General features: G+C 40.9%; 1 protein-coding gene and 1 pseudogene across 2 annotated transcripts; one reads left to right on the top strand and one right to left on the bottom strand.

Moving 5' to 3' along the window:
• Positions 1 to 11,359: 11,359 nt before the first annotated feature.
• CDH17 (cadherin 17) lies at positions 11,360 to 91,926 on the top strand. 2 transcript variants are annotated; one of them, XM_045861203.1, is made up of 18 exons: positions 11,360 to 11,467; positions 43,992 to 44,063; positions 51,273 to 51,371; positions 55,250 to 55,384; positions 56,238 to 56,376; positions 58,629 to 58,787; positions 58,893 to 59,092; positions 61,420 to 61,551; positions 61,869 to 62,019; positions 64,382 to 64,597; positions 68,048 to 68,124; positions 70,000 to 70,191; positions 79,102 to 79,346; positions 81,801 to 81,931; positions 84,389 to 84,628; positions 86,666 to 86,782; positions 86,902 to 87,015; positions 91,020 to 91,926. In XM_045861203.1, the coding sequence occupies exons 2-18, from the start codon at positions 44,016 to 44,018 to the stop codon at positions 91,118 to 91,120; spliced, it is 2,496 nt and encodes an 831-aa protein (XP_045717159.1). In that variant the 5' UTR covers positions 11,360 to 11,467; positions 43,992 to 44,015; the 3' UTR covers positions 91,121 to 91,926. The 2 variants fall into 2 exon arrangements, with proteins under 2 accessions (XP_045717159.1, XP_045717158.1); XM_045861202.1 differs by lacking the exon at positions 11,360 to 11,467 and adding an exon at positions 24,077 to 24,210.
• A 32,403-nt stretch (positions 91,927 to 124,329) lies between these two features.
• LOC123833257 lies at positions 124,330 to 125,131 on the bottom strand (annotated as a pseudogene).
• Between the last annotated feature and the right edge of the window lie 6,303 nt (positions 125,132 to 131,434).

The following is a 131,434-nucleotide window of genomic DNA, read 5'->3' as shown; positions in this document are numbered from 1 at the left end:
AAACAATTCATAAGTTTCAAATTGTGCACTCTTCTGCATAGCATGATGAAATCACGTGGCATCCCACTCTATTCTGCCTGGGATGTGAATCATCCCTTTGGCCAGTGTATCCACGCTCTGTAGGGCTCCCTGCATGTTCGTCATGTAGTAGCCCTCTCAGTTATGAGACAGACTGTAGCAGCAGTGTAGTGCTTGTGCTCAGGGGGTCCTTGTTTTACTTAATGATGATCCCGAAGTGTAAAAGCAGTGATGCTGGCAATCTGGATGCGCCAAAGAGAAGCTAAAGGTGCTTCCTTTAAGTGAAAAGGTGAGTACAGTACAATAAGATATTTTGAGAGAGAACATTTACATAACTTTTATTATGGTATATTATCATTGTTCTATTTTATTATTAGTTATAGTTAATCTCCTGATGTGTCTAATTTACAAATCATACTTTATTTTAGGTATGTACGTATAGGAAAAGAACATAGTGTCTGTAGGGCTCAGCACCACCTGCAGTTTCAGGCATCCACTGCAGGTCCTGGAACCCACCCTGTGGCTAAGGGGGAAGACTGCTTATTTGGAAAAGATACAATTTATTGTTGTCTCTAGTATAAACCAATGTATATGATATTATGCAAAACACTATGGGAGAATAAAAAATGACAAATTTCAACAGCCCAAATAAGTCTCATAAGCATTAGGAAATTGTAAAATTAGAATGCAGTCTAGTAGAGTGGTTAAGTCTTTAGACTTGGGAGTCAAATTCTGGTGGAACCACTTTACTAGTTGTGTTGTTTTGTGCAAATTTACTTATTTCCTTATTGAGAAAATAGCAATAATGGTATTATGTATATATCTCATAGTGTCATTTTAAGATCTGAATGAGTCATTATGTTGGGTTGGCCAAAAAGTTCACTTGGTTTTTTCTGTAAGATGGCTCTACTAGTGCTTAGTTGTCTTGAACTTCATTCTAAACAATTTTGTTAGATTGTGTTGTGACAGCTGTCATATCAGCATGCATTTAAAAATTATCAAAATTGGTGAATTTTTCTGTAGCCATTTTAATATTGAAGATGGAAGATATACATGACATTTTTGGCATATTATGCTTTATTATTTCAAGAAAGGTAAAAATGCAACTGAAACACACAAAAAAGATTTGTGCAGTGTATGGAGAAGGTGCTGTGACTGATCAAATGTGTCAAAAGGGGTTTGTGAAGTTTCACGCTAGAGATTTCTCTCTGGACAGTGCTCCATGGTCTGGTAGACCAGTTGACGTTAACAGCGATCAAACTGAGACATTGATTGAGAACAATCGATGTTATACCACGTGGGAGATAGCCGACATACTCAAAATATCCAAATCAATAAAGTTATTGGTGAAAATGAAAAAATGTTTCATTTATTTTATGGTAAAAACTAAATGGATTTTTTGGCCACCCCAATATTTTCTTCCCAGTGCGGGACTATCTTATTAGGAATCCTCTTCTGGTCACTGCCTTATTGCTAGCAGTCTGCTTTTTGAATTAAGACAACCACTTTTCTGGTTTCTGGTCATTTATTTTCGCATTGAACTACCAAGATTACCTCTCGTCAGCAATAATTTACCACTAGCACACAGCTGCCTTGGTTTAGGACTGACCACCTTTGCATTGTTTTTCAGATTAGCCTTGATTTTCAGAGGTTGGGCAAACATGCAGACAGTGGGACACCGTTTGCAGCAAGAGGCACTGTAGAGGGGAAGACAGATGCTCCTGTGTGAAGACAGAAGATGGCCGTGCCAGATCCGGCTTGCCCTGGATGTGCCTCTTGGGTCATACCCTGTGGGCTGGCTTGTGATTTTCATGTCTGCATCTGGCAAGCCTGTGGCTCTGCCAAGCACACAGCCTTTTCATACCACCTGGAGATTAGGCCCTGGACCACAGCAGGACTAAGGTTGTCTGGGGGGCACAGGGAGAAGAAAGAGATAGGCTGCTCTTGCAGCCCAAATACCAACACAAACTTGAAAAGCAAACAGCACAAGTGATTCTATTATAATCCCTGTCTTATGTTTTTCCAATTCAGTGTTTCTTCCCCAGGACACCCAGCCATAAATGAGGGTGGTTCTGAGCAAGAGCCAAAGACATGGTTTCCCAAGGGCAGTGCTTGGTGTGGGTCACCCAGGGTGCTAGAAGGGTCCAGTCACAGATCAAAAAGTAGCCTGGTTGTTGGCTCCTTGCCTCTCAGTGGCTCTTTGGAACAGCTCTGCCATGAGCTACAAGCAACCGTCAGTCACAGTTGGGGGCTGGCAGAGATAAGAGACCAGGTCATCTGCCTGGGCGAGAGCCCTTCCAGGGCCTCAGTAAAAATCCCTGACAAGTGATGATTGTTAAGAGGGTGTGACGGATTGGGAAATATGTCTTGCTACCAAAAGCACCGCTGAATCTCTTTGGAAGAGAAGATATGGTTTGCAGTCAGCAGGCTTGGGTATATATTTGCATGAGTACTCTTCCTCATGACTCCCCTAACTAGAGATTATATCGTGCAACAGCATGTAATACTACACACTTACCATCACAGCTTTCTTCTGGTATAGGCATTTTTCTGATCTTTTCCCCCCTTACCTCCGGGGCAGCATGAGGAGAAATCACAAGTGATATGGACTTTGAGGAGCTGGGATCAAATTTAGATTCTTCTACCTACTAGCTGATGGGTGATGGGGCAAGTCACTTAACTGAAAAGAGTTTCTTCATCTGTGAAATAGGGATATGGCAATGTTTACCTCAGAGGTTTTTAATACGGCATCTTAGATAATAATGCCTGTTTCCTGAATCAATGGATTCTTTTCCTCATTGAAGAAGAAGAAATATGGTCATACCTTGGAATTGATTCAGTGATACTCTCATTAGGCATGTGGCCCCTTTGGGGGGCGTTGCACAATAACCCTCATGTTTGGCATTACCTAGAGGCTTTTCCCCCTCATTTTGTGATGAATATTGCTTCTGTGTGTGTGTGTGTGTGTGTGTGTGTGTGTGTGTCAGAGAGAGAGAGAGATTATGATGGTTAATTTTATCTGTCAACTTGGCTGGGCCATGGAGCCCAGACGTGTGCTCAGACATTGTTCTGGATATCTCTGTAAGGCTGCTTTAGACACACTTAACATTTAAATGTCGTAAAACAGATTGCCCTCCCTAACGTGGGTGGGCCTCATCCAATCACCTGAAGGCCTGCATGGAACAAAAGATCTCCCCTGAGGGAAAATAAATTCTGTCAGCAGATGGCCTTTGGACTTGAACTGCGACATTGTCTCTTCCTGGTTCTTCGGTCTGCTGGCCCGCCCTGCAGATTTTGGACTTGCATAGCTCCATGATTGCATAAGCCAATGCCTTAAAAGACATCTCTTTTCATATAGACACACATTCAATTGGTTCTGCTTCTCTGGGGAACCCCAACTGACCCAGGGATGGAGAGACAATGAGAACATCTGTGTTTTCCACTTCCTTATGTCAGCTGGGAGATTTCACTTGACAACAGTGATCACCCATATGTTCTATTTTAGAAATGGTCTTTTTTCTTGTGCTGGCTTTTCCTTTATTTGCTTACTTAGGATGAATTAAAAGGATAAAACAGGGGATAGCATGGTGATTATTAGATCGCATTATGTTCACGTGAATCTTAAATTAAGACCAGAGGCGCACACCCACCCACAGAGACAAAACAGAAGACAATACAAGCCAGTTTCCACCAATGTGGTTCTATTATAATGACCTACAAGGTAAGGATCCCACTGTTAGGAATTATAATAAGATAATAGTAACAATAGCTGCCACCTAGGAGTTTTAAACAATTATTGGGCATATATAAGGTTTTACCTATATTATTTCCTTTAGGTTTAGGAGGCCTTCCCAATGTATTGGGTAACCACTGCAGGCTCCCAAGCTGAAGTGTTACATTTCTCCCTAGAAATGACCTACTTTGAAAGGGCTGTCTCCAGATCATTTTCAACCACATTCTTTTTGGTTCAGTTTTAAGCTCTTTTTCAAAATCTTCATGTGATGGAATAAATATGTATGTATGGCAGAGGTCATATTTATCAAGATTCAATGGCAGAAAAGCCAGCGTGGTCAGAGAATGTGTTATTCTGGTTAATCAAATATTCTGTTTATATAGATTTCTTATAACCGTATGCAACTGAGCAGTTGCCAGATAAATTTAACTCAATAAGATGTATTTAACACTCTGCCTCTCTGGAATATAATTGCATTTTGATGAGTCATAAGCCTCTTTAGGATATCTCAGTGCCTTCGGGTCATCTTTACAGTCATCAATTCTCATTGGATTGGATCGCTACTTTCTAATCAATAGGATGCTAAATAAATGAGCTTTTATTACGTTACTTGCCACAGGGGAAGAAGGGCTGCATTTGTCTATAAAAATATTCTCAATGTATTTCAAAGTGATGTAGGGCTGATAGCTCTGGGCATGGGGGGTAGGTTGTGGGGGAGGAATTGAGCAATAAAGAAAAAGAACTCATGGACACAAACAACAGTGTGGTGATTGTTGGGGTCAGGGTGCTGGGGGGAGGTGGAAGAGTGTATAATGGGGGCTAAATGGTGATGGGAAAAATACAATAAAAATGAACTAATAAAAAAATAAAAGCGATGTAAAATGATGGGAAAAAAGGATCTTGTAATACACTCCCTCCTTATTCATTACCCACCAGCACCTGCCAGGCTTTCTGAATGCTTTTGCCTGGGATTTGCTGCCACATAACTGACTGAAGCATGAATTGCCTTCTGAACTCACTTGCCTTCTGTAACAAGGTTTTCATCCTTTCCCAGATAATGCTGTCCTCTTTATTTCAAGGGTTAGGATTTTCATCCAGGAAATGCTCTGTGTATGACCCCTGCAATAACCCCAGCTATTAGTGTCCACCAAGTGCTGCCCAGGGGCCCGCCAAGCCCAGACAGTGGAGAAAGGGTTTTGCAGGTGGACTTCCCTAGTTAGAGGGCAAACTAAGTCAGTTACCAGCTATGTGGCCCTGAGAAAATTGCTCGACCTCTCTGAACCTCCTTCTTCTTTTCTGTAAAATCGCAGTGTTAATGCCTCTCTCATGGGGGAAGGGAAGGGTTGTGAAGATTCAGTGAGGTAATTAATATAAAATGCTTACTACATGGTCTGGAATGAGAATTCACAAATGGCAATTAGTATAATTGCTTATACTCCCATCATCAGCCCAGATTTCCCTGGTCATTGGAAATATAGAACCTCAAATCAAGCTGTGAAAGGCCAAAGACATCCCCATAGTACCTACAAGTTCTTGAGGCTTCTGCTCGAGCAGACAATAGGATCCTCTCTGTCCACAGCCCCCCTTTCTTCCAGGTCACGGGCTCTTGTGTCTGCACGTGTGTTTTTGTTTCACTTTGTGTCCATGTGGCCACAGATCCCAGCTCAGGCATTACATTATAGATGCTGGCAAAGAAGAGTTCTTATATTTCACTACTAAAATTTGAGTACCTTGACCTCCAAATTTATCTTCTATTCAGGAGTCTTCATTTAAATTTTCTGAAAGGTCAGATCCAGAAGGTGAAATAAGAGGATTCAGCACATAATGTTCTGGTTGAATAGTCTCTTCTCAGGCAGCTTTCTAAATCAAATATGCTCATCAATGTTCTAAAGAAGTGAATGTGTTGATTGTTTAAACCAGTGATTTTCAACTGATGTACCTCAGCACACTGATGTGCTGTGAGAATTTTTAATACATGCAGTGCCTGACTAGTTAGAGGCACTGACCTCTTTTCCCTGAGACTGTCAAATAAAAAATGACAACAGCCAAAACAACAACAGCCATCTGGTGTGAATGAATCTGAATGACACTTTTTATTTTTTCAGATTGGCAAACAATGAAATACAGTTTTTGGTGTGCTGCAGAATTTTAGTAGTTGGTTTATGTGTGCCACGAGATGAAAAAGAGCGAAAATCACTGGTTTAAACAAAGATTCACCACCCAGCCATCATTGACCCAGATATTCTGCTCAAAAATAGGAGCGGAAAGGTAGGGAAAGCTGAGATGGTGTGTGTGTGTGTGTGACTTGAAATTTCTCATTGTAACATTTGGTAGTAGAAAATTTCAGACACAAATAAAAGTGAAGAGAACCAGGTAATGACCCCCATGTACTCTCACCGAGCTTTGGCCATGAGGTTTGATTGATTCTAGTACATTTTCTTTTAATCAAGAATTCTTTGTAAGTGGTATTGTACAGAATGAATAGCTGGCTATTTGTTGCCATGAACAGCCCATGCCCAACCTCATTTCAGCTGTGCTTCGCTGTGCCATACTCTGCCCCCAGTCCAAATGGATTCTTTGGAAGCAAATCCAAGATAGCAAACCACTTCATTTATGATTATTTCCATTTGTATCTCTAAATGGGAAGTCTTCTTTGAAAACAGAAACCACATAACCATGATCACACCTTAAAAAAAGAAACATTGGAATTTCCCTAATTGTATCATTTTTTCCTTGTTTTTTTTTAAGACTTGGTTTGTTTTAATCAGGTTAAAATAAGTTCTAAACATTCTCTTAAATATCCTTTAATCAATAGGCTTCTTCTGTCTTTTTTTTAATGAACACATGAGAGAGTCTTTTGTGTTGCAGTTTCTCACATTTTTTTTTTTGCAACTCTGAGCCATCATTGTATCTGCATCCTGTTATTCTGACAGTGTTTTCTGTAAAGTAGAGGTTAGACCTACACCCTAGAGTTGGAGGTTTGCTTGATTCAGGCACATTTTTTAAAATCAAGAATCCTTTGTAAGTGGTATTGCACAGAATGAATAGCTGTCTATTTGTTGTAGTTCATCATCTTGGTCTAGATCCATTATTTCCATAGGGATTTCAAAACGATAACATTCTAATTCTATCATTCCTTCATTTATTAGCTGGGAGATTTCTACAGAGAAAGTTTTCCTTAGGAACTATATGGGCTGTGGCTGGTGTAGCTCAGTGGACTGAGTGTGGGCTGCAAACCAAAGGGTTGCTGGTTTGATTCCCAGTCAGAGCACATGCCTGTGTTGTGGGCTAGGTCCCCAGTGGGGGCCATGTGAGAGGCAACCACACATTGATATTTCTCTCTCTTTTTCCCTCCTTTCCCCTCTCTAAAAATAAATAAATAAAATCTTAAAAAAAACCACAAACTATTTGGTTACCCTGAGATAGAGTTTGTATAGCAAGAGCAGGTTAAATCCTTGGTTCTTGCCTTGTCTTGACATGTTTTCAGAATAATGAACCTATCCCCTAGTATCCTCTAAAGGTGATCAATACATTTTTGTTAAGTATAATTATGACCTCATGGATTTTTAAACATATTTGATATGTTTCAATTCACTGCCATCATTATTCTTATTGGTTCTCAAAATTTTCTGTCTCTTGCTAGTGGAGCGTTTTCCTCTGTCTTCTGAAGCCTTTGCTAGAACCCCGGTGGTGTAACTTCCTTGCTGCCTGGTGTGATAAATGTTCTGGGCACATATTATCCATTTCCTGTGCCAGACCTAGTATCAGCAATTTCTCCAACGAAGCTTAGTTCCTTTTGTGAAAAATGACATTTAAAGATCACGAACTGGCTTTAGGGTTGCCTGCTGCTTAAGAATTGGTCATTGTTTCTGGGCTGTTTCAGTGGGCAGACTGATAAACATTTAGGAGAAAATACGTCATGAGTTTCTGCTAATATTTTGATTTTGAACTTAGTATTGCAGGTTTTTAAAATCTAACTTCTTTGATTTTGAATTTGTATATCTCCTTGATCCCAGACAATTACTTCTTGTTTTATTATCTCTTGGTTGTTGAAATATTCTATCATTCTAATCATCAATCTTCTGTTTGCTTCCTTTTTTTTAACAATAGGTAGTGCTACAATAAATAACCTTATATATACACGTTTGGATAATTTTTCCAGAGTATTTATGGTGTATATTCTTAGAAGTCAGATTCCTAAGACAAAGGGTAAACATAATTTTGCTAATATTGCCACATTCCCCTCCATGGGGCTGTATCACTTTTCATTCCCAGTAGCAATGTGCGAGAATAACTGTTTCCTCACAGCCTCTTCAACAGGACGTGTAGTTTGGGTTTTGTTAATCTGGTAGGTAAGAAATAATTTTTAATTTGTATTTTTCTTATTTATAGTGAGATAAAGTATATTTTATTTTCATATGTTTTAGGGCCATTTGCATTTCTTTCCTGTGAACTGTTCATACTTCTTGTCCATTTGTGTCCTTTCAACAATTATTTGCTTTTTTGTTTCTATTTTAAGAAGCTTATATACATTAAATATATCAACCTTGTCTCTGTTACACGTTGCCTTTATTTTTTCTAGTCTTTCGATTGTTTTTACTCTGCCCCCAGTGAAGCTGCCCAGAGAGCTGCTTGTAGACCAGACCACCACACTTCCTCCCTAGGAAGCCAGAGCAGATGCTCTGAGGAAAGGGGGTCGTGTGTGCAGGGGGAACGTGGATGAAACAAGACCGGGTGTCAGCTGATAATTGCAGAAGCTGGGTGATGGTACATGAGGGTCATTACATGATCCTTTCTACTTCTGTTTGTGCTTGAAAAATGTTCTATTAAAAAGTGTTGAAATGAGAACATTCAAGTCTCATACACAGCCTGACGCATTTGGTATCTGACTCTAGATAGTCTTCTGCACCTTCTACATCTATCCTTAATTACCAACAGAAATCTATGGACTGACCACATTAACTTAAACCCCTGCAGAAAAGTCTTGACTGAGTGAGATTTATCAATGATGGATGTGAAAAATGTCCTATAGGGAATGTCCCTGCATCTTCTATAAAATCATTGCAGAGAGACTGTCTCTTACATTGTAAGATCCACCCTCTTAGAATCAGAGGCTGGACCTGATTCAGGTACAATTTTTTTCAACAAAAACCCTGTAGAAGTAGTAGTGCATTCTTTTATCGGGGGGCACATTGTGACCAGTGTCCATTTGTGGTGTGGCATCCATTGATGATTTTTGCCTAGACTCATTTCAGTGAGCGTTTGCAAAATGGTAATATTTGTTTTCTTTTAATTTAATCTTCATTGTATTTTTTCCCACTACCATTTAGTCCCCTTATGTCCCCCTTCCCCCAGCAATCCCCACACTGTTGTCCACATCCATGAATCCTTTTTCCTTTTTGCTTAATCCCTGCACCCCATCACCTCTCCCCAGCTGGTAATATTTGAATTCTATCATTCTCACTTCATTTACTTACTGAAAACTTCTTTCAGAGAAACTTCCTTGTGACCCTAGAACTCCTCCACACAGCACTGCAGACATAATTTAAAATTAGAAAATGCTGAGAGAAGCAACCCCCAGGTGTCTTCCTCAAGCTCAGAAGAGCCCCCTGAGCCCAGGACGCTTCTGAAATGGAGAGCCCTGCATGTGGACAGAGACGTCTGAGTGAATTTATATAACTGTGTCTTGGAGGGCACATAGAAGCACATGAAAAGGAGAGCTGGTTTAACATGGCCTACCTGACCATTAGAGAGTTTGCCCAAAGCAACAATTTTAGTTTTGGCATAAATTCTCCAGAGGTTTTTTAAAAACTGCTGTAAAACAGAGTTGGTTGTATATTATGGCCTCTTTTGGTTGGTGGCAGTAAAGCTACTCAAGGCCAAATGATCAGAGAAAGGGTGTGGCCATGGCGTCCAGGGAAGGAGCTGTGACTAGGACATCCCTACAAACCAGGAGCAGTGTACACAGTGGCTCAGATCTCGAGTCAGCATATCTGAGTTCAAATGCTGGCTCTGTAACTGACCAACTTTGTGACCTTGAGCTAGAGCTTTGACTCCTCTGGGCCTCAGTTCCTCAATTTTAAATGGGAGTTGGAGATTGTCACCTACCTTTCAGACTTGTGCACATTAGAGGTAACATAAGCCAAGTACTTTCCCCAGGGCCTGGCACGAAATACACATTCACTAAATAGAGATCATCAGGGTGACTGTTGAATTATTAGAGAAAATAGTTAGGCAAGGATTGGGGCCCATCCCTGAATCTAGCAGATGAACATTGCAGGTGGCAAAATATCTTCTGGAGCAATTAGATAGGCTACATTTGAAAATTGTGCAAGGTTTCTGCTTGGGAGAGTTGTAGGCTCCACAAAATCTGAAGACATAGCTACAGGGCTACAAAGTCAGGGCAACTATCTAGTCAGCTACCAATAGAAATCATGCTGCCAGAAGTTATTTGGTGAGAAATGATGTGTTCACTATGATGTGTGATGACTTATCTCAAGCTTTCTCACTGATGTTTCCTATATTTTAGCTTTTTAAATAGAAATTTACTCAAGGATTCGAGCTTAAGTTTCTGTGGCTTCCTTTGTATTTGGCTTGGTGTGTAAATGATACCAGGTTTTAATTTTAGTTTTCTAGTAACCTTGTTAATAACATGAGATAGGGTGACCAGCTTCCTTGTTGCATAGGCTTGTGACACAGAAGGCCAATTGCTGTTTGTTTTTGGTCTGAATGTGACCGGGAGACACACGGGGAAGTGCTCTTCGGGCAGGTGGAGTAGAATTGAAAGGCTCTTTAGAAAAAGTAATTAATGGGAAATGTTGTGATCTCCAGTTTCCACCTTCAATTTAGTATCTCAATATCAATTTTTTGACAGAGTTCAGAGCTCCCTAACAAAGATTCCTATCCTATCTGTTTTTCACACCTTGGTTAGGCTATTGCAAATATGAGCACAGAGTAGGGGGTGCAATGCTGAAGGTCTGGTCAAAGATTTCCAAATCTATGTTGGTGAGACATATGGAAGTCAAAGAAAAGCACCGTCCCAATTTTCCAGTCTCCAACGTCTGTGGTTTTGAACACTCTGCCTTAAAGAACAGTAGGTGATTTACTAAGAACAGTAGGTGATTTACTAGGGATCTGAAATGAGGATGGGAGAAGTGACTGGGCTCCCTGGTAAATGTCCCTACATTCCTTTGCTTTGTGACCAAAAGAGAAAAGAACCAAAGAGCTCTGTATTTCAAAGACAGAAGAAAAATTAATGTTCAAGGTTCAAGGTCCCAATAGACCAATGAATGTTAAATCCCAGAGTAAATGTCAACAATTCATCATCGATGTACTGGGAACCACATAATACCCCAGCAATAGATGGAATGTTCCATCATGGGGACGGTACATTTCAGAAAGCCCACCGAGTCAGGGATAATTCAGTTACTGCTGGGGGCAAGGTGCCCTTGGTGTCATTTGCAACACTTTGAATAAGATTGGTCGATAGTGTCAGCTTGTCTGAGTGGAGGTACAGTAAAGCTAACCACTTCCTCATGAGCTCTGAGTTGAACTACAGTACAGCTAACCACTTCCTCGTTAGCTGCTCCAGGCCAGCTGAAGGAGAGTGACTGGATCTTCGTCAGCCAAGTGATACTATTGCTTGATAACGAAGGCGGTCAGAGGAAATCTAAGAGGGTATCAGCTGGAGAGGAGATTTGTCCCTGCGACCAAGTGGTTGGTGTTTTCTATTCATAGAAATGATCCCTGGGCAGGTTTATCAGCTGGGACAGGATTCCCAGTGATGGAACTGCCAGAAAAAGTGGAATGGGAGGGACGGCTGGTGGGAATGTTATTGGGGTGGAAGTACTGATGTTGTGGCTGCCCTGTCTGATCGCTGCTCCTTGTGGGTAAGTAGAGTGGTGCAGGAGACGTGATCGGAATGCTCCTGCTGGAGCTCAGCTGAGGGGGACTGTGAAGTGCTTTGTTTTTTAAAAAGTATTCAGGCCTAGATTCAAACCTTGAAGAATCCATTTTTATCTTCTTTGTTCCTCAATTTCCTTATCTGTAAGATAATACTAATAATACCTACATCACAGAGTTGTTGTGAAGATTAAATGAGTTACTATGGGGAGTGCCTGGCAAAGGGTCGACGTTAACCTGGAGGTTCTCAACCTCAGCTGCTGGCTGCAAGGAGAACTTTAAAAATGTTGTCAGGTTTCACCAAAGACAAATCAAATCATAATCCCTTTGATTCGTGCAACCAGGTTGAGAGCTCTGATGCTACAAATTTATTATCTGTATTCAGAAAACTCTTGCAGGGGATTGAAAAGAGTAGTGGATTTCGGTTAACTTTTAGTCAAGTCCTGTGTTGTTAATTTATTGGTTTTCTTTTATATAGTGGTAATTCAGAGAAGGTAAACCCACCTGTCATGTAAATTCGTTTGCATATAATCCTGGTTCTAGAAATTCTCCTTGTTTAACTCATGCTTAGGGAGCGGAATTGGGAAGATCAGGAAGTAATCCCCTTCCCCTAAACAAAACCCCCCAAAAGAGTCCCTCTGGGATCTGCCTTTCTGAGACAGGGGTCAGTCAAATCAGGTTCAAACCAAGGGCAGGTGGGGTAAATGGGACCCCATTAATTTAACTGAGGTTGCCTTGCTGGGCCTGCTCCAGGCCTTGTTACAGGTTGGCTGGTGGTGTGTGAGCATTCACTGGGAAGCCGGGCCCTCCTTCGCCCTCCTCAGCACCGTGGGCTCCCCTGAGGACAGGTGCAGGCAGTGGAACTGAGTGGGTCACAGGTGTGAAATTTCAGTTTCTATGTTTTCTCATGTAGCCAGGGGGAAATTCAGGCTTAAGATAACAGGGCTTTTCTAGAAATTCTCCTAGATTGTTATTGGCACTAGGCTTAATGTTATCCTGAGTGGAAAGACCTAAGGAAGTACAGTTTGGCCCCCGTCTCTCAGGTTACTAGGCTTCGTCGTGTAGAAAAATAGTCTTCCTTTTGGAGCGGGCAGTGAGGTGAAAGAGTTTGTCTAGTGTTGAACGTCCTGAGCTGAAAGACAGGTGGGGGACTGAAGGGCGCTATGGTCACATTATTCTCTCCTTCCTTCTCTGCTCAGGGCAGAGATAATCTTCATGTACTGAAATGTTCTAATTCACATTGTAAAAAGTAAAACATAAAAGGGAGATCAAATCATAAGTAAAAATGAGCATATTTAAATGAAATCAAATGATCAAAAATCCTGGAAACATCCATGTTAATAGAACAAAAATGATGTGTTCTGAAGTGACTGGATTGAAGTGACTGAAAAAGTTTAGCTTCTGTCTTGTGTGTTCATATCAGGGTGGGATTGGTTGTAGGAAATACATCTTCCTTTTTTGTTGGTAACCGCTTTGTTGAGATGAAATTCACATACCATAACATTTATGCATTTAAAGTAAATTAGTTTTTTAGTACAATCACAGAGCTGTGCAACAATCACTGCAAACAATTTTAGAACATTTTTTTCATCACCCCCAATTAAACCCCATATTCTTCAGCAACCACCCACAAACCACATTCCTGGGCCCCAGGCAGCCATTAATCTACTTCCTATCTCTATGAACTTGCCTATTCTAGATGTTTCATATGAATAGAATCATGTAGTATTTGGTCTTTTCTGTGTGGCTTTTATCTTGCTTCATGTTTTCAGTGTTCATTTGTGTTATAGCACATTCCAGCACTTCATTCCTTTTTATGGCTGACTAGTATTATATTATACGAATATGTCACATTTTATTCATTCATCATTTGTTGAACATTTAGGTTCTTTTCATTTTTGTCTACCACGAATAATGCTGCCATGAACATTCACGTACTAGTTTTTGTGTAGAAATATGTTTTCACGTCTTTTGGGTGTATATTTAGAAGTGAAATTGCTGGGTCAAATAGTAACTATGTTTTAGTTTTTGAGGAAACTTTCAGACTGTTTCCCAAAGTGGCTGAACCACTTTACATTCCCATCAGAAGTGTATAAGGATTCTGATTCCTCTATATCTTTTCCAATACTTGTTATTATCTTTTTTATTATGGCTACCCTAGTGGGTATATCTTAATAGGTGCGAAGTCATACCTTACTATGATTTTGATTTGCATTTTGCTTATGCCTAATGATGTTAAGTATCTTTTTATATGTTTGTTAGTTATTTGCATGCCTTATTTTAAAAATGTCTGTTCAGATCATTTATCCATTTTTCATTGGGATTTGTCTATTTATTATGGAACTGTAGGATTTCTTTATATATTCTAGACACAAGTCTCTGATAGGTGATTTACAATATCTGTGTACTGTCTTTTCGTCTTTTTTATTCGGACAGCACAAAACTCATTTTATTTTATTTTTCAATGATAGTTCATATTTAATATTATTTTACATTAGTTTCAGGTATACAGTACAGTAGTTAGACACTTATATAATTTTTAAAGTGACCCACCCCCTGGTAATTCTAGTACCCATCTTGCACCTATGGCATGCATAGTTAATATAATATTCCCTATGCTGGACTTCTGGCCAAGATGGAGGCATAGGTAGACACACTGTGCCTCCTCACACAACCAAAAGAAGGACAACAACAAATTTAAAAATAAAAAACAACCATAACTGACAGAATATTGAACTGTATGGAAGTCTGACAACCAAGGAGTTAAAGAAGACACATTCATCCAGACCGGTAGGAGGGGTGGAGACATGCAGCTGGGCAGAGAAGATCTGTGGCAAAGCAGTGGCTGGTGGACCCAGTGAGGCTGTGGACTGTGGAGTGGGGTGTGCAAGGTGGCTGGCAGAGCAGGCAGTCCCACATTCGTGTGCAGATGAACTGGGAGAAACAACTGGGAAGCAGAATGGACTGCACAACCCAGGGCCCCAGCACAGGGAAATAAAGCCTCAAAGCACTGAATGAAAACACCGGTGGGGGTTGAGGCAGCAGTGGGAGAAACTCCCAGCCTCACAGGAAAGTTTGTTGGAGAGACCCACAGGGTCCTAGAATGTATAAAAACCCATCCACCTGGGAATCAGCACCAGAAAGGCCCAATTTGCTTGTGAAAAGTGGGGGAAGTGACTGAAAGCTGCAGAGAGCAGAGCAAGCGCCATTGTTCCTTCTCGGACCCCTTCCTCACACACAGCATCACAACCCAGCAACGTGGGTTACCCTGTCCTGGTGAATACCTAAGGCCCCGTCCCTTACTGTGTAACAGGTGCACTGAGAAAAAAAATGCCCCAAATAAAAGAACAGATCAATGCTCCAGAAAAAATACAACTAAGCGGTGAAGAGATAGCCAACTTATCAGATGCACAGTTCAAAATACTGTTAATCAGCATGCTCACAGAACTGGTTGAATTTAGATGAAATTAGATGAAAATTAGATGAAAAAAATGAAGACTACACTAAGTGAAATAAAGGAAAATGTACGGGGAACCAGTGGTGATGGGAAGGAAACAAACTCAAATCAACAATTTGGAGCAGAAGGAAGAAATAAACAACCAACCAGAACAGAATGAAGAAAAGAGAATTCAAAAAAATGAGGAGAGGCTTAGGAACCTGCAGGACATCTTTAAACATTCCAACATCCAAATTATAGGGGTACCAGAAGGAGAAGAGGAAGAACAACAAGTGGAAAACTTATTTGAACAAATAATAAAGGAGGACTTCCCCAATTTGGCAAAGAAAATGGACTTCAAGGAAGTCCAGGAAGCTCAGAAAGTCCCAAAGAAGTTGGACCCAAGAAGGAACACACCAAGGCACATCATAATTACATTAGCCAAGGTAAAAATGAAGGAGAGAATCCTAGAAGCAGCAAGAGAAAAGGAGACAGTTACCTACAAAGGAGTTCCCATCAGACTGTCAGCTGATTTCTCAAAAGAGACCTTACAGGCAAGAAGGATCTGGAGAGAAGTATTCCAAGTCATGAAAGGCAAGGACCTACATTCAAGATGGCTCTATCCAGCAAAGCTTTCATTTAGAATGGAAGGGCAGATAAAGTGCTTCTCAGATAAGGTCAAATTAAAGGGGTTCATCATCATCAAGCCCTTATTATATGAAATGTTAAAGGGACTTACCTAAGAAAAAGAAGATAAAAATATGAACAGTAAAATGACAGCAAACTCACAATCATTAACAACCACACCTAAAACAAAAACAAAAACAAACTAAGCAAACAACTAGAACAGGAACAGAACCACAGAAATGGAGAACACATGGAAGACTAGCAACAGGGGAGTGTGAGGAGGAGAAAGGGGGAAAATATATAGAGAATAAGAAGAGTAATTGATAGGTAGAAAATAGACAGGGGGAGGGTAAGAATAGTATGGGAAATATAGAAGCTAAAGAACTTACAAGTATGACACATGGACATGAACTAAAGGAGGGGAATGTGGGTGGGAGAGGGTGTGCAGGGTGGAGGGGAGTGAAGGGGGAAAATGGGGCAACTGTAATAGCATAATCAATAAAATATATTAAAAAAAAATATTCCCTATGCTACACTTTTCATCCCCATGATCCTTTTAACTACCAGTTAGTACTTCTTAACCCTTTCCTGTTTTTCACCCAGCCCCCCAACTTCCCTCCCATCTGGCAACTATCAGTTTGTTTTCAGTACTGACGATCCTATTTCTGTTTTGTTTGTTTATTTTGTCCTTTATATTCTACATATAAGTGAAATCATATGGTATTTGTCTTTCTCTAACTTATTTCATTTAGCATAATACCCTTATTAGGTTCATCCATGTTGCAAATGATAAGATTTCACTCTTTTAATGGCTAAATCATATTCCATTGGATATAAGTACCACATCTTCTTTATCCACTTGTCTATTGATGATTACTTAGCTTGCTTCCATATCTTGCCTGTTATAAATAACATGTAAGTGCATATATCTTTTTGAATTATGGATTTATGGAATTTTTCAAGTGTATACCCAGAAGTGAAATTTCTGGGTCATAATATAGTTTCATTTTTAATTTTTTGAGAACCTCCATACTGTTTACTGGCTGCACCAATTTGTAATTCCACCAATAATGTATGAGAGTTCCTTATTCTCCACATCCTCACCAACACTTGTTGTTTGTTGATTTATTGATGATAGCCATTCTAACAGGTGTGAGGTGATGTCTCAGTGTGGTTTTAATTTGCATTTCCCTGATAATTAGCAATGTTGAGCATTTTTTTCATATGTCTTTCAGCCATCTGTATGTCATCTTTGAAGAAGTGTCTATTCAGGTTCTCTGCACATTTTTAAATTGGATTGTTTGTGTTTTTTTGTATTGAGTTGTATGAGTTCTTTATAAATTTTGGTTACTAACTCCTTATTGGATGTATCATTGGTGAATATATTCTCCCATTCAGTAGGTTGTCTTTTCATTTTATTGATGGGATCCTTTGTTGTGCAAAAACTTTTTAAGCTGATATAGTCCAATTTGTTTTTTTTTTCTTTTGTTTCCCTTGCCCAAGGAGACATATTGGAAAAAATATTACTAAGGGAAATGTCAGAGAGTTTACTGCCTGTTTTGTTCTAGGAGTTTTATGGTTTTGAGTATTACATTTAAGTCATTAATCCATTTTGAGTTTATTCTCGTATATGGTGAAAAAAGATAGTCTAAGTTTTTTTTTTTTGCATGTATCTGTCCAGTTTTCCCAACATCATTTATTGAATAGACAGTTTTTATCCCATTGTGTATTCTTGCTTCTTTTGTCATATATTAATGGGCCATATCAGCATGGGTTTATTTCTGGGCTCTCTATTCTGTTCCATTGATTTATGTGTCTATTTTTATGACAGTACCATGCTGTTTTGATTACTATAGTGTTGTAGTATAGTTTGACATCAGGTACTGTGATACTTCCAATCTTGTTCTTTTTTTTTAAGATTGCTGTGGCTATTTGGGGTCTTTTGTGGTTCAATATAAATTTTAGGATTTTTTTTTGTTCTAGTTCTGTGGAAAATTTCATTGGCATTTTGATAGATATTTCATTGAATCTATAGGTTGCTTTAGGTAGTATGGACATTTTAGTTATGTTAATTCTTTCTATCTGTTAGCACAGTATATACTTCCACTTATTTGTATCTTCTTCAATTTCTTCAGTGTCTTATAATTTTATGAGTCTTTTACATTCTTGGTTAAATTTATTCCTAGGTTGTTTTTTTTTTTTTTGGATGCCATTGGAAATGGGATTGTTTTCTTAGTTTCTCTTTCTGATAGTTCAGCATTGGTGTATAAAAATGCAACCAATTTCTTAATATTAATTTTGTATCCTGAATTCATTTATTAGTGCTAGCAGATTTTGATGGATTCCTTAGGGTTTTCTCTCTATAGTACCATGTCATCTGAAAGTAATGACCATTTTACTTCTTCCTTTCCAATTTGGATGACATTTATTTCTTTCTCTTGTCTGATTGCTGTGGCTAAGACTTCCAATACTATGTAGAATAAAAGTGGCAAAAGTGGCCAACTTTGTCTTATTTCTGAACTAAAAAAAAATACTGTTAGCTTTTTCCCATTGAATATGTTAGCTGTGTTTGTTGTATATATCCTTTATATTTCTGAGGTTTGTTTTCTCTATTCCCACTTTGCTGAGAGTTTTTATCATAAATAGATGCTGGATTTTGTGAAATTTTTTCCCCTGCACCTGTTGATATGATTTCTTTTCTTTATTTTGCTTATAAGGTGTATCACATTAATTGATTTGTAAATATTGTAACAAACTTGTATTCCAGGAATAAATGCTACTTGATCATGGTGTATGATCTTTTTAATGTATTGCACAAAAGTTCTTCATTTTGGTGAAGTCCAATTTGTTTTTTGTCTATTGCTATTTGTCATTTTGAGGTTATAGCTAAGCAACCATTGCCAAGTCCACCATCATGTAGTTTTACTCCTCTTTTCTGAGAGTTTTATAGTTTTAGCTCTCATATTGAGATCTTTGATCCATCTTGAATTAACTTTTATGAGTGCTATGCAATAAGGAGTCTAATTTCATTCTTTTGCACATGAATAGCCAGTTGTTTCATCACTATTTTTTTTTAAGAACTATATTTTTTGGTCAGGAAACACTTCTTAATGACAACATTTTCAAGCCAATCCCAATGTTTTGGTGTCTAGTGACAGACTTGAAAGCAGAAGGGAAATTGATGTTTTTTGAGCTCCTAATGTCTAAGTCTCAGATGTCCTAGGCAAGGAGCGGGAATCCCAGCATAAACATTGCTAGTCTTCTATTTGTACCCATGATAGGAATTACTACTCAATCACAGCACACTCTCTGGCTAAGGCTTGATGACTGCCAGGGCTTACATGGAGTAGTGGTGTCCCAGGATGACCCATTTGGGAGGAATTAAGACATTAAGGTTAATTCTGGATGTGTTAATTTTGTTGTGCAAGTGGGACATGTAGATAGACCTATGGCAATAGGTGGTTGGATATAATAGACTTGACCCCAAACTGAGGGAGAGATCTGGACTGGAGAGAGAAACTTGAGACTTTGGCCTGTAGATTGGAGCAGATCCAGCCTTCCTAGAGGAGATGACAAGGCATCTGATGAGCCCACACATATGACTAGGAGGGGACTGGCAGGGACATAAAAGTAAAACCATGAGAGGTTATTGGAAAGGAAATCAAGGGTAAAGGGAGATCCAGGGAGAGCTACTGATAGTGTCAAAGGTCAAGAGAGGTCTGGTAAAGTGTAGACTGGAGAATGTCTCTGATTATCGTGAGCAGGTTGTTGCTCACCCTGGCGGGTGCAACTTTAGTGGGATAGTGGAGGTGGAAGCTGATGATGATGCAACGGTCTGAGCAGGAAACTGAATATGAGCAAAGACTCACGTTGATGAAATCTGTTAAAAGGGATAGGGCTAGGTCTCAGAAAAACCAACAAGATTATTGTAATTTCTTGAAATTTAAGGGAAATCTGAGGTCAAATAAAAACTTCAGCAGGCTGTGATAAAGTGTGTGAGGGAAATCAGCCTGTGTGTGCCTGCCATTTCCAGTGCGCATCCAAACACAGTGAGCGTGTGCAACAAACACCACACCCGCTGCACCGTGGTCTGAGACATTCCCGCAGAGCCGAGCCCCCAGTGTTGGGGCAAAATTAAACTCAAGTACAGGCCCTTCTAAAGAATATTTATTGGTAGATAAAGCACAGAACCCCTAAGTTAGTGTTTCTTACAGAAGGGTCCATGTGATTATCTGGTTCAGGAACCCAAATTGCTTTAAAAATGTTGATTCCTGGGATGCATCCCAGACCTACTGAACCAGGATCTCATAGTGTAAGGCCCAGGTTTCATAAACTCTCCAGGTTTAGAAAGCTCTGGAAGTCATTTGTGTAATATATGGCTGATGATGTGGATATATACTAACCATTACATTCATAGGATTCTCTGGCAATTTCATTACATGAATAACTAGAGCCAGATTAAGGATCTTGCCTACTGGGCAGGTACTTGGAGCAACCATCTGTAAATAGAGTTAAAATATTCCTGAAATAACTAAGTGTAAACTGGATCCACTTTTGTTTAAATAGATGGTAGAGGGAGAACACCTTTATTAAGCTCTAAATATCTTTTTTGAATATTTTTAGGTGGCTGTCAGCTAAGATTTTGCAACAGCATTTTGTATGGTTCTAGCGATTTATTTTGTTTCCTAAGTCTTAAATCATTTAACAATCCTTTAAAGAATCCTGGTTTGGAAAGTTACACCCAACTCCCCCAAAATAACAGCAACATGAAAACACAAATCTCACACAAAACCAGAGACAAGTATAAGAGCTACATAAAAGTAGGAGGTGTTTTGCTTAAATTTATCAGAAAATGGACAGTATTCTAGACACTGAAATTGTCCAGAATATTACGGAAAATTCTGCTTCAGCCTAAAATGTTCACTAACACAAAATTAGTTTCACCACATTCCACTAAATAAATATGAAACAAAAGATGTAAAATATTGGTTTGAGGAGGTGCAAGATCATTCACCTGTTTGGGTTCCTATCAGCTTTTGTTGAGCCTGAATGTAATTCTGACTATTTGGAATTAATGAATCAAATACCTGTAACTGAAAATAATTCAGTTCTAAAAAGTATTTACTGAGTGCCAATAGAAGACATAGTTTCTGCCAGTATTAACTTAACACGATCAAGACAGATATTAAATGTTATTAAAAATATTACACACTTCTGTTAGGTGAAGTTTGAGTGTTGATAGACTCATGATAAATGTTCTAAAATACATGATATGTAGCACACAAATATGCAAATACATAGAAATGAAAACTTTAGCATTTGTGGATTCTATTAGCTTAGAGTTTTAAAGAATAAAAATATGAGAAATTTAACATACTTTGAATTTTAAGAATAATTCCACGTTTCCATAAAGCTTTTTTTTTTTCCTGGAAGACTATCCAAACTTTATTTTTCGCTAACTAACATTGCCCATAAATTAAACATTACTTAAAGATTTTTCTGGGGCTAATGTTGGAAGAATGGTTAAAACATTACTTAGACAAAAGTGCTAAAATGTCTTTAACACCATGAAGCTGTCAGAAATATTTGCCCAAATTCTTTCAATTGTTCACTTGATTCCATGATATAAATTTTTCTCTCTTTTGCTCGGATAAAAGGAACCAGTAATTTTTATCAATTAAATTTTCTTATTATTCCTATTATTACTGTGTCGGTATTAAACTATAGAACTACCATTAAAATGGATTCTTCAAATGCAGTGCATGCTCTTAATCTTTGGATTTAATCTGGAAGAATATATAAATGATGAAACACAGCTCTCAGAAGCTTGCTAACTCGTTATCCTGGAGAGCACAGGAAAAGCCTTTATTATTTAAAGATATGATCATATGTCAATTTCTTTGATAATTGGCTTTGGCCTTTTTAGAGTTAATCAATCTGATTCTGTAACTTGAAAGTTCATTTTAGGAACTTGGCCATCTCCCATCTGGAATGGGCTCACTCAGAGGGATTTCTTCCTGTGGATTTTTTATTACTTACATGGAGCTGGAAGGGAAATAATCGGGCAGATTCTATAGCTGTGATTGGTAAATGGGGCTTTCAATCAGACAGACCAAGGGTCGAGTCCTGATTCTGTAATCACAGGCTGTATGACTCAGGCAGAACAAGGCATACATCTTTGTGCCTCTGTTTTCTTTCTGTAATATGGACTCTACTTCATGAACATGTTGTAAAGGTTAAATGAAAAAACATATTTTTAAACCAGTTTTCCAATATGCCATAAACATAGTTGTACAATATTGCTGAAAAACAATGCCTAAAAGTGATACATATATACACTTAAAAACTTTATTGATTTAAAAGCACTTTTAACATACACATTAAAAAGTTTCCAAACAAGAAGAAAACTCATTTTAGAGCAGGGGTGTCAAACTCATTTTCACTGGGGGTCACATCAGCCTCACAGTTGCCTTCCAAGGGCCGAATGTAATTTTAGACTGTACAAATGTAACTACTCCTTAACTGTTAAGCAAGAGCGTGGCAATGCTGCCGGTTAGAAACAAGGTGCCAGGCTGGATTAAACAAGGCGGAGGGCTGGATTCTGCCCGCGGGCCTTGTGTTTGCCACCTGTGTTTTAGAGCAATGCTGTGAGATGCTTGTCAATGATTCCAGAATGTGAAACACATAGGTGGAAGCTATTTGATTTTATAGAACAAGATCATTTTATTCAGCAAATGGGAAGGCAGAGATGTTAAGAATTTGAGAACTGCTTAGCCTTGCTGACTTCATTTCCCTAAACATAGTTATGTTGGCAGTAAGACACAGGAATAAAGATCCTTCCTGGATCTGCTGGTCCACCAAGTATGTTAACCGCTGGCATGTGATAAATGGTTTCACTCTCAGGATCCCCAAGAGAAATGAGGCTCAGAGCAATCACGAAGTCTTCTCAGGGGCCTGGGAAGGAGGAAGGCTGTCTAGACAGGGGGCTGTGCTCTTGTGCTTTCATTCTGCTTGATGCATACCTGTAGACAAATGGAAAACATACAACAGCTGAGGAGAAACCCAGAAATAAATATCAGAAGGTCAACAGAAACACTGATAAAGAGTGATGCATTTGATACAAAAATAACATTGATTCTCATCTTCAGTGTGGATTCCCAAAGTGATTGAGGGGTGCAAATCAGAAACCAGTCTAAAAGAGGCCTTGACTTAAGAAATCTGGAGCTATTGGCTTTTATTGCTTAATTGGAAATCTCATTTTGAGTGGGGAAAAAATAACTTGCTTTTAGGTACATTCATTCTTAGAATTATGAGAAGGCTGTTAGTACACACAGAGCCAGGGAAACGTCCTGAGACTGAAAGTCTGTCCCTGTGAGCAGAAGCCTGGGAAAGAGTGAAGAAAGAGGCTGTCCAGTCTGGTAATTCATAGAGTTTATAAAGGGAAACTTACATAGGGCATGTCTTGGGTGGTTGCAAGATGGAATGGATCCCTGCACAGCTTGGCAGGTGCCAAAGACTTATGTGATGTAAAGTAGGGGATGGTCCTGGGTGCTAGTACACCAATGTTACCGGGATTGGGAAATCACTTTACATGATTGACCAGGTCAGACAACAACCTGTGCTGCAAACCAGCACATAGCAGGAGGCAAGAGATGAGAGCTGATTTGTGTTCGAATGAGCATCAGTTGTCATCAGAAGGTCTCTAATGGGTGGGGGTGGGGGGTGGTTTGCTGAGAGCAACTTCTGTTCTGACCTGAGCCTGGCTTGCAGAACAGACTGTGGTCATGTCATGGACCAGTTTCTCCTCCAGAAAGGACTTGGTTTGAGTCTTAGGTAAAGGCTACTCTGACTGCTTCTTGGCGACTTATAAGGGAACCCTAGGATCTCAGCAGCAGCTGCAGAGTGTGTCTTTGGTGGTGCCTTCTGAGTCATTTCCTATGTCTCCTGTGGCTGATTATCAGTGAAGTGTGTCATTGCTCAGACACAGCATCCTGTGCTCTGTATTTGAAAGAGAATCTACTCAAATATTAGTCAATTGAGTTTTCTGTGCCAACACCACTAAGTGCTGGGGTGGTGCTGCAGAATACGGATGAAACTCTCTCTGAGATCATGGAACTCATACTCCAAAGACAGTTGAATAAACAAAGTTTTTACACTTTAACTTCTCCTTGTCTTCTAATTTTCTTATCTGCACTAAAAAAATCAGAAACCTGTTTTGAGATGTATTAGTTGTGTATTAACTTCTTTTGGTACAAATCCATTTCTTTCCTGGAGTGAATGTAATAATACCTTTTATGACATCTGATGGTTCCTGAAAATCAATAAAACCAGTCAATGATTAATGTTTGACTGAAGGTGAAGGGAGAGGCTTCTGGAGCAGAGCAGTGCAGACAGAGTGCCCTCCGGGGAGATACTCAAGTCCCAGCAAGAGTCTCAACAGCTGAATGGAAGAAAATAATTTTTAACAAACAGTTTGTTATTTACATACAGAAAGGTAAGCGTTGACATGTCTTTATGATGTTGCTAACATATTTCTTTAAGAATGAAAAAAAATAGATTGTGGAAGGGGGTACTTAAGAAGTCTCTGGACAGCCCTGTCTGATATGGCTCAGATGGCTGGAGTGTTGTCCCGTATACCAAAAGTTTGCAAGTTTAATCCCTGGTAAAGGCACGGACCTAGGTTGTGAGTTCTGCCTTCATCTGGGCAGGTATGGAAGACAACCGATGTTTTCCTTTCACATCGATGTTTCTTTCTTTCACTCTCTTCCTTCCTTTCTCTCTAGAATCAATAAATACATCCTTGGTTGAGGATTGAAAATAATCTCTGGACAAATTTCTTTCTTGAGGGGTGCTATGTAGTATTACTGGGAAGGGAATTTTATTCTTGGTGTTATAAGTTTTGCTTGTGGAGCATAATTTATTTATATATATATTTAAATATATTTTTAACTATTGTTCAAATACAGTTGTCTCCATTTCTCGCCCCCACTCTCCTCTCCCCACCACCGACCTTCTTTTCATTCATCTATCTGTCATAAATTCATTTGATGAAGTAGCTTCGGTTGTATCAAACTTGATAGTGGAATTAAGGAAAGGTTGAGCTTTTGGATGTTTAGATGAGTATTACTCCCATACTTTGTAATTAAAATATGAAAATATCTAGCCTTAAGATGTTCTGGCTCTTGTATCCTACAAACCGGGGATGGAATCTCATTCTGACAGTGCCTTCTTCAGGTGTGGTCTTCAAAAACTGAGCATTCTAAGTCTTCCTCAGAGAATGAGACTCAATTTAGAATTCTTATGACTATCTGGGGTACAGTGGGGGAGGAGAAATGCATGAGAGAAAAGAAGCCTTTCTTAAAACTAGTAGAATGAGAATTTAAAAACAGAGAGAGAAGTCTGCTGTCACAGGGAAAGCAAGAATTGATGTGTGTATATGTCAGCTTATGGTACTTCTTTCAGCCCCGCAGGTGGATGTACTGTCTGCTAATGAGTGATTGTTTTGAGATTTCAAGTCACATACAGCATATCGGTGCCTTCAAAAGTCCAATCCCTACGCTGTTTCAGTTTTTTCTTTATTACAATGGGTTGACTTTCTAGGGACAAATGCCCTCTGTGTTGGGGGATACGAAGTGAGAGATTGGAAGGACAATGCATTCTCTGATATCTGCTTGTCTTTACTTTTCTTCAAAAACTTGGATGCAAGTGAGGAATAGTTTGAAAGAAGAAAGTACATGTTTAAATGACAAGGAAAATGGATGAATCCAGCTCCCATCAGGAAACAAAATGAGTCTTTTACTGAGCAAGGATTTATTGTGGTTTACAAGTTATAGTTTATGAGTTGTCAGGGTTGGGCAGAGGGTAAGGTCAGTTTTATCATTTGCCAGCCAGCAGACACTGAGCAGATTGCTAGAACTCTCTGAACCTTAATTTTCTCATCTATAAAATGGAGATACTTGCCAAACCACGTAGTTGTGAGAGTAAATTAGATAAGCATGTAAAGAACTCAGTGTTGTTAGCTCTTCTTTCCATGAGAAAGTTCAAGTAGGTGACTCAGTCAAAGTGAGAAGTTGCTATTTTATTCTCTAGGGAGAAAAACCCTATAGTGCTGCAATAATTATATCTTTCATTGTGCAAGACAGCAACTAATTCTATGCTAAGGAAGTGGGGTCCAACAATATATGAGAATGATAAAACAATTTGGATTTACTTTTTTATGAAGCATTTAAAAGCCCCTCTGGCATTTTACATTAAGTCTTTTGGTGAGGTGGGATGTGGCATCCTTTGAATCGTGCTGAGATGACCCCTGGGAAAAGTCATTATTGTTCAAGGTAAAGGTTACATTTCCAGTACCTCCTCCTTTCTTTTTCTTTTTTTCCAAAGGGCAAAATATATTCTGGCAGCAACTCAACTTCCTGTTCCACTGTCAGAGAAATTCCCGGGGAAAGGGTGTGCCCAGACTTTTGTCTAGTGCTGAGAGGTGACTCTGAGAAGGAAGGCTGAGCAAAGGCCCACAAATAAGTGCTGTTGTGGGTGGTAGTCTACATGGGTACAAACATATGGATTTATTCATTGGCATAAAATTTCATTTGTTCAGAAATCCCTGGTGTCAAATTTAGAGTGGGATTAGTTGTTCGGTAGCCTGTTCATTGAACAAACAAAGAAAGAGGTATTGAAGTTTGTTAGGGGACTACCTACCTCTGTTAGTTGTGAGAACAAACAGGAATGTTTACTTAGATGCAAGAAATATTAATAAAAGAAGTTAATCACTCAGTGGTTAAGGTATTAATTACACTAAAGTTGATTTTTCACTTAAGCATATGTACCAGACCAAGTTATATTTAATTATTATGTCTATGGCACAGAGAAAGCTTAATTTCTCTTAAAATATTCTGTAAAACTGACAGTGAATTCTCTTCCTCATGATATTCTGAGTCAATAATTTCTTTCTGTATTTTAATTATTTTAAAATATTAGGACCTGTACTTATTGATTAGAAAATGATGCGGACTGCAGCCTGTGGGGTCCATGTGTTGTGGATGAGACAAACAAATTCACACAGACTGCAGAAATCCTGTAGAGAAAAAGGGATGGCACGGCTTCTCTCTCTGAGAGAGAGCGCCTCGACCCTTTCCTGGACAAGCTTTTATTGCTTTCCTGTAGCATTACATCAAAGAAGGTTCTCATTCATTATACTTAGGTTTACTTCAAGTAATTACTTCTTACAGCTAACTAGGAAAAAATGTTGCAAATGCAAGGGAATGATAAAAGGGATTGATCTGGTTACATTCCATCCTTGGGACGGCTTAGCGCAGACTTCAGGGGGTTGCTTCATAGATATACATTTAACATCTGCAGTTTCAACCCAGGGTGAGGGAGTTTTAGCAAAAGTGAGCCTTAAAGCAGCCTAAGTACAATACCAGCCTGGTTCCCAATGGGAAAGCCGATCTGCACGCCTGGGTCCTGTGTGCCACCTCGCACCCGATCGGTTTTCTGATTCAGTGCTGGGCTACATTCGCCATTGCCATGATGATCGGTTCCCTATAAGAAAACAAAGAGAAATCAAAATGATAGATTCTCTGTGCTTCCTGAACTTGCATGTCTATTTCCTTCACCCAATCAGGGAAGTTTTCTTTCATTATTTTTTCAAATAGATTTCCAATTTCTTGCACTTTCTCTTCTCCTTCTGGCACCCCTATATTGGAATGCTTGAGGTTATCCCTGAGGCTTCTTACAATATCCTCTTTTTTTTTCTTCTTGTTGTTCTGATTGGTTGTGTTTTGCTTCCTTATGTTCCAAATCATTAATTTGATTCTCATCTTCATTCATTCTACTGTTGTTTTCCTGTGAATTGTTCTTTATTTTACTTAGTGTATCCTTTGTTTCTGACTGGATCTTTTTTATGCTGTTGAGGTCCTCACTTGGACATTCTTATAACCAGTGTTTCGAATTCTGCATCTGATAGATCATTTATCTCCATTTTATTTAATTCTTTTTCTGGAGTTTTGATCTGTTCTTTCATTTGGACCATGTTTCTTTGGCTCCTCACTTTGGCAGCCTCTATATATTTGTTTTAAGGTAGAACTGCTATCACTCCCTGTCTTGGTAGCATGGTCTAATGTAGTAGGTGCCCTGTAGGGTCCAGTGGCACAGCCTTTCTATCACCCAAGCTGGGTACATGAGATGTGCCTTTTGTGTGGGCTGAGTATACCCTCTTCTTGTAGTTGAGACTTGATTGCTGTTGGCAGGTCAATGGGAGGGATTTACCCAGACCAGTCAGCTGCAAGGATGGACTGTGACCACTGAACACCAACCTTCACCATCCGTGGAGGATTAGCTATGCAGGGGAAGGGTGATGGTGCTTTGATATGGCCTGTAGTTGTCCACTGCATGTGCAGGCTCTGGGGTTTCCTGGGTGATACAGGCCAAGATCAATCCCCACCTGTGTTCTGCGCAGGGCCACTCTGCCTGAGCTATAAAGCTATCTGAGATGGCTGCTAGTTGTGCTGGGCTTAGAGATTCTCAGGCAAAGCCAAGCTGTGAATCTAGGCTGGCTGCTGCTAGTGCTGAGCCTGGGGCCATTTAGCAAGAGGTACTGGGCCTGGGAGCTCACTGAGGCTGGTTGTTGCTTATTTTCAAGGATTTAGGAAGTTGTGAAGCATGAGCCAAGACCAGCCATTCATATGGAAAAGTCACTGTTGACAGCTTGGGTGTGCCCATAAGTTGGGTGGAATGAACTCAGGAGATCTCCAGGGTAGGGCAACAGTGTTAGCCACATTGATGGAGTCTCAGATATGGCACCTATCTTTCACTTCTGTGGCTCTTTGGAGGGAGGGGTCAGAAAAGGGGCAATAGCCTCTGTCCACCTTTCTGTCTGGGAGAAAGCTGTCCCCCAGCTTTCACCTTGATGAGAGCTGGGGGACACTTCACTTCCTCCCTGTATGCCACTGGTGCCCTTCAAGCTGCTACTTCAGTGCTGGAGCTCAGAGGGAGTGAGTCTGAGTACATCCATGTGTGGTTCTTTAAGAGAAACTGCTTGGGGTTCCAGCAGTTTCTTCTACCAACTCAATCCTTGCTGGTTTTGCAGCCAGAAGTTATGGGGACTTATCTTCCTGGCACTGGAAACTTGGACTGGAGGGCCTGGTATTGGACTGGGACTCCTTGCTCCTGAGATATCCCTTCCAAATTTTTATTCACCACATGTGGATGTAGGATCAGCCTGTTTCACATCTCCACCTGTCCTACCAGTCTGGCTGAATGTCTTCCTTCCTTCCTTCCTTCCTTCCTTCCTTCCTTCCTTCCTTCCTTCCTTCCTTCCTTCCTTCCTTCCTTCCTTCCTTCCTCCCTCCCTCCCTCCCTCCCTTCCTTCCTTCCTTCCTTTTTCATTTATTTATTTTTAGAGAGAGGGGAAGGGAGGGAGAAAGAGAGGGAGAGAAACGTCAATGTGTGGTTGCCTTTTGCATGCCCCCCACTGGGGACCTGGCTGGCAACCCTGGCATGTGCCCTGACTGGGAATTGGACCAGTGACCCTTACATTTCCAGGCAAGCACTCAATCCACTGAGCCACACCAGCCAGGGCTGGATGTGGCTTCTTTAATTCCATAGTTGTTAGACTTCCCTTCAACTCAATTTCTGATAGTTCTGAGTGATGGTTGTTCTGTAGTTTAGTTGTAATTTTGATGTGGTTGTGCATGGAGGTGAGCTTTGTATACCTATGAGGCCATCTTGACCAGAAGTCTCCTGTTTATTTATTTTAATTAAGTTTATTGAGTGACATTGGTTTATAGGGTTATACATGTTTCAGGTGTATATCCATAACACATCATCTATATATTGCTTTGTGTGCCCACCACCCAAAGTCAAATCATCTTCCATCAACATTTGTTTTGTTGGCCCACTTCACCCTTTACTAGTTCTCCACTCCCTTCCCTCTGGTAACCTCCATGCTGTTGTCTGTGTCTGTGAGTTTCAGTTTTATATCCTAAATATGAGTGAAATCATATGGTTCTAGCTTTTACCGACTGACTGATTTTGCTTAGCATGAGATTCTCAAGATCCATCCACATTGTCACAAATGGCAGTATTTCATCTTTTCTTATGGCTGAGTAGTATTCCATTGTATATATGTAGCACGCTTTTTCTTTATATTTTAGTGTCTAAACTCAATGGGATGGGATCTAATTTGGACTTACCTCATACTGAATTTCTGAAGCCAAAATATGTGACTTTATTATCTTGACAAAATGTTCATCTGTACACTTTATAATACATGAAGACACCTTGTCTAATACATGAAGAAATACTTTGTCAATAATAATTAAGCCACCTTTTATGAGAAACAGCAATTCCTACCCTCCTCTTTAGTCCAGGGAAGCACTTGTGATGTTTTGATAGACAGAAAAGAAAGTCCTTTGCCAGCCTCCCTTCTAGGGTTTCTGAGGTATAAGCCTGCACACTATAGGGAATTCAATGCTGACATCCTTACTGCCAGCCTGCTTAGGCTGTTAGGAAAGCACCAGGACAGAATAGCTATCTGTTGTACGTATGTGGGTGTGCTCCTTCCCTTTGACCTTGTCAGGATGGCCCTTCCATTCAGGGCTTGGGTATCCTGCGTGAGTTTGAGGAGAGGGCCTCTCTTTTCCTTATCCCTGTGGAGGAGTACTGGGTGGAACAAAACTAGCCAGGAATAAATACTCCTTAGAACTCATTATTCTTTTATGTGATAATAATAATTATGTCAGTGATTTTTATTTATTTATTTTTTAATCCTCACCCAAGGGTATGATTATTGATTTGAAAGAGAGAAAGGGAGAGGAGGGATAGATAGATAGATAGATAGATAGATAGATAGATAGACAGATAGAGAGGTTGAGAGACATTGATGTAAGAGAGAAAAATCAATTAGTTGCCTCCCATAGGTGCCCCACCTGGGGATCAGAACCATAACCTAGGTATGTGCCTGACTGGAGTTCGAACCTGTAACCTTTTGGTGTATAGGACGATGCTCTAACCAACTGAGTCACCTGACTGGGGCTAGTGATTTGTATTTAAATTGATCATATAAATTTAAAACATTTTAAGTCCTGTAGGGGAGCCATCTATATCCTCCCATGAGCCCATTTACCTAACCATGAATCTATTGATAAAATTATTTCATCAAGTAATCACCCCCACTTTTACATATTTGTAAATCCAGATTTTCATATACTGGAAAATTGGCATATCTATATTGTAAAGTTTAGTGAGAGAGAAAAATGCCCACATTTATGTGTGTGTGTGCACATGCAGGGTGGGGGAGTATCTACCCCTCCTCTTCTTCGTTCCTTCCTCCCTCCTACTCAGCCTAAAGTGCAAGGCAGCAGCCCTGATCTTATGCCTGCCTGTTTCTAGCTTATTAATGGACACTTTAATTTGGTCCCTAATTTGTTAAGAGTGTCAATTGGTCTGATCCTTTTTGATTTTTCTAAACCTTCAATGATATCACTGGTGTCAGAGATTTGTGAGTGAGATCAAAAGAAGCATGGTGGTCCTTACATTACTTGATGAGCAGTGGTATGAGTGAGCTTTTAATCTGACCTTTATTCATATCTAGTCTTGCTTTATAATTTATGCTGCTCTTCGCAATATACAATGCAAAGGTGAAATGTACAATGGCACACAGGATATTTGGTGGTGTTTGGTCCTGGTGGTGTGATGAATTCTAGTCACATCCTTTCCTGCCCTCATCAGCCATGGTATTTGAAAACAAATGGTAGAGGACTACCATTGGGCAGTCCTCTCCTTCTTCACCTTGTGTGTTCTTTGGAAATGCATGGTTCAACTTTAGGATGATATGAATTAATTTAATTCCAAGCCCTTAATGGATTTTTTTAAGCAAAAAAGATGAGAGATAACGGACTCTATTTAAAGTTTGCCTATAACTTAGCTTTTTGTAAGTGGGGAAGAAAAAAACGATGTTTGTGCCTTGAGTTACTTGTAAGTTTCGAGACCCGGGAAAGAGGCATTACCTGCCCTTTCTCAGACAAATGGGGAAATGGCAGGACTGTCTAAAAATGCCTCTTGGGAGCGCTGGAGCCCAGCAGAAGGATCAATCAACCTTCGAGTGGACCCCCTGGGATGCTGCATGTAGAACAGCTGAATAAAGGCCCATTGAGACTACCTCTATCCCGGAATGGCAGCTCCTTTCTCAGTGAAAACTAGAGTTTCTTGATGTGTTAGTTTCCTAGGGCTACTGTAACAAAATACCATGGATGAAGTGGCTTAAACAACAGAAATTTATTGTCTCACCGATCTGGGGGCTGGAAGTCAGAACTCAAGGTGTGACATCGTCTTCACTCTATGCCTGTTTGTGTATCCAAATTTTCCTTTCTTATGAGGACAGTAGTCATATTGGATTAGGGCCCACCCATATGACCTAATTTTAACTTCATCACCTCTGCAAAGACCCTACCTCCAAATACGATCATATTCTGAGGTACTTGGGAGTTAGAAGTTCAACATACAAGTTTTTTTCAGGGGTGAGGAGAAGGGACACTATTCAACCCAAACACTTGGCTTGATTTTTTAAAAAATGGGAGACTGCTGAGGTGAAGGTCAGAAGGGAAGTGAGGAGAGATGGTACAACACAGAAATACATGTTCTAAAGGAACTAAACCTCCCGGGTGCTATACCTCTGAGCGGGGAGAGTCACATTCACATCTGCATAGGAAGAGCAGCCATTGAATGAAACACGATAAGTTTTTTGAATTTTTGGAATGATATATAACAAATGAAGTCATACCAGATGGTAACATAAGGATGTTTGTGCCTTCAGAAGGAGAATAATGTATAAATAAAAGCATAGGTGTGGAGTTAGTCAGGCAAGGTGATCTTGGGCAAGTATAAATTCTTTTGACCTTCACCTTTTGATTTGCCAAGTTTAAGAGGTAAATTTAATAGTGCTTGCTTCATAGTGTTCTTATGAGAAATCAATGAGATAATTCATATGGAAGTCTCAGGTATGTGGCAAATTACCTTCAGTAAAAGTTGGCTGCCTTTGTGTTGTTATCCTGCCTGAACACAGAGTTAGGTAGGATATGGAGGATTCTCAGTGTTTTGTGGGCTGTGGTGCGTTAAGCAAAAGCATCAGCCTTAAGCAGCAAGACCAACAGCCTTGATCCCATGTTTGTTAGTGGTCCCTGGTTAAAATAAGTGGTGGTGGCTCTTCAAAACTCCTTTTTGTCTTTCTTTTTTTTTCAAAACTGTTGACCTGTGTTGTAAGGCTGTGTTTGGCCTCTCAGATAGTTGCCATAGAAACTGTCTGAATTTAGTCTTTCAGTCTGAGGGAAACCCTGACAAATAGTAAAAACTCCAAGCAAGTGATTGGATCAACTATTTCAGATAGTGGAGATAAAATGTCCCTGAATTATCTTAAAAGCTCCTCCAGTCCTTTTCCAACTAGTGTTCTTGAGGAAATCTATCAAGTATGTATGATGTGGTGTGTGTGTGTCCAGTATCCTTATGACCCAGGATGTGAAACTGATTAGTGGAATTATGTCTGTGCAAGAGGAAATATAGGCAAGACCTGTTTGAGAGGCCAAATTCCTCTTCTGGCATAATCCTAGCATTAATGTAGTTAGCAATGGGGGTGTTGCTGTGAAGGTTGTGTTTGAGTATTCTCATTATTGGGGTCTTGGAAGGCTGGGGATTAAACAAGGAGATGCCTGTAGACAATGTTTAAGGCTGTGACTAAGCAAACTTGGGTGGCAGAATGAATTTTATTTGACAAACATTGTTAGAAATAGTAATTCACTGAATCCCATAACACTCAAAGGTAGATACTATTACTATTATTTTTAATCCTTCCCTGAGAATATGCTCATCGATTTTAAGGGGAGGGGAAGGGAGGGAGAGAGAGAGGGAGAGAAACATTGATGTGTGAGAGGGACATTGATCGGTTGCTTCTTATACATGCCTGGACCAGGGACCCAAACTGCAACCCAGGCATGTGCCCTGAGTGGGATTGAACTCACGATGCTTGGGTTTATGGGACAACACTCCAACTAACTGAACCACACCGATCAGGGCTAGATACTGTTATTGTCCCTGCTTTACAGATGAATGGACATGAGTCCGTGGAAGAGCCAGGATCCCAACCAGCCAGTCTAAAGCCAGGGGTTTGCGTCCCTAACAACCACATCATTGTTCAGGACATTTGTCTGCAAATGAGTCGTCGCACCCTAGGCACCAGGGTGGAGAGGAATGACTTCTCATTTTCAATGGAAAGCCTTCTGTGTGGGATAAGATAATGTAAATGACAAAGGATATGGACATTGCTACTGTTACTTCATAGATTCCATCAAAACACCCCAACCAGTGGCCTGTCTAAATATCTGACTAAAATAAGAAATTTATTTTATTTTTATTTGCTTTTCTATTGTTCAGTTTATATGTCTTTTGAAGATTAAAAGTGCTAAAAAGAAAATCAGTTCAAGGAGAAGTGATATATGTTAACCAGTTCTTAACCTATTTACCAAGAAGATATTTGTTAGTGTATTTAAAAATAAAACAGCTCCTTTGTCAACAATTGACCATTCATTTCTTTGCACCAAAACAAGACTTTAAATCTCAAATTAGTTTTCTTCAACACTTTATGTTTATTCCAAAATCTATTCTCATATAAGCTGGACAAATGAATAGGGTATCAACACTAGGCAATCACAAATGTTTTAGAATTTAACAAACATCTGGTGAGGGCTTAAAATATGCATACTGTGCATACTTAAAAATATGCATACTTAAAAATAAGGCATACTGTGAAGAGCTGTAAGAGGTTAAGAAATAACAATTTTAAAAATCAAGCCTTGGCCTTGAAGGATTTTATTTTCCAGTAGAGACACTAACACAGACATATGGACAAACAATGAAAAATAAGATGCCAGGCAGGAGGGACTTTGAGAAGAAGATACTTCTGGCTGGATATCAGGGATTAGTTTGAGAAGGAAGATTTCAGCCCCAGCTCTATGGAGGCAGATACTGTCCTTATTTTGCGAGTTCTTAGCACAAGATCTGGAATATTATAGAAGCTTTTTATAACAATTCAGTGCTTCCAAAATAAATGAATACTTTGGACCTAGATGCTGAGATATGAGAAGCAGAAGTAGAGGTGAAGACAGATACTCTCAACCCAACTCCATGAAGCAGATATCAATTGTGCACTGACTCTAGGCGGGGCCTTGTGCCAGGCGGGGAGAACAGCATGGAGGCAGGGAAGCTCAGGGTGCAAAGTCCACCTGGGTATATGGCCTCTTGGGCGTGGGAAGGGAGTTGGAGATAAGCCTGGAAGAATCAATTGGGGCCAGCATTGGAAAAATCTTATACTGAGGAGTTTGAAGAGAAAGATCTCCAAGTGTGTTGTTTTTGACTATATTTTTACTTTCTTAAGCAAATATTGGTGGTTGCTGATCATGTTCTTTTGCTAATATAAAAAAATAGACTTAAGAAGAGCAGCTTATTCTGTCACTTATGTTTTCGATTGCAATACGCTAGAACCAGGGACTGTTATCTGTTCCTGTGTTTTTAAACCACATAAGCAGTCTGAAGCAGTAGAAATGTGTCTCTTTTGTGTTTAACATAACAAGCCAATTCTACAATGATGTTTGGACACATCAACCAAATTAATTCTGAGGCAAAAGCTAATTTTTAAACATTCAAGGGATTTGTCCAGAAGGGTTTTAGTCTAGGCTCTTCCTTAAAATAACTGTAGAATCATGGGCAAACTGCTTAATTTATATAGCATGCATAAACAATAGGTACATTGTGTATATCTCTGCCTCTCTATGCCTACATACACTTCTCTGCAGCTATCACACTACATGGGCGTGGGTAGCAGAGGGAATCAAAAGAGCTTTGAACTTTGGAATTGGACGGATCTGATTGGAGGCATGCAGTGTGGCTTCCTAGCTATGTGTCATTACGTGAATTGCTTAACTTGGAAACTCAACTTCCTCATATGTAAAATAAGAATAACAATTCCTAACTCACGTTGCCTGTGAGAAACTCATGAGAGCATGCATTTATTATTGAGTAATTGCTGTGTATCTTCCATGGGAGGAAACTCAGGCACAGAGATATTAAGTAGTACACCCATGGCCACACAGCTGATAAAGGGCAGAACTCTCTGAGTCCGAGTCCACTTTCTGCACCACTGTTACTACGTTTGTAAAGGACCTTCCATAAACCTACCACACAGGCGGTGCTCAGTAAATGGTCATTTCTCTCTCTAACTCCCAGAGCATTTGGGAGTCAAAAAGGGATAGTACTCTTATTTTTTAAAAGTTTGAATATAAGCTATCCAAATGTGAGGCATTTACAAATTTCAGGGCCTAATTTTTTAGAATGGTTAGAATTTTAGTAACCATTTTTCTATGCTGAGTATATTAGTGATATGTTCAATGTAGAAAAAGTTAAAAAAAAATAAAGACAAGATAAAGTGAGCCAAGATCATCCAAAATCCCCAAAGATAATAAAGTGATTAAAATATTAGTAAAATGTTTTTTAAAAAATTGAGATAAATTGGTATGAAACATTATATTAGTTTCAGGAATACAATGTAATAATTCTATATTTTATACATTACATAGTGATCACCACAGTGAGTCTAGTTAGCATCTGTCACCGTACAATTATACTCCTTCACTCATTTTGCCTATTTCCACACCCGCTTCCCATCCCAAAACCACCAGTCTGGTCTCTGTATCTGTAAGTTCTGTTTGATTTTATTTTATTTTGTTTGCTTCTTTTGTTATTAGTTTCCACATATAAGTGAAATCATATAGTATTTGTCTTTCTCTGACTTATTTTACTTTTCATAATACCCTCAAAATACATTCATATTTTCACAAATGGCAAAATTTCTTTTTTATGGCTGAGTAGTATTCCATTCTCTGTGTATATGTGTGTATCTGTGTGTGTTACAGTTTTTCTATCTAATAGTCCACCAATGCACACTTTGATTGTATCCATATCTTGGCTATTTTGAACAATGCTTCAGTAAACATAGGCATGTATATATGTTTTCAAATTAGTTTTTAAAAAATAAATACCCAGAAGTGGAAAAACTGGATAATGTGGTGGTTTTATCTTTATTTTTTGAGGAACATCCGTGCTGTTTTCCATAGTGGCTGCACCAGTTTACATTCCCACCAACATTATTTGTGTTCCCTTTCTCCACATCCTCAACAACACTTGTTATTTTGACTTGTTTTTTGACAATAGCCAAGCTAGCAGGTGTTGAGTGACTATCTCATTGTGGTTTTGATTTCTATTTTTTTTCTGACAGTTAATGGTGTTGAATATCTTTTCATGTGTCTGTTGCCATCTGTATGTCTTCTTTCAAAAAATGTTTCTTCAGGTCCTCTGTCTATTTTTAATTTGATTGTTTGGGGTATTTTTTCTTTTGTTTCTTCCTTTTTTTTCTTTGCTATTGAGTTCTTTGATATTTTGAATATTAACCCATTATCAGACATAAGATTGCAAATATTTTTCCCACTCTGTAAGTTTCCTTTTCATTTTGATGAAGCAGAAGGTAAGTTGATCTAGTCCCCCTAGTTTATTTTTGCTTTTGTTGCCCTTGCTTTAAGAGTCAGATCCATATGTTCAATACCAACATTGATGTCAAGGAGCTTACTGTCTATGTTTTCTTCTAGTTTTATCATTTCAGGTCTTACATTCAAGCCTTTAATCCATTTTAAGTTAATTTTTGTGCTTGGTGCCAGATAACAGTGTAGTTTCATTCTTTTGCAAAGTTTTCCCAACAGCATTTACTGAAGAAACTGTCCCTTGTCCTTTGTATATTCTTGGCTCCATTGTCATAAATTAATTGACCATATATTTGTAAGTTTACTTCTGGACTCTCTATTCTGTTCTGTTCATCTACGTGTCTGTATTCATGTCAATGCCATATTTTTTTTTATTACTATGCTTTGTAGTATAATTTGAAGTCTGGGAATGTGATACTGCCAACTACATTCTCCTTTCTCAAGAACGCTTTGGCTAGTCAGGGTCTTTTGTAGTTCCATATAAATTTTAGAATTATTTGTTCTGGTTCTGTGAATAATGCCATTGGAATTTTAATAGGGATTGCTTCAAATTTTTAGATTGCTTTGGGTAGCATGGAAGCTTAACAATTTTAATTCTTTCTGGCAAGGACTACAGAATATCTTTCTATTTATTTGTCTTCTTCAGCTTCTTTTATCAATGTTTTATACTTTTCAGTGTACGGGTCTTTCACAACCTTGGTTAAATTTATTTATAGGTATTTTTTGATGCAATTATAAAGGGGATTGCTTTTTAAATTTATTTTTGATTGTTATTAGTGTGTAGAAACAGAACAGATTTCTGTATATCAATTTTGTATCCTGCAAATTTACTGAATTTATTTGTTAGTTCTAACAGGTTTGTGGGGGGATTTTTTTGGTGGAGTCAAGGATTTCCTATACATAGTATCTTGTCATCTGCCAATGGTGATGGTTTTACTCCTTCCTTTCCATTAAGATGCCTTTTATTTTTTCTTCTTGCCTAATTTCTGTGGCTAGGACTTCCAATACTCTGTTGAATCAAAGTGGTTAGAATGTACAACCTTGTCTTGTTCCTGACCCTAGAGGAAAAGATTTAAGCTTTTCACCATTGAGTATGATGTTAGCTATGGGTTTGTCACATATGGCCTTTATTATATTGAGGCGTGTTCCCTTTATAACAACATTGTTGAGACTTTTATTATGAATGGATATTGAATTTTGTCAAATGCTTTTTCTGCATCTATTGAGAAAATCATAATTTTTATCTTTCCTTTCATTAATGTGGTATGTCATGTTGAGTGATTTGAAAATGTTGAACCATTCTTGAATCCCTGAAATATAATCCTACTCAGGCATGGTGTATAGTTCTTTTAATATATTGCTGAATTTGGTTTGCTAATATTTTGTTGAAGATTTTTGCATCTATGTTCATTTTTTGTGATGTCTTTGCCTGGATTTTGTATCAGAGTATTGCTGACCTTATATGATGATTTGTAAGCATTGCTTCCTCTTCAATTTTTTGGAAAAGTTTGGAAAGGATAAGTATTAAATTTTCTGTGAATATTTGGTAGAATTCACCAGCAAAGACTTCTGGTCCTGGACTTTTGTATGTTGAGAGGCTTTTGATTACTGATTCAGCATCCATATTAGTAATTGGTCTACTGAGATTTTCTACTTCTTCTTGATTCAGTCTTGGAAAATGACATATTTCCTGGAATTTTCCATTTTTTTTCAGTTGTTCAAAGTATTGGCATATAATAATTCATATTTTCTCTTATGAGCCTTACAGGCCAGTGTCCTCAACAAAAAACTCTTTCATTTCTGATTTTATTTATATATTGAGCCTTCTTTCTTGTTTTCTTGGTGAGTGTAGCTCAAAGTTTTGTCAATTTCATTTATCTTTTTGAAGAATGAGCTTGTAGTTGCATTGATCTTTTCTATTGTTCTTAGTTTCTATTTTACTTTTTCTCTGATCTTTCCTTCCTTCTACCAACCTTGAGCTTCATTGGTTCTTCTTTGTCTAATTGATTTAGGTGTAAAGTCCTATCATTTATTTGAGATTTTTTCTTGTTTCTTGAGTTATCACTATACACTTCCCTTTTTAGAACTGCTTTTGCTGCATCCCATTAATTTTTGAATGTTGTATTTCTGTTTTCATTTTTTTCAAGGTATATTTTGATTTCTCCTTTGATTTATTTAATGACCCTTTGGTTGTTTAGTATCATGTTGTTTAACCTCCACACATTTGTGATTTTTTCAGTTTTCTTCCTGTAATTTCTAGTTTTATATCATTGTGGTCAGAAAAGCTGCTTGATATTATTTTAATCTTCTTAAATTTATTGAAACTTGTTCTGTGGCCTAATGTGTGATTTATTTTGGAGACTGTTCCATAAGCAGTTCAGGAGAGTGTGTATTCTGCTGCTTTTATTTTTTATTTATTTTTATTTTTTATTTATTTATTTTTTTTGAAAGATACTTTTTTTAAGATTTTATTTATTTATTTTTAGAGAGGGAAGGGAGGGAGATAGAGAGAGAGAGAGACAGAAACATCAATGTGCGGTTGCTGGGGTTTATGGCCTGCAACCCAGGCATGTACCGTGGCTGGGAATCGAACCTGGGACACTTTGGTTCCCAGCCCGCGCTCAATCCACTGAGCTACGCCAGCCAGGGCTTCTGCTGCTTTTAAATGGGACATTTTGTATATTTCTATTAAGTTCATATGGTTTAATGTGTCATTTTAGGTTACTGTTTCCTTGATTTTCAGTCTGAATGATTTCTCCATTGATGTCAGTCTCTTACTATTGCACTGATGTCAGCTTCTCCCTTCAAGTCTGTTAATATTTGCTTTACATATTAAGGTACTTTTATGTTGGGTACATAAACATTTACAAATGTTATATCCTCGTTGAATTGACTCATCATTATGTAATGTCCTTCTTTGTATTTTATTGTAGTCTTTGTTTTAGAGTCTATTTTTTTTCTGAGGTAACTATAGCTACCCCAGCTTTCTTTCATTACCATTTGTGTGGAATATCTTTTTCCATCCCTTCACTTACAGTCTATGTGTGTCCTTAGGTCTGAAATGAGTCTCTTATAGGCAGCATATGGATGAGTCTTGTTGTTTTTATGCATTTATCCGCACTATATCTTTTGATTGCAGAGTTTAGTTCACTTATATTTATTTATTGACAGTTATGTGCTATTGCCATTTTGTTTTTCTGGCTTTTTTTTTGTAGCTCCCTTTTTCTTCTCTTGCTTTCCTCCTGTGGTCTGATGAATTTCTGTAGTGCTATGTTAATATTTATCTTTTGTTATCTTTTGTATATCTACTTAGGTTTTTTTTTTTTTGTGGTTACCATGAGGTTCACATATAGTTGTATATATAACGGTCTATTTTAAGTTGATAGCAACTTAGGTTTGAATGCGTTTTTAAAACTCTACATTTATCAGCCCCCCATGTTTTGTTTTTAATATCATGTTGCACATAATTTATTTTGTAACTATTTATTGTAGTTACAGTCAATTTTATACTTTTGTCTTTAACTTTCATACTAACTTTATAGATGGTTAATCTACTACCTGTAATGTATATTTACTTTTACTTATTAGATTTTAACTTTCATATGTATTTACTTGATGTGCCTTTTATTTTTTGTTTAAAGAAGTCCCTTTAACATTTCTTGTAAGGCTAGTTTAGAGGTAGTGAACTCCTTTAGCTTTTACTTGTTCGGGAAACTTGATCCTTCCATATGAGTAATAACCTTGCCAGGTAGAATGTTCTGGTTTGGAAGCTTTTTCCTTTAAGCACTTTGAATATGTCATGCCACTCTCTTCTGACCTACAAAACTTCTGCTAAGAAATCAGCTCACATTCCTATGGAGGTTTCCTTGCTCATAATAACTTGTTTTCTCTTGCTGATTTTAAGATTCTCTATCTTTAACTTTCAACATTTTAACTATAGTGTGTTTTGGTGTGGGTCTTTGGGTTCATCTTTGAACCTCTCAGTGCTTTCTGGACCTGGGTATCTGTTTTTTTCTCCCAAGTTAGGGAAGTTTTCTGCATTATTTATTCAGTTTTTTTCTGCCCCTTGCTCTCTCTCTTCTCCTTCTGGTATCCCTATAATGTTATTCCACTAGATATTGTCCCATAGGTCCCTTATGCCATCTCCATTTAAATTTTTTTTTTCTTCTCAGTTAGAGTGAGTTTTACTACTTTGTCTTCCACATTGTTGATCTGTTCTTCTACTTCATCCAGTATGCCACTGAACTTTTCTAATATATTGTTCAGTTCAGTTATTCTATTCCTCAGCTCTGTGACTTTTGTTTTGTACTTTCTTATATTACTATCTCTTTGCTGAAATTCTCATCCATTCTTTTCTTGAGTTCAGTGAGCATCTTTATGACCATTACTTTGAACTCCAATAGGTAAATACTGATATGTATTTCATTAAGGTTTTTGTCTTATTCTTTCATTTGAAACATGCTCTCTGAAACATGCTCTCCTAACTCCACCTGCCTCTCTTGTTTGTTTCTATGTACCAGGAGGAAGAGCTTTCTCTCCCAGTCTTGAAAGAGTAGCCCTGTGTAGGAGAGGAAAGTTATTGTTTAACCTTACTCATTCTCTTAGTTGTCTCTCCAACCTGTGTGATCGTGTAAGAAGCCTGAGTTAATTTTAATGGGCCGCAGCTTTTGAGGATGTGCCAAGACCTAGGAGTGTTCCAGAGGGAGAGATCTCAGTCAGTATTTAGTTTCGGGCTGAGTGGAAGCTACCCTGGAGGCAACAGCTTTTAAGGCATTCAGCAAATTTACACAACACTGTGGGATCACAGTTTTGAACCCTGCTGGCTTCCAGACCAGGTGATCTAGAGGTTTCCCCTTGGTGATTGCTATAAAAATTGGGACTCCTGACAAATCCCTTTCTGGGAGGTACCGGTGAGCTATAGAGAAGTAAGGGAGAGAACAAAGATGATGTCCTCCAGCCTACGCACCCTGAGAGCACTTCCATGACCTCTACATGTGTGGTGTACTTGAAGCCTACCCCTTGGGCTGAAGCTCCAGGACAAGTAAATAGGTCTTTTTTTTTTCCCCCCACAGGAATACAGAGAATGTGTTTCAGTCTGCTGTTTTGGGGGCTTGAGGGTGGTAACCTGCCAATAACTGTTTTCCTAATCGTTTCAGACACATGGGGCTCAGAAACACAATCCTGTCTGGTCACCAGGGCCAGGCACTCACGAGGCATCCCCTGTGTGGATTGCATGTACCTGCTAGCCTTGGCAGGGCCACGGGAATGATTGATGGGGCCATGGGTGTGACACAAGGTCAGGGTGTGTCCCTGGTGCTAACAGGTTAGAGGGAAAATGTAAAACTTGTGCTCACCAGTGCCAGTGGTAGCAAGGTAGAGAGAGGATGCAAAAGTGATCCTCACCAGCACCCCTGTTCCTAGAGAGGGTTCCAACAGGTTCCTGCCTCTCTGGTAAATGCTTTAATATTAGTAAATTAATTCCTTCACATATGGTCTAGGTGCTTTTTAACTGACTGTTTTTGCACTAGGTCCCTGGGTGAGTGAGTCTGCTTCAAACCCTTTAAAAGTGAAATCTCCATAACCTCCAGCCCTGTGATTCTCCTGGACATAAGCCCCAATGGTTTTCAAAGCCACATGGTTTTGGGGCTGTGTCTCTAGTACAAGTCTGAAGGGTTAGGACGCCTCATGTGGGGAAAAAGCCCCTCACTTCTTGGGGAGGAACTGTGTATTTATGTCATCTCTCTTGTTCATGGGTTGCCATGCCAGGAATGGGGTTTTGGTAAGACCACCTCTCTCCTATCATCCCGATGTGGTCCTTCTATCCTTTGTTGTGTGGGAGCTTTTCAGCTAGTCTGCAGGTTCTTCCCAGAGGGAATCTATTCACATGTAGCTGCAGAATTTTGTTCATGGGAAGAGGTAAGTTCAGGATCTTCTTCCTGTGCTGCCATCTTGAACTGCCTTTGAATTTATTTTTATTTTTATGTTTTAGTACAGTGTGAGAGGCCACAACACTGCTTTACAGGCCATGTGGAAAATTGTTCTCAGGTCTTCAAATTTGTTAGTCACCACAAGTTTCAGGGTGAAAAGGATAATTTCTGTGAAATGTGAAGATATGGGAGCAAAGGAAAAATAATACTGAACAGGAGAGAATACAGGCTGAATTTTGGATTCTTATTGAGTTGGTTTTGGAGTAATAAGAAGTACATGTTTTCCTTAAGTATATTGTGTAGTTAACAACAATGTTTAGAAGACGAAAGGGGTCTTTAAATGAAGAGTTGTGAACATTTTGGGGCTCCTTCTGCCTGAGGAATATCATATACTTTTAGCTTTGAATCAGAACCATTGACATTTTAGTATCTAGTTATACTGCCATTTGCAGAAACATGGCTTTCCCAACCATATGATGAGTGAAAATTAAATGATTGCTTATCATTTAAGACCCTTAAATGAACATTATAAGAAAGTGGAGTGGTTAAAGAAATGGAAGAAGCATGAGCTTGATCGGGGATGTTGACTTGTGCATCACTCTGAATGAAGTGTTGTGATGCTTCTGGAAGACTGGGTTATTCATTATAAAGGCAGGACTGTTAGGGATCCCATCCTACAGCTGGGTATCATCCAACGATCTTTTCTGGTTGGAAAGACATGATTTTAACAGACTGGTAACTGATCACTTTTATCTCTGGTTTATTCACAGAAGACTGAATAAAAGAAGACCGTGATGGCACCAGCCCATCTGTGCAGTTTGTGTCTCCTCGCACTGTATTTGGTAAGAGAAGAGGTTGTTTTTATTTATAGGAATATTTTCTGCCATCCTGCTACTGCATACCGAGAGATCAATGGTTATCACTTTTTTGAAAAGTCTATCAACATTAAATCATATACAAAGGACACATAGTTTGACCCAATGTGATGTTTTTGATGAAATTACTACAAGTCATGTGCCTGTACTTTCTCCTCAGCTCTTAAAAGCCAATAGCACTTGGTCAAAGTTTAAAACAAATTTCTCTACTCAGGTTTAGACCTCTGCATATAGCTCAGGGAATCTGAAAATAAAGACATACCAATACATGTATTAGTCTAAGTCCTTTAATTGTGACTTGTTTTTTACTATGGCCATGAAAAATTACCACTGAAACACACACACAAAAGCATTTTTTCTATGTTCAACCTTGCTCTGCTGTGTGTGTGTATATATATATTTATATGTATATACATATATATTTATATTTATTTATTTTAGATTTTTCTAGTTAAATTTGTCTTTAGCCATTTGTTGAACTAACCCTAATGACTGACAAGCTTCTAGAAGTTGGAGCTGGATTAACCCTGGAGAAATATAACCTTTGACCTTGGGTAGATAATGAGGTGCCATCCTGATTTTACTGGTGAGATGCAAGCATGTCATATACTTGCCAATTTGTTGTATTATGGAGCAAGATTATGGTGAAGGCTTTGCTTTCTCTTTAGAAAAACACTGCCAGATGCCCATACCTCAAATCATGTATGCTTTTCTTCTGTGACACACACACACACAAACATGTCAAATTTCAAGTTCTAGAGAGCTTCCTAGAGCCCACATGGTTCAAAACTTTTACAGAGTGGAATAGAACTAAACTTGTGAAACTATCAGAGCCATCCTTCCAGGGTTGGAGGTGGAGGAGTGGATAACCTGCTGTTCAAACTTTATGAGCAATCTGCATCCTCAAAGACCAGGGGCTCAGTGCTTGTTTCTAGGACTGCCCAAAGTCTGGGTCAAACATCCCCACTTGACTTCCGTCTTCTTCCTACTCTCTTAAATGTCCTTTGCTCTATCTAGTATCATAGGGTTGTGGTGAAGTCATATCTAGGTTTAAACTTGGCACTGTAACTTGCAAGTGATAGGAACTTGGGTGAGTTACTTAAGTATTGAACCTTAGTTTTTTGCCCTGTGAAATGAGTCTGATAAGAGTACTTGACTCATAGAATGTTGTGGCAATTCAATGAGATAATGCATTTTTAAAGTCCTCATATTAGTGACTTGTACAGTCTAAGTATTTAATAAATATTAGCTATTATCATTATTATAGTGTTTTACAAGTATATTTTATTGATTATTCTATTATAGTTGTCCCAATTTTCCCCCTTTGCCTCCCTCTGTCCAGTACCCCGCTTCCCTCCAGCAATCCCCCCCTTAGATCATGCCCATGGGTCATGCATATAAGTTCTTTGGCTTCTCCATTTCCCACACTATTATTAATATCACCCTGTCTATTTTGTAGCTACCAATTATGCTTCTTAATCCCTGTACCTTTTCCTCCATTCACCCCCTTCCCCCTGCCCAATGATAACCCTCCAAATGATCTCCATTTCTGTGATTCTGCTCCTGTTCTGGTTGTTTGCCTGGATTGTTTATATTTGTTTGTTTGTTTTGTTTTTTAGATTCAGTTGTTGATAGTTGTGAGTTTGCTGTCATTTTATTGTTCATAGTTTTGATCTTCTTCTTAAATTAAGTCCCTTTAACATTTCATATAATAAGGTCTTGGTGATGATGAACTCTTTTAGCTTTACCTGGTCTGGGAAGCACTTTATCTGCCCTCCAATTCTAAATAATAGCTTTCCTAGATAGAGCAATCTTGGTTGTATATCCTTGCTTTTCATCACTCTGAATACTTTTTGCCAGTTCTTTCTTGCCTGCAAAGTTTCTTTTGAGAAATCTGCTGATAGTTGTATGGGAACTCCTTCGTAGGTAACTCTCTGATTTTAAGATTCTCTTTATCTTTAAACTTTGGCATTTTAATTATGATGTGTCTTGGTGTGGTCCCCTTTGGGTTCAGCTTGTTTGGGAGTCTCTGCTTCCTGGACTTGTATATCTATTTCCTTCACAAAATTAGTGAAGTTTTCTTTCATTATTTTTTTGAAATAAGTTTTCCATTTTTTGCTCTTCCCCTTCTCCTTCTGGCATCCCTACAATTAAGATGTTGACACATTTGGAGATATGCTAGAGTCTTCTTATACTCTCCTTGGTTTTTCAAATTCTTGTTTCTTCATTCTGTTCTGGTTGTTTGTTTATTTCTTCCTTGTATTCCAAATTGTAGATATGAACCCTGGCTTCCTTCCCTTCACTGTTGGTTCCCTGTAGGTTTTTCTTTATTTCATTTAGTGTAGCATTTCTGGCATTTCTTTCTTTATGCTTTTGCCATACACAGTGAGTTCTCCGAGCATCTTTATCACCAGTGGTTTGAACTCTGCCTCTGATAGGTTGGCTATTTCCATTTCACTTAGTTATTTTTCTGGGGTTTTGTTCTGTTCTTTCATTTGTGCCATATTTCCTTGTTTCCTGAATTTGGCAGCCTCCTTGTGTTTGTTTCTGTGTACTAGGTAGAGTTGCTTTGATTCCCTGCCTTAGTGCATCTCTGAAGTTGTATGGGGTAGAGCCTTAGATGTTCACTAGGGCAGCCCTCTTACTACTGTATGTGGGGAAGGGGTCAGAGAGGGGACAATGCTGCTGCCTGACTGCTAGAGGCATGCTTGGCACTCATCCTGTTTCCAGTCACTTCACCCCCTTCCCCTATGTGACTGGCATCCCTCTTACTGCTGTCCCTATGGTGGTACCCAGAATAAGTAGGTTTGCATATGTTCTAAGACCTTGTGGACCCTTTAAGTGGACTCTCTTGAGAGACCCACAGTTTCTTCCACTGCTCCAACCCTCACTGGTTTTTACAGCCAGAAATTATGAGGTTTTATTTTCCTAGCACTTGAGCCCTGGGCCGTGCAATCTGGCCTGGGGCTGGGATTGCTTGCTCCCAAGGCATCCCTCCCATTTTTTATCTACCACACATGAATGTGAGACCAGCCATCCTGCTGGCCATTGCCACCGCTGCCTTGCCACCACTGCCACACTGCGTCCTCTCTGGTCCACTCCCCATTTCTGCACCTCCTACGCCCTGGTTGAATATTCCTTCTTTAAATCCTTGGTTGTCAGACTTCCACATAGTTCAATTTTCTGGCAGTTCTGGGTGGTTTTTTGTTTTAGGTTAGTTGTGATCTTTCTCATGGTTGTGCAAGGAGGTGGAGCATGTCTATGCCTCCATCTTGACCTGAAGTCCTATAGCATTTTAAATATTCAGTGTCTACAATCATATGGCCCCTGACCTCCATGAGGAAGTAACTGTGTTTTAGTCATCTTTGTAGCCTCAGCACATAGCACAGTGCCAGGAATAAGGTAACTTAAATATATAATTATGGTCTTATATTAGAAAATGACAATGAAATCTAAGAGAGATGATTCTATCACAATAATTTGCTTTTAGTGGGCTCATCCCCTTTTTATATAAGAAGGGGATATATATTTTCCTTCCTGGATAAAAGTTGAAAGTAAGCTTTTCTTCTATCTACTCTCAGTCCAGTAGGATTTCTGCCTACAGTAAGAAATACTGCCTAAATACTGATGACAGCAAGGGCGTTGCCCAGGAGACAGCTACAAGCACAGCTGTCTGTGGTTGAAGAAGAAATTGCTACCTGTGTGGTGGGCTTTTAGGGGCATTGAAATCCCAGCCTCCACTCACCTTTACTCCTAGAACCTTTCCTATGAGGAATGGAAGTTTAGTTGAAGCTTCTTGCCTTTAGCATGAGGCTTTCTTCAGTGGAGATAGTAATTTAAAATGGTTCCGAAGCACATATTCTATACTTCAAAGGGCTCTCTTGTTATTTTCTGAAAGCTGGTTTTTCATAAGGAGGTTAGAAATACATCACAAATATATTGCAAAGGCACTTGCAATAAGAGAGAACAAGTAAGTAAGTCAGGGTTTGGGAAGGGCACTGCATAGGAAGGGCGGCAGGGAAATCAGGGAGAAGCCACTTATTTTAGAGTTTTGCCTGGGACTATGCTTCTTCCAGAGGAATAATAATTTGGCATTAATACTACAGAATCAATGCAGAGAACTCTTGCTGAAAAGTGTGATGAGGGTGACTACCAGGAAGGCAGATGTCCTTTGATGGCCTGGAAGGCAGTGTAGCTACATTGTTCAGAGATGGGGCTTGGTGGTCCAACAGGGCTGGCTCTGTCCCACTGTAGCTATATCAGTGTCCCTGCTGTGGGACTTCTCTGGAGATAATTTCCTGATACTGTTGAGGACTAGAAGAAATGATGTGTGTGGGGAGTCTGGTCCCATAGCTGCCACACAGAAATACTCAAAAATGTCAGTTTCATTCTCGTCCTTTTGTTTCACCTTTTTGTATAAGATAGTGGATGCTATTCTCTCCAAGTCCTTTGGTCCTTTCACATATTTCCACCACACTGTTCTTCTCAGTTCTGGCCTGATGACTCATGACATGTACAGGGATTTTGAAATCTTTATAGCCCAAATAGCTATGTTAATGGGCAGGAAGAAGGATTGGTTGCCCTGCTATAAGAACCCTACTTTGAACCTTGCACTGAGATGTATCCTCCTTTACTGATAGGTGAGCCAGCTTATCCACATAGAAAAAATGCAGGTTGGTTTGTGAGGTTTGTCTGACTAATGCAGTTTTCCTCTAGATACTGTCACGGGTGTGATCAGCTAAAAAGCTGACCACTTGCTGATGTGACTGGAAAGTTGATGGAGGCAGTTTTCTGTTAAGCAGAAGCCCCACAGAAATCACTGCCTTGGTCTTGGAGCAACAATGGTAGCATCTGGCTACTTGAACCCAGTTTCTGTGCTCCACCTTCCAGAGGAGCTATTGGAGCTAAAGAAAATGTAGGAAAGGAGTGGAAAATGAGGAAGAGAGACCCCCGAGGATGATACACTTAAAAAGGAAGAGATGAGCTAGAAGTCTATACAGTTATTGTGTTGGTACAGAATACTTTTATCTATAAATAACAGGGAGTTTGGCTTTAGAAATCTTCAGTAAATGGGGGTTTATTTTCCTCAGATAACAAGAAACCTCAAGTGGCAATCAAGGGCAGGTATAGAACTTCTGTGATATTATTAGATACTGGGGCTTCTTTATCTCTGTTCCACCATTCTCTGAGCTGGTTCATCCCCTCATGCTTTCATGATGGCTATCACAGCTGCAGACATAGGTGGTCGGTCCACTGTCTGAGCAACAACAAGGAGGTGTATAGGGCAATGCCAGCTATGTCTATTCTTTTTCTCATTGGGAAAAAAGTATCCTGACCAGAATTCTCCCAGCAGACTTTCCCTTTTGTTTCTTGAATCAGAAATAGTTCACTTGACCACTTTCCTAGCTGCAAGGAAGTCTGGAAAAGAGAACACTCGACTTCCTAAGGGAGAGAGATTGATGATGTCTGGAGACAGCTAATCCAAGAGTCTGCTACAATGCTGAAGGAGAGGACTCCAAATTTCAAATCCCTCTGCATTCTTCTATGTTATTTTTCCTTTACCAGACAAGCAGTATCAACTTAAGATTCAACGAACCAAGAAATTTTGTGTAAGATCATTTTCCCCATCACTCTATTGCTAATTTTGGGGGGCTTATTCCCAGAATTTCCATGGCAAGAATATACTTGCTTTCCCAAAAGACTGGAAGACAAATTCTCTCCCATTTTCACCCACTTCTTTCATTTTTTGGTTTTACATGTCTAGCTTAAACACCATTGACTTGCCACATGCTTCTGATCCTAACCTATTCCACCCCTGGTTTCCAGCACAAGTAGGTCTGAAGAACCACTTAGGAAGGAGGGGAAACCAGCATCAGGTATGGAGGCTAAATCCCTCCTCCCAGAGGATGCCCCTCCTTGGGTGGGTTTTGGGCTGGCGGACACTTCCTGCATGCCACCCGCTCCATTCTGCCTTGTGTTTCCTTTCAAAGATGCAGTCATCCCAGGAACAAAGGGATGGCAGGGGCAAGTGCTGAATGCTCCCCATTCTCCCTGGTTGGAAATGGTGAGAGTCATAGTCTTCCACATACTGTGGATGCAGCTGGCTTCCTGCCAGGCTGTCTCTGCTGCTTTTGCTCCCTGTGGTGTATAGTGGGCTTGTAGTGGCTGAGAAGGCCAGTTTAAGTCACAGTTTAATTCTGCTTCCTGCCACTACCTGGGAAATGACTTAACCTCTCTGGGTCTGAGTCTCATCACCTATAAAATGGAGCTAACAATAACAATTTACCTCCCCATGGTTGTTGTCAGGATTAACTGTGTTTAGGACAGAGCTCAACACATACTAACTTGCCTACTGTTCCAGCTACCACTTACTGCTCTCCCAGCCTGGATTTGTGCATCTGCTTGGAGATGCTTGTCTTTCAAGTTCAGAGTCTTTGGATTTTAGAACTGTTGTAGGGCTTGAAGTAAACATTTGTGCTTTTATTGTTTTCTAAATGAGTATAGATTGCGAATCAAATGTTAAAACAGTAAGCTTTTCTCAAAGTTACAGTTCAAATTCACATCAAATTTGACTAAAATTTACTGTGTTACTATGTGCCAAATAAGCATTGAACTAAACACATCTGTGTATTCTTATGTTTCCCTGACAAATTCTGTTGTACCTGGGGAGACTGTGAACTCTAGAGTGTTGTGAATCTTCCATGAATTCCCTTATGAATGAATAGAAGGAAATGGAGATGTTTTAAGAAGTTGGTATAAAAACCTCTAGAATTTAAAAGGCAGAGTGGCACTGTGGGAAGATCATGAACCTTTGTTTAGTTAGATCCATGTATAGCTGCTGTGTCAACCATTTACACATTTTACTTTGAGCAAGTAGCTTAACCTCTCTGACCCTCACATGTAACATGGAGTTAATATTCTCCCTATAGGGCCACTGCTTGAATGGTGTGGTTCAATGAGAAAAGGAATGGAAGGCTCATTGCAAGCCATTTTGACATAGTAAAGCCTCAACAAATATTAGACCTCTTTCTGCCTGTTTTAACTAGATTTTGCATTGGTTTCTTCCAGGTTAAAGTTTTATGTTTCATTTATCAGTCCTGGAAGCCATAATAAAATTATCAAGTGCTACATTCATAATAGATGGTGATGTTAATTTTCTTTTTCTTTTTTTAACAGACAACTGGATATGGCCAAGAGTGGAGGTTTAGTGGACCCCTGAAACCCATGACATTTTCTATTTTCGAAGGCCAAGAACCCAGTCAAATCATATTCCAGGTAATGACTACTTTTGATCACTGTCATCTTGATTTCTCATGCTCTCTTAGTAGACTTTTACTCTTATCACTCTGCAGCAGGAAGTAAAATAGAGGCCTGACAGACCTCATTATCAAGAATGATCTCAGAAACTAAGTTAATCAGAGAGATGGGTAGCCTCAGTATTGTAAAGTGTTGTACCTGACATCCTCATTTGGATTTCCTCAACTCTGTCTGGGGCGAGTTCTCCCATCCTGGGAGAAGGGATCTTGGTGCCTGGAGGCTCTGCCTCCCCTTCAAGGATGGGAAGAGAACCAGTTTTGTGAGTGGGATGGCCATCTATCAGGCTTAATGGTCATGGCTGATAGTTTCGTGTGTGCGCGCACAAGTGCACATGGGCGTGTTGGGGTGGAGGAGCAGGAGATGAAGGGGATTTCCTTCCTTGGATCACAAAATCTTTGTGCTAGAAAAGACCTCAGAGACTTTTGATACCAAATGGTTGTTTTACATATAGGGAAACTGAGGCTTACATAAGTTTGGCAGAGCTGAGACTAGAAAACAGTTAACATCTAGTCAAGCATATATACTCTCTCTGTCTTTGTACTGTGGAGATAATGCAGCAAACCCTGCTTTGGTAAGATGTTCCTTTGAACTCTTTATTCCAGTGTTGGGGAAGAGTTGTAGTTTCCCTTCATTCAGCATCACTTGAAATATTGGGTTGGCCAAAAAGTCTGTTAGTTTTTTTCTGTGAACTAAAAGATGCATTTTTTTTCTGTTTTTGTCAATAACTTTATTGATTTGAATATTTGGAGTATGTGAGCTATTTCCCACTATTGGCTTCTAATGGGTAGAGGCCAGGGGTGCTGCTAAACATCTTCCAATGCAAAAACAGCTCCATAGTGAAGAATTATTTGGCTGAAATGTCAGTAGTACCAAGACACTTCATACACCACTTTTGACACAATCAGTCACAGCACCTTCTCCATATATTGCATAAATCTTTTTTTTGCATTTCAGTTGCATTTTTACTTTTCTTGAAATAATAAAACATAATATACTAAAAACATTGCATTTTCTTCCATCTTCAGTATTAGAATGGCTGCATAAAAATTTACCAATTTTGAATATTTTTTAAAGATTTTTAAAAATTTATTTTTAGAGAGAGGGGAGGGGGAGGAGAGAGAGGGAGAGAAACATCAATGTGTGGTTGCCTCTCACACACCCCCTACTGGGGACCTGGCTCGCAACCCAGGCATTTGTCCTGACTAGGAAATCAAACCAGTGACCCTTTGGTTCACAGGCCCACACTCAATCCACTGAGCTACACCAGCCAGGGCCCAATTTTGAACTTTTTAAAATGCATGCTGATATGACAGCTGTCACAATACAACCTAACAAAATTGTTTTGAATGAAGTTAAAGACAACTAACCACTACTAGAGCCATTGTACAGAAAAAAAACATAATAGACTTTTTGGTAACCCCAATATTTTTGCCTGGAGTTAGGGTGGCACAAAGCGAGCTCAGTGCTCTATGAGGCTGATCCTTAGGTTATTAACATATCCTCCAAAAAAAAAAAAAAGAATCAAGTAGCTACAAACTTTTTTCACTAAAGCTTTTCAACTAGCCCCAGCTTAGTACTCTCAGGGGCTTCCAGATCACAAGACACTATGATACAAATCTGAGATAGGTCATTTTTTTCTTTTCTCTTTGTATTGAGATATAGCTCACATACCATAAAATCCATCCTTTTCAAATGTACTACTCAAGGAGAAAGAGAGGGAGAAAAACATGACTGTGTGGTTGCCTCTTGTGCACCCCCTACTGGGGACCTGGACTACAACCCAGGCATGTATCCTGACTGAGAATAGAACTGACAACCCTTTGGTTCAGAGACCTGTTCTCAATCCACTGAGCTACACCAGCCAGGGCCGAACTCAATCATTTCTATGAGCATCATGATTTCCAGTGTTTTGAACTCTGCATCTGATAGGTTATTTATCTCTTCATCATTTAGTTCTTTTCCTGGGGTTTTGATCTATTCTTTCATTTGGGCCACATTTCTCAGTCTCACAAGTGTTATGTTGTAAGGGGCAGAGACTTAGGTATTCACCAGGGTGGGGCAACCCTCTTCACTGTGTTGTGGTATTGTCTGTTGGGGATGGTTCAAAGAGGGGAAAATGGCACTTGCTTGGTTCTCACTCCACTTTCCGTCACTTCTCCTGCTTCCCACAAGTGGATTTCGCCCTTTCAGGTGCTTATTCACAGGTGGGTGGGTGTGTACATTTTAGGACACTGTGGGCCTCTCTATGGTCTCTCCTGTGAGACTGGGAGTTTCTCCCATCACCATACCTCCCACAGATTTTTCCAGCCAGAGGTTTTGCATCATTAGTTCCTTGTGCTGAAACCCTGTGTTTTGCAGTCTGCCTTGCTCCCCAGTTGTTCCTCCTGGCTTATCCACACATGAATGTGAGGCTGCCTGGTTACTTCTATCCCCCTGGCTCAGAGCATGGCCACAGCTATTTAACATAGCTATGCAACCAGTTAAAGGTTATAGATATGTTAAATGACCATGCTAGAGGTTAACTGCAAAGCTGTTGCTATATAAAACAGCTTTCAATGGCCCTGCTCCATTTGTCCCTTCCCCCACCCACACCTGTGGGAGGATGGGTGGGGGGAGGACATCTTAATATTTCCTGGACACCCTGAGTTCTGGGCCCCATTCCAAATCCCTATTTGGGGCCCCTCTCTTGGCTGCATTCTGTAACACTACAACTGTGTGGTTTACTGTTTAAAAATATTTCATTAGTATAATGTGTTTAGCTGTTTTTACTATCAAGGGCTACAAACACTTTATTTTATGCCTCAAGTTATTTCCGAAAGGATTGTGCTAATTTACATTTCCATCAATAATATATGTTTCTTTACATCTTTTATAACATCCTGAAACATAGGCTATTATTGATTTTTAACTTTGTTAATAAAATATATGAAATATACTAACAATTATTATTGAGGTTGAACAACTTTTATACCTGCATTATTTTCTGGAAACGTTCTATTCTTGTGGTCTTCAAAGTGCTATAGCTTTTTGATAATATTGTGATGACTATATATGATGCCAGGTAGGTACTGGAAATATTAGGGGGAACACTTTGTAAAGTATATGGTTGTCTAACCACTAGGCTGTACACCTGAAACCAGTACAAGATAATATTGAAAGTAATTGGACAATAAAAATTTAAAAAGCTCTAAAATTTAAAACAGTACTATAGCTTTATCTATAGTTGCTCTTTTCTTCACTTCTGAAAAGTAATTAAGAGATTGTCATATAGAATCTTGTGAAGTTACAATCACTTTTAAATTGTTTCCCTTAATATTAAAATATATCTTAATCATTGTCACAATGTTTAGAAGTAATAAATGACATCTTTTTTAAAATTTTATTTTAATCATTGTTCAAGTACAGTTTTCTCCCTTTTACTGCCATTCCAGCCCACCCACCCAACCCTCCTCACTTCCCTCCCATTACCACCCTCCCCCCAAAATGACATCTTTTTTAATCATAGCCGTAAAGCTAACCTTTAAATATTTCTTAGAAGTTAGTAATGTTATAGCTTTCAGATATTCCCAGAAAAATCTCATCTAGCTCCAGTTACAATTTAAACCATTAACTTTTGTCAATATATTAAAGTATGTCATACATTGTTTCTTGAAGAAAAAGTATTTTGAATGTTAGTTAATGTTCAAACAAACTTTTAAAATGTGTCACTTTAAAAGCTCATAACTTCTTAATTAGTGATTGTACAAATGAAAATGTTCCCTGAAATTGGTGACTTTCTACAGATTGTACAACATTGTTTTTTCTTATAACCTCGTCTAACTTTTGCTTTTCCCCAGTTTAAGGCCCAACCTCCTGCTGTAACTTTCAAACTAACTGGGGAGACAGATGGAATATTTCAGATAGAACCAGATGGACTTCTGTATCACACCAGAGCTCTGGACAGGGAAACAAGGGCTTTTCACAAGCTTGAGGTGAGTTAAGACCAGAGAAAGTCACCTACCAACCTTTCTGATAATCCTTTGTCCTGGAAGTATCACTGGCACCTTCACCCCATGCACAGAAGCCTGTTAGGTCCCTCTGAACATTAAAGGCATGCTTTGCAAACCTAATTTGTCCATTTTTTTTATCAAGTACACAGGGGTATGGCAAAGGTCTTCTTTTCCTTAGGCTTTTTGATCACAGCAACCCAAATTACATTGTCAAGGCCCTCAAACAGCATTACTTATTCAAGTATGGCACGCTCAGGCACCTGGATCAAAACCAAGCCAATACTTCTCTACTATCTGCCTGTGTCTGTTGTGTGGGCTCTGGGTCCACACAGAAGGCAGCGGCAGTGCTAGGATAGAGATTCTTTGGTCCTTGCAAGAAGCAGAAATAACCAATAGTCAGTTTTCATGTTTTTTATTTGAATATGCAGGCATGATGGACAGCTAATTGTGGGGAAAAAAGAGCAAGCCAAAAGCTTTCTGTCTGGTAACTTCTGTTGAATCTGCAGGTCAGCCATTAAAATGCTTCTGTAAGAGGACATGGAACTTTTATAGCCTCAGGTTCAAAGTGTTCTTATTTCACTGACTCTAGCTATTTAGAAAAGAATCATGTCCAGTGTCCGTCATACCTCACCACTGGAAAAATAGTCATGATAATTCAGGTTTAATGAAGAGGGCCCCTATTTTAGCAGCTCCCAATTTGGGTTTTTATGGGTATGTTTCTCCCCTACACTTACCAGGTAGTGGTTCTTTGAACTCTGATTTCCCTCAGTGACTTTTGTTGTGTGATATGGAGTCCAAATTCACCAAGGTAGTTTCCTTTCCCTTTCTGCATTAGGTCTCAGCCCTGGATGCTAAAGGAGCGACAGTGGAAGGCCCAGTTCCCATCACAATAGAAGTGAAGGATATCAACGACAATCAACCCACGTTTCTCGAGTCAAAATATGAAGGCTCAGTAAGACAGAATTCTCGCCCAGGTAACAGGCAGCAGCCTGGAAGCATTTATGGAAAGACAGAAGGGTATGAGGCAGAAGGGGCAGATTTGTGTGGCTAATAGCTGCAGCTATCATTCATTAAGCACCCTAACTTATTTAAATTTTGCAAAGTAAATACTTTGGGAGTTGTATTATCCCTATTGCTCTAGAGCATGGCTTCTTAACCTTGGCTTCATTGAGATGTTGAGCTTGATAATCTTTTATTTATTTATTTATTCATTTATTCATTTATTTGTTTATTTATTGGTCAGGTGCTGTTATATGCATTGTAGGATGTTTAGCAGCATCCCTGACATCTACTCACCAGATGCCAGTAGCAACACCTACTCCTAAGTTGCAACAACAAAGATGTCTTCAGACATTGCCAAATGTTCCTAGGGCAGGGTAGGGGAAGATCACCCCTGGTTGAGAACCACTGTTCTAGGGTGAGCTTTAGAATGCTTTAGAGCTCTATACATTTTTAAATACTCTGGAAAGGTGAGCTCACTTTCCCACATCCTCCCAGGAATCTCACATTCACATGGTCACTATTGGCTCCTATTTCTTTTTCTTCTCTTATTTCCAGTCCTAGCTATGAGTTATCCATTTGCTATGTTCCTACCCTTTACTTCCACAAAAGCCTCTCACAAAAGCATAGGTGTATGCCACAGGCTTTGCTAAAGATTTGAGCAGTTGAAGAGGCATTACATTATAACAGTGCACAACATAAACATGAATATTAGACTTAAGACTCTTGCCCATTTCCATCAACTCACTGTCAGTTTCCCTTTACTACTGAATCTTAACTCTCAATCTTTAATGCCTGCTTCCAATAACTCAGGAAAAGTATTCCTTTCACTTCATTATGTAGAGCAATTTCATTGTTGCTGTCCCTGAAATTTCATACCAAAGACTCTCTAACAAGCTCTGCTAACCAAGAATCTTCCATGTCTTCCCCTTTCTCTATTCATCAGTGGAGTCTTCTAGAGTAGTTCTCAAACTCTTTTATCTCAGAGCTCTTGTCTTTCCCTAACAAATAAAATAGAGACAGACTCATAGATAGAGAGCAGGTTGACAGCTATGGGTGGAGGTAGGTGTTAGGAGGTGGAGGGATTGAGCAAAAAGGAAAAAGGACTCACAGACATGGACAGTGGTGTGGTAATTGTGGGGTGGGGAGGGAGGTATAAGGGGGATAAATGTAATGGGGGAAAAAACACAATAAAAATTAAGTAAAAAATAAAATACAGCCAGGGGCTAAATTAAAAAAAATTATTAAGGACTCCGAAGAACTTGTGGATATATCCAGTGGTGTTATGTGGGTTACATCCAGAGGGATGCTGATAAATGTATAACAGCCATCTCTCTGGGGGGAAAAGCCCTGCTTGTAGCACTTACTAATTTCTGTGGTAAAAATATTCCTACCATGGCCTATTTCAAGTCACCAATGGTGTTAATAATTGGCTTACCAAACTTCTGGAAATTCAACAATTGGCTCTCACAAATTGGCTCCAGTACAGCATTGGTTATATCTACCAATACTTATCATATTAGAAAATAAAGCTGAGAGACTTCAGATATTTATTAATTTAGAATAATCAACATTTTAATAAAATCTATATTTTTAAGGACAAAAAGAACCATTAAGAATGATGGCAGTGTTTGAATCTTTGCAAATCTCTTTACGGTCTGAATTAACTGAAAACCATTGGATTCTCATGTCTGTTTCTGCACTCGTGCTGCCCTATGCTGTTTTGGCTGAAGCATATGAAGAAACTCTTGCTGCACACAGATATGTAGTTGGAAAAGGGAGGAATATTGTTATTGCATTTTCAGATAACTATGGCTGTTCTTTGGTACTATACCTAAACTACAGCAAGTGGTAGTTTCTTAAAGGCTGGTTACGATATGGAATCTGGAGCCACATCAATGCCCCCCCGCCACCCCATCTTTTTTGGTACTCTTTCACACTGAAATCCATTGAACTAATGCTTTGAGTGGATTTTTTTTTAACATGTGTGTGAGTTTAGACTCAATTGACCCTAAAAACAGTCTCAGAGATCCCTAGAAGTCCCTGGTCCATACTTTGAGAAACCCCATCCTAGGGGAAGGAAGCAGAATAAAGATTTATTTCCCCATCGATATGAATTGTGGCATCTTCCCCATTCTGCCTCTGTCTCTTAGAAGGCCAAAGTGGCTATAGTTGGTTTGGATTTCAATTAATATCTTTTTTTTTCTGGGTATGTTTTGTTAAATAGGAAAGCCTTTTATGTATGTCAATGCTACAGACCTGGATGATCCAGCCACTCCTAACGGTCAACTTACTTATCAGATTGTCATGCAGCTTCCCAAGGTCAACGAGGTCATGTACTTTCAGATAAACAACAAAACAGGGGCAATATCACTTACCCGTGAAGGTAAGTCAGGCGATGCCCTCATAGGACTGATTGAGTAAAAAAAGGGACCTAGATCTGTGTCAGTTTCAGAGATGTTTCCTTTTCCATTCTTTCTACTTTCCATAGGATCTAAGGAATTGGATCCCATTAAGAATCCTTCATATAATCTGGTGGTCTCAGTGAAGGACATGGGAGACCAGGCTGGAAATTCCTTCAGTGACAGTGTACCTGTGGTTATTACAGTGAAGGAGAATATTTGGAAAGCACCAGAACCTGTCCAGATTGTAGAAAACTCGACGGATCCTCACCCCATCAAAATCACTCAGGTAGTGCCTAAGGAATGCCTAGAGCCCACTAGATAAATGGCCTCACTTTGTAGGAGCTCACCCTCATGGTCTTCACAGATATATTTATTGTATACATTTTTACACAGCATAATTATAAAGCAAACTAAATCGACAAAGTCTCTGGCTCCAAGTCTCTGGAGTTTATCATCATGGGTAAGCTCTGAGCTTCACCAAATTGTGTGTGTGTGTGTGTGTGTGTGTGTGTGTGTGTGTGTGTGTTTAAAAAAGAGAACTTTGTCCGTGATTCAAGATTCCCTAGATACAATTGATGTTTGCTGTTCCCTGTCAGTAGTATGGAATATGGCTGCACTAGAGTGGGTTGCATATGGTGCACACATCATGTACATGTATTCTTATTCTGATGGGAAGAATCCCTTTCCAGAAGACTCATATAGTCATAGTCTGAGGGACATAGATAGAACTGGCCAAGAGTAAGAGTTGAGTAGATAACCTTTACCTTTGTAGACCACCCTCCCCCAACTCCATCTCCTCTGTGTGCCTCTGCTCTCCATTCACAAGCTCTGCCTTGCCACCTCTGAGGCTGGTGCTCTCACCTCCTCCCTTAGCTCTTTAAATACACTCTGAGCCCCACCCAGATCTGATCTTTTCTGGAAGATCAGAAGGTTCCTTGATGTGAAAGCTGTGGGCTAGTGAGAGAGCACTGGATTTGGAAGCAGATGACCAAAACCATGTCCTTGCTCCATAACTTTAATGATTGATCATAGAATAAGTCATTTAACTATTCTGTACCCCAACCTCTCAACAGTAAAATGGAGATTATAACACCTCTAAGGACTGTTGTGGAGATTAACTAAGAGGTCGTGTCTATGAAAGTGGATAACAGGTATTAATGTTATGAGTAAGTCCCAGTCTGTGGTTCCTCTAGCATTGTTTGTAAATAACACCATTAGTATTAAGGGACCTGGAATGGTCTACCCCACATCTATTGTATAACCTAAAAGAATTTTTATCTTTTGAATGTTGAATTAATGAACTTCACCATTGGGGAAAAAAAAGAATAAAAGCAACAGTTATTCTGCTTTGCCAGCTGAGAAGCTGTGTCAGGACTTACCACCATGACAAGTGCAGATTCAGAGCCTTTACTACAGTCTTCCTGTTTGTTATTTAGGTCATCCCCGGAAGGACTTGTAAATGCTAAAAAGAAAGAATATGCTTGCTTGCTCTCGGGCCTGTCAAAGAAAAGAAATTCTGGGGTGCCACCTCCAATACCCAGGCCTGGGGAAAATGGTTTGGGTGTCTGGAAACGCAGGAAGAAGAGTGGGGGAGGACGGCTCAGGAGAGAACTCAGACTGAGTTTTTAGGGCAGAGGGTGCACTCACTTAGACCCAGGAACATGGTTTTTGGCTTGGATAGAGAGTGGTGCTTAAATAACTGGTATGAGACAATGATGCTCCCTTGATACCCTTCCCAGGCTGGTCTTAGAGGAGAGTTTACTGTGGCAATTTCAAACACTGTAGGACCTTACGCGATTCAGGCAAATCACTTAAACTTTCTGTGCCCTGGTTTCCTCATTTGTAGAATGGGGATAATGATAGTATCTACATCCTAGGGCTTTTGAGCATTTAATGAGATAATAGATACAAGTGTTTAGAATTGGGTGTGGCATGCAGTAAACCCTCAACAAGTGTTATTATTAGAATATTAGAGATACCAAACTCTGTAGAAAGTAGAGTGGACTTAGTATTGATTTTATTTATTTTGCCACGTTGTTTACAGAACAACACAAGGAGTTGGCAATTATTCTTAATCCCTGAAGTCTTTAAGACTAAATATTTAGGGAAGGAATGTGCTTTATTTATATATCATTTATCTTACTGAAATACTAGCATGGAGAAGAGTTTAAAGTGTCTTCTTTGCTCTTATCTTCATTGGTGAGTTTTTGAAGCTCATCATATATCTTGGCTTAGTCCTCAGACAATGGCAGCTACAAAGTAGATTTTGTTTCTTAGATTGATATTTTACGGACATGAAGCTTCCACAGTCAGACTTCCAAAATAGTGACCACGCAAATTCTTAAGCAGGTTCACACACACAAAAAAATTGCTTTAGAGAAGAAAAATATCTCATACATGCTTTTTTGGGAGCAACATAACTTAGTAAAATAGGAAAAAGGCTTATTTTTGGTTAAAAGTGAAAAAAAATGTAATTCAGTAGTTGTAAGAAACCACAGACATATAAACAAAGTCGTCAGAAGCTTCAGACTGAGAACCAGAAAACTGTTTATTCCCTCTCCAGTTCTCTGGGTGCAGATGTCTCTCTCCTCATGACTCACGTTGGCCCTGCAGGTGCGGTGGAATGAGCCAGGTGCACAGTACTCCTTAGTTGAAAAGGAGAAGCTGCCAAGATTCCCATTTTCAATTGACCAGGAAGGAGATATTTATGTGACTCAGCCCTTGGACAGAGAAGAAAAGGATGCAGTGAGTAAAACTGGGGGGAGTTTCACAGGTGACAAGACCAAGTCCTGTGCTCACGACCTGGAGAGCTGAGAGCAGGAAAGATTTTACTTAAAAACAGTAACAAAAATTCCTAAACTGGGTTCTGACCCCAGTATGCTACTGCTCTCAAAGATATGATAATATCCCCACAAATCTGACCCATTTTATTTTTTTCTTATTTCCCAGTTCTAAGTAAGTTGAAAGTAAGGGGGTACACAAAAAAATTAAAACAATAATTTTCTCTGCCTTTTTTAAGGCAACGATGGAGCCGTGTCTTAACTTTGATCTTCCTGTTGTAGTATGTTTTCTATGCAGTTGCAAAGGATGAGTTTGGAAAACCACTTGCAATGCCACTGGAAATTTTTGTGAAAGTTAAAGACATTAATGATAATCCACCTACGTGTCCACCCACAGCGACTGTATTTGAGGTCCAGGAGAATGAAAGAATAGGTAAGACAGAGCTATTTGAAGCTGTGTAACCATCTTTCTTATAACTCTGTAATCCGTTTCTCCTCTCTGGCTTGTAAAAAATGGAGTAAATCTGATCAGGGATCAGTCGTCCATGTCTAGCATAGTGTAGAGGTTGAGCGCACCTTGAGAGTTGCACAGGTACAGTATTCTGGCTCAGTTACTACCTGGGTAGTGTCCTTAAATTGCAGCTTATATGACCGCCATCGCCACTACCACCACTCTCCCTGCCCCTGCTTGTTCCTGGCCTTTGTCACTTGGAGACATGGCACTCCGTTCACTTCTGACTTATCCACAAAATCTATACTCACACTGAGTGGTGACTTCTACTGGAGTTTCCCTGGTCACTTATGTCAACAGCCTCATAGTTCCTCTGACAGGAAGGAGGTACTATGCAGTGAGAGAAGCACAGTGCCCTCTGTGTTATGCTTACTCATTTTGGCAAAAAGTCCAAAGCAGGGCAGCTCCAACACCGAAGGGTCACAGAATTTAGTGAGATATTCTTTCATTCCAGCACACACATACTGACAAAGCAGATGTCTGTTGCAAAAGTGACTCGGTTGTGATCGAGTCAGAAATAGCAGCTGCTACTGTATCAAATACATATTTCCTCTGCTCTGTGGCTCATGGTGCCCCCTTCCTAGGCCCATCAACCACGTCAACATGGGCCCAGGTTCATTATAGATGGCCACAGGAAGTTCCCTCCCCCCACAATGAAAATCCTTCAAGTTTCCATGTAAGTCAGTAGATGCCAATTGATATAGGAGAGGGGGTAAAGCCTAGCTCCATGAATGGGATATATTCAAGTTTGAGTCCCATGGTGGGATTGTGGCTGCATGTAGAGAAGCCCACAGTTCCCATTTCACAAAGCAAGATGATCCAGAACCTACCAGACCTCACGTAGAGCTGGGTGAGGTACTGAGTCATAGCCTCCAACTTTGGAAACTCCCTGGGCTGAAACACCTGCAAGAATAAATACGGAGGGCCATAAACGGCAGCAAGGCAGAGAGGATGCGTGCCTGCCCTTTGCCCCGTGTTATCTCTGGGGTGGAGTCAGTCTCTGCAATTGTTCTGTAAAGTTGCTGAGAAGTGACCCATAATGGGCCTTTCTTTAGTTACACCATTTGCCGTGTACAGTAGCATCCAATGATGGTTGTAACAAAGAAAGTACCACAAAGTCAGTAGCTTAAAACAACAGGAATTTGTTCCCTCATAGTTCTGGAGGCCAAAGTCTGAAATCAGAGTGCCCGCTAGGGGAGCATTCTTCCGGGCCTCTTCTGGCTTCCGGTGGCTCTTGCCATTCCTGAGCTGCTTGTGGCAGCATAACTCTAGTCTCTGTCCCCTTCACAAGGCCACCTCCTCCGTGTGTGTACATCTTTGTGTCTTTTTATAAACACACTAATCAGTAGATTTAAGACCCACTCTAAGTCCATGATAATTTTATCTCAAGATCCTTAACTATTTACATCTGCAAAGATCCTATTTCCAAATGTGGTCACATCCGTGTTTTGAGTGAGCTGGAATTTTTGTGGGACACTATTTGTTATGGGCTGAACAGTGACCCCCTCCCCCAGGTTCAAATGGTAAAATCCTAATGCCCAGTAACTCAAAAGCTGACTATCATTTAGAGAGAGGGTCTTTAAAGAAATAAAGTTAAAATGATGTCATTAGTGTGGGTCTTTAATATGAATTAATGTTGGTATTCCTAAGTCTTGGGACATAAGTCCCACAGATTCTGGCTAATATAAGACATCAAAGAAGAGAAAAAATAGAAATATATTTTAGCATTATATATATATGAAATTTAGTATTTTACTGAGCTAGACACTAAGCCTCCCACAGGGCAGGGGCATTGTTTTGTACCTCTTTTACCCTACATATATAAAATAGACATTCCACAGAATACAACACTCTGACTTCATCACTAATGTGGTGTTCTCCCAAGAAGAGAAAATCTGGACACAGACATGTAGAGGAATGGCCCTGTGAAGACACATGGATCTGACAGCTATGTACAAGCCAAGGAGAGGTCTCAGAAGAAACCGACCTTGCTGACACCTTATCTCAGACATCTAGCTTCCAGAAACTGTGAGAAAATAAATTTCTGTTATTAAAGCTGCCCAGTCTGTGGCACTTTGCAATGGCGACCATATCAAGCTAATACACTACTGAACTCACTATACCGTGAGAGGGTTAGAAGAACCAAAATAAATCTAAGAACTTTAGTCAGCTGTTCAAAGTTATTTACAGAGCTTTCTAGGAACCTGCTTATCCAGTGGAACCATTTTTACTTAAATTAAATAGAGCCTGCAATGGGTACATTTCTTTCTTTCCTTCTTCACAGTTAGTGATATTGGGACTCTTATTGCCCATGACATGGATGAACCAAACACTGTCAACAGCGTTTTACAGTACAAGATTGTGGATCAAATCCCTCCGTATCCCAAAGAAGGACTCTTCCTGGTCCAGACATACACGGGGGTGTTCCAGTTGGCCAAGCAGTCCTTGAAGAAGCAAGACTCCCCTCAGTACAACCTGACAGTAGAGGTGTCCGACAATGGTCAGTATCACATTCGCTGTCAAGAGTGAAGATACGTGTTTTCCTTGTAGGTGTGATGTGTGAGGCTGTCCTAATGCCTGGGTATACTGCAGAAGGATGCTTCCTATGTGAACCACACATGCACCACAGAGGCAGCTGGTCCAGAGTGACAGCTCAGGCAGCATTATTGCATTGGTAAAGGGGATTAAAAGTACAAGGCTTTTATTAGGGGAAATGCCTATAAAAAAATGAAGAGAGATACAGAGAAAGCTGGGAGAACCATCAGAGTATAATACAAGCCTGACCCCGAGAGTAGACAGGGAAGGAAGGCTGATGGGAGTCTCACAGACTACTGAACAGTCCAAGAAAAGTTTGACCTGGTCATTGAGGAGTCCAAAATTGGGTGCTGAAGGAGTCCATGATACTCAGGAATGGGCCTACCTTAGCAGGCCTGCCTCCTGCAGTCACTGGCTGGGGGCAGCCGTGGGAAGCAAGGCCTCAGTGCAAATGTGGCAATGGATTTCAGAGTGCAGCAGTGTGGCCATCATCACTGAACGTCCCTTGGAGGGACATTGTTGGAGGTTGGCAGGTTATGTTGTCATGGCCACCATAATCATAAACAAAAAAAAATAATGGCATTTCCCAATTCTTCCTTTTGGACTCAAAGGATTCTGCCATATGGAAGTGGAGGGAAAATGCATCTTTTGGGAAGTTCTGTCTTCTCCTATTAGCACCTAGTTAGCCATTTTACAATATCAGAAGACATTCTTCCCTATTCCTTGTACAATGTCAAAGCCAGGGGTTATTTTTGTTGAGTCACAAGAACCTTTGAGAATCTATGCATTCTCAAAAAAATGCACTCATTCTCAAGCAAAAGTGCACAGACACAAAATATAGACAGATTCAGAGATAGGTTTATTTTAGAGGCATACACACTCCCAGGTTAAGAATCATTCTCTGAGTTAGAATTGAATCTTAGATTAACAAATAGTTCAGTAAGTGTTATGCTAGGAGCGCTGGCAGGCACGGATTATCTAGGTGTGCGAAAGAAATGGCACCATTTCACATTGCACTTCACATTTTTTTTCCTTTATACAGATGTCAAAGTACTGAAGAAAACTGGGGTTTAATAGGCACCCAGTATAGAATGTTTAAAAGTAATTTGGAAAATATTGGGGGGTCTAATATTTGTATAGCTTTGTTAAGAGATACAGCAAAAATGATAACGAATATAATAAATCTGGATAAATTAACAATCTCACACCAAGAGCCACCCATTCTTACAGCAAATAGTTAATGAGCATTTACCTCATTTGAGGCACCTTCAAGGTATTGGATACCTCCATGAATAAATAAATTGCAAGGAACATGTACAAGGTTGTGTGCGAAGGAAATGAGTCACTCAGTGGAGTGGGAGAAAGGATAGGCTTTCTGGAAGAGGTAAAAGAAATCTCATGTACAAATGCAAGGGGATTTGAAGCAATTTAAGGCTGTAAGGGCATAAAGTGGAAATCAGATAACATATTGTCTATGTACATGAATACATCTACAGGAAATTTGGGCCAGATAATAAAATATATTTATACATAAATATATAGTTGTGTGTTGATAGAATTAAACATTCAAGTATACACTACAAAAAATTTGAGAGTAGGCTGTAATAGTTTTACATAAAATCAGGGAGGGCTTGTTACCCTGGAGGCCCCCTGCTGGTCCCAATGTGGTTTGTGCAAAGCAGGCAGCCAGTGCGTGCAGGACCTGGGACTCCCCAATCTTCGGCCATTCTTGTTGTCCACACATATTCTGGGGACTAGCCCCAGCTTTAATCAACATTCATTTATTTATACCTCAATTATAATTAGCTTACATGCCCAGGGCACCGAGCAGGAGCTCTGGAGTAAGACTGCCTGAGTATATTCCTTAAGATCCCAGCAGGAAATTGAGACACCCCCTCAAAAGGAGTAACCACAGGAGTTTAAAGGAGGAATTATTTGTAAGGGTTGTGGGCAACCAACAGGCAGTGTAAAGCACCTTAAGGCGTGAAGGGTTGAGGAAGGGGAGCATTCCCGGAGGAGGCCAGCCCTGTGCCTGTGACTATATACAAGGTTGCTGGTGACAGGGGACCCCACCAGAACTTTCACCCCCCACCCTTCCTCCCACTGCCTGCTAGTGCTCCTGTTGGCAGAACCTGTTTCCCAAAGGACCAGAACACCCACGATGCAGTCCATAAGGTGGGTCTCCCAGACACAGAGCAGGGAGATATCTCCCAGACACAGAGTGGGGGCATGGCTGGGAAGCACATGTAGAGGACAAAGGGAGCGTATGGATTTAAATTCTGGCTCATTAGCTGTGTGATATTGGTCAGGTTACCTAACTACTCTATCCCTTGGCTTCCTCATTTGTGAATTAAATGAGAAGGATAACAGTACCTACATCATGAAGTTAGTATGGAGATAAAGTGAGTAGTGAAGGTAAAGCACTAAAACAGTGCCTGGTGCCTAGGGAGTGCTAATAATTTGCACTATGTCAAGAACCTCAGTTTTTTCGTTATGCAAATTTTATACCTAAACTGACACAAAAACCTTGAGTGACACAATCTAGCTCTCACACATCTGATAAGTGGCAGAGGTAGAATTTAAACAGTGGGATTCCAGAGCCCAGATTCTTAATGTTTATGTGATACAGTGAGTCATGGTTGTCACAGTAGAATGATTGTGATCCCAACAAAGAACCTGTCATATTGTTTCTTATTCTCGGTATTTCCCTGGGCACCGCATTCCCACCCACTCTCCATGCTCATCTTGGACTCAGGCTGAAACTGCTGTGTCTGACGAGGTCTTTGAATTAGCAAACCCATCCTTCAAAGCCAGAGTCATTTCCCCCAGGGTTCCATGAGCCACCTCTGCCCCCCTCTTGCCTCCTCCAGCAAGGGGGGCAGTCAGGCCTTTTGCCTAAGGGGACTGATTGTACCACTTCCTCCCATACTTGGAGGAAAGGGAGCAGGCACCATAACCCTCCCCACCACGGGGAGCAGAGGAGATGTAGGACAGTAAGTGCTGGAATTTTCAGAGAAGGAAAGAGTCGGCTGAGGTGCTCAGGGAAGGCTTTCTGGAAGGGTAGTTTGGCTCTGGGCTTTGAAGGCTGCATAACTTTCACTAGTTAGTGAAAAGAAGCTGCTTCACATAAAATGAACAGTCTTGGTCTGGAACAAACTTGACCCTGGAGGGGGCTGGTGGAGGGAAGTGGAAAGCCCAGCAAAGTTTCCTTTCAGGACTTCCTTCTGCCTCTGCATGGTGACCAGCTTGTGGGCGCAGGTGGGGAGCAGAGTCCTGTTTCCACATGAACTGCATGTCAACAGCAAAACTGTGACCACGGCTGTCACTTCTCTTGCCAATGTTTTCCTCACAGGTTTCTGATTTTAAGGCATGATCTTTCAGTGAAAAATGTTTGTGATATGACTTTGATTTTCAGACTTCAAGACCCTCTGTCATGTGCAAATCAACGTCATCGATATCAATGATGAGATCCCCATCTTTAAAAAATCAGACGTGAGTAGTTGTTGCCTGTTGTCTTTTTCTTTTCTTTGTTCACATTCCTTGATCCCAACTTTTGGAATAAAGACACAGGCAGACAGTAGTTAGGTGAAATGCAAGACTTCACAGGTAGCCTTAGTTAACGCATTGGTGACACACTCAGACACCTTTTTAAGTGAAATTCTTGAGGGAATAACAACATTCACTATTATGGTTTCTGGGAATGTCTGTCTATGAACTTCTGCCAATGGCTCATTTATCCCAAGGGCTGCTTCAAGGCTGCCACCACAATCTCACTGATTTGAAAGGAGTTGAATTGCTACTTGCAGTTTGTCATTATATATTTTGTGCGTAGTAGCACAATAAATGGATTAGAGCTAGGTTTCAAACAAGCTTTTCTAGTAAAAAGTTTAATATTTGCAATATTTGAGTAAGAGAAAAGGAAAAGAAAAAAACCTAATCTCTGGCTCAAGCCAAAGAAATATGTGCTCAAGACATTTGCAAGAATTAGGAACATTGGGTAGAAAAAGCAGGAGACACAGGATCAGTTGAGGACATCAAGGAAACTATTTACTTATTGTCAAAGTGGACTTCAAACTCAGGGGTGGTTTTATCAGTGCTCCCCTTAAAAGGATGTGTCCGTTTATTTATTCTGGAGCAAAGAGAAGCCCATTTGACCAGTTTGTTTGAAGTCAGTTATGAGGCAGCCCAGAGCCCTGTGATGAAGTTCATAAATCAAAATAGGGACGAGGCTGTGACGAAGAAGGGGAATTAGTTTATGATAGGGTTCAGGGCAGCGAGAGGTGAGACTGGACATGACTTGTGTGTGTGTTGAGGCAAAGCAAGCAGGAGATAGAACCATTTGCTCTTCAGCCTCTGTGTTCCCTTCCTTGTGTTGGGAGTTTCCTGTATTACCTGTAGACGGTGGTTTTAAATTGAAGGTGAGAATCCAGCTTTGGGAGTTTCAGAGCTTGGAAATGCAAACTGGGCTCAGGAGAGTGAGTCGGCTGCCTCACTGTTGCGGTCTCCTCCTGGACCCTGGCTGTTTCTGTCTTTAAAATGGTGATGCCCAGAGAGATGATCTGAGGGATTTTCTGTGGAGGTGGGGAGGCAGTCTAAGCCAGTGACTGAGAGCATGGGCCTTGGGGTTAGACAAACATGGGTATGAATCCCAATTCTGTGCGGTCTTGGGTGAGTTTTACCTCTCCATTCCTTTGCTCCTCTGTCAACAGAAGATGATGATATAGCTACTTAGGAGGGCTTGTTGCTTATTTTATTGAGTATTTACTATGTGCCAGGCAACAGGGGCTTCACATGCATTATCTCACAACACTCATAGCAAACATGAAGTAGTTCTATTATTATTATCTCCATCAGACAGAAGATGAAACTGAGACTTAAAGACGTTTGGTAACTTACTTCAAGTCACCCTGCTGATGAGTGGCAAGCATAGGGTTCATACAAAGGCTGTTACACTCCCAAGATCAGGCTCTTAACCACTACTCCTTGGTTGATCATGCACTAATTAAAAGAATGTATGTAAAAGTACCTGTCACCTTGGAATTACTCAATATATGGTGTTGATATTATCACTAATATAGTAATTACAGTTATTAAATATATTGAATGTTGGAGGGAGAATCTGTTTTAGAATCCTACCAGCAGCTCTTTGAGATGTTGTGTTTCTTAGTATAGTGGCTATCAGTTTATGAGTATGACTGATGTCAAAATCAACGGCAACATATTTATCCATAGGAAAAGTGTGCTCTGTGAGTATTGGTGCAAACTATGACTTGGTCCATTCTGAAGCTAAACAAACAAGTTAGCCCATTGGCAATTCTTTGTGACAATGCATGTTCTCACTGTTTCCTTCCCTGGTTTCCTTCTTAGTATGGAAACCTAACTCTTCCTGAAAACACAGCCATTGGGTCCACCATCCTAACCATCCAGGCCACGGATGCTGATGAGCCCTTTACTGGGAGTTCTAAAATCCTGTATCGAATTACACAAGGAGACGATGAGGGGTGCCTGAGGATTGACACAGATCCCCAGACCAACGCTGGATATGTCATAATTAAAAAGGTAAGTGGCCCTTTAATGGAATTTTTGTGGATTTCAATGTCTTTTTCATGGATTTCAAGGATCCATAAGCAGAGGCGATGTATTAGCAGTGACCTCTCTGGCATGGCAATGGACTCCTGGAGTACTCAGTCATTCCTGTCCTCCTGAAAGACAGCAGGCCAGGCATTCTGGGCCTGCCCTTTGCCATATAAAATACATAAAACACAGGATAAATAATTTTTAGTATGTGTATTTATGTCTCATGTAATATTTGGAACATACTTATGTAACCAAATGCAGGTCCAGCCACCTGAAGCTTCAAACGCTAATACATGAGAAGCAGGTGCTGATGTAAAGGAAAGAGGTTTATTCAGATGCCAACCACCTGGAAGATGGGGGCCTCATGTCTCAAAGCCCATCTTCCTGGGAAGATGCAGGACTCTTGTCTCAACACCCTTTCACATCTCAGTGCAGGCAGAGGTTTTATAAAAGGGGAGAGGGAAAGAAGAACAAAGACATCAAGGGGAGGGGCTTGAAAAGTTCTCTTCATGCAGATGAGCACAGTCCATTCCAATAAGGCAGGTGATGGCCCAGTGCGCATCATCCTGGCTTCACATCATCTTGAGTCCACGCTCAAAAATCAGCAAATCTGCCAGAGTAGGTCAGAGCCTGTATCTTTTGAAGTTAGTTCCTAGGATTCTTAGACAAACATGTTGCTTATCTACAAGCCACACATTAGTCAGAGCCACCATTTATGTTAACAGTGTCAAAAGGATGGTGGGTTATAACTCCCCACCGTTACACTTATACTAAAAAATTATTTGTTGTGTATCCAAAATTCAAATTTAACAAGGTGTTCCATATTTTTATTTGCTGAATCTGGGTGGGTGGGTGTGCTGAGGGCATTCCTTCTTCCTTTGCAAATGTAGGGTGTTAGACTGGATGAACCCTATGAGCCATTTAGGCTGTAGACCTTTTATTCTAGAGTGCTAGCCATAGAGTCCTCTTTCAAAATGACTAGAAATTGGTATATATCCTTTCAAGTTTTAAAAGACAAGTTCATCATTTCATCCTTTCTTCTCTGCCCACCCCTTACTTTCATCGTTTATGGGACTGCTAAGCCCACTGGCTCTTACTTTGTCTCTCCTTCTGTAAGGAGTAGGCAAACTGGAGCCCAAGTCTTCCTTGCATACTCCTGCCTTGTACAAGACCTTCCCATTCCTCCCTAACCTACTTCCACCCCACACTGTGCACATCTAAATCTTGACCCTTTTCTCTGTGGCTGCCTCATTTATGCTCTACCCAGGGTGTCCAACCTTTTGGCACCTCTGGGCCCCACTGGAAGAAGAGTTGTCTTGGGCCATGCATTAAATACATTGTGACACGTAATCACAAAAAAGTCTCATGTTTTAAGTAACTTTATGATTTTGTGTCGGGCTGCATTCATTGCCATCCTGGGCTGCATGCGGCTCATGGGCCACAGGTTGGGCACCCCTCTATAGAGCATTAAATGATTTACCAGATGACTCAATAGGAAGTAGCATTCAGTGTCATCCAACATATTTAGAATTAAAAGGGGTCAGAGTTACAGCAAAAAGGACTCTGCAAGCAAAGCTGAATGCTGAAGGTTTGCAGCATAGTGGACTGGAGGATCCAAAAAAAAAAAAAGGCTCTTGAGAAAAGGTTTTGTTTTGTTTTATCCTCACCTGAGGACTTTTTTTTTTTTTTTGCTTTTAGAGAGAGAGGAAGAGAGGGAGGGAGGAAGAGAGAGAGAGACAGAGGCAGAGACAGAGAGAAAGAAACATTGACGTGAGAGAGAAACATACATTGGTTGCCTTCTCATATGCGCCCTGACCAGGGATCAAACCCGTGACCTTCTGATTTGGATGATGACAGTCCAACCAGCTGAGCCAAACTGGCCAGGGTTTGAGAAAAGTTTTGAACCAGAATAAAAGAAAACTGAAGTAAAGACAAAACAGAATAATTTCACAGAAATGAATAGAAGCAATCCACGGGGCTGTGTCAGAACTCTGATCCCATTATTACCTCTGACCACAGGCCTCACTGGGTTTTAGCAGGAGGTTTGTGTGTGGACCAACTCAAACCGTTAGCCTTCTCTGTCAGTCTGGCAGCTGGAAAAGGTGCCATTACAACTTCCCCTTTGATTCTCGCTCTCTACATAGAGGAAAAGAACCAAAGAGGAAAGGATAAAGGAAAGGACATTGTTTAGAGTTTGCAGCAGACGCTCCAGGCAGCATACCCCCCATCCTCCCCCGGACCAGAGCTCTCTAGGGATCTACAAGAAAATGGAGGCCTGGCCAACTCAGCATGAATGATTCCCAATTTTTTCATGGCGGCTTGTTGTGAATCAACTTAACTTGACCGTTTGTGGCTAATGGGCACCTTTAGAGGCATGAGGGTAACTCCAGTGATCTGTGGTAGATGGGAGCTGCAAGTATCCACCTCCACAACCTGGAGGGGGTACGTTACAATAGAGCAAGCCTTGGACCAAAATCTTTGTCACACCCTTATTTTGTTTGTGGTTGTATTCCAAGTGTCTGGCATGTGGTGGAGGGTTAATAAATATTGATAGCTAAATAACGGAACTCTTTCAATTATTACAATTGTTAACAAGCAGTCACAAAAACACAATCATCCAGCTTGTACTTTAGGCTAGTGAAGTCCTGCTCTCTGTCCCTCGGGCACTGTGATAACAGCAAGGTGGGGAAAGGTGATGCAAGACGGGACAGGCCTCCTGGGACTCTGGAGGGTGTGAACTGCTAGACTAGTCAGATGCTTACACTCATGTTCACGTGATGACTGAGAGATATACTCTGTGTACCAAACTGCACGTCTTGAATACCACTAATATCACAAAATCTCTTTAGAAGACCACTTTACTGATTGACACACTCTCTAGTGCGGCTTGAGATAGAGCTAACTCAAGGCCTGTGGTATAGATCTCTGATTAGGGTCTTTCACATGCAAAGCAACAACCACCCCTGAAGTTTGAATTAGGGTACACAAACTGTCCCTAGGATATATGTACTTACTATGACAGGCATACATATTTATATTGTGTGTTTTTTTTGTATTTTAAATAAATTCCCTGTTCATTTAGCTATCAGGAAACTATCATTGAGTCAGAACCAGCATGTTAATCATTTTACATTTTTAAACTACACTTTTTAAAATTGTGTAAAAAATATAATGTGAAATCTACCCGCCTAAATTTTAGCATGTACAGTACAATATTGTTAAGTCTCTGTACCTTGTTATGTACTGGATCTCTAGAACTCTTCTATCTTGCATAAATAAAACTCTGTGCCTCTGAACAAGCACCTCCCCACTTCCCTCTGTCTACAGCTCCTGGCAGCTACCATTCTCCTTTCCTTTCTATACATTTGGCTGTTCCTGGCACCTCATATAAAGGAACCATACAATATTTGTCCTTTTCTGACTGGCTTATTTTGCTTAATATAATGTCTTCAAGATTTTTCCATATATGACAGGATTTTTCTTTTTCTAAGGCTGCATAATTTTCCTTTGTATGTGTATATCACATTTTATTTATCCATTCATCTGTCAGTGAACATTTTGGCTGTTGTGAATAATGCTAATGCTGCAATGAACATGATAGACAGATATTCTATTTTCATATTTTTAGTATGCATATCCAGAAGTGGGATCGCTGGATCACAGAGTAGTTCTAGTTTTAATTCTGGAGGGAATGCTGTTTTCCATAGCTGTTGTAATATTTCACATTCCCACCAACAGTGTACAGGGATTCCAGTTTCTCATATTCTCACCAGCACTTGGGTTTTTTTTCTTTAAAAAAATGTTATAATAGCCATCCTAACAGGTGGTTTTAAGTTACATTCCCATGATGATTAGTGCTGTTGAACATTTTTTAATGAACCTGTTGGGTAGTTGTATGTCTTCTTTGGAAAAATGTCTATTGAAGTCCTTTGTCCATTTTTAAATCAGGTTACTTGTTTTTGCTGTTAAATTGTAGGAGTTTCTTATGGATTTTACATATTAACCCCTTATCAGATATATGGCTTGCAAATATTTTTCCCATTCTGTAGGTTGTCTTTTCACACTGCTGATTCTTTCCTTCATTGTGCTTTTTAGTTTGATATGGTCTCGCTGTTGTGTTTTTTGCTTTTGTTGCCTTTGCTTTCGGTATCATATCCAGAAACTACATGTCTTAATCACAAGCCTTTCAGCAACTGCTCATCTAAATTACAACTGTGCTAATCGGAGGTGAAATTTACTGAAACACCCATACCTCAACTGTAACTCATTTTGCCTTATGAAGCACTTCTGCCTATGCTGCCCTTTACTTTTCATGCTGATTATGAGAGAAGCAGAAATAAATCTCAGGGGCAGAGGAGGTTCAGGCCCACAGCAAGATACAGTCAGGGGCCTCAGTGATGGCACAGCTGAGATCTGGACCCCACACTTCTGGCTTGTCTTAGGAAATGATTTCTGTTGAGGCCGGGTGTTGTCCTTACTTGCTCTGTGACCATGACCACATGACAGAATCTCTCAGGTCTCAGCTTTCTGATCTGTAAAAATGGGTAAAATAGTAACACCTTCTTCATAAGGATGTTGGAGGATTAAATGTGGAAATACATGTGTTGCTCTTAACATAGCACCCAGTAGATAGTAAACTTAAATATTCATCATTATCTTCATTTAATTAATTAGAACTAGGGCAGAAGCCAGGATTCTACTTGTGGAGAGGTGTGCTTTCCCTTCTTGCCAAGGGGACCAAACTTGCCTAATCCAGAAGTCAAATGGTACCTACTGGGGACTGCTGACTCAGCCTCTCCCAGGAAGGGCCTGGAAATCAGCGATTTTAACAAGACTCCTGCAAAAGGGAAGAGAAAACACTTTTGTTTTTCTCCTTTACTCTCACATGACTCCCACACTACACTATACTTCTGACACGCATGGGGTGGGCTTTCCACACATCAAGCAATTCTCTAACACCAGCCTGATGCACTGCGATTCAGCTCAGTTCTGACATTCTCTGTGTGCACGTAGCACAGACCCCAAAGGGTAAGAGCTCAGTTCCATAAGACTGCCCCTACTCTAGAAGCTAATTGCAAATCCCAGGTTGTCATCTTTACTTCTGACTGGCTGGTTATAAATCGGAGGTTCCTATGACTCCCTCCTCAGGTTCCATCATTTGCTAGAACAGCTCATAGAACTCAGAAACACTAACATGAACCAGTTTCTTCTATGTTAAAGGTTATGATAAAGGATACAGGTGAACAGCCAGGTAAAGAGATACAAAGGACAAGGTCTGCAGTGGCCCTGAGAGCAGAAGCTTCTCTCCCTACGGAGTCGGGGTATACTGCTCTCCCAGCACAAGGATGTACCAACCCAGGCTCTCCAAACCCTATGCTTGGGGGATTTTTATGGAGGCTTCATCATGTAGTCAGGATTGATTATTAACTCAGTCTATAGCTTCTCTTCCCTTCCCTGGAGGGGATGGTGGGATGGGGCTAAAAGTTCCAAGCTTCTAATCCTGGCTTGGTGTTTCTGGTGACCAGCCCCATCTAGGAGCCCATCAACAGTTGCCTCATTAGAACAAAAGACATTCCTACTACTCAGGGAATCCCAAGTGATTTAGGACCTCAGTCTCAGGAACTGAGGTCAGAGATCAAATATTAGAACAAAAGATGTTCTTAGTGTTCTTATCACGGAGGAATTGCAAGGGTTTTAGGAGCTTCTGTGCCAGGGACTAGGGGCAGAGACCAATATATGTGTTTTCTATCATTTCACATGCCTCAAGAGATGCTTAGGATTAAACAAGGTTTAGGAATGCTGTCCTACTCAATACTGACTGCCGCCCAAAGCTCTGGCCTGGCGTGTGGGAGACCATGATACTCTGGAGGCCAAGTGAGTGTCAGGAGCAGGAAGACTGTTTCTTTGAGGCTTGCCAGCTCATCAACGGCTCTGCTGGGACTCCCTTTCTTAAAATTTGGGGTTTGTTTTAGCTTTAGGGGTTTTTTTTAATGCAAATTTTGCCAGTTCTCCATTATAAATGGTTGTTTTGAATTCTCAGTACATGGCCTATTTTTTAACCAGCCCAGTGTCATCTGGAAAACTAATGCATACACTTTTTTCTCATCATGATCATTGGTAAAAATGTTAAATATCCCTCGCTGTAACTTCTACCTCTGCCTTCAGGCTGAATCTAAATCACTAGGTTTGACCTTTCAAGCAATTGTGTACAGAAGAGGAACTGTGGCCTGAGCATATTTTTTGAGCTTATTTGATGACTGTGTCTCCCAGACAGGACCTGAGGCCTCCCCAAGAGGCATGATGGGTCTCTCTTGACTTGGCTCTGAAGGCACACCCCTGTGTTATGAAAGACGATACACATGGTTTGACAAGTCTTTTCCTTGATTAACTCTGTTGCTTATCATGAGCTAATTTAGTATCTTTCAGTTCTTGTTTTCTCCCTGGAAGATCTGGCTCAGGGTTTTTTCCTGGTGTGAAAGCTAAGCAGACTGATCAATGGCTGGCTGCTTTTTTTTTATTCCTTCTCCCCTTTAATAAGTGTTTAAGGGGAGCTGACCCCTTTCCTAACTGATCTCCCTGTCTGGGTCTGGGTCACCTCAAAGCCATCTATCATGTGGCTGCCCCCAGAGTTATCTTTCTAAAACACTAATCTGACCTCGTCAGTCTGGTGCTTAACACTTCTCTCTGCTCCTCAAGTATAAAGTCTCAGCTCCCCAGCTTGATGTACGTGGTCTTTTCCACCATCTCTTTCTATCTCAGCCTCACTGTTCTGTTCTGGTAACACAGGCTACTTCTCAGTTGTACACATACTGTCTCATCTCTTTATCTCTCAGCTTTGGGGGCCACAGTGACAGGATGGGAAAGCCACAGGGAAGAGACTTGGGACCTGCTTGGTGGCAAGGAGGAGATGTGCCCCCTCTGCCTGAGCACTCAGGTAACTATGCCACCTGCCTCAGCCTGGGCGTGGCTGGACCAGCGAGGAACAGAGCACTTGGCCTTTGTCCTCATCGTGGGCTTCTGGGGGCTGCTGCCTTTTGGTCCCATCTTCCAGATTTCTCAGTTTGATGCCTCTGCCTTCATCCCTGAGAGGAGAAGTGGGCCTCTGGGAGTGGGGGCTCTAGTTCCCCAACCCCCACCCCTGCCCTGAGGTGAGGAGCCCTATCAGACCATGTGGTTGTAATCAAGAGGTCATTGTGAGGCCATACCCTGCAGACACTGGGCACTTATCTCTGTGAACAAGCTCTCTCTTTTCACATCTCAGCTGGCTTACAACATTATACATGCTCTATATTTATATTCTGTCAATTGCTTCTTAATTTCTATCTCAAATGACTCTGTATCTTTATGTATAATTCTCTTCCATATGAGCAATCTTTCTATTGAACTAAAAATTGGGTTGTGATGTTGTGTGTGTGTGTGTGTGTGTGTGTGCATAGGGGAGAGGGGTCTCTGGGAGGCAGAGATCTCATCTGGACTCTTCCTCTGGAGCCCTCAAGGGCTCAGGAAGGACCAACACCATCTCATCTGTATGTTTCCTGACTAATATGAGTACTGCATGTCAAGGACGAGATGAAAAGTAGTGATGAATATAACACAATTCCTCCCTTCAGAGAGCTTATGGTCAGTAAGAATCTAAAGCAGATCATGAAACAGCTAGAATCCTGAGACAGGTACTGTGAGATAGCAGAGGATGTGGAGCTCGTCCATTTGGGGATGGAGGGTGGGGATCAGGGAAGCTGATCTTAAGAGACAACACTGAGCCAACTTCTGACTCGAGGAGAATTTTTTTCAGATGTTAAGGAAGAGCAGGCTGAGCTAATGCCATCATGTGTTGAACCCTCCATGCGTTTTCCTCTTCACAAATGGGTATTACCACTTCTGTTTAACCAATGCTATAAATAGATACAAACTAAAGTTAAAGGATTGACAGCTCTCCAAGAGGTCCTGTGTGCTCCAGGCATGGAAGAGTGAATAATATAGTGCAGGTTCTATAATCTATAATGTACATTTCGGGTTTTGCTTTGGTTCCTTCATCTTTTTCAGGTCCTGGATACCACTGAGACTGACAAATCTACGTATCCTCTCCCTAGAAAAAAAGTTCACATATGCACATAATATTTAGATTTTGGTTTCTAGGGGTTTTCCTCACAGAATCATGGACTCTGTGCCTTGCAGGAATCCTTAAAAGCCACATAGAGCCAATGCTTAAATGATATTTAAGTCCTTTCCATGCTAGCCTGTCACATGTTATTTAAGCCCATTCTTGAAGAATTTCCAGAGTTGAGAACCTATTGCTTTGGAAGCAACTCTTTTTTTCTTAGGTAGTCCTAACTCTTACATTCTTCCTCATACTAAACCAAAATTGGTTTCTTGGTTTTTCCTTTCCGGTCCTGTCTGGAATGACCTGGAACAAGAGCAGGTCAACTATGTATTCAATCCTCCCTTCTGACCTCTCTCACCCTCCCTGAGTTTAAGGACTTTCATTTTGGGGTTTGGATCCTGAGGTTCCTGGAAAATCATTTTCCATATAATATGGAAACCTCTATCTAAGCATTTCCCACGCTGTCTTCTGGGAATTCCCTTGAGCGAATCAGTAAGTTTCTGCTGAATGAATGAATGAACTGCCCCAGGGTAAAATAAATTTGAGGAGTGCGCATTGATTGACTCTCCTAGGAGAGCCTTAATGCATATCAGCACATTAAAAGTGCTGGTGAATCCTGCAGCACAGACTTTCTGGTAGCTCTGTTGTCATTTGAGCAGTAGGTGTTTGCTGGCACTGACTTGAGACTTGCTTGCTCAGCAAGAGTTTTTACAGGAGAATAGGGCATGGATATTTGAAGGGAGCTAGTCATCTTCAAATTAATTTTCTCTGTTTTTTTTTCCCCTACACAGCCTCTTGATTTTGAAACAACCCCCATTCACAACATTGTGTTCCAAGCGGAGAATCCTGAGCCCCTGGTGCATGGTGTACAGTACAACGCCAGCTCTTTTGCCACATTCACTCTTTTTGTGATCGATGTGAATGAAGCACCTCAATTTTCCCAACACATATTCCAAGCAAAAGTCAGTGAAGATGTGGCTAAAGGCACTCAAGTGGGCAACGTGACTGCCAAGGATCCGGAAGGTCTGGACATAAGGTAGAGAGCAGGGCTGGGCAATCCGATCTGTGCTGTGACCAAGGTCATTGGGAGAGAAGAAGGGCTGGGAGGGGCAGAGGAGCTGGCCTAATTCCAAGGCTCTCTCCTAAAGGAGCAGCCAGTGATCTGAAGCCATATCCAGTACACATGGTGAACTTGGTCTTGGTTCCTGAAGGGTTCAGTTCCCCAGGCGAAGAGGGAGGGAAACACAGTCTCAGGCAAGTGGGAAGCATGTCAGGTTCCATCTGGCCACTCACTGTAGTCCCACTGAGAGCTGGTAAGTTCAGGAGATGGAGGTCTACAGACAGGGCGGCCCAAACCCAGGTCCTGTGTCTGAACCAGTCCCAGAGGCTCGGGTTCAGGGAAGGGTTCCAGCCCAGCCCCTAAAGCAGCCTGGAGGTCTAGAGTGAGAGAATGAAGCAAAAGCCCAACTGGAAAGACTCAGCCACCTGACATGTTTAAAGGAATCTTCTGGGTGTAGAGTGTATAGGTTCCTTAGCTCTCTGGAGAGCACATATGGGGCAATAAGACTCATCCTATAGCATACCCCTGGGGGGCTAGTGCTCAGGCTGAGGGGGTTAAACAAATGTATATATCTTTCCATCTTAGCAATTCTTAATCATATTTTCAGTGTAATAGGATTCACACAGATTTGCCTTAAAAATGTACAGTGATAATTGATTTGCCCAAGAAGTATGTATGTGTGTATATCTACATCTGTGTCTATAACCTCTTTGACCTCTGTAAGGTTGCATAGTTAATGAGCACATAGACAGGACTTGAGCCCAGATCTTTTGCTTCTATTGTATAATAGCCCTACTGTCTAAGATATGGCAAATATCTCAGCATGACATAAACCAATGCATGTGGCTATGATGACAATTCCTTAAGTTTCTTTAAACATTTGTGGGAAGTCTTGCCTCTCAAAGAGCTGCCATTTAGGCACTCGGAATCAATTCTAAGACCTTTTCTGACTGTCAAAAGGTAAAGTTATCCCCTATGGTTTTACTCTTCTAGTTTACTTCTTCTCTCATTTTATGAAGAGGGAAAGGCCAGTGCGAGGCTGTACTGTTTGGTTTAGTAGAGATATACTCCATACATAAGACTCACAAATTCTGATCGGGGGCATGTGTTTATGATTTTACAGCCATGTGTTTATATGCTGCTGCCTCCTTCATGAGGATGCTATAAAAATTACTTGTTTTGCCCTGGCTAGGAAGCTTAGTTAGTTAGAGCATCATCCCAATACTCCAAGGTTGTGGGTTTGATCCCAGGTCAGGCACATACAAGAATCAACCAATGAATGCATAAATAAGTGTAAATGAGTGGAACAACAATCAGTGTTTTTCTTTCTTTCTCTCCTTTCCTCTTTCTCTCTAAAAATCTATTTAAAATTTTTTGTTTAGAAAAACCAGTACTCATGGGCTTGGACAGCAGTGTGGTGATTACCAGGGGGAGGAGTGAAGGGAGGTAGAGGAAGGTAAGGGGGCATTAAATGGTGATGGACAGAGACTTGACTTGGGGTGGTGAGCACACAATACAGTGTACAGATGATGTGCTGCAGAAGTGTGTACTTGAAATCTGTATGATTTTGTTGACCAGTGTCACCCCAATAAATTCAATAAAAAGGAAAAAAAATAAAAATCACTAGTCAAAAACAAATGAATAAAAGTGTGAGTTTATGAGTGGGAAAACAAAGTCACTTAAGAAAATTTCTCAGATAGATCAAGGGAAAGATATGAGCTATTCCTTGGCCTTTCTGCGTGAGCTTGTGCATTCTCTTCTGCTTAAAGCCGCTTCCTTTTTCTTACCTTAGTTAACATCTACTTCTTCAGAAAGACTGCTCTGAGTCTCATGAACTTCTCTGGGATTCCATTGGGCCCCTCTTATTGTCTTTACCACATTTTATTGGAATTATCTATCTCTGGGTCTGTCTCTTCTATGGGCCTAGGAACCCCTTTTTGTAATCTCCTGTCTTGGTCCACCGCCTGGTATTTGCTAAGCACTCAACAGATGTTTATTGAATGAGCATTCAGGCCACCAGCAGCCTCTGAGTATCCACCCGTTCACACAATGCCTCCCCCACTAGGAGTTCAAGTTTTCTTAGAAGGGTAGTTTGCTAATCATTTTTAATAGGTACTTCCAGATTGTTTTCATTGGAATTCTTCGATTGCCAGAAAGGTTAAACATTCCCACCCACCAACAGTTTGTGACTATTCCTTTTCTAATAAAACAAGTACAGCTACCACTTTGTAAAGATGAGCAAATCCTGGTTTTGAAGGTAGATGGTATGCAAATAAAAGCATTAATAATGTTAAATAATGACATTTCAAATATGCCGTGAATATTATGCAAGGGATAGTGTTGACATAATAGCATAGTTATGCATAAACTACCTTCATGTTTTTGCATAAAGTAATGTGGGCTTTCTTCTGCTCTTCCCACCTTATGAAGTTATTCACTGAGAGGTGACAGGAGAGGTTGGCTTAAAATTGATCCGGTCACTGGTGGGATCTTCAGTGCGGCTCCACTGGACAGAGAAGCTGAAAGTCTGTATCGGGTAAAAGTGGTGGCAACTGAAGTAGGTGAGCAAAAAAAAAAAGTAACAAATTACTAGGGGTTACATCAATAGAAATAGGAGGGAGGGAAAGTGGGTGGGGAAATTCACTGGGTTGGATTGTCAGAATATCTTATAGTGGAAGGACAAGAAGGGTACCAAAGCCGAGGGAACTATTTCCTGATTTTGTTCGAGAACTACCTGTGCCCTGAGCACCTTCAGGGTTGTCCTTACAGTCTGGCTAGGGTTTGTGGGTGCTACTCACTCTGGTTTCCTGAAGGGACTACAGCTCTAGGGAGGTCCCCCTGTGCCTGCTGCACTACCTGGCTTCTCCAAAGTGGTTGGGGGTTTCTCCTGGAAGTGGGGTCAAACCACTGCCTGGCTGACCTATACCATTACTTCCTCCTTTAGCCTTAAATTGCAACAGCCCAGGCCTCATCCTTTTGAAACAAAAGGCTTTATGTGATGTTCTCACTTTGATGTACACCAGAATCACCTGAGTAGCTTGCTCAGTACATACTCTGGGAGTTCACTTACTGATTTTGATTCAGCCACTTTGGGTGGCCCGGGGTATCTGTGTTTTGATGGAGTAGGGTGAACTTTGGAGACACTTACTATTTAAATAAGACAAGGATGTTTATTTATTTATTTATTTTTTAGATTTTATTTATTTATTTTTAGAGAGAGAAGGGAGGGAGGAGAGAGAGAGAGAGAGAGAGAGAGAGAGAGAGAGAGAAACATCAATGTGCGGTTGCTGGGGGTTATGGCCTGCAACCCAGGAATGTACCCTGGCTGGGAATCAAACCTGGGACACTTTGGTTCCCAGCCCGCGCTCAATCCACTGAACTACGCCAGCCAGGAAGGATGTTTATTTTTATGTAACCTTTACATCCCATTTAATTCGATTGTGGTGATATATATCACCCACTGGTTCTAAATGTGGAGTTCCAGAGAATTAAAAAAATTAAAATTAAAATAAACTCACAGAAGTCTTATGCTTACCAGTGATAAGAGTGGTAATTAAAATATGGAGTTTCTTTGCATTTAAATGGAATTTTTCAACTTTGAGTTGGAATTCTGTTAATACCAAAAAATGAGAATTGAACAAATTATGACTAAATACATACAGTGTTAGACCAAAACATAAACTCTGAAAATGTGTGGCTCAGGGTTGGTAGCTGGAATGGGGTGCATTTCAGGAGGTAGGAATCATGAAAGTGTTACCCACGTGTGAAAGATGAATGAAAACAAAGGACTGAGGTCAGATGGAACCAACGAGGGTAGAAACGTAGAAGTGTGTGCCGAGTTTTGAAGGGATGTGTGTGACTGGGCCGGCCACTGGCCATGCCAAGGTAGGCCAGTCACTGGGTCTCTCTTGCTTGTTTCTAGTTAGCACGTTCCAGTATCACATTGTACACCTTTAGGTACATTCTGGATTTAACAGCTCCCAGTTAATCAGGAGGAAGCTTCTGGCTGGCCCTTCCTGCTGTGCATCCCACTGCAACACACTGTGGGGGGTCCAACTTCACTTTGCATGCTTCCTAAAGACCTCTCACATTTAACAGATTTATGAATGAAAACCAGGGTTCAAAACCCTGCTCCATTTTGCAGTTGTCCACCCTGAAATGATGCAAATAGGTGAAATGACCTCAAGAGCCCAGTGGCTTTTCCTCCTTTGGTTAAGTGTGGTCAGGGGCATAGAAGACAGTTGAAAAGAAAAGCCAGAACACAGAGTTCGCTGGAACTGAAGCAGGTTGGAGCCAGAAACTGTAGAAACGGTATCTGTGATTGAAGTCAGGGAGAATGCAAGCAGTGTTTTTGCGTTGCACTGACAGCCCCATTTAAACACTCAGTGTAATGACTTACTCCCCATACAACGCTGTGGGGTAGGTACTGTTATTGAGCATATTTTTACGGATGACGAAACCAAGGTACTGAGCAGTTAAGTAGCTTGCTCATGTTCACATAGTTACCAACTATTCAGGCTACTGAGTCCAAATTTTTCACCACTCTTGTGTAGCCCTTCACTATTTTCTAAGAGCACTATGTGTGGGACCCTCACAAAACCACATGTATTACAGCTGAAGACAAGAGGCTTAGAGAACCTAACATGCCTAAGTCAGCATTGAGGAGCAATGGGAGGTATGGGCTCTAATGTCAGACCTTCTGGGGTGGAAGCTTCTCTTGTGTATGACCTTGGGCAAGTCACAGAACTTCTGTAAGCCTCAGTCTTCTCATCTGTAAATGTAAATTAGAGTTGTTTTCAAGTAATGGACCTAAAATATTAGCACATAAACCTTAGGTATTATCATTAAGACTGTTTCACCAGCAAATGAAAACAGGTCTGGTTCTAAAAGTTTGTTACCTTTCTACTGCCTCAATATACCCAACTACTTGAATTGTAATAAAAAAAAGAGAAAATATTCTATCTTACGAAGAGGAAATGAGAGAGCTGACACTCTGTTTCAATCACTCAATCCCTCAGGTGGAGCATCCTTGAGCAGCACGGTGGATTTCCACCTAACGCTGACGGATGTGAACGACAATCCTCCCCGGCTGGCGAAGGATTACACAGGCTTGTCCCTCTGCCATCCCCTCAGACAACCCGGCAGTCTCATCTTTGAGGCTACAGATGATGATCAGCAGTCATTTCGGGGTCCACAGTTTACATTTTCCCTTGGCAGTGAAAGCTTACAAAAAGACTGGGAGGTTTCCAAAATCAATGGTGAGTTGTCCAAAGTACATTGAGTAAAACACTGTTGAATGATGAGATTAGTTTTTATTTGCCTTGATATGCTTGCAGCACTCAGTGCAGAGTTTTTCTCGCGTGCCCCAGGAAGGGACTTCATGCTCTGGGAGCTTGCACAGGCTGCTCTTGTATCCTGTAACACTGCGGACCTCATCACCAGTTCTCTCTCTTTCAGATTCCATACATTTTCAATTATATCAGTCAACTTTGGATCTTAAACTAGTCTGCTGTTCCTGGGATAAAGTCTACTTGGTTGTGAAATACTAGCATTTTTTAATATTGTTGGATTGGATTTGATAAAATTTTAAGAATTTTTACATCTATATTCATGAGGCATATTAGTCTACATTTTTCTCTTTTTTGTAGTGTCTTTGTGTGGTTTTGATGTCAGAGTACTACTAATCTCATAGAATGAGTGAAAATGTGTTCTACCTCTTCAGTTATCTGGAAGAGTTCGTTTTGAATAAAATTGTTTTTTATTTCTTTCTTAAAGTTTGAAGCCATGTGGGCCTGGAGGTTTCTTTGTAGGAAGTTTCATCAACAAATACAACCTCTTAATAGATATAGGGCTATTCAAATTATAGATTTCTTCTTGGTTGAGCTGGTAGTTTATATCTTTTATATAATTTGTCTATTTGATTTGATTTGTCTAATTTATTCACACATGCTATTTATAATATTATTTTATTATTCTCTTAATATCTGCAGACCATGTAGTGATATCACCTCATTTGATGTTAGAAAATAATGTCTCTTCTTTTTTTCTTGATCAGTCTGGTGAGAGATTATTAATTTTATTGATACTCTCAAAAAACCAGTTTTAAATTTCATTGCTTTTATTCTTTATTTTGTTTTATTTTGTATTTCATTGCTCAGATACATATTATTTCCTTTATTTTTCTTATGCTATATTTAATTTGTTCTTGTTCTATTTTCATTTTGGTGGAAGCTGAGGTAATTAATTTGAGAACTTTTTTTCTGTTAACATAGGCATTTGGTGCTATAAATTTATCTTTTATTATCTCTTTGATTGCATTTCACAAAGTTAGATGTATTGTTTTCATTTTCTTTTTTTTTTAATATTTTATTTATTTATTTTTTAGAGAGGGAAGGGAGGGAGATAGAGAGAGAGAGAGAGAGGAACATCAATGTGCGGTTGCTGGGGGTTATGGCCTGCAACCCAGGCATGTACCCTGGCTGGGAATCAAACCTGGGACACTTTGGTTCCCAGCCCGCGCTCAATCCACTGAGCTACGCCAACCAGGGCTTTGTTTTCATTTTCATTCAGTCCAAAATACTTCAGAATTTTTCTTTAGATTTCTTCTGTTACCTATGAGTTATTTAGAAGTATGTTATTTAGTTTTCAAATATCTGTATATTTTTAACTTAATTCCATAGTGACCAGAGAACATTTGACTAGAATACTTTTCAATTTATTGAGACTTTTTTCTTTCAGTACTTTAAAGATATTTCTCCACTGTGTTCTGGATTGTATTTTTTCTTTTTTGTTCCTTTGAGTGTAATGTGTCTTTTTTTTTTTCCTGGATGCTTTTAAGATTTTTCTCTAAATTACTAGCTTTAAGCAATTTGATTATTATATGCTTTGTCATAGTTCTGATTTTCTTTTCCCTGAGATTTGCTGGTCTTGTTTGATTGAAGATTTAGTTTTTATTAAGTTTGGGAAAAAATTAGCAATTATTTCTTCAAGTATTTTTTTCCTAAATCAGTGTTTAATGGCAACTTTATAGAACATCACTACTTGGAATAATGATAGCTGACTGTATTTAGTACTTGTTTCTACAGAGAAATCATGAATTGAGGACTCGAAAAATGCTTTAGCCCTCTTTGACATTTTGGCAGGTAAAGGTGGGTGGTGATACTTCAGATAGTTTAACTCATATCTAACCATTTCCCAGTCACCCTTAGTGTGTGATACAAAGATGAGCTTTATTCCTGCTGATCCAGGGTCTGAAGTTGTGTTCCTTGTTGTTTACTTTATTCCTATTGTGACAGGAACTTATGCCAGACTCTCCACCAAGCACACGAGCTTCGAAGAGAGAGTGTATGACATCCCAATCCGCATCAACGACGGGGGCCGGCCACCCTTGGAAAGGACTGTCTCTTTACCAGGTAGGTATTTTGCTGCAGGCACTTTGGGGTATTATCACGGGTAGTTTGAAAGAATTCTTGTCTTTGATTCTTCAGTTCACTTAAAAATTTAAACTCCCAAATTCCGTTCTGCTTTCCAGTTACTTTCTGCACATGCACGGAAGGAAGTTGTTTCAAGCCCGCAGGTCACCTTCCCGGAATGCCTACTGTGGGCATGGCAGTTGGCATACTCCTGACTACGTTTCTGGTCATTGGTGAGTGGAATAGCTCAGATTCCAGGATTTCTGTCCTGGTCCTCAGACACATTAACTCACCTAAGGGTCTGCCTTAAAGGGCTGCTGTGGTGGCTTCTCCAATGGCAACCTAGACAATAGCCAAGAACATAGATCACCGGTAAACCATATCAAACTTTCCTGGTTGGGAGATACTGTTTTAGTACCACCATCCACCTATCATTGCCTTGTGGGTTACTTTGGGAAATATTATAACATGAGAGGCTTGAAAACATAAATGGTTATATTCTATGCCTAGTCGCTAAGTGTTCATGATACCAGAGAGATGCAGTCGCTGTGCCCCTGCTATGTGCCAGGCACTGTGTTTGGTCTGCAGAGCACAGTGGTGGGCAAGACGTAACAGAACCTAACTCACAGGGCTTATGATGTAGTCTGCCACGTTGGAACAGGGAGCAGTTAGCTTTCTGGGGAAGATGCTGACATACATGAAATGCGGCAGAACTTTCCTTTGTATCTGTCCATGACTGTGGACCATAAATCTTTATTAAACCATAATCATCCCAGTGCATTATAGGCTTTATTTGGCCTTGGCCCCTGGTCCGGCTAAGCTGCACAGTCCCTGCGCTAACTGTCTGCTTTTCTGTGAACATCTCAGTGCATACCATAGTGATTACTATCCTACAATTGTTGTGCTCACCACAAGTTTTATAAATAAATACTTCATCAATTCATGTGTACCTGAGTGTAGGGGTTTATACAGTTTCACATCCTTTCTTTTTTAAAGGAAGGGCTAAGATTATTTCAAGTATTCTTAATCTTTCTCTCATCATCTGATCTTTTCTGCCACAATCCAATCTGTCACACTGGACTCTGATTCACAGCCCTAAAGAGGATCTCATTTCCTTATAGCCTTCCATTCAAACTCTTCATTATTATGACATGGAAGTGTCTTCCTGACATGGCCATTACCCATCTTAACATGTACATGGTGGCCATCATTTCTCCCCAAGGACACCTGGTACACACCTTTCATATTGACTGAACTAGCTTTTTTAGGTCCCACTCAGTTACCTAGATCCCATCTCCCTCTATGCCTTTTCTTATTCCAATTCACCTCCCTTCTTGAAAGGGTTTTTGAGGTTATGCACCAAGCAGCTGTTTACTAATATGACCATTTAATCTCATAATTTTGCTACAAGTTAAGGATTGGGTGAGTTTGGTGACATACAGAGATAGAAGTAATAGAATCTTATTATTTCATGTCCTTTTGTCAAAATAGGGTTGGGATTATTGCAAGATTCTTTTTTTTAAATAACCACAGAATAAAGGTTTATTAAATTATAGTTGTCATACAATATTATGTGAATTTAAGGTGTACAATTTGGTTATTCAATAATTATATACCTCACAAAGTGATCACTGTAATAAGTCTAGTAACCATCTGTCATCGTGCAAAGTTATTATAACACTGGTGACTGTATTCCCTATGCTACACATTACATCCCTGTGACTTATTTATTTTATAACTGGAAAGTTGGACCTCTTATTCTTCTTTACCTTTTTTTGCCCATCTACCCATGCTCCTATCCTCTGGCAACCAACAGTTTGTTCTCTGTGTCTGTGAGTCTGTTTCTGTTTTGTTTGTTTATTTGTTTTGTTGTTAGATTCCACATATAAGTGAAGTCATATAGTATGTGTTTATTGCCATTTTGTTAGTTGTTCTCTAGTTGTATTTGACATTCTTCTCTGTTCCTTTCTTTTTCTCATGCTTCCACCCCTTGTGATGTGATGAGTTTCTTTGGTGTTATTTTTAGATTTCTTTCTCTATTTTTTTGTGAATCTATTATAGGGGTTTGGTTTTTGGTTACCATGAGACTCATATAACAGTCTATGTATGTAACAGTCTATTTTAAGTAGATGATTTCTTAAGTTCAAATGCATTCCAAAAGCATTACATTTCTACCCCCTATTTTATGTTTTTACATTATGTGTCTTTGTGTGTTTGTATGTTTTTATCTCTTAACTAATTATTATTGATATAGATGATTTTACTACTTTTGGTTTTTAACCCTCATATTAGCTTTTAAGTGGTTGATCAACTACTTTTACTACATGTTTGCCTTTGCCAGTGAGATTTTTCCTTTCATATGGCTTCTCATATCTAGTGCTGGCCTTTTCTTTTTCTGCTCAAAGAAGTTTCTTTAATATTTCCTGTAATGCTGGTTTTATGGGAGTTCCCCTGTGTGTAACTTTTTTTTTCTCTTGCTGCTTTAAGATGTTTCTTTTTGTTTCTAACTTCTGAAATTTTAATTATGATGTATCTTAGTGTGGGTTTCTTCAGGTTCATCATGTTTGGGACTCTCTGCGCTTCCTGTACTTGGATATCTGTTTCCATTGCCAGGTTAAGGAAGTTTTCAGCCATTATTTCTATATATAAGTTTTTGTCCTTTCTCTTTTTCCTCTCCTTCTGGGACCTCTATAATACAAGTGTTAATAAACCTGATATTGTCTCAGAGATCTCTTATACTTTCCTGATATTTTTTTATTCTTGTTTCTTTTTGTTGTTTTGATTAGGTGATTTTCACTACTCTGTCTTCCATATCACTTATCTGTTCTTTTGCATCACCTAATCTGCTGTTAATTCCCTCTAGTGTGTTTTTCATTTCAGTTATAGTATTCTTCAGTTCTGATCGGTTCTCTTTTATAGTTTCCATCTTTTTGTTGAAGTTCTCTCTGTGTTCATCCATACTTCTCCTGAGTTGAGTGAGCACCTTTACAATCTTTACTTTGAACTCTGTATCTGAGAGATTGCTTATTTCCATTTCATTGAGTTCTTTTTCTGTTGTTGTTGTTGTTTGGAATATATTCCTCTGTTTCCTTATTTTGCCTAAGTCTCTGTGTTTGTTCTACACATTAGGTAGATCAGCTATGTCTTGCCCTTGTATAGAAGTTGCCCTGTGAGGCCCAGTGGCACAATCCCTCCTGGCACCAAGGCCAGAAACTCCAGGGGCTTCACATGTGGGCTGTGTGCACCCTCTTGCTGTGGTTGTGCCATTACTATGTAGGCATGCCGTTGCTCAGGGCTAGAAGGCTGACCCACAATTGTCCTGAGTATACTGGTATGTTGGAGAGACCCCTGGCTTTGCTAGCTGTGGTGTTCAGCCACAACTGCTGCCATGCACTGGTGTGCTATGGGGCTGTGACACCCAGCCTCTATCCACTTTTTTGGGTGTATTGGTGTAGGGGGACTAGCCCACCAGATTGGAGAGAATCCAGGGCCACCAGAGGTGACCTGCCAGGATCCTTGCTTTAAGTTTCTTAATGGGTCTCTGAGCATCCAGTCTTTTCTGTCACAATCCTCCTATGAACTTACTGCCCAGTTAATTTTTAAAAAAATAACTCCTTTTTCCCTATTGGTCTCTGATTTATAGTACACATTTGGTGCCAAATGCACAGTGTAATTTTGTAGGAGTTCAGAGGTGAGAGAAATCTGAAAGGTTAGGTAGTCTACTCAAACTGGATCTGTGAGGAAGATGCCAAGAAAATGTGGTATTTGATGTGGACACAGTGAAAATAGGCTTAGGTGTGTGAACAGGTCTGAGAACAGCTTTCTGGTTGTTCTGATTAGACTATTTCTTTTATGGAAAGGGACAAAGGTCTGGAATCAATATTTATCGACTATGTGCAAAATTTGGGAATTCTGTCTATAATTCCACACTTAGTTTTCAGGGGAATGCAGGCATTAAGTTCTATTTTCCTTGATAGAGACCAAGAAATAGCCGCAAGCTTAGAAATGATTTGAGACTTGGTGCGTACTTACTAGCAATAAGATAAGTGATAAGCTTACTTATCCAAGAAGGCCAAGGCCTAGAATCCCTTATTCACCAGGACAACGAAACGTTGTTGACCGCAAACAAAAATGAAATTGTATGAGTCATTTTTTCCTACCACGGTACTACTTTCTAAATGAATGTGACAGTACACTTTAAGATTCCATCTCTTTGACCCTGAGTTTTCTGTTTCAGGTATAATTTTAGCAGCTGTGTTTATCCAAATAAAGAAGAATAAAGGCACAGACAATGTTGAAAGTGCTCAGACATCTGAAGCCAAACCTCTGAGAACATGAATTTGAAAAGGAATGTTCGTGTTTATGTACCAAGTGCTATTTCAGTAACACAACCATTTAATCCCATAATTTTGTTTTTCATCCGACATGTGCACCGTAATTTTTTAGAGATATACTTTCTTGCCCTTTCATATTTTATTACTTTTAGTTATTTTATGTGTGATAGACATAGGAGATAGTTTCCATTTTCCCATGATAGTTTTCTCCTCTGCAAAAGCCTTAGCTATTTATGCCAAAACAAAATATATGTCTTTCCCCATTAGGGAAAGATGCGGTGATAAAATAATCTGTGTATTTTTCCTTTGTCAAGGAGATTTATCAGTCACCCATCACAGAACTTCCTGGATTCCATTTATACTTTTTATCCACCTGTGTCTCACTCCTGTCTCCTTTAGTATTTCACAAATTTAAAAATATTTGCTGGAGAAAAGACAAAGTAAAAGTATTATTAAAAATTAAAAGAGGAGCCTTGTCCCTTAGGTTGAACAGAAACTCTTTGGTGTCATTAGCCTTTCTTAGTGCAGTGTGACTTGTGTGGCTCTTCATCTGAGGATTCTCCACTTGGGAACGTCACAAGCCCACCGCAGGCCACAGGGAGCGCTCCACAGAGACCAATCGCTGACGGGGTTTACATAATACCTATTACACTGACATACGTACATGCTGCGCATGTTTTCTTTATGTGTATATTAATGAAGTTTTAGTTATTGTATATTTAATGTGTTGTGGAAAATGAGGAAGTGTGAGAGAAATAGTGACAAAAATCAAGAATAAATGTTGGCTGTGGTTGTTTTTGTTTTCCTGAATCACTTTTGTTCTACTTCCTTGTTCTTCACATTTATTGAGTAGAGGGCTGGATGACAATGGTTACCTATTATTTATCAAAATTATCTTCCATGTAGAACTAGCCCAAGAAGAGGGGGGTCTACAATGAAATAAAAATTCACTGATCACATAACCATGGATTGAAGGGCTTAGAGCATATATACTAGGATTTTTTTTTTAATTTAAATGAGAATTTTTGAGATTTGGAAGCATGTCTAGGCCCAGAGCTGTTGTATGACTCCCAATTTGAGCCTTGAAAGCATTCAACATTACACAACCTTTCAGAATTTTCAAGAAGTTTTTGAGCAGCACTCATATCTGAAAAGTTGCTCTTATAATGATGGCTGAAAGCAGGCCACAGAAGTATATTTGTCATAAATAAAGCTCTTTGTGGGCGTTAATTATATTTTTTAAGTAAAAAAAGTGAAACAAAAGAAAAATACTCAAATTGTTTTTAAGACTTTGGTATTGCTTTCTTTGATCCTATGGTTCAAACACTCTTTTACCTTTATTTTTTTTCCACATGAGGCCATTAGAAGTCTCATAATGGGTAAGATTCTCTCCTGTATCACCACACATGAAAAGACAAAACAAAAGGAAACAAAATCCAAGAGCACCAAAAGAAAACTTCCATCACAAATTATATCCCAACCTAAGGAATAGCCTAACATCCTCAGCAGCTTCTATAGGTATTTTTGCTTGTATGTTATTGACCAAGAGTGGCTGTGACCTGACATTTAGGTCCCTTAAAATTGTATTATTGCTTGCCCTGCTTATTTTCAAGAAGTCATATTATCACTACTTAAAGACCAGGGCAATCTCCAGGCAAGTCTGCTGAGGTGGGCTCCAGAGGTCTCTCCTGCCTCAACTTAATGTTGCCTTCTCTGGACCAACTTGTATCACCTAATAATAGGCTGATCACATAGAACTTTTTCATCTAAAGTCACTGATTAATATTCATACTTCGTGTGCTATTTCTCCCTTGGGTGGTCTGGGCCCTCCCTCTCAACCTTCTTTCCCTCCCATGACCACATCCTACCCATTCTTCAGGTCATAAAGACCAGTTTAAATACTGGTCTCTAAACACTAGTCTTTAAACACTTCTCCAATTTCCTGCAGGAGACCAGCCCGCTGCCTCATCTAAACTTCCACACTGTGGTGAGGAAAATAGTTTGTCAGGCCGGGATTCATTCTCTCTTCTGGTAGGAGCACTTCTATTTGCCACTGGGCGACTTCTCTCTCACCCTCTGACTTGTCTATATAGTACAGGTGGAGCCAACCCGTCTTTTTCTCCAGCCCTCAGCTCTCAAGATGGGAACTTTAACTCAGTGAGACTCACTTCTAGAACTCTAGTTACAACTTTTGGAAAAGAGCTCTCTTTACACTGCATTTGCTAAACTAGTAAGAGGTCAGCTTAGATCAATCTAGTCACCTCAAGAGGTGAGCCTGTCCCAGAATGAGGACCACAAAGAGTCATATACCAGAGGAGAGATTTATAAGATGTGAGTACCTGGATTCAACTGCCAGTCCTTTTCCATCCTGTGAGTCATCGCATTCTTTTTTTTATTTAAAGTTCAATGGATTTCTGCCCCCTGCAACCAAAAGAGTAGATATGTGTACTTGCTTACAGCCCTTCTCACATTCTACAATTAGTGCCCATCTGATCTCCCCAACTGGTCTGGGACTTCTCAGTATCTTCTCAATATTAGTTATGGTTAGAGTTAGAGTTAGGATAAAGGTTGAGTTTATGACAAGGTTTGGGGTTAGAGCTAATTTTGAGAGTAGGCTTTAGATTTGAATTAGGGTAATGTTAGAATTAGTGTTAAGTTTTGAGTTATGTTTAGGCTTAGGGTTTGAATTAGAGTTAGGTCTAGTGTTAGGGTTAGGGTTGAGGTTATGATCAGAGTTACCATTAATGGTAGAATTAGAAGTACCTTTGAGGTTTGGGTTTAAATTAGGGTTACTGTAAGGGATAGGTTAAAGGACAGCATTAGGATTGGTTTTACACTTTGAGTTCAGATTATTTTTAGAGTTAGGGTTGGAGTTAGTTTAAGGTTAGGGTTAGGGTTAGGCTTGGGGACAAAAATGTGTCCTCTCAATGCCACCATGATAACTTTTGGCTAATAATGGCTCCCCCATAATTTTTGGAAGAATGAATAAAAGAAAAAGCTCATTTATTTTTGGCCAATTATGTTGTTGTCATTTAAGTGCCACCCACTTGATGAAATTGGTGCTAACTCATTCTTTATGTTCATCTACAGTACACTCCAATATTTCTCAAACTCTCGTTCTACCGCCTTCCTTTGCCTCCTTTCCCTACATTCAAACCCTGGTGCCTCACGCAAACCTCCTCCCAGCTGTCTGAAGTGGCGCAGGAACCCATGAACAACAAAGCCCCCAGAATTTCTGGATGTCTAAAAAATAGCTGTGAGACTGAGAGGCTGTCAGGGGTGGGCTTGGCAGGAATAGGTGGGAACTCCTTTGAGAAGCCATGTGAAAAGTCTCAGTAAATCAAGAGTGGAGAGCTCAGGGTGTCGGTCCTGGCATGGTGTAGGCAACCCACAGGCCAGAAGCTGAGGCTACCTCTGAGATATCTAATGCAAGGGGGAAACAATTTGTTTCAATGCTATATGCATCATAGAAACTTGTGAAACTTGGAACCTGAAGAGTTACCCCCAAAGATAAAATATCTTACAATTCAACTTGGAAAAATCATTTAAATTATTTTTAAGTGCATAGTTCAGTGGCACTAAGTACATTCACATTGTCATGTAGCCATCACCACCATCCATTTCCAGAACTTTCTCAGCTTCCCAAATGAGACCCTACCCAGTAAACAGTAACTTCCCATTCCCTTCCTCCCCCAGCCCCTGGTAACCATGGTTTTAACTGTCTGTATGAATTCGGCTGTTCTAAACACCTCATGTAAGTGGAATCTTACAATATTTGTCCATCCTATCAGTGTTTTAAAATTGGTTTTAAAATAGTGTCCGAGAGAGAAAAAGAGTAGCCATCCAGCCTGGAAGTCACCCCAAGAGGAGCCTATTTCAAGGCCAATGCTGTCCGCACTCATGTGTGTCACATACACTGTACGCAGTTAAACATACATTTTACACACACGTGAAGACATCTACACGACATGTACACAATGCACGTGTGTTCCTCAAACAACACACACTGGCGCCGCTCCCACATTTCCCCTCAGATGTGGAACGACTGGCTGTCCTTGGCGGATGTGTGTTAGAATCACCTGTGGGGGGGGTGGTGAATAAAAATACTCATTCTCGGGTCCCATCCACAACTGAATTAGTGTCTCTAGGTCAAGTTCCCTAGCTTTAGAATTTTAAGAAACCCCTGCAAGCGATCCTACTGTACAACACAGCTAAGAACTCTTGTTCCGGACAATCCTGCAGAGCCAAGTGAGTACCAGGCTGCAGTGGAATTTGATTCGTTTCAGGATGTGAATCAGTGTGTCCTTCAGAGCAACATCAGCTCCCCAATCCTCCCAACTACCTGAGCATCCTCCCCCCTAACCGGTCCTGCCCAGACCCCTGCCCACACCCCTGTCCAGACACACACATGGACCATGGCCCAGAGCTCAGCAGACGGGCAAGGGCCCACTGTCAGCAGCCACTCTGCCACTCTCACATGTCCTTCAACGAAGCGCAGCCTGGTGGGTCCAGACCCGGTTCACTCTGCCACCACACCAGAACCTGTGGACTCCAACTGTGAAGCTGAGAAGAAAGCAGCTGGTTTCTCCTGCTGGGCAGCAGCCCCTCTTATAAGCCCGAGCTGAGCGATGAGCAGCAATCCTTCCCTTTCCACCACAAATGCGTCTCTCAAAATTACTGTAAAAATACATGCTTGCGTAAGGCACAATTGCTGACTTGTGCTTGTACTTGGAGAGTTGGCTATTTAAAAATATTATTGATAATGTAAAAAACAAAAATATTTTATAATACAATAACTTCACATTTTATTGTATTTTTCTTTTATATACTAGCATGATACACATTCCATGTGACATTTCAAAATGATGTTCTTAGTATGTGCTATATGTTAGTCATTTGTAAGCCCCCTGGGCCCTTAACACATGAAGAGTGGCCTCCCGAGATCGTAGGTAATTCTAAAGGCTAAGGGGCTGCTCTGGAGTCCAGGTCTAGTAATGTCGATGATCAAGCGCCAGACCTACTTGAGGCCTCCCCAAGCCATTTGTCTTAAATTGGTTTCTTTGGACAGAAGCTAAAGCCGGTCCTTTCTTCCTGTGATCCTTGTCCTGGGACAGCCCGCTGGGTGGGCAGTGAGGCAGGCAGGGTAGGCAAAGACGGGGCGGGTTATAGAGACAAGCACTCATGTGACTGAGAGACAGCGTTCTCATTGTTTCCTTTGCAAGAGCTGAGCTGATGTGTAAGTCCCAGACTTGGAAGGCTACATTTGGAAGAAGAAGAGGGTGTACACATGAAAGGTGGAAATAAAAATAGCACTGTTTACCCAGCATTTTTTTTTCATTAACTCTCTCAAATTAAGCACAGGACTGGGAGGAAACAATGTATTTTTGGTAACAGAAGATACAACAGGGCCCCTTTGGCTTCTGACCAAGGAAAGATCCAAAGGCAGAATGTTCTGTGGCTGTGCTCAGGCCCAGCTGAAGTCAGGCCTGGCCTTGGTTGGTAGTGGGCACGAAGAGCCAGGGAAAGCTTCCCCAAAGTGGCCAGGTCCACTGTGGGGCAGGAAGGGAGAGGCCCTGCCTGAGGTTCCCCACTGAGTTTGGCTTTCTGCTGTGGGATCTCAGACAGTCTTCCTGCGGCCTGTTACGGTGGAGGGATTTCCTTGAATTAATGAGTGCAGCCTGGTGCCTGGCTCCCTGGAATTCTGGCACAGTGTGTGGCAAACTGGGCACTGCGGTAAGGCTCCCACCAGGGTGAAATTCTTCCCAGGCTGCCCCACATCCTCTCAGCTCAGCTGCTTCTCCTCTCACAGCTGATGCTCGTCCAGGCAGGGAACCGGGAAGTGTTGTCTGGGTCAATGTGAGCACTGGTGTGTTTTCTAGGGTCTCCCAAGCAGTGGAGGAGAAGACAGAATCAGACAAGGAAGAGATTTATGGGAGGAAAGGCCTGTGAGGGATCCAGGCGAGCCATGGGCCACGATGGAAGTGTGATAGCTGCTAAGCAGAGAAGGAAGGAAGGAGGATGGATATAAGAGTCTCAGGCCATCGTCCAGCTCTGAGAAAGTCTGGACCGGGCAGATGCCAGACCCCAGAGCAAAGATTGTCTGTTGGAGGAGCCCGTGTTGGGCAGGAACCCCCCAGGTGTAGAACCCCAGCTGCACTCGGTCTCTGGCTGGGGCATGACCCAGGAGGAGAGGGGGATCAGCTAGTTCCATTGACAGAGTCTCGGGAAGTCAGATCTGAGCCATGGCTGTAATAGTTTGCTCTTTGATGTCCTTGTCAGATGCTTATCGGGCCCCACCTTGGCCAGATTTTGAGTTGGCCAACTGGAACACAGATAACAGTATCTAATGATTCTACAAGGTTTCCAATGTGGCAGGCAGTCTTCTAAACGCCTTACAATGTATTTTCATTGAATCCTTTCAACAACTGTATGAAGGAGATACAATTATTCATATGCCTATCGCTCAGATCAGAAACTGCCATGGAGAAAGGGTGAGTGTGTGACATTATTAGTAGGATGCACCCTCGGTTTCAGAGATGTTAAAATGTTCTCATGGGTTTCACAGTCATGGAGGGGAGACAGATCCGAACTGTTGTCACACACGCAGCATCACGCATCAATGAGAGGAACATGCGCACTGCTGCCTGAGGGGGTGGTGCCCAGCTGCACCTTGGGGATTCTCCAAATAGAGGAGGGGAGGGTGGAATTGGGACACTCTGAGTATTTCCAGGGCCATGGTTGGTAATGCTAATAGTAATAGACCAATAGATCATCATTTATTAAGTGCTCACCATGCGCCGGGAACTGTGTTATGGTCTTTTCATGCGTCATTCCATTTACTACTCACAGAAACCCTATGAAAAACCATTCTGTTTAGGCCCATTTTATGCGAAAGGAACCTGAAGCTCAGGAGGTGAACTGATTCACCCCATAGTGAATAGCGAGTGGATAGCGAGCCAGGAAAAGAATCTCGGCAGCCTGGCTCCCAACTTCCAGATTTGACCCACACTGCTTGACGACCTGTCAGAAGTTAATTACTTTGATAGCACTGTGTTATATAATTAAAATTTACTAAGGGAGTAGACCTTACACGTCTCTCACACAAAAAAGGTAAATGTGTGAAATGATGGATGTGTTCATTAACTCGATGGGGGAATCCTTTCACAGTGAATATGTGTATCAAATCGTCCCGTTGTACACGTTAAATATTTTGCCATTGTATTTGTCAGTCACAAATAAATAAAGCTGAAAACACCATTCTCCTCCACTGAGCTCTTCATTAACTGGGGAGAGTGTGAATGAGGGCTGGACACTGTCAAACACAGAAATTGAGGGGAGACCTTTGGGACTCTCAACTCTGAACCTGGATGACTCCTGGGTGAGAGGTCCTGGAAGTATCGGTGCAAGACAGGGACTTCTCAGCTGTCTCAACCCTGGTATTTGCTGGAAGTTTGCTCTGAACAAAGGTGTGTGCTGGTCCTCCAGGGGACTACTGGAGGAAGCCCTGGGCTGAGCCCCAGACATTGACTGAATGAAGTATAACATCGGGTCCCTTCGCAGGCCTGCCTGATCGGGGCCCTGTTTTCTCTGACCTCCTCTCCTGCCTCCTCTTCCTTGCTCACCACGCTTCAGCCACTCGGACCATCTGCCACTCCCTTGAGGAGGCTGAACTCCTTCCACTTCTGTTCCTTTACACACACATTTACCTGGTGCATCCTCCTGCCCCAGCCCTTCTGTGTGACTGGCTCTTCCTCTTCCCTCTCAGTGGAAAGGCTGCCTCCTCTGGGATGTTCTGCCTGTTATTTTCCCTCATGGCACCTGTGAATTTCCTTCCTAGCACTTTTCATAGTGCGTAATTACACTCTTTATCAGTTTGCGTCTCTAGAGGCAGAGCCCTTGTTCACTGTTGGGTCCCCGCACTGTGTGTGGTGCCCAGAATGCAGCAGACACTCCGTATTCAAACGGACAAATGGCTTAGCTTAGAATCTAATTATGGAGCCAAGATGTACATCTATGACACCAAAAATAGTTAGCCGCCGAACTACTCAAAGAATGAAGAGACTGATGTGTGTGAAAACTGTCAAGGAGACATAAGGGTTGAACAGGATGGGCAGAATTCAGAGACTTAGGGGTGATCGAGGAGGAAAAGGCAGCTGAGAAATAAAAATCCAGTCAGTGGGAGGACAAAACATAATTTTCTCTTCCTTGCAGGTCTGAAGCACCTTTGTTTTTAGTGTCTGGAATCACCATAACTTTCTTTGCCTCCTGGGCTGGACTTCTGCTTATTGGAACATCGGCGCTGGCCGTAATGACCGGTTGTCCAGCCTTCTCTCCCCAGAGTACTTAGGTGGGCTTCTTTGGGGGACCAAACATAGTCTCACCAGTTATAGTTTCTTTAGTCAGCTGTTCCTGTTTTCCCCCCACACAGAGATATAACAGTGTACAACATTCAATGTACTTACTTTTTTTTTTAAATCCTCACTTGAGGACATTTTTTTCATTGCTTTAGAGAGAGAGGAAGGGAGAGAGAGAAATGCCGGGGTCCAGCTTCGGCGGGGTCTCAGGGTCCCTGAAGGATGCACGGCTAAGGCGAAGCAAATGAAGCGAGACACCCGGTGGGGTGCCAGAGGACAGCCAGGCTTTTTGGGCCCGACTGACTCTCCGAGAAAAATCAATCTTTATTTTTATAGGGGAGGTTATACAACATTCAATGCATAGTGTGATTATTAAAACAGAAATGGTTACCATAGAAATAATTTCTAGAAACACAGAAGGTTTTACAGATCAATCTTGTTAAACAAAGAAATAACCAAAAAGTACAGGAGGTCCCATAGATCAACCATGTTAAACAAAGGTTATTTTGACCAAGAGGGTCATTAGTCAGATAGCCAAAGAAGCTATATGGGCACAAACTTTCAGGTGCCAATTAGTAACTAGGTATCTATTAAGATTCTAGGGATTGGTCTAAATTAAAAGGGTGCAAGGGGTGATTTATAAGTTATATAGAAATTAGCTATTGTCTGTTGAGGTTAGATTTGTCTCGGTTAGGTAACTGGTTTTTTGCCTAGGTTTTTTGATTTATGCATCCTGGGGGGGGCATGTTTTGTGTTTGTTTCCATGTATTGAGATTATTATTTTCAACTAGAACTCCTTGCTTCTTTATACTCCTGTCCAGGGTATGGGAGGGGTAGTGACTCTAATAAATCTTAAGCTTTTAAGTGGTGACTCCCTAAGAAACATTCCTAGCAACAGCTTCCTTCAGCATTCTGGCAGTTGGTCTGCCCAGAGTTTAATTTTGTCCTTAACTTCCCAGGTGGGGGAAGTAGGCAGAATTAGGGTTGTTAGGGGTTTCTATTCTGTGGTCAACAAATCATTTCATACAGAATCAGAGGCATCGTGCAGATTTTTGTTACAATGCACAGGCATCCCAAAATCCCACCACCTATTGCTAGCAGGGACAGACATATAGGAGGAGATAGACAAGAGATCCGGCGACAGTCGCCTCTGCTGTGCAGATGCGTCTCATCCGACCTGACTGTGTCAAGGGTCGGCTGTTGGTTGGCTCCCGACAGAGAAACATCAATTGGTTGCCTCCTATCTGAGCCCAGACTGAGGATTGTACACACCTGGACTGTGGATTAAACCCACAACCCAGTCATGGGCCCTGACCAGGAATCCAACCCATAGTCTTTCAGTTACTGGACAACACTCCAAATGGCTGCGCACGCCACCCAGGGCCCAATTCACTTACTGTTTTATGTACTTGCACAACTTTAGATTTCATGGATTTCCATACCATATACTTTAAAGGTCAAGTCTTGTTACCATTTTATACATGTTCTGCCTGCTCCTGTTCAATAGTCATTTGTTTATTTTACTTGTCTGGAAGGAGGTTTATTATCCTTGTTTCTCTATAGAGTGTCAAGTTTTGTTTTCATTATTTATTCATGTATTTGCTTCCTCCCATTTGACCCCATCAAGCCCGAAGTCTGAGCTTCTTGAGGGCAAGGGGCCAAGTCTCATTATCATTGTAACTCTGCCGCCAAAGAATCTTCAAAAACATAGCTTCTTGGTAAATGTTGAATTAAATTTAAGTGTTCCAAGACCTTCTAGAAGTTCAGTTCTTTGCTCTTTTTAGCACAGCAGGTTGCCTCAATTCAATTGAGCACAACATTATTTTGCCTGTTAACCATATGAACCAAAATCAGCATCCTCCTTGTCAGACTATTAAAGAGCAGATATCCCAATTTAGCCTTAATTGATCTGTGACTTAATTCGGAAAGCGGCTCTTTACCCAAGATTAGACATGATTTAACTAAAAGACCGAAGAGTGAACTAAAAATAACTTTCTGTTGTAATGGAACAACAATTATTTTAAAAATCTAAGCAAAACTCTTTGCCACAAATCTCAACCCTTTAGGAAGCTTCTAGCTATTTCAGAATTTGAAAGGAACATTAATCGCCATCTTTTGGCCAAGGACAACACCATGCAGTGAAGCTAGGGATGAAGTCATCTGGGCCTGTGTTTTCTGGAGTTCTGCCCCGAATCATTTTCTTCCTGACATTATGCCCAGCTCTTTAGTACAGCTGAACATTTGTAATGTGCATAGCCCTTTTATGAAATCATGTTTAGAATATAAAGGAAGCATGGAAAAATCCTGAGAGTGAGGGAAAGGAGAGGACATGAGGAAGAAAGTATCTGTTGAGGGCAAGCAAGCCTTTTCACCCTGATGGTGCACAGTGAAGCCTGCTGGCGAATGAGAGCCTCAGCCACACAGTCACCTTGGTGTTTGACAGGGTATTTGTTCCCCAAGTTAGGACACTCTCAACTTAGCTAAGGATCAGCTTTTCTGGATAAATGCATTAAGCACTTAATCCACAAATTACTAATAATCACATTTTTTATTCCTAATAAGCAAACACAAAGTACTGGTAACAAGCACAGCAGCCTTCATTCACGCAGTTTTCTTTCTGCTCACCTTGCTCAGCAGAATCCTGTCGAGTCTTCAGAAGGAATTTTGGATGTTCCCAGACTCCAGGTTCAAAAACTCTTCCACCAAATGATTAAGTAATTGTTTACATTAATATTTACCCTCATTGGATTGTTCCTGTCTCTGATATTTTACTGCAATCAGAGCCTGATTATAAGATACCTGGAAAACGTTTTAAGGAAATGAAAGGTATGCAAACAGCTTTGTAAGGCCAGATCGTCAGAGCTACAGGGAGACTTGGGAAGAGTCAGCCAGAGGGAGATGAAGAATTTATAAACCATGTTAAGAGTTTTGACACCCTGGAAAAAGCTCTGAAATGTTCCAATCATTAAATTACTCAACTGAAATTACTTGCAGATGTGCAGATTTAGGACAGGCAGTACCATCTTTTTAAACTACATCATATGTTCCAAAAGCAAAATGAAAAACAATAAAGTGAATGGTTAGTTCGTATCCCACCTGCTCTTGCAGGTCACACAGATGTGATCCCAGGAAGGTGGAGTTGAAAGAAATCTCCAGTGTGCCTGCCCTCACAGCCAAGAATGTGAATAAAGCATTGATTCAGAGGAGTTTAATCTTTAAGTGGTTATGACAATTAGAGGGGTTAATACATTTAAAATACTCAAATTATCAAAACTGACTTGGGAATAAATAAGTGATTCGTACGAAGTCAACCTAGTACTGATCCATTGAATGCTATTGGAAATTATTGATTTGGACCAGGTTTTGTCTAAAGATATCAGTGGATCAAAATCAGAAAAGATGTGAGCAGGATTAGACTGTCCAAATAAAGCCAAACAACCTATTGGACAATAAAATATATAATTGCAGTTGATGGCTATATCACCAAACAAATTTCCAAACAGTTTTTTTTATTGACTTGACTAAACAAATTGAGTCAATTGTTTAGGAGTTTCATAAACATATTCTTCAAGATTCAGATGTAAAGTCACTGTGGGTTGGCTTACCCAACATCCATTTCCAATCATCTTTTCTCTTGCTTATTTTCTAAGCCTTCCTTGCAGCTAGATAAGGTTGTCTGTGTGTCACCATTCTGACAAATGTATAAGCAGACATCTTCTAAGGCAGTAGGAGATTGGGGGCACCTTAATGAAAAGACAGCCATCTTGCAAATAAGAAAATTTCAGGGAGAGCAGTTCTAACATCATTGAGCCATTGAATTGATAACAGCAATGATGGTCTCCTTCTGTCTTTCTTGTTGTTATGTGAACACATCCCTAATTATTTACACACTTGAAGTCGAGTTTTTATTTACTTGCCACCAAATATAATCTTAACAGAAGACTAAAACACCTTTATATACCCCCATAACCAAGGAAGCAACTAAGGCAAAAGGGGAGGCATTGATTCAGCTCTTCCCTCGACTGTCTATAAAACTTTAGAACCATTCCCTAGCACCAATGAACCTGTTTGACATTAATAGTTAATAATACTAACAACAACATCTATCTAGTGAAAATAGTACTGAGAGAGAACTAATAAAGTCCAGAATCCCTTTTGGCCGCTGAAAAGAAGACAATATTCCAATACAGGAATTTTTACACATCAGGATGGTTAAACCTAGGCTATGATTCTGCATGTGACATGATAAAACTTTATCAAGCATCAGGTTAGCATGAATATTGTTGAAGAAAAGAAGCCACATATTAACCTGACAAGGGCAGGGGAGGCCTGCATGGTGGCTTTACAAACTCAGAGGCCTAAAGCAACCACACAGGCTGATCTGAAATTAAAACTTTTAAACTAAAAGTTGTCCATTCGGGTAGTCATGTCATAAGGCAGCATTTTTCCCTAACAAAGGTCAGTCTTCACCTTAGCTAAACCTGTCTGTTGTCCTTTTGCATCTAGGATAACATTTTGCAATAACAAAAGCACAGTCATCATCACTCCAGAACAGAGACCACAAATCCCCTCATTGTTATTATTATCATGTTAGTGCTGACTGTTAACTATCCTGTACACACATGCATAAAAGTATGTGTCTATCATTTTACTTTTTATCCAATCCCAGAGATTCCTCCTACCCCCCACCCTCACCCCTACCCTTTGCTTTCTCCTTCCTCCCTAATCTACCATGAATGGATTTCATGTTACCCCTTTAGGCCTTCTCTTTTCATTGTAATGTATAAAACAAGGTGCAAAATTGGCATTTTCCGGAGCATTTCTCAATCTACTGAGATTTTACTCCATGGCAATTGTCAGTTTGGCTCAAATAAACTCACAAAAATTCTCTACAGATTTGAATATTTCTTCCATTGACAATATGAAGAGTCGTGAAATATTTTATAGTCACAAAAACTGAGGAGTGAACTAAGAGGACCAGGGAAAGTAAATTAGACTCATTTAATGTTTCTCCAACCAAAGCCTGTGACAATACTTCACATGAAGGAATTTTTGGCTCTGTGATTCACTTTGCAAATCCCAGGACTGTGTGGAGAGCTCACAGAATTTCACAAGAGAGCTAATTCCCAGCTAAAGCCAGGCAAACCATCCAGGCTCATAAGCAAATGGAGCCAGACACAGTCACGCACCACTTCCAGTTGGAGAGGAAAGGCGATGCGGTTGAAACCTCCATGACTGTGGTGCCTTTCTTTCTTCAAACCTAGAGCTCTGTTAGCTCATTATTTTAACTTGTTTTTTGTTTTGTTTTGGGTTTTCTTGCACAAATGACGGTTCTGACATCACTCAGTTCCACCACTTACCAGCTGACTGTGTTGAGATTGGGAAAATAACTTGCACAAGCTCTCCATACTTCAATTTCCTCATTTATAAAGTAACAATAGTAATAGCCTAATAATAATAATAATAATAATAAACTATTGAGAATTTACTGAATACAAAACACTGTTTTAAGCACATTAAATGTGTTATTCAATCTTCACAACTCTATGACATAGACTTTATTATAATAATGATTGCATTTTAAGATAAAGAAAAAGATGAAATTGAGTAAAGTTTAAGAACCTTTTCTGAGGTTACACAGTTGGTATCAGAGATTACATTGACGGTTACCATCAAGGTTAAATGTGATAATACATGTATGTAAAACCCTGCCTAGCACATAGTAGGTATGTGCCATACTAAATACTACTTGCTATTTCTACTCCACTTTCTGACCATAATGTCACTTTAGGAACAACTGTAGAAATCTATTTGAGATCAGGAGTGGGGAAAGTAGTACAAATACGAGCATTAAATCCTTCTATTGAAAACCAAATTACTGGGATAGCAACTTACAAGAGTAAGACAGTTACAGGTGTTGTCTAGAGGAAGCCATTGAGGAGAGGCAGCCAGCACTAGCCAGGTACAAAGATTGTGTTAATGGGGAACTAATCTCAAGCTCAGGAGAGGAACAAATGCTGAATTCTCACAACAGCAGGTGGAATTACGAGAAAATGTAAAGGGGGAATCCTGCAACAGGAACTTCCCCACTCCTTTTAAAAATAATCTACAGTGGTTTAACACTTCTGTTTTTCCCTTTCATAACTAAAGAGTCATTGGCTATCTTTTTGTCCTGTAGATAACCCCACTCTATTAATATGAACTCTTAGGACATTTTTTACATTCCCTAAGTTATACTTAATGCTAATCCCACTCCTGACTTCATCTTTCGCCAAGATGAATTTTATTCATCTTTACATGTATTGCCTCCAACCATATTTAAAACTTTTCACAGGGTTTCTGTTTCCTCAAATTTGTTACTTGAAATAAAAAAGATTTATTCTTTAACTGAAATCTCATGGAAGCAATTTTTTTTCTTTCCTTTTTGCAACTCTCCAGCACGGCTTTCTGCTCTGATGTTTTTAAGAAGTGGGACCTTTGGGAACTGCCTTGTGGTTTGTGAGGTCCTCAGAGAAATGATTCCTTCCTTTCACAGAGGCTTTCCTCCTCTGACCGACTTAACCCCCTACCCACACCCACGGCTCCATCCTCTCCTTACTTTCCCTGAGTCTGCTCTTCCTCTCTTTTTCCATCATCATCCATCTCTCCCTTTCCTGTATCCCATTTCCCACAACCTCACTGACTTCCTGTCTCTCTTCTTCTTGCTAATACCTTTGGCTGTCTTCCTATATCCTTCCTGCAGTGCTCAATTATTTCCAGCAAGTGGTATCTCTGGTAGTGTCAGCTTTGCCACTGTCTTGGTCCTATTAGCCTCTAAAAATCCCCTATCTTGGCAACCTATGACCTCTGAGTTGTCAAAGTCAATAACCTTTCCCTGGTTTTGTCCTCCTTAATCTCTGGGTAGCATATGGTGCCGCTGACCCACTTCATTCTTCCTGAAATTCTTCTTTTTCTCGTTCCAATTCTTGAAAGAGGGGCTTCCTCTAGGCAGCTGTCTCTGATTTCCCCAAATAAGATATGACTCCCTCTTCCTTTCAATGGCATGTGCCTTTGTCATATCTGTCCTCATAGATTTTAAATTCCTCGATGGCAGTGACATTATTTTTATAACTCTCCCCACACATATACAACCTGGAACTAATATAGTGCTTTTCTCAAAGCAGGTATTAGCAAACACTTTAGTACAGATAGAAACACGGTCTCAAAATGTCAGGATGCAGGCTGAGTGTGGCCAAAAAATGAATTAAATTTGGCCTATTTAGTGATTTAAAAAGATTTGAGTTAAAAACCAGCATTTAAAAAGTGGGATATTTCACATAAAAAATTCAGATATCTTGCTCATTTTCTCTGACAAATCTAATCTAGGTCCCTATTCTTGCATGGCAGCAGCAGAATCAAAACACCCACTGTCCCCTTGAGTAGGACACGTGTCCTCGTTTTCCACTTCACTCACTGACATTTCCTTCGGGGTCCCTCTAGGCACCTTTGTTTTGTGAACACTTGATAAATGAACCAAAACAATTGGATTAAGGAAAAATGGACTCTTCAGTTTGCCCAACAGCATTCCTGTAAGCTTTGTAATCTGGCTACCTGCTAAGAACTTAAAGGGAATGGAAAATTGGAAGTCTCTCTGAACTTCCTGTAACTGGCCTGGACCTAGGGATGATGTTTCCTCGGGATGATGAAGCCTTGTAATGAGTGCTTCTGCTAACACAGCACCCCAAACTCAATGCACACACACACACACCAGTCAACTTTGGCTGTGTACATATGCACGGTTTAACTTCGGCTGCCTACTGTCAATGTTTTCCCCCACATACATACTCATTGCACCTTAGGGTCTATTCCCCTTCATTCATATGCCAGTGAGCTTTTGGTTGGTAGGTGGTGGAGGAGGGGAGCCTTGGCAGGGGAGCCTTGGCAGGGACCGGGAGAATGGGAGGAAGAGGAGGTTGGAAGGGATGATTTGGTATCTGTTTCCCTAAGTCTGGCCCTATGACATGAGTGTGCCCTGTGGTGAAGAGGGAGAGCCCAAAGCTGACACCAGTGGAAGAACATCTGCACCTGTCTTTATCCAGAAGCTTGGAGGGCTTGGAAGTGGAAAAAATCATGGTCTTGGCTAGGGTGGTGGCCTTCTCATGATGGGCTGGCTGCACTGTAGGCAGCATGGATAGATAACAGGGAGCAGAAAGAGGGACAGAGCAAGTGTGCATATTAACGAACTGGTTGCAGGCCACTTGTGAGGCACTTTCTGGGAGCTCACAGGAGTAAATGGGGAACGCCTTGCTTGGGTCCTGCCATTACACAGATGGGAACTACCCCACAATGAACCAGACCCATCCCTGGAGTGGAAACACACTTGGTTTTCTTAGGGTTGCATTGGGTAAGCACAAAACTGTGATTCAATTAGAAGAAAAGGTTAACTAGATTACTGGCTTATTGTAAAAGGATACCACTCAGGAACAGCCTGGTGGAAGAAATGCAAAGGGTAAGGTATGGGGGAAGGAGCACGGAGCCTCCGTTTCCTCTAAGGACTCACCACCCTCCCAGCACCTCCATGTGTTAGGCAACCTGGAAATTCTTGCAAACTCGTACTTTAGGGATTTTTATGGAGGTCATTTGCATAGTCTTGGTTGATGAATTCATTGGCCAGTAGTGATTACACTCACCCCCCCCGCCCCCTCCCCTACCAGAAAGTAGGGGGTGGGGCTGAAATTCCGTCCTCCAATCACATGGTTTATTCGCCTACCAAGCAATCTCCCATTCTTAAGGGCTTTCCAGAAGTTACCTCACAGTAGTAAGCTCAGGTATAGTTGAAAGAAGCTTGTTATGAATAACAAAAGATGCCCCTTTAGCTTTTATCATTCTTATAACTCAGGAAATTACCAGGGTTGGGGAGCTACAATAGCCGCACTCTCCACCCCCATCTGCGCTTTCACTTTCCACAGTTTCGGTTAACCATGGTCAACTTCATTCCAAAACCATTAAATGGGAATTTCCAGAAATAAACAATTCACAAGTTTTAAATAGTGTGCCATTCTGAGTAGCGTGATGAAATGCCAGGCTAACCAGCTCTGTCCCACCTGGGACTTGAATCATCCTTTTGTCCAGTGTGTCCGTGCTACAAACGCTTCTGCCCATTAGTCACTTAGTAGCGGTCTCCATTATCAGACTGATTTCTGTGGTATCACAGAGCTTGTCTAACAGAGTGAAATGCTGTACCTCTCTGACTCCATCTCGTTCCAGCCCGCTTTGTTCCCACGGCCTTCAGGCTAACAGCTTTCGCATAGTCTTGCATAGAGACATGCTAATCATTAGAGAAATTTTTGCTTGTGGCTTGAAGAGATAAGGGAAATATGACGCATTGTTTATCAAAGACTTGCAGGAACCTCATGACTGGACTCACAGCAGCTAGTGTGTGTGTGATCTTCTTCAGACCCCTGCTGGCTCCCAGACGTCTGCAACGTCAATCACCTCTTGCTCCTCCCACTTCCCATTCCCTTGACGTGAAAGAAGCCTGAACTCTGTACTTTCCTAAGACAGATGTGAGGTACCACTAGGGCTTCAGTTGGCACCGTCTCAATCAGTAAATATTCCCTTACTCCAAACTCTGACATTTTGAGTTTTGGTCTTTCAGAGCATTGGGCACACACACTTTGGACTGGTACCAGTTGTGTTCCAGTGACCCTTATTGTACTTAACAACGGCCCCAAAGTACAAAAGTTGTGATGCTGGCAATTTGGATACACCAAAGAGAAGCCCTAAAGAGCTTCCCTGAGGTGGAAAGGTACAGACATATGTGTAGTATGTTTAGGGTTCGGTACTACCCATGATTTCAGGCATCCGATGGGGCCTTGGAACATATTCCCTAGGGACAAGGAGGGACTACTGTATATGCCAAGAATGGGACAAAGACCAAATTTCTATTTCTTATTATATATGTCACAGTACCACAGGTAGTGAGTACATGATAAATGATGTCCATTAACATTACTGTTCTCTCTTTTCCTGCTCACATAAAACTTTTTATCCTGGATCTAGCTGCCTCAAGACCCAGATGCGTGATCATAGAGACATTGCAGAAGGTGGTAGTTTCTTGTATCAAACAGAACCATCAGGACAAGACTTTTCAGCACAGGGGACAAAAAATATCCTTTAAATCACAACAGAATACTTCTTTGGAACAACATTGGCCACAGGTGTTCTTGAAACAGCCCTGTGGGCCTCTTGCTGTGGCTGCTGTGTTCGGGGCGCAGAGAGCCTGGCACAGGTCTGCCAGGGTTGTTCTATCGCTGTAGTAGCTCCGCCCAGCAACCTGTGCGCTCTCTGCCTTCATCTCTGCCCCCAAGGCCCTCTCTTTTCTTTATTTGTAACTTTCTCCAGCAAATAAATCCCTTTTGGCAGAGTTATCCTGAGCAAGACTGCAAGTGCAATAGGGATAATATTTTGAAAATATTAATCTGATACAGTTTTCATTTGCTTATAGTGGTTGAGTCATAAGTCTGAAAATTAGGCTTGTTACTCAGAGAAACAGGGCGGTTGCTTCTAAAAATAGCGATGATATCATTTTTTCATAGCCCATGCTTGGATGTGGGTTTCCACATTAGAACATTCCAAAGCATAGATTGGGTTATTTTTTACAAGGCCATCTGGCTCAAATGTCTGCTCTTAAGGAGACACATTCCTCATTTTCCCAGTTGGGGGTAAAGGAAAACAGCATCACATAATAACTCGCTGATGAGAGTCCTCTTCTTCACCCACACTAGATTCCTTCACCCTTTTCTCTGCTCTCATTGCTTTTGCTTTACTACTCTCCCGCCTGTCCTTCCTTTCTCTTTGACTACCATTTTCACCTTTCCTTTAAAACGCGCAGCTCACAATTTACATTTAGAGAAATGTGTGCCTCCCATTTCCCGTCTCTGAGGTCTAGCCAGGGGTGTAGAATAAATTGAGGAGAGTGCTCAAGGCAGGGAATACTTGCTTTTAAGGGACTCTAGGACAAGCCTACCTGCAGGGGTGTGCACAGAATAGTTTGGGGAGCAGCCACGTCAACTATTTTGTAGTTCTGCCATGGCATAGCCAGGACCCAGGAGAATCTGAGAAACTGGTACCATAGCAGGGTCAGGAACGCTCAGAATTACTCCCTTGAGCAAATGTCCATGGAATGTTCTAATTGGGGATCATAGCCAGGCTTTGGAGAGGTCTTTAATTGCTACAAGATGCGATGGGGGACCAACCTTGTCAGCATGTGCTACTGGATCTTAGCAAGTTGTGAGAAGTTAGGTATGACCAGGTGAGTTCTTCCGCCACAGGTTTCTACCTCAGGGGCCAGAAGGGCTGGTTGTAACTAACTAGTTAAGGAACACCAACCAGGGGACCAGAGGAAGTAGAGAAGGTTAGTCCTGGGCCTCTGTTAGCATACGTGGTGCTTCATGAATGTGAGGAGAAGGTGCATTTATGGGCAGATGGAAGGCAAAAAGCAGCCCTCTAGGGCGATCAGTCGAAAAGAGGTGCCACTTCCCAGGCTAATGCAGTTCCAGCCAAGTTGGAGTTCGGCAAGCAAGGCATGGGCTAGGATTAAAGCCACGCTCCAACCACACTGCGGTGCCTTGTTCGAGACATAGACAGACTAACCCCAGCAGCTGGACCCAGCCTTTTCTCTGTCATGTCCCTCCCCCAATACCTTGTTAGTATTAGTAAGAGTAGAAGCTAACTACAAGCATTTTGATTCCAGAGAGACTCAGTTTATGTAAATGAACTATTTAAATGACCAGAATGCACTAAAGTTTAAGTTGAGATAGCCATATGGTTAAAATTTTTATTCTATTTAAGGAATAGGGACTTGGGAGAAAGACCAGGTTGATGATAAATTAAGTTTTGGTAGATTGTTTGCAAAGATGGCTGCAAGGATTTCTCATACCACTTTATGCATGCTACTCTGCCATGTGATTTTGCTGTTGCTCCCAGACGAAGATGGAGTCTGTTTCTGCACCCATTGACTTTGGGATTGGCTATCTGACCTTCTTTGACCAATGAGATGATAACAAACACGCAGCAAGTAGTAGCTTACAATGTGCTTGTGTACTGGGCCTTTCCTCTTCTTTCATCTGGAAACCATGAGAACAAACCCGGGTGAGCCTGTTGGAGGGTGAGATACTATGTGCAGAGAGGCCTGAGAACCGCAAAAACTCTTGGCATGGCCCACCCCTTCCAAACCCTGGTGCTAGGATTCTGGACCAAGCTCTGGCATAGTTTCTAGCAGCCCACAGGTCCCTGCTGAGTCCCTGTCTAGAAAAACAAAAGGCTGCCAAATATATATATATTCCTTGTTCCGGTAGATATCCAAAGATAGGTCTCTGACCTTCCTTTCTCGGAGCATTTGTTTTAAATAACTGACCATTGTGAATCCTTCCTCTGTCCATTTCATCCACATGGAAGGTCGTTGGAAACAATTCTTTGGGACACAGGTTGCATAGGTCCTGTCCAAAGGTTTGTTTTTAACATTCCAAAGGTTAAGGTTTAAGACACGCAAGACAGTTCTTCTGGCATGACAGCACTGGCTCCATTTCAAAGGATCTTTCTCAAGGCCCTGAAAGTCATTCCTTTAAAATATCATCAGGAAATAAATTTAAAAAATCTTAAAAAGAAAAAAGGCCCTGGCTGGTGTGGCTCAATGGATTGAGTGCTGACCTGAAAACCAAAGGGTTGTAGGTTCGATTCCCAGTCAGGGCACATGTCAGGGTTACAGGCCAGGTCCCCAGTAGGGGGCACACAAGATGCAACCACACATTGATGTTTCTCTCCCTCTCTTTCTCCCTCCCTTCCCTTCTCTCTAAAAATAAATAAATAAAATCTTTAAAAAATATATCATCAGGAAGGACAGGACCTCTGCCTTGACCTCAGGAAGGTGGAAACCTAACTTTGATAACTGCCTGGAAGCAGACACAGATGGTCTCACTGCATCTACATGGACCAACCTTCTTACCCCCTTTGGTAATTTTTTACTTCCCTGACTCTCTGTCCATCTTCTCCCTGACCAGACTCCCTCTTTCTGCCTTTAAAATGCCAGCAACCTCTGTGCAAACCAGATTTGAAAGCTCAGCTTTTTCCTCTCCTGTACTAATTATTGAATAAAATCTGTTTTTACTGCTTTTAACTAATGCCTGGCTTTGTTCTTCTTGACAGGCCCCAAGCTGTCCCAGTGATCCTGGCCTTCCCAGCTGAGATCCCAGACCCGTGAGTAAAGCCACTGAGACCATCTAACAGCAGTGCAGCTAGCTCAGACGAGAAGAGCTGCTCAAGCAGTAATGAGTACTTGAGAAATAACAAATATTTGTTGTATAAATGCACTAAATTTTGGGGTGGTCTGTTACATAACAAGAGCTAATGAGTACTATTTAAAAATTATGGGGTTTTTGTATGTATGCAAACTCAAGTTATAGAGCAAGTTAAATTCATGGCTCCATTCCACTGGTTATGATATTCTGTATGATGATCCTAAGAATCTGTTAACTTAAAATAAAAAACATCTTTCAAAGTGAGAGGCAAACAAGTGTTTGAGATCAGTAAGAATGATTATTCGGAATGCACTGATTCAGGCAGAAACCCAAATGGTGCTCCGGTTAGGAGACAAAGACAAGGGTATTTGTGAGAAAAGGAAGGGGAGCAGTTACATCAGCAGAAGGGAGGCATCTTTATGGGTGCACATAACATAGTAATGTTAGTTCTACACAATGGTTTAAATTTTCAGTCTAGCAGCCATCAGTCCAATAGTCATAACAACTGATTTTTGTCATTCTGGCAAACGGTTCTTTGGGACACGATGGTGTTAGGTCATCTTGCCCTGTTTTAGCATTCATTGTTTGAGACATACGATGTGCAAGCAGTTCCTCTGGCAGGACAGCTCGGGTTCCATTTTAAAGGGACTCTGTTTATATTACTGTTTACACATCCAATTGAAAGTGTGCAGATGAAATCCACTTGTGTGGTTGGATTGCATAACAAAATACAAGGTGAATGGTTTCTTGAAGTCATTCCTTTAAACTATGCTCTGTGTTACGAGAGAAAAACAATTTCTCTAGGGGAACTAAATATCCGCCCTTTAGGTGAAATGGACCGGCAGCAAGATGAGCATCCCAGGTGCCTAGCTAGACTATTCAATTATCTCAACATGTTTTGAAGACCCTTATAGAGTCAGGATACCTTGGTGTGTTGCCATCGGATGCAGGACAAATAGTAATTGATTACTATAAGTTTATCACTAGGATATGCTTTTACTGCCAAAGGCTACCTTAAAAATGAAAGGTGTCAGCCCTGGCTGGCATAGCTCAGTGGATTGAGCGCGGGCTGCGAACCAAAGTGTCGCAGGTTCGATTCCCAGCCAGGGTACATGCCTGGGTTGCAGGCCATAACCCCCAGCAACCGCACATTGATGTTTCTCTCTCTCTCTTTCTCCCTCCCTTCCCTCTCTAAAAATAAATAAATAAAATATTGAAAAAAAAGAAAGCTGTCTCCAGTTCTCCCAACAGAGTGGCTATTCTAACCCACTTGTATCTGGGAGTGCTTTCAGGAGTTTGTGAGAAGTCTAGAGCAGCAGGAATTGCATGCTGCTGCACAGGAGCCATTCGTTTGATGTCACATGGAAAAAAAAGGTTAAGAACTTTGGTCGGGTCTGACTGCCGTCTTCCAGTCAACTGACTGGCCCGCCAACAACGAGGCAAGGAGCTTTGCCTCGATGCTCCGGAGCACATGTGTCACTTTCTGCCAGGCTGGGTGCCAGTCTTATTTCTTCAGAAGATGGAAGACTTTAACTATGTTGCTTTTTAGCAGAATATAAAATGCAGTAAAGTAAGTTAATTGTATCTTGAGTTCTATGCAGAGTCTTGATGTGTTTGCTCATAAAATTGGTTCAGCTAAAAATATATCCTGGGACTTGCCTAGTTGGTGAGGAGAAAAGGTGATGGTGATGGATAGCAATGACTTACCTGCCTTGAGGTGCTTAGTGGGCTGCTGTGAGGGAAACACCTTTACTTATGACCTGGAATATCAGTTTTCTGACATAATAATTTATGAAATTAACCAAATTTGAAAAGTGTAAGTGACATGGGTAAAATGATCCAAATGATATTGAAGATGGAAGAAGTCTGTACAAAAATAAAAAATTATTTTCCACTTCAGAAAAAGATATGGACCAATATCTGGAAGGCACACTGATCTGAAATGCTGACTCTGTGGATGAGAAAACCCCCAGAAATTGGCAACTACAGGAGACTATTAATAAGCCTATGCATTGGCATAAAATGTTTAATTTGTAAACCACTTGCTTTCTGTTTGTAAAGATTCTTTATTGCATTGCTGGGATGCTTAGTACCTTCAAAACTGACAGTTGTATTTGTCTAGTGTCATTTTCTATGATTATGCTACTTTCATGTATTACAAAGGCTATTAACTTAGCATACATTTATGAAGCACCTAGTATTTTTCAGCTACTGTGCTGGATGAGAAAGTAATTGTCATGTAATGTAAGAAAGAGAGGTAAAAATTTCCATGGGAGGAAAAAATAGTTTCATATTCATCTTGTCTTAATTTTTTACAAACATGATCCTGTCAAGCCATTATTATTATTACTACATTTTATAGTTAAGAAAATTGAGGCATTAAAAAAAAGCTGATTTAACATCATTGTCATTATTCCCATTGTCATCTTTGTAATTCTTCCTGAGCACTTTCTAAATGCTTAGGCTTGACATTTATTTACTCGCTTAATGTTCACAGCAACTCTGAGGTCTTCAGAGATTCATTCATTCAACATGGAGTTCCTACTGCTTCCTGGGTCCTGGGAACGCAAGGATGAATAAGACGCAGTCCCTGCCTTCAGAGATAAGTCACTTGCATACGACATTGGAAGTCCAGGCAGAGCTGGCCTTTAAATACAGAACTCTCTGGCTCCAGTACTTGCGTTCATCTCATCTCATCTCACTGTACCCAATACACCTTACCAGGTGACACAGAGAGGAATTCACAGAGGGGGGTGAAACAGCTGGGACGTGACCCCAGATGTCCCACACCAATTCAATGTTCTTCCTCCCACACCCCTGCAGCTCTGGTCACCCCAACTTAGGCAAACCCCGTGGGAAAGACTGACTGAGGTTGGGGTGTGTGCTCTCACCTGGTTCAGAGGCACCACCCCAAAACGGGCCACCCTTTCCAGGCCTGACTGAGGGCCCCCTGCCCCACATCCGCTCCCCACTGCTGGCAAAGGGCCCCGACTTCATCCCTCATTCTTTGCTTCTCCTTCCTGGGCTGCTGCAAGATGGCAGAAACTTAGTGTAGGCTTTTATTTCTTCGTGTCTCCTTGAGGTTTTGCTTCTCTGTTCTAGTTTCCAAAGTGCTGAGTGATATATCGTCTTGTTTTTTTCTGGCCAGCTTACTGCAGAGCTACTCACAGAATAACGTATTTTAAAAAGAAATTGCTACAGCTGGAGCCTGCTTTTTAAGGTCCTTGTTTGCTCTTAGAGCCATTAGCCTTGACCTCCGGGATTTGTCTCACCTAATGAAGGTCGCAGCAAAGAGAATTTTTGTCTAGATTTTTCTACAGTTTTAGAAGGAAGTTTAGGATTGCTTAAAAACAGAATAAATCTATTTAGTTGAGCAAGCATTTTGAGGTCCACTGAAGTGTAACGATCGATAATGCAATCTCCCAGGATGGAGGCCGAGGGACTGGCAGGGATGAATGAGGCAGTCTCTGCACTCTGGGAGACTTTGATTTAATTGGAAAGGGAGGTTGTTTAGTGTCGTGCTTGAGAGCAGGGGTTGGCAAACTTTTTGTGGAAAGATTCAGATATTTTAGGCTTCATGAGCCATAGAGTCTCTGTCACAACTACTCAGCTCTGCCTTTGCAGCCTGACAACAGCCATAGACAGTAGTAAACAAATGGGCATGGCTATGTTTCAATAAAACTTTATTTACAAAACCAAGCAGTGGGCCAGACACAGCCCACTAGCCATAGCTGGCTAACTCCTGGTTTAGAGCAAAGTCCCTGCCATCAGACTGTCCATTTTACAGCCTTGAACTGTGGGACTTGGGCCAATTAGCTGAACCCCTCCAATGCTGAGATTTCTTATCTATGTGTCAGGCTGGGTATAAAAGGTGCCTCATGGGATTGTTCTAAGATTGAATGAGAGAGGTTTTAGGGCAGTGGCTGGCTCCTGGTAAGAAGTCAATAAATGTGCATTATTACCACTAGGCCAGGAGCTCAATCAGAAGCCTTTCTCTGGTGAGGACACATAGCAGTGATGACAGCTATAGAAGTAGAGAAGGGGGACCCTAAACCATAAAGTATTTTAAACAAATTGTTTTTGAAGTGAGGGACTTATACAAGGCCCTCTTGGGAAAGGGAGTAAGGATCAGAGAGCCTCCTGAGGTTTTCTCTGACCTCCTCATGCGAACGTGGCTGGCCTTTGCTCTGATCGCATGTCTTGTTTAAACCTCTGTTAGGGTGTTTGGGGGTCCCCCTGAGGAACTGATGATCACTGTTTGTCCTCCCTCCACTGGGAGGCCCTCCTTCTGGGATCCCAAGGCCCCAGACCAGCTTGGCTCATGTTAGGTGATTAGTAAGTGTTGTTTTATATGTTGTTCAGTGTTTAGAATTCTATAAAGGTAAAGAAATAGCTCTTCTGGAAGAGCCCTGAGCTCTACAAAGCCAGTCCAGTTTTGAGGACGTTTTGGAAGAACCCTCTAAAAATGCGCTAACATTTGCCTCCTTTCACTGTGGTTCCTGAGCTGGATCTTCACCGGTCTCTGAACGTGTGTGTCCTCTCTGTCCAAGGGTCAAGGACTGAAGTGTAATTCTTACAGGCTGTTCTTAAATGACCAATAGCCCCCTCATTGTTAAGTGAATAATCTTACGTATATAACAGTATAAAAACAAGTTAAAATGTCGAAGTAGGACAATCTGAGCACGGCAATTCCAGGGTGGACGGAGGCCGTGCCACCATGCAGAGACCCAGATAAACAAAGCGAGTGCAGGCCGGCAGCCGGTTTCCACCCTGCCATCAGTAGGCTTTCTCTAGCGCCTTCCTGGCACAGTCGGGAAGGGAAGTGCCAAATGGGGACATAGCTGACGTCCACCTCAATTCTAACAGATGCAGATCAATGGGCCCTGGCATCTGGTCCATCTCTTATTGGAATTGCTTTTGAAAACCCAGGGTTGGGAAAGCCAACAGACTCTGCAACACAATGTGCTGTTGGCTTTGCCCAAATGCGCTTCAGCTGTGCGCCTCTCCATGGTGGTGAGTCATTCTACGTGGGGGAGGAGGGCATGGGGCAAGGAGGCCTCTTTACAAAGAGTGCCGAGAAACCAGCACCACGTGCCCCATCCTGGTTCCTTGTGCAAACTGGGCATTGTTGCTCACTCCTGTCTGAGCCACAGAAACAGGAGTGTAGCAGAAGGAAAGAATGGGGGCTGGGAGATGAAGAACAAAACTAACAGATATCAGTGGGTGGACAAGCATGGTACGAGCTGCTGATGCACATGGTCACGTTAAATTCCCATGAAAAGCCTGAGAGGCTTTCATTCCAGAGCACTTCTCCTGGAAACCTAAGTGTGAAGGCAATTACCAAATCTTTTTTAAAAAAGATTGTATTTATTTATTTTTAGTGAGAGGGAAGGGAGGGAGAAAGAGAAGGAGAGAAACATCAGTGTGAGAGAGAAACATCGATCAGTTGCCCCTCACACATGCCCCAACCAGAGACTGAACCTGCAACCCAGGCACATGCCCTGACAGGGAATTGAACCAGCAGCCTTTCGCTTTGCAAAACAATGCCCAACCAATCAGGGCCCAAATCTTTGAATCAGTCTCCAGAAACCTCCCAGAGGTTCTGGCACTGCCTCATGCTGTCCCTAAGACCAGGCAGCATTTGCTGTTGACTTTTCTCAAACTTGGCATTCTCTCCGTTTTTCCCCCACAGTGCCTTTGCACATGCTGTTCCCTTTATTGGAACTCTCTTCTTCTGACTCCCCTCCTTCTAGCCTTCCATCTAGTTAACTCAGTATTTCGGTGTCAGCTCGTTTCCCCTCATCAGGAAAGCCTTACCTAACCTTGCCATGTATGTCCAGTGTCTGAGTTACAAGTTGGATTTCTTCTCTCCAAATCTCTTACCTCAGTTTGTAATCACCCACTTATTAGCAGTTAACTTAATGTACTGTTTTCTCTCTATCATTAGCACAGTTTCTGGCTCTGAAGCTGAACTTCTAGAATATAAATCCCATTTCCAACCACACCAGCTGTATGACACAGACAATACTACATCTCTCTCAGTCTCAGTTTCTGCATCTGTAACATGAGGCTTCCAATGGCATCAGTATCACAGGGTTGGTGGGACAATTCAGTGAGTGAATCCTCTCTGGGGGGCTCATGCTGCCACTTCTCCATGGAGCTGATGCTTGTTTGGATTTCTGCTTTCACAGGTGTAGCCAGGACCTCAGCTCTAACTACTGATGACTTCTTGTTTTGACCAACTGGCTTTGCTGTCAGACTGTTTGATTTTTACCTGGTATGTTTACAATTTTTCTCTTTGTTCCCTGACCTTAAAACCAATGTGGACTTCACTAGCCTGCACTCTAGTCCCGATAGTGACCCCTGCTCCAGAGGGAAAGGAGGGTTAGGGGACAGCGAGGGTGGGTGGGTGGGTGCGGCCCGGGGCTCTTGGGAATCGGACAGACCCAGCTCTGATCTGAAGACAGCACAGCCTACAGGCTGGAAGTCAGTGAGGGGCAGGGAGCCAACAGGCAGATCAACACTGTGAGACTTCAGAAGTCTGCCCTGGGGCATTTCATCCTGCTCTCCCACACCCTCCCTGCCCTGAGCAGTGTTGCTGCTTCCCTGAAACAGCACTGAGGAGAATCACGGTGGTGGAGTGCTTTCCATTCTAATCATTCTTCTCATATCACATCATGATTACATCTTTACGTGATTTGATTTTAACTTTATTTTAAATTAGTTTTCAATTATAAAAGCAATACAAATACATGGTTTAAAAGTTCAAATTGATCAGAAGCATAGAAAAGTTGTTCCAAAGCTCTCCTCTTACATGTACCAGCATATCCCGGCCCCTTCTGGAGGGCACCCCTATTGCGTGTCCTTCAAAAAAAAGTGTCAGATATGAAATGTGTATAAAAATATGTATCATACATTCCTCTCTACACAAATGATATATTACACATATTGTTCTCATAAAGGCACTTCTTTTAATGAAGTTGTGACTTTATTTTTTTAAGATGAACAGTAACTGAAGGAGAAACAAAGACATTCAACATACCACTTGCCAACCTGTGCTGATTCTTCAAACATTCCTGATGTGTGACTCATTCCTCCCAGGGTAATAAAATTCTGCTCAGAAAATTCAGAGAGTTCACCATTTTAAAATCAAAGGAAAACTTTGGTCTTAAATACATATTTAATAGTTCTCATGCAGAAGAGGCATTTACCAAATGTTAGATATTATCGTTGACACCGTTGTCACTACTAGCACAGAAGGGAAGTCTGCCTAGGGGAGCTGATTACTCCTCTGTGCCGTTACCAGCCCTGGTGTATCTGCAGCGGCCACATTTAAAGTTCCATATTCATGATTGTGTGTTTATATGTATTTCTTCCTGAGTGTTCTCTTTCAGGCCCCGAGGATTCAGCTGTGCCTGGGATAGAATACGCAATCAGTCTCTTTATTGTCAAAGTTTTTTAAAGACACATAGCTTCCACACTTAAATATAAACAGGCAGCCAAGACTTACCAGACCTGCAAAAAGATGTCATAGAACCCAAGAAATAGGAAACCCCAAAACACAAAGAGAATAACCAGGATGATGGTGGAAAGTAAGTTCCAAGACTTTCCTACAGGCATGGAAAGGAACCAGAGGAGATGGAGCAAAAATATAGAGGTTGTCTCCAAGGAACAAGTGTGGTCCATAGGCTTTGTGATGCGTTTGACCATGTGGAGGGAACTTTACAGCATTGTATGTGAATCTGGATATAAATTAATGATAAGTACATAAAAAATAAAGGAATTTAAAAAAGCACAATCCTTAAATCCAGGAAAAACAAGAAGTTCTACCAGAAAGCAAATTAAACAAACAATGCCTGCATAGTCATAAAATATAAACAACAATAGTAATTTAACCATAACTTGGGAAATAAATATACTTGTAATAAGGAAAAATTAAGATGGGAGGGAAGCATAATAAAGTTTATCTTCCAGAGCATAAAACCAATAAATAATGTCTATAAAACTGAAAAAAACACAAGGATCTGTAAAAGCATATTACTTAGACAGTAAGGAAAAAATTAAAAATAAAATTACCATATGATCCAGGAACCTACTTCTGGGTTCAAATGCAAAGAATTGCAGGCAGGACCTGTAAGGGATATTTGCACACCCAAGTTTATTGCAACATGATTCACAATAGCCAAGAGGTGGGAGCAATCCACATGTTCATCAACAAATGAATGGATAAAGAAAATGTCACACACACACACACACACACACACACACACACACACACACTGGAATATTATGTAGCCTTTAAAAAGGAAATCCTACCATTTGCATCAACATAAATGGACAAGTACCATACGATTCTGTGTATATGAAATATCTAGTCAAACTCATAGAAACAGAAAGTAGGGCTGCATCCAAAATGATGATGGTGTAAAAGCATGCTGAACTTGCCTCTCCCACAAACACAGTGCAATATATACCTGTATACAAAGCAATTACTCCTGAGAGACAACCAAGGGCTGCACTACTTCTGAACAACAAACAATAGAGACTGAAGGGAGATGGCTGGGAAATGGCAGAAGTTCTCCAGATCTGTGGGAACTACTCGGGGTTGTAGGCGCCAGTGTGTGCCATTGTTTATGTTCTCCTCCACCTCAGCTGGGTTTGCAGGAGCTCTATTCAGATATTCTGGCCTACCTGTAAGATTGCCACAGCACAATCCCAGCAACATGGCCTGGAGCCCATTTTGGCTCTGAACAAAGAGAACAAGCAGATCAACAAGGTGTTACCACAGGCACTTGGCCTCCCTGCCCAGGGCTGCTCCAGCCTGGCGAGCCAGTGCCCCAGGTGCTGTAAGCCCTGCTGGGCTCCAACCAGCCTCCAAAACTACCTAGCACACAGAGCTCACACACAGGTTGCCTCTACACAAGACCACTTTCTGTGCAACAAATGAGAGAAAGACCACATAAAGAAGGCTGGGGAGCCAGGTGTGGCTTGGTTGCTGGGAGCATAATTCTATATTGAAATGTCATGGATTTGATTCCCAGTCAGGACATATGCCTAGGCTGTGGTTTCAATCCCTAGTCCAAGAACATACAGGAAGAAAACCAATCAATGCTTCTCTTTCACATCAATGTTTCTCTCTCCCTTCCTCTCTCTCTCTCCCTCTCTAAAAGCAATGAAAAAAATGTCTTCGGGTGGGAGTTAAAAAAAGAAGAAGAAGAGGAAGAAGGCTAGAGTTCTCCCAGAACTGTGAAAATTTTCTGGGGACAGAGGTGCCAGTGAACACCATTGTGTATGTCCCCCTCCACTTTGATAGGATGGGAGGGAGCTTTATCTAGGTGCTTTCAGCCTGCCTGCAAGGTCGCCTCCGTGTGTTCCTGAAAACACAGGGCCCATTTGGACAAAGGGAACAAAGAGGATCAACAGGGCATTGCTACATTCATCTGGCCTCCCAACCTGGAGTCTCTACAGCTTGATAGGCCATTACCCCAGACACTGTAAGCACCTGCTCAGTTCCAACTGGCTTGCCAAACCGCCTGGCACACACAGCCTACACAGAGAGTGCTTCTGTACAAGGCCACTTTTTCAAGACTGGGAGAGATGGCTTTTTTTTTTAAGATTTTGTTTATTTATATTTAAAGAGAGAGAAAGGGAAGGAGCAAAAGAGAGAGAGAAACATGTCTTGGTTGCCTTCCACACATGCCCGAATTGGGGACTGAAACTGCAACCCAGGCATGTGCCCTGACAGGGAATCGAATTGGCTACCTTTTGTTTTACAGTACAATGCCCAGCCTACTGAGCCACACCAGTCAGAGCAAGATGGCTATTTTGCTTAATCCAGGTAAACAAATATAGAAAGTCAAACAAAATGAAAAGAGAAAAATATCTCTCAAATGAAGGAACAATAAAAATCCCCAGAGGATAAAAAAAGCTGATGAAATGGAAATAAGTGATTTTTCTGATAAAGAATGCAAAGAAATGGTCATAAGGATGCTCACCAAATGTAAGAGTGGAATAGAGGTACTTCATGGAGAACTTCAAAAAAAAGGAAGTATACTAAAGAACCAGGTGGAGCTGAAAAATGCAGTAACGGAAATGTTTCAGTCTAAGACCCGAGAAGCATCATGAAAAGGAAGTAAATTCAAATACAAACCCTATGGATATCTTCTCCCATTCAGTAGGTTTTCTTTTCATTGTGTTGATGGTTTCCTTTCCTGAGAAAAAACTTTGTAGTTTAATGTAGTCCCATTTGTTTGTGGTTGTTGTTGTTGCTTCCCATGCCAGAGGACATATATCAGAGAAAAATATTGCTAATAGGAATGTCAGAGATTTTACACCTATATTTCCTATTTGAGTTTTATGGTTTCGAGTTCTACATTTAAGTCTTTAATCCATTTGGATTTTATTCTTATATATGATAGGCTAGCTTCATTTTTTTTTGCATGTATCTGTCCAATTATCCCAACACCATTTATTGAATAGACTGTCATTACCCCTTTGTATGTTCTTGCTTCCTTTGTCATATATTAATTGGCTATATTTATTTCTGTGTTCTCTATTCTGCTCTATTGATCTATGTGTCTGTTTTTATGCCAGTACCATGCTGTTTTGATTACTATAACCTTGTTGTATAGTTTGATATCAAGTAGAGTGATACTTCTAACTTTGGCGGTTCTATATAAATTTTAGGGTTATTTATTCTAGTTCTGTGAAAAATGCCATTGGCATTTTGATAGGAATTGCATTGAACCAAAGAATTATTTTTCTATGTAAGGCTTTTGGGATCTAATGTTCTAGTCAGGAAAACGAATGTTATAGCACTTACTGTGTTTTGTTTTCTTTACTCAGGTGCTTTTTAAAAACATTTTGGGAAAAAATCCTGGATCTTCTAGGTGACATGTCATTATATTCTGTCCCTATAGGCAAGATATTTGTTGAGTGAGCATAGAATCACACCAGGAAAGCACGTTAAAGCACTTCCTAGCTGAGGCAGGCTGACATATTGTATTCTTACTCACTATAGGAATGACATGGACATGGAAACCCTAATGCTCAGGTCAGTTTGACTGAGACAGGGCTGGAAGGCACAATGTTGGTCTTGCTTCTGTGACTGCCTTGTTTTAGGCTATCATGCTTGATTAAGCCTAATCATAGAATCTCTCTCCAGACAGGATACAGAATAATTGGTTGACAAAACTAATTAAGCTTCTTTCTATTAAATTACAATAACATATACTTTCTTGAGATTCTTCCCATATGACCTGGATCAGAATTGGGTTCATTTTTTTATCATGTTTATGGACAAGCTCTTGGCTTACCCCCACAAAAAGCTAAGCAAGGCCTGTATTAGAGAGTTCATGAAAGCCGGGTTATGCTGCAGTCACAAACAACTAAAACCACATCAGTGGCTTACAATGACAAAGGTATTTTTAGAAAGAGAGAAAGAAACAGAAAGTAGAGTTGTGGTTTCCAGGAACAGTGGGGTAGGGGAGAAATAGAGAGTGGTTCAAGAGGTGTACAGTTTTGTTTTGCAAAATAAATAAAAGTGTTTTGCAGCACTTGGGGACACCCTCAGAGCAATGTGATCAACGTTGCAGAGCTTTGGTCACAGACACATCTAGGTTGTAGGTTTTTTCTTCTGCCAGATTGGTTAACATCAAACTCAGAGTAGATGTCTGCCACAGATGTCCCTTTTTCATATATCACAGGCATGGCTGAGACTTGGTACTGTACAAAGATGCCCAAAGTCACAGAGATAGGGGTAGTAGTGCAGACCGATGTTGGCATAGGTGCCAATCTGTAGCTCTTCTAGACACTTAGACATGAACTCTGGCTTGGGGAACTCAGTGATAAACAGTTTGAGGAACTTGATGATGAACTTGACAGTGAAGATGTACAAGGTGTTGTGTGTCTGGGTCAATAACTGGCAGCCTGTGATTTTTTTTTCCAAATTAATGAAGAGACAGCATCAAACAAGCAGGCAGGAGGAGAAATGCAGGCAAGTGGTTTAAAGGAGTCGTGTGGGTACACCAAGCTCCACATTTCTGTCTTGTGTGCTTCCAGCTCACAGATCTGTACTGAGCCTAATTTATAATAAAGGTGCAGAATATTGATGAAATCATTGATGGTGGACACGCCTACAAAAACTTCGCTTCTCACTATTTCACATAGAGACAGCTCATACACCATTAGTCACCAAAACAAAGAAAGCCCTTTTCACTTGCAGGGAAGTATGAAATACAACCAACGTGGAGCTTGTGGGATCAGGTCACAGCAGTGATGGGACTTCATGAGGGAAGTATGCACATTACTGTTGGATTCTGGGGTCTCTTGAGGATGCTCATTTTCCAGAGCTGGGGACCTGTCTGAAGAAGTGACTGTCTCCATGGCAGGAGGCACCTGCTGGCTGCCCCAGACAGAAAATACTTTAAAACAAAAACTATAATAAGAAATAAGGAAGGACCCAGCAACTCCACTTATGGGTATTTATCTGAGGAAACTAAAAACACTAAATCGAAAAGACATATACATCCATATGTTTATTGCAGCGTTACTTACAACAGCCAAGATATGGAAGCAACCTAGGTGTTCATCAACAGAGGAGTAGATAAGGATTACATATACACAATACAATATGACTCAGTCATAAAGAAGTATGAATTCTTGCCATCTGCAACAACAACAATGGACCTAGAGGGTATTATGCTGAGTGAAATAAATCAGATAGAGAAAAACAAATGCCAGGTGATTTCATTTACATGTGGAGTCTAAAAATCAAAATAAATGAACAAACAGAACAGAAACAGACTCATAGATACAAAAAAAAAAAACGTTTTGACAGTTGCTAGATGGGAGGGGCGTTGGGAGATGATCAAAAAAGGTGAAGGGATTAAGAAGTACAAATGGATATTTACAGAACAGTCATGGAGCTGAGAAGCACAGCATAAGAAATATAGTCAATAATATTGTAATAACTGTATGGCATCAGATGGGTGCTAGGTTTATCGGAGTGATCACTTTATAAGTTATGTTGATATAAATGTCTAATCACTGGGTTGTATACCTGAAACTAATACAGTATTGTATGCCAACTGTAACTGAAAAATAAAAAAATTATTTAAAATAATAAACACACCTTTTTTAGTTTTTATTTTTAAAATACATTTCTTGATTATGCTATTAGAGTTGTCCCATTTTTTCTCCCTTTTATTCCTCTCCACCCTGTACCCCCCACCATCATTTTCGCACCTTAGTTCATGTCCATGGGTCATATATATAAGTTCTTTGGCTTCTCCATTTCCTATACTATTCTTAATCTTCCCCTATTTTGTACCTACCAATTATGCTTCTTATTCCCTGTACCTTTTCCCCCATTCTCCTCCTTCCCCCTTCCCACTGATAATCCTCCATGTGATCTCCATTTCTGTGATTCTGTTCCTTTTCTAGTTGTTTGCTTAGTTTGTTTTTGTCTTTGTTTTTTCAGGTTCAGTTGTTGATAGTTGTGAGTTTGTTGTCATTTTACTGTTCATAGTTTTGATCATCTTCTGTTTCTTAGGTAAGTCCCTCTAAGCACATCTTTTTTAAAAGGTTATCTCTGGTGATGGTGATGGTGAGGCAAAGCCTGCTAGTTCACATTATAATTAAATGTTAAATTATGTTTAGCATATAAACACAAAGTTTTCAATAGAAAAAATGGTTCAAGGTTATAATTCAATAAAGAAACACAAAGAGATAATGAAAATTTAAAAAAAGTGTTCAAATTTATTAGTAACCAAAGAAATTCAGTGATAAACTCTTCTTTCCTATCAAAATAATAAATATTAACAAAAATTCACATCATTCAATAGTGGCTTGGATGGAATGAATAAAGCATTTCTTACATTGTTGGTGCATCCATCCAAGAGGGCAATTCGAGATTGTGTATTAAGGTCTTAGAAGATATTCACATCTTTTAATCAAATGGCTCTACTTTAGGAATTCATCATAAACACAAAATTAGATGATTAAGTCAGAGAAATGGACAAAAATATTATATATGAAAGTGTTAATCACTTCAGTATTATTTCCAATGTTTTATTATGAAAAATTTCAAACAGCAAATGTGAAAGGAAAATAGTGTGTTCCCGTATTCTGACCACCTGGACTCAACTGCTGATGACATTTTGCCGTATTTGAAAGTGAGCTGCCTGCATCCTGCTACTTCATCCTCAATACCTTATGCTCCTGCTGTTTATGAGAGCAAAGTTTCAGAAGGAACCAAGTGCACAGGGCCAAGGAAGGCTCTATAAGTTATTGGGTGTTACATAGACATGAAAATGTTGTTCATGATGCATTTTTAATTACCTTGAAAATGCTTATATTGTATTGCTGAATAAATAAAGTCAAATTGTATGACTTCAACTATAACACACCAGTAGTTAATATTTGTTATGCCTGAATATTAGAATTGTAAGTAATTTTTCCTTTATATATATATATACATATATATACACATATATTTATACATGTATATATTTAGTTTTTAGTTTTAAAATGCTCATTCCCAATTAACATTTTAGCAAAAAATGGAATTCCAGAGAAGTGATTTGTTCACTCAACAAATACTCCACAGTGGTTCTTTCCTGTATGTAATGCCATATTGCACCCCCAGTATTAACACCACTTCTGAAATCAAAACACCAGTATGCAGAAGCTTTAAGAAAAGCCTGTGGTTCCTCTAGCTTTTCACATTTGAGAGAAGTTCATAAGCTGCATATCATTTATCAGAAACTACTAGTGAATTCCTATCTGGGTCAATCCAAGACTGTCTATTACTATTTTTCCAATTTCTGATGACTCTGGAAACTGTCCTCAATTCCAACTGGTTGCCTCTCTTAACTGACCTGGGGAGCAATCCCCTACTCTGGCCTATCCAGCTCACACCTACCCCTTCTCTAAGGTCTAGCAGGGATCTTAGTACCGGATACCCCATGGGAATGGGAAAGGTGCCCCTCCCATCCAATGCTCCTCCCATCTCTGGTGCCCTGAGGCTCTCTGGCAGCCTGAGGTACTCCCGGTTCTTCTCTCCTGCCTCCCACACGACTCTTAGCTCCTGAGGCTAGGGCCTGCTGACTCCCGTATCCCCAGAACCTAGATGAGGGTGGGGCTCAGCCACCAGGACTTTGAATGCCTACTCTGTTGCTTAAAAGATCATTTCTTGTTTCTGGAAACTATTAAAAATGACCTCAGAATACCTCCTTGGCTTTTTGGGGTCTCTCAGCTATTTACCGACAGAAATACCTGAAAAATGTGCGCATTCCCATCAGGCCACCGAGCGGCGAGCTCAGAATTTCTGTCCTGCCTCTGATCACGTGCCTCAGTAGGGGCAACTTTCAGAGAAAACCTTTTGGGAAGGACACACGTCACCTGGATGTCTACTGCAGGAGGAATGGTGGCAGGGGAGGAGTCTAAAATAAAGCTGCCTTCACTCTGCCGGCAGATCCCCTTCCTCTCTGGGCTTGTTTCATCGTTTGTAAGATGCTGAGTCTGGACTTGATGACCTCTCAGTTCAATGTGAGTCGGAGGCAGCAACACTCATCTGAGTCGTGGGTCCCGAGTGAGAGGATACCATCAGCCCAAACACCGACGGAACTCCGAAAAAATCAAGAAAGAGGACATTGGGAGTATGTACCCACCCTGGTCAGGCCTCCTCTCCATGTTGGGGGAAAAACTCCCCTCCCGGAATGTGTGAGACCCCGTCAGACGTGCAGTCATCCGTCAGCCTGTGGCATGTCCTAGGCAGGGCCTTTTATGAGCTCAGCTTGCAGACCTAGTTTCAATTCCCGATGGCAGGGACGGTGCAGCTTTATGTGGACCTGTCCTGCGGAGCCTGACACGAAGTTCTGCACACAAACTGCCTGACTTCACACACAGGGCTTCTGTTTGCTGTGACCTCCTGCTCACTGGTCTTTGTCTCAGGGCTGGCCTAGCCCGCCAGGCGGCTCAGTCGCTGGTAAGGGATTGCTTCACTTCAGTAGCAGGTGGGTTTGGAAATTGGTGCTTTTGAATCATTTTCGGAAACAGAGTGCCCATCAGTTTCAACCCCCCTCACACTCTCTGTGTCCCTTTCACAGACTCGACACAAATGAGCAGATATAAAATCAGGCAGGGATGGGGTACCACTTAGAAGGGAGCAGATTTACGCAGGGTCCCTCATAATGTATCTGTTCTGCAACTCCGAGGCTGCTGCAGAGTTTGAGAGGCTGTGTGTCGGAACGAGCATGTCCTGCGATAAAGTAGGAGAAATGAATACGCTGAGCGCCCAGCTGACAGCCCCATGGGAACCAGTGACCTGCCACGTATGGTCTGTGACTAATGGGAACTGAATTTTAAAAGGCATAATTTTGCAAAGAAAAGCAGAACAATAATAACACTCATAAGCCTTTTAATATAACATTTATGACTTTTCTCCTGATATACTTAAAATACTTTTCTTTGCTGAAATCCAAGGCACAGAGACTTAGGATACCAACTATTCAGAATTAAGAGTTGAAAATTTATTGATTTGGAAAGAAAGCAAGCAAAAAAGCAAGCAAGCAGGGAGCTGGGCAAAAAGTTGAATTTCTAGCTTCATACTGCAATAAAGAATAAAACCGAAAACCCATAATACAGCGTTATTACTAGTGCCTTTTATTAGAAAGCTGCTTGCCCGACCGCTCGCAGACCCACTCTGGCCAACACCATCTGGCGGAAGCCTGGGTGAGTGCCCAGCCCTGACCTGTGGGATCCATTTGGAGCCTTTGCTGGTGCCTGCGAACTGCCTTTCACACCGCCTTCCTTTGACCTCTGGAGTAATTGGAAAACAGATGGAGTTTTGTTATGGAAAGTTCTGCTCCTGGAAATGTGCCCAAGCTTTTGATATGGGAAAATTTTATATCCATTGCTTAATAATTCCCAACGTGTATCGTAAACCCCCACAATTTAGGGTACTTTAGTTCACTGTACCAAAAATAAATTAATTAATTGAAAACAACAGAAGGAATTTATTTCCCACAGTAACAGAGAGGGGGAGAACCCATCAGAGCTGTGGTTCCCTGGGGTGGAACGAAAGTTGTTCCTCGTCTTTCCTTTCCGCTCCCCCTGGTCTTTCTTCACTCTCTGGGAGTTGCTAACCTGGTCATTCCGATTCTGGGACACTGCCTGGGCCGTGCTCTCCTGGAACGAGGGTGGTAGGAGTTTCTGTGTGTTACTGAAGCATTAAACTGATGGAGGGCAGACCTGCCCATTTGCCTTTCTCAGCGGAGAGCTGAGGTCTTAGCCAGCCGAGGAGGCAGCCTAGCAATCTCTCTCCCTTTCCCTCCTATAGGGGCCATGTTGGGGGGGTTTCTCTCCTCTGCTGCCAACTAGAGGGTGATGAAAGCCCAAGATTTGGATCTGGACTCAGGAGGAAACAAACTGAGGACTCCCCTTCCTCTCTATTTTGCACAGAGCGGTGGTTCTCCAACGTTAATGAGCATCAGAATCCCCGAAAGGGCTTGTTAAAATGCAGGTTGCTGGGCCCTAACCAGAGGGTCTGATTTAGCAGATCTGGGGTGGGACCTAAGAATCTGCATTCCTACCACATTCCCAGGTGCTGCCTATGCAGCTGGTCCAGGGATCACATTGTGAGGATCACTGGCCTGTAGTTTCAGACACAGGCCCAGTTTAGGGGAAAGTCATATTTTGCTTTTTTTTTAAATTTACAAACTGGGTATTCCTTAGATGAATACCATCAGAATCTCACTCTAATAAAAAGAATAATAAAATTATTAAATTATTTATGTTATTATTATTTAATTATTAAATTAAATAAAATAATTTAAATTATTAAATGATGGGAACTCAAAGGTTTTGAACCTGGAGAGGAAAAGGTCAAAAATCTCCAGGAGGAAGCTGACCGCATGTCCGCCGTACATGGTTAACAAAGCTTAAGAGGCACTGAGAGAGGGCTCGGCAGGTGTGAGGGGAGATTGCCAAGCGGCCAGGCCAGACGATTAAGCAAACCCACTAAGGGGGGCTGTGGGGTCCTACCCCCAGAAGTCTCTAAAAGCAGGACCAGTGACAGCCTCACTTGTGTGGCTTGAATCTGGAAAGAGAATACACATTGTGGAAGAATCGCAATTAATCTGACCCTCCTTCTCTTCCAGAAACTATGCCAAATGCTGTATTTTATCCTTACAACAATTCTATGAAGTCAGTGTTGATATTACCACCGTTTTACAATTGAGGAGGCTGAGGTCGCCAAGGCCTCTTGCTCATCCACCTGGGAAGTAGCAGAGCTCAAATTCAAACACATGTCCGTGTGATCCACCACACCAATTTAGGTAATATATGAAGCTATAATCAGCTATTGTCACTTTGTATTTTCAGATTAAAGAGCCATTCCTGTCCCAAGAAGTTGGGAGGAAGAAAGGTCCTTGTAACTAAATGAAAGACACATGACAGGTAAGTTTGGACAGGCGGTGGGTGAGGGAGATGGGGCAAGAGGTGCAAGAGGGGCAAGAGGGGCAAGCAGGAAGGCTCTGGCTTAGCAGTGGGGAGCTGGGGGCGAGTGTGAAGACCGCGCACACCTGTGGAGCAGGTCACACTGAAGAGGGCAGAGAGAGAGGAAAAGCAACTCACAACTCACCTATTTCACAACTTTGCTTAAGTCAGATCTGATATTAAGATTTT

This window comes from Phyllostomus hastatus, unplaced genomic scaffold, assembly GCF_019186645.2.
Source record: "Phyllostomus hastatus isolate PE091 unplaced genomic scaffold, TTU_PhHast_1.1 phas_scaffold_21, whole genome shotgun sequence".
NCBI classification, from domain to species: domain Eukaryota; kingdom Metazoa; phylum Chordata; class Mammalia; order Chiroptera; family Phyllostomidae; genus Phyllostomus; species Phyllostomus hastatus.
Note: the sequence above shows the minus strand (reverse complement) of the source record. Positions and strands in the feature narration are given on the sequence as shown.

Excerpts from the sequence above, each read along its gene's own strand:
- CDH17 (XM_045861203.1), top strand. The coding sequence starts at position 44,016 with ATGGCACCAGCCCATCTGTGCAGTTTGTGTCTCCTCGCACTGTATTTG. Across the intron at positions 56,377-58,628 it reads AAGACAGAATTCTCGCCCAG|GAAAGCCTTTTATGTATGTC; the intron begins GTAACAGGCAGC and ends TTTGTTAAATAG. Across the intron at positions 86,783-86,901 it reads AAGGACTGTCTCTTTACCAG|TTACTTTCTGCACATGCACG; the intron begins GTAGGTATTTTG and ends TCTGCTTTCCAG.